General features: G+C 42.7%; 1 protein-coding gene and 1 pseudogene across 2 annotated transcripts; one reads left to right on the top strand and one right to left on the bottom strand.

The window, feature by feature from the left end:
* Window positions 1-6,533: 6,533 nt before the first annotated feature.
* On the bottom strand, window positions 6,534-113,572 carry LOC112257849 (annotated as a pseudogene).
* A 20,155-nt stretch (window positions 113,573-133,727) lies between these two features.
* ptrh2 (peptidyl-tRNA hydrolase 2) lies at window positions 133,728-135,520 on the top strand. Of its 2 annotated transcripts, none has more exons than XM_024434063.1 (2): window positions 133,728-133,833; window positions 134,833-135,520. In XM_024434063.1, the coding sequence occupies exons 1-2, from the start codon at window positions 133,794-133,796 to the stop codon at window positions 135,372-135,374; spliced, it is 582 nt and encodes a 193-aa protein (XP_024289831.1). In that variant the 5' UTR covers window positions 133,728-133,793; the 3' UTR covers window positions 135,375-135,520. The 2 variants fall into 2 exon arrangements, with proteins under 2 accessions (XP_024289831.1, XP_024289833.1); XM_024434065.1 differs by having other exon boundaries at window positions 133,757-133,843.
* Window positions 135,521-140,602: the final 5,082 nt, after the last annotated feature.

Consider the following 140,602-nt stretch of genomic DNA (forward strand, 5'->3'; position numbering starts at 1 on the left):
TTATCCTGGGAGACACCTGGCCCAGGTGTTTCCCATGAAGCTGACGACCCTCCCAACTCCATCCACCGGCATCCTAATAAGGAAACAAGAACAAAGACAGAATACGGCAGACAAAGTGGGAGGGTCGTCACAACTCACTGGTCACCAGCAGCTCCAGCAGGTATATTTCACTGGTGATCCCAAAGCCAACTCCTCTTTTGGCCACCTTTCCTTCCAGTTATCTGCTGCCAATGACTGGAACGAATTGCAAAAATCACTGAAGCTGGAGACATATATCTCCCTCACTAACTTTAAGCATCAGCTGTCAGAGCAGCTTACCGATCACAGCACCTGTACACAGCCCATCTGTAAATAGCCCACCCAACTACCTCATCCCCATATTGTTTTTGTTGTTGTTGCTCTTTATAACCCCGGTATTTCTACTTGCACATCATCATCTGCACATCTATCACTCCAATGTTAATGCTAAATTGTAATTATTTCGCCACTATGTCCTATTTAATGCCTTACCTCTAATCTTACTATATTTGCACACACTGTATATGGATTTTTCTATTGTGTTATTGACTGCACGTTTGTTTTTCCCATGTGTAACTATGTGTTGTTTGTGTCGCACTGCTTTGCTTTATCTTGGCCAGGTCGCAGTTGTAATTGAGAACTTGTTCTCAACTGGCCTACCTGGTTAAATAAAGGTGAAATAAAATAAATAACTAAATAAAACCTGCGGTTGTTTACAAATATACATAGGCCGCCGCCCCTTGCCTTACCAGAGGCAGCTGCCGAAAATTATTAAAACCCGCTAGCTGTATGTTAATCATGTCGTGGTTCAGCCATGACTCTGTGAAACATAAGATATTACAGTTTTCAATGTCCCGTTGGTAGGTTATACATGCTCATAGTTCGTCTATTTTGTTATCAATTGATTGTACGTTGGCTAATAGGACCGATGGTACAGGTAGATTACCCTCTCAGTGACGGATCCTTACAAGGCACCCAGACCGTGATCCACAATATCTCTGTCTTTTCCTCCTGCGAAAGAAGGGGATGAGGGCCACGTCAGTCGTCCAAAGTAAATCCTTCCCCTCCGACTCGTTGAAGAAGAAGAATTGCTCCAGTACGGGGTGAGTAATCACTGCCCTGATATCAAGAAGCTCTTTTTGGTCATAAGACACCGTGGCAGAAACATTATGTACACAATAAGTTACAAATAATGTGAAAAAACATACACAATAGCACAATTTGTTATGGGATCGTAAGAAAGGCAGCCATCTTCTTCGGCGCCATTATATCCTTAGTCTTGCAGATGTAGGATCTTAATTTGAGCCAGTTTGCTACAGCAGGAAAATAAGCCTGCAGCAACAGGAAATGTGGGTTATAATTAATGGACATTTTTTTGTAGGAGTTGATACATTTTTCATTATGGCAAATCAAGCCTAACATTTAGGAGTTGTGGACTCGAGTCACATGATTTGGACTGGAGTCTGATTTGAGTACAACATTTGATGACTTGACTTGATAGAAAATAAATAACTCGACTTTGACTTCGGACTGATGACTTTGTAATGTTTAGTCACTCATTTTGTGGCACAGAGTCTTCCTGCATTACTCTACATACAGCCAGAGACCCTTGCAAAAAAAACTGCTCCAGTTTTAGTGAAACGCTAACTCAGCGCTCTGATTGGACCAGCAAACTATCAATCAACACAAATCAGATGAGCTAGCGAACAGATTGCTGATTTGCTGTACAGCTAGCTATATGATCGGGTGTTTTGGCATAGGTATTTTGGTATGTATCAATTGCTTGAAATGTATATTGACTCCAAAGCTTGGATTTGGAATTTGTTAAAATGAATTATTACTATGGCAAAGACGCACCATAGGAGTAGCGAGTGATTTTTTTTATCTTGTTGAAATGTTTGCTGTTGTTTTCACACTTTAAATACATAGGCTCTATGAGGCAAATCGATTTTCCATGTAATACTACAATAATTGACAGCATTTCATAATTCCATCCCCGTACCGTTTATTGCAATGCGTAGACATTTACATTTCATGTTTGATAGGCCTAAGATACATTTGAATTCTATAGCCAACCATTTCTTACACTGCTCTGAGTTGGCGACAGTTTTATAGTGCACGTTCTGAAGAGGTAGAAGTTCTGTTTATTTAATTCAATGGACGCGTTCCTGGGTTATGTCGGAATTCCGTTTGTGTTGCTGCGTTCAAAACAACTGAGAACTTGGAACTGGGAACTCGGACTTTCGACATCAGTGCTTTGAAAACAACTGGGAACTCTGAGAAAAAAATAGCTCCGACTGGGAAAAATTGATTTGAACGGTCACCCAACTTGGAGGTCCAATTCGGGAACTCGGTCCTCTTTCGAGAGCTCCGACTTTCTGACCTGAAAATCACTGACGTCATGATTTTACAGAGTATTTTTTCCGGTTGTTTTGGACTCAGCATAAATCGTATGTCTGTCATTTTTGTCTGTAACAGGATTTCTATGTGCCTATTTCTATGTGCCTCAGTACACATAGAAGTAAGCTACGTGTCCTGCTCTCCCCGCTTTGGAGTCAGAACGTTGAATAAGATTGAATAAGAATGATTGTTCCTTGTATGCATGGTGTTGAAATATCATTGTCTGATTAAGATGAATGTACCAATGTAACAATATATGTGGAAATAGCCTTTTATGTTGTAGAACCAGTTTAATGGTTGCAATTGCCAATTGGGTAAAGGTATGGTCTCGGGGCCAAGTGTTTATATTATGTAGGCCTACCAGTTTGAGCTCTTGTTTGATGGATTCGATGTGGTTTCTCAAGGGGAAGCTGTACAGTCTTGCCAGCTACCAGTGTCCGTTTGCCCATTTATATTTGGTTAATGGACTTGTATGTTTTGTATGATATGGAGCTTTCACCATTGGATCACCAAGTCTAGGTCCAAGAGGCTTCTAAACAGCATCTACAGCATCCCCAAGCCATAAGACTCCTGAACATCTATTTGCATTGCCCCCCCTCTTTTTCGCGGATGCTACTCTCTTTTATTATCTATGCATAGTCACTTTAATAACTCTGCCTACATGTACATATTACCCTAATTACCTCGACTAACCGGTTCCCCCCGCACATTGACTCTGTGCCGGTACCCCCTGTATATTGCCTCGCTATTGGTTTTTTACTGCTGCTCTTTAATTATTTGTTACTTTTATTTCTTTTCTTTTTTTTTGTATTTTTCTTAAAACTGCATTGTTGGTTACGGGCTTGTAAGTAAGCATTTCACTGTAAGGTCTACGTATTCGGAGCATGTGACAAATAAAATGTGATTTGATTTGACCTGTAAATAAATCTACACTCTGAGCTGGGCTGATGTCATGCCCTTATGACTGCTACATGTCCCTATTTTTCAATTCCATAGGCTAATAAAGACATGTGGTAGACAAAATAATGAAAAGGTCTGTCTGGTAGCCTCGATAAATAGACAAAGAATTGTAGCTGATCAAGTCGTTGCGAGTATAGATTGTTTTTACTTGACTTGAGATTTGACTTGAGACTCTGACCTTTTGACTTAAGACTCTGACCTTTTGACTTGCTTGTGACTCGAATAATAGTGAATTGGGCCCACCTCTGGAAGTTACAAACATTAGAAGCCTTTTTTAACGTTGAATACACTAACATTTAGCATTTACTCCTATGCAGGAATATTCTCAGCAACCAAAGAGTGATCAAATTAGGATCCTACATCTATACAGTCATTCTGAAACAGCATATCTATCAAAAATAGTGTGTCACTATAGCTACACACTCAGATGGACAAAGTTACAAGAACATGAAAACATGCTTTTTGAAGCAGTTGATTAGTTAGATATCTGTAGGCTGTAACACCACAATAAAGGGCATTATTCATGCCATAGCGGTCTGTAGTTTGGTCTGTTCAGAAGTGGTTATTGTGTGCGAGCCTGCATGCATGTGTGATTTTAGAGGAAAGACCCTGAAAGGACACAATGGTCAGTTTGGAAGTGGTGTGTGTGTGTGTGTGTGTGTGTGTGTGTGTGTGTGTGTGTGTGTGTGTGTGTGTGTGTGTGTGTGTGTGTGTGTGTGTTGTGTGTTTTCAGAGGAACCCAATAACGTTACTATGGTCAGTTTGGAACAGATGAGGCAAATGTTGTGGGTTTCTTACTCAGAAATTAAGCCCACATGCATATTCAGTAGAAACAGAGACTGGTGACTTGCATCAATGCATGCGGTTTGTGCAGAATGGAGCATGTGAAGATTTTCATCTCTCACTTCAACCCAAAATGACATACAAATGCAAATCACTGATAATGATTTGGTAAATGAGCAATTCATGTCCATTTTACTGTCTCGTCATGCCAGTGGTTGCAAACTAACATTTAAATGGTCAACCCTGTTTCAAATTGCAGTCCAATGAGTGCCCAACAAAACCAGTGTCGACTCATTCCCCCAAGCTGTGTTCTCAGCTTCCGAAACGCATATGACTTCTAATTAACTAACACACGAAGTGGGTACTGAGCATATAGGTAGACCACAGCGCTGCCGAGATGTAAGAGCAGCACCCTCAGACTCAGGACCCATCTTCCTGGGACCCTCATTTTTTATATTTTTGATTTAACTAGGCAAGTCAGTTAAGAACAAATTCTTATTTACAATGATGGTCATGTGGACTTCATGCTCCTACCCCAGCACAAACTCTGTTGTTCTTTTGAATAAATTGATTAGTGATGAGACTTGTGCCATTTTCTCTTCTGTGCTTTAGGAAGAAAGAGGCCATGTTTTTCAGTCACTGACTGGTGTCATTCCCCTGTAAGCTCCTGAGTGAACTCAGATGTGAAATGGTACTGTACTGTACCAAATCCTGTCCAACAGTAGGTCTTCATCCAGACGTTTACAATTGCTATCATAGACACCGCCCAAACCTGCCTGTTGGAGTAGACCACTACGTTCATCACCCTGGAACTAAGTATACATACACATGAATATCTTAATCAGCCAGACACCCTCCCATCCCACCACCAGAATAAATGATCCAACACTATGTGTGAGTGGAGTTAAGTGGATAGCCACATGTGGGCTCATTGGGTTGTGGGAGTGTAAATGAAGTCAGGGATATTCCGGCGTGCCTCACTGGTTAGCGTTGACAGGGAGGGGAGAAGCCCCCCACAGAAAGAGAGAGCACTCAGTGTGTGTGTGTGTGTCTCAGGCCTAACCACCAGCAGGCTCCCAGACGCTCAACACATGAACAGATAGATGAGCAGCAGCCAGCCAAACTGGTACTGGTGTTATATATATAAATATATATTTTTACATTTTTATTTAAATTGAACCTTTATTTAACTAGGCAAGTCAATTATGAACAAATTCTTATTTACAATGACGGCCTTCACCGGCAAAATCCGGATGATGCTGGGCCAATTGCGAGTCGCCTTATGGAACTCCTAATCACGGCTGGTTGTGATACAGTCTGGATTCGAAACAGGGTGTCTGTAGCGACGCCTCAAGCACTGAGATGCAGTGTCTTAGACCACTGCGCCACTCAGGAACACTTCTAGAGATCAACCCAAATAAACTGCCTGGTTCAAAACTGAACAGAATAGTACAACTGTTTGCTTATTGATTGAGTTTTTTAAAAGTATGTTTTTGAAAAGTAAAATGTTAACATAGACCACGGCGCCACTCGGGAGCAGTGAGGTGGTTCATAGGAAAAAAAGAACAAAAGTGGCCTCGTCATTTGAATACCACTAGCTAAGCCTGTTTGGACAGGCAAGATACAATAATTACATATTGGTTGGTTTTCAGCATTATCATTGCCATCTTCATAAACCCTGGAAGGGAGTCTGTGTGTTGTTCTGGGTGTGGCTGGCTGTTCTGTGTACAGTCCTTCTCATACAGAGAGCCCTGTATCACTACTGGGACATCATATAGGCTATATCTGTCCCCAGAAAACAAAACTACTCACTACTGTACTGTGAATTGCCTGCTGTTGTCTTCTCCATTAGAAACAGAAATAGTCAAACAGAGAGCATACCTGCAGATGTTTGAGGAGACTGAACTAATTTCTTATACATCTAGATCCACCCTAGGACTAATTTAGGTGTCTGAACCCATATGAAGGCTGATGAGCCTTCTACAGGATCTATAAAAACATGATGGTAATGTGGAATATTCTAGGAAAGTCCATCATTCAGACATAAATAATCCATAACTGTAACCCAATAGTCATTTTCCGTAAACCATTATCAAACACATTGGTTACTGAACCTCGCACGGCTTACTTGATTTGCAATCTGAAAGTAATATGATGTAAATGTTGAAGGGTGAGAGTCAGTAATGTGATAACCATTAAATGTGAAACATAAGAGGATGAAATGTGAGAGAAAACGAGTCAATGTCCTTCCTGTCCCTCCCAAAGGCTGATATGTGAATATCTCTGTGGAACTCTAGGGTCAGTACTATTGGGTTGTGTGGTCATAGTCACTGCATATCACATGATTTCAAAAATAATGAACAAAACCCAGCGACTTTAATACAGTTCACTTTATTAAAAGAGAAAACAGCTAAAACAGTATATACATACATTGAAAAACAGACACCCACCATTACACAGACATTTACACATAGAAACATAAACACACACACACACACACAGACACCAAAAAAGGGGGCTCCCTTATGGAACAGGACGTTCTGAAACTGCCAAGGAAAACATACTCCCTGAGCCAGCGGGACCATTCCAATGTTATCCAAGGATGTTGCTTTTATAACCAGGAAAAAGTTTCCCCCATATTCCAGAAAAACAAAAGTCATTTCTCAAAAGGTAAGTCATCTTGGCTCTGCGAATTTATGACCACAGAAAGAACATCTAATGGTCAAGCCATGATTTCAGCTTTTTCTACAATTGTAAATACAAACCCTGAAGCAAAAACAAGAAACAGTACCAATAAAATGCAACATTAGACAAAAAAATGCAGCTATTGAGCAATAGTGGAAACTGGAAAGAAGTGTGTGAGAGAAAAGAGGAAAGTGTAAAGGGGACCTACCTGAGGTGAGGACTGTGTGTACCAGAGCAAACACTGGCTGTATGTCACAATAGAATGTTTGCAATAAGGTGTGTGCTTTCTTGATTCTCTGGAAATCAAGGGGACTGAGCTAAACCCCGGAAACACACACCCTTTTAACTGGAAGGCAATGAAACTGGTTAAAAAAATGGAGACACATACACCAATGGGACACATTCACAGCAATAAATGTTCATGTACAGACAGACATAGCAATATGACCACTTTAAACAAAGTCAATAAAGAATACATCGATAGAAGAGTAAATAAACAACAGACTTGGGTCTCAAACATCATTTTACAAACAGAGGGGCTAACAGAGTAACATCAGAACACGCAGCTCAAAATGGGAACTGATGCTTCAGCAATGACAACACCACCAGACGGACAAGGAGAAAACAGGATGCTGGTCAGATGAAAGAGCCCGAAATGTCAGACAGCCTACAGACTGTTGTCGCCTTGCAATGTAACAGCCAACACCAGTCTGATAAGCTATCTGACAGGCCGAGAGTGTGACGGACATGCCTAAGACACACACACGCAACACGAAGAAAGAACAGGAAAAAAATCCTTTCATTACTTACCCTGAGAGAGAGTGGCTGTATTTGAATGGTGTGATTAGCAGAGCTGCAGCAGAGCGGAGGGAGGTAGGCTCTGTGCGTTCAACAGTGCCCCTCTGTTTTGAATCTACTCGACTGATTTGTCTCCTGGCTCCGTCACTGGGGCAGTGCAGCGAGTTCCTAAGAGGGTTCACTCGAGGTAATGCCACAGAAGCGTTTCACTGCACTCGATCTCTCTCTCTGCTTGCTCTCTTTCCCCACCCTGCCTGCCTGCCTGGAGCTCCCAAACCAACATACCAGGGCAACGGAGCAGAAAAAAAAGAAGAAACATTTCACAAGCAATTAAGAAAAAGAGGAATCTTGGATCACGAACCAGCCGACGTTATCCAACGAGCTTAAGATACATAAAAAAGAAACATTGATGGCATAACATCATTTTTTAAGTGCTGCCCTTCCTTTCCTCCTTCCTTCCAGAGTAATGGTGAACATGAGCTTGCAGAGCGTCCAAGCTTACAGGCACTGAAGACAAAGGGAACACTTACCACGAGCTTCAAACCAGGCACAAAATATCTTAGAAACCCCTAAATGATCTTATGAACTAAACAGATACCACCAAACACAACTTGGGATCCGAATGAAAGGCTCAATAAGGAAGAGTAACAAAAGTTGCACACACTGAGATCTAATTCAATCCATCAGTGCATCTGGTTGGTTGAGGAGCCCTGGGTCTGACTCATGTGCTCTCTTATTGGAAGTAGAACAATAACTCCAGACAAAGGGACCAGCAGATTGATTCATGGATAATTTATCATGTCTGAGCCAAAGGTGATCACTCTGGAATTTTAAAGCGTACAAATTACATCAATAGCAGTACGTATGTAGGCCTACAGATACACATCGGGTTCTTTAACTCCCCATTTTGATCGATTGAGATCTATCTACGGCAGATTTGTAGAAGTAGAATTTGGAAAAACTGAGTCATAAGATTATTAACAAGGTATCCATTTAATGTTCATACCTTGTCTTACCATAATGCCACAACAGTTGAAAAAAAAACAACGAAAATAACAACTCCTAATAAATTAACTGGGAAAAAATTATTAGGCCTCGGGGAACTTAAGTAATATATAACCTTAGTCAAATAAAACCCATCCAGCACAAAAAATGTAAATTAAAAAATAAAACCCGTCCAAGCCAAACATAATCCCGTAAATAAAGTGGCTCTATGATAAAACCATTATTTGTAGTACTGGAAGCTGGACCCAAGAATACTTAAGGCCTCGCAGAGCTGCTCACCCACCCACACACAGTCACCGTAGAGCTGCTCAATGAAATGGATGTCCTATCCATACAACACCACACCAAATTGCCAACACCTACCTTATAGTGAACAACCACTCAAGGAAACCAAAAACTATGAGCCATCATCTCTATAAAAAAGCCTGGAAAACAAATAAATTAAGTCCAAGTTCAAGGTAAACGGATAAACTTCATTACCACTACAGAAACAAAGAAAACGGTTACTTCACATGGTGGATGTCCCTCAATCGATAACATGGACACCCATAATTGGTATTATGACGGTTTGTGTCTCATTGGAGATTATTGGTAAAGAGCGAAAAATGAGGAAGAAGCAGAAAGTTTGTGCTGGGGATTATTTGAGCGAGAGCCCAGAATGTATGCTAGGCTAGCTGCTCTCCTCTCAGTGTCGCCTTCACTTGCTTTTGCCCTCATTGTACTTCTGCTGCCTCGCGCTTGGCATAGCTCTGGGCTGTGGAGTTGACGATGGAGCAGACAAAGAAACAAACCATGACCACGATCACCTTCTCAAAGACCCACAACAGCCAGTTCGTCCTACGAGGAACAGAACAGAAATAGAAGGGCGAGACCCTGATTTCTATGGAGTCTACCTCCCTTGTCTCTGGTCCCTGATGCTAAAGTAGAACCTATGTTCTATCTGTGTGGGATGGGATCCGCTCCCACATCCATCCATGTGCAGTACAGAGATCAGTGGTAGTAAAAAGCGAACCCGCCAACCTCCTCCCTCACCCCTAGTGACCCCAACTGGCAGCCTCACTCTCCCAAAGTTAAATGACCTCTTTTCTCCTATAACTGCAGGAGGTTCAAGTTACAAGAAAAAAGGAACATTGTTCTAGAAACAGCCTTAATCTCTCATTGTGCAACTCAGTCTCTCTTTTCCTTTTTTCCTCTCTCGCACTAGCTTCGGAGGAGGGAAAAATATAAAAACGTTTTCAATGAATCACTTTGAGAGAGGGAGACAGCGACCAAGAGCGAGAGACAGAGATAGAAAGGGAAGGAGAGAAAATGAAAAAAGCTTTCAAAGAGATATGGCTCCAGCTACAACTGACTCTTTCTATTCCAGACTGCTTTTTTTGATGGATTGTCATTGGCAGGGCTGGGGGGACCCCGCCCCGGTCTCTGGTCCCATGTCAGCGCTAGCAATGGGTTCAGGCAGGGCACTCTGTGACACGGGGGAGTGACTGACCACTCACACACACCCTTCCATCCACTCAGACTGAGCATGACTCAGCATACATACTGCTAACACTGTTAAGTGATAACAGCGGTAACACTACTACCAGAGCTACAGCGAGACCCTACAGTGGCCCCCTCTCCCTCAGCCCCTCTTAGCCCCCCCTAAGCCTGCCCAGCCACCGTGCACCCAGCGAACCCTCTCCCTGTCACTCTAAACGCTGCCTGAGGCACAGTACTATTACATTACTACTGCTGGACTACGGTATCATCTGCACTGTTGATATTCATCCCACTACTGTTGAAGAAAGACAGTCAGGGAGAGATGGAAGGATGACAAATCGGAGAAAATAAAAGATTGAAAAAAGAGAAGAAAAAAGGGATTGAAAGGAAAGCACATTTGAAATGGAAAATTAATGAGAGAAAGAGTGAGAAAACAAAGAAAAGTGGAAAGAAAAGTGGAGAGAGAATAAAAGAAAACAGCGAGGGAAACACATTCTTCAGAGAAAGGCCCCTCCATGAGGGAGGCGGTGAATAGAGGGAGGTGGTAGAGGACGAGGTACTTACGGCTGGGGTCCCCTCTCCCGTGCATCTTGGCCCTCTGGGCCTGCAAGTACTCCCTGAAGGGCTTCTGTAGAGAGGCGCCCAGCCCTGGGATAGCACTGCCACACAGCCAACAAATTGAGGGAAAAAGAGAGGGAGAGAGGGAGGGGAAAAAAGAGAGAGAGAGGGGAGGGGGCAGAGCACGTCACATCATTGTTACTCACCACCAGGCCAAGGGCAGCAACAAAGGGAGACATGCTGCACTGCCTCCTGTACAGTGTTGCTTCCCCCTCCCTCCCTGCTTCCCTCCTTCCACACAGAGTGTGCGCGCGAGAGAGAGACTGCGGTCTCAAACAGCTCATCCCCACAGACAGGAATTCAGAAAAGACCAAAAAAAATTCAACACTGAAAAGTACAGGATGTACTGAGAGCTACATATCCTACGCACTTTAGCTTGTTTTTTGTTTTTTTGTAAAGAGAGAAAAGAAAAGGGGAAAAAGTTGGCTTGTCCTCTAAATCCACAGACACACACACTGCGGCTCCGGCACCCACACATCCGTGAACCCGTTCAACTCCCCTGCACTGCTCCTCTCCTCTTGGCTGCAGCGAGCGAGTAGAAATGAATGACTTCTCAGAACTCTCACATTTATCACCGGCGGTTCCTGTAAGAACTGGTTTCAGCCAATTAATGAGGAAGTGAGTCGTGCCTGTGTCATCACTGGCTGAGAGAGGGGGAAGGCCCTGCCCTCTACCAGCCATAGGAGGAGAAGGCTCAGTAAGACAGCCCATATTAGGAAAACCCTTTACAAGATTCAGCCACCAACTACAAGCACACTGCCCCACCCACCCCCACCCCAACCCACCCCACCTCACACACACACAAAGAAGAAAGGAAGAGAGAGAGAGAGCGAGAGAGAGAGAGAGAGAGAGAGAGAGAGAGAGAGAGAGAGAGAGAGAGAGAGAGAGAGAGATAGTAAGAGAGAGATAAAGAGAGAGACAATGCTCTGGAACAGAGAATGGCCCATCCCTAGTCAGGAGTTAGTGATTAATCACTGAACAAATACATACTAAAGACCTTCACTTATACTCTTTGGTGGCAGAACACTGTCAATTATATCCCTTTACCACCATTGTTAAAAGCATTCCGACTCCTTCTGTAATGGCGGGGTGGGGGTGGTATGTTCCAAGACACAACTCAAAGCGCAAACCGTATGTTCACAAAAGGCAGGGCATGGTCATATACCAGGACTGATAACTTACTTTGTCTTTCAAACTACAGTAATTCCCTACATGCTGAACACACACACGTCCGTGTGTTCTCTCACATACACACACACGCTCACGCGCACACACACCTTCCCTCTAATTGTGTAAGAAAACAAGTTGTATCAGCTTCAGCGTTTGCATGAGTTTACAAAAGTTACGTTTCTTTTAATCATTAACCAAACACAGAGTTATCGATATCCTCATCAGGAATGGACAGAAAAAAGGCTGCAAATCACAAAGAGAAGCCTAGAGATGGATCATGCTCAACTGACACAATAAAGAACACCTAAAATAAGATTCAAATAAGGATCTAAAGACCAACTGAGGAAGATGAGAGTGGATTAAAGTTTAGTCCCCTACCCCATTCATCCTTCAAATTCTTTAATCCCAAACACCTTTTACACACCTAGAAACCAAACTGCTTCCAAAATGCTAACTAGTACAACAATCCTAGTAATAACGTAACTCAAAGACAAACAAATACATTCCAAAATCAAATGAGATTCAATTTCCAACTGACTAAAAACTAACTGACAAGAACAAAGAGAGAAAGCCAGGGTTTGAGAAATAGCGGGCTCAATTCATGCCCTGTACGATGAGCAATAGTGAGTCATGAACCCGGCGCAAACACTCAACAAGTAGACAGAAACTCAAACCTAACAGTCATAAACATGCTTTTAATAACTTAGGGCTGTATCTGTGTGTCCTCATGTACATACATCTGCCTGTTTTGAGCTTTTGGAACTCTCTCAAACTTTCTAGAACTTTCTACAGACCAATGCTTTGTGAACCTTCTGGACTTAGATGTTTCTTCTAATCTTGCTTTGTTTTATATACCTGTGAGTATTTTAAAAACCTTATTTTGTGCTGTTATTTTCTAAGAAGCTCAGACAGTGATTGTAATGTATTTTTGTTGAAGAGGAATTTAAAAAGTTACATTAAAATCAAATCACATTTTATTGGTTGCATACACATATTTTGCCGATGTTATTGCGGGACGTATAGACATTATGGACAGTATGTGGATAGACAATTTAGTATATCTATCTGTAGTATACATAGTATAGAATAGTATATACAGCAATAGTTGAATAGGATGGCATTGACTAGAACACAGTATATACATATGAAACGAGTAAAACAGTATGTAAACATTGTTAAAGTGACCAGTGATTCAATGTATATGTACAGAGGGCAGCAGCCTCTAAGGTGCAGGGTTGAGGACCAGTGAGAATGTGAGTATGTAGAATCTGGAAAAAGTATGTTTTCTGAAGGCAAGCATTAAAATGCTTGTGATGTAAAACTTTCTTTTTTTTAAACTGTGATGACTGGTCATTGTTGTAGTAGATTTACTCTCTGTAAACCTTTAAATTAAAGGTTTTCTCTTCAATTATTTTTGTCATCACGTCCTGAGTTTGGTGGCTCGTTAATCATAAGAGGGAGAGTGGGAGTAGCCGTATTTAGTTCAAATCCAAATAAAATAGTGTTATTCAGTCAACTTTAAATTCCTGCTATTTGCTCAACAGCTACTGAACGAACCTAGTAACCACCATGTTTGTTGAAATCATGTGGTTTACAATACTAGAACATCAATATATTTACTATTCACCTACAGTGTGGATCTAATAGTGTGAGTGGGTGGAGAAATATACATATATGTGATATTAATGACTAAAGAAATCATTTAAAGCAAACAAGAAAAACCTAGACACTTTTAGAATTAACTAAACAATCAAATACAAAATCAAGATTTCCCTATTAAAGAGAAACATGGCTTTTATCTAGTTTCCGTAATAAGGATATTAAATAGAGAAGTCATAATTGATGTTTATGGATTCTAGCTAAAATAATGTCAATGGTTTCAAAATAACATTTCTCCCTAAAATAACGACAAGCAAACATAATTATAGTCAACTGAACAAAAACGTATCACAAATGTAAACGATAGATTTGAATCAATTCTGTCAATTCTGATGAATAGAACATTCTAAATCTATTCTACATTGAATGCCGCATTCCATTTCTCACATTGAATGAGTTAGGTATATTTTCAGCGAACCATAATAAGGGAGTCAAAATAGAAATCAAATGATGAAATCCGACGGGAGAAAAAACATTGCAATGTCTCCGATGGGAGACAAAACAATTATAATTCGCAGGTTAAAAATATATCAATTTTGAATACCTAAAATACCATCACAATATTCAGTGATAATTTAAACGATTGAAACTTAAGCATTTGATATTCATAAAAAATGTAAAAATCCTCAATCTAATACTTTTTATATCAGACGGGTCATCATTCAGTGACTCACAATATACCAGTGTCTAAATAAATACATCAAACAAAAATAATCAAACTGAAGATAGTTAAATAAAGGTTCAATAAAATACAATAACCTATAGGCCTAAATTCATTATTAAGGCCTATCATATGGGATCAAAAGTTAGCTAAATACTTCTTTTAGACAAATAAATCAAGGTTGTTTTTATGAGAAAACCTAAGGTTAGATTTAATCAATATGCGACACTGAGAGCAAATATATGGTGCCATTGACCAGATAAGGTGGTATGTTTGGACTACAGAGCCCCCGCTAAAGCAGCTTTGTGGACAGAACGTGGGAGCAGACGCCAGCTAGGGCACAGGGTGTGACTTTATGACTTGTATTGTATCACTAACCTAAAATAACAGATCACTTTTGCAGCAAACAATGAGTGGATACTTTAAAAAAAATGGATATACAGCACATGTACTTTTGATCAGATATTTGTAATTACTCTCTTGTTAACGTGATGAAGTGATATAAACTGTGGGATGCATACCGTAGATACATTGAAGGGGTGCCTTTATCAATCAGGTGGTGCATCTTATTTCTCCTCACATTGTGAGCTCACTGCACTATCACAGGTCAGCGGTGGGAACTGAGGACTGACTCAGATACACAAGAGGTAGAGGTATCATCACACACACACTGGAACATACAAAAACACATTCACACACACACACTCTCTCTCCCAGGTTGCCTACTGACTCAACTCCCACACAATGAATCAATGAATGCTTGTTATGACTGAAAAAACCTCAACAACACAAAAAGCACTTCATATTCCAGACGCTGATGGTCAACCGGTCAAATCAACAGTGTTCTGTCTAATGATGGAGGAGACGAGAGGCTGTGACTGAAGCCCTGCCAGCAGACCTGGGGACTACTCCTACATGTCCACATGCTGACAAGTAAGGGGTAGGGCCTAGGCCCCGCTTAGATGAATGGAAATGATTAGCACATAATGCATCATGATATAGATGTCTGCCTGTATGAAACAAGTAGTGCCAAATCAGATAGCCGCTGTCAGTGTTTTGAGTGCCCAGTCTAGCTGAGAAAAAGGTCTGTCTGCCTACTCACGGCTAAGTCACAACAAGGAGGAAAGCAGCTCATTGATAAATTGCCAGGGAGGTGTGAATTGCTCAAGTGCTGAACCATGTTCTTAAGATCTCACAAGGATATAGATGGGGGGTTTTGGAGGGAAATCAGACTGGCTTCCTTCCTCAAACCACCACCACCACCACATCCTCCTCTTACATAGAGGACAAAACATGTAAGGGTTAATTTGTGACCATCATTAACATTCCGATTTGTTATGTGCTATTATTTCCTGCTGCCGTTACAGAGAGGAAGAAAAAAACTTTTTTTCTCATTATTTTTTTTTCATTTCCTTGAGACCAAATTCCACAGAACATGAGTCAGAGGTAACCTATGACCCCTGGCCTCTTCTGAAGCTGCCCTACACACACACACACACATACACACACATACACACACACACAGCTCAGGTTGCCACCTCTGAGGAGGGAGAGGGGCACACACACACACTTTCTCTCGCTCTCTTACACACAGAGATATGCACACAAAGACATGTTGTCTCTTCCTTCTTGCTCTTTGTGCTGTTGACTGTGCCCAATAATATTTGTACCATGTTTTGTGCTGCTACCATGTTGTTGTTATGTTGTGTTGCTACCATGCTATGTTGTTGTCTTAGGTATATCTTTTTGTAGTGTTGTCTCTCTTGTTGTGATGTGTGTTCTGTACTATATTTATATTGTATACATTATTTTAAAATCCCAGCCCCCGTCCCTGCAGGAGACCTTTTGCCAGGCCGTCATTGTAAATAAGAATTTGTTCTTAACTGACTTGCCTAGTTAAATAAAGGTTAAATAAAAAAAATGTATAAAAAATACACACAAGCACAAAATCTCTCACACTTTTTCACTCTCAAACAAGCACACATGAACACTAGTGGCGTGATCATACACAGCTATACACACACCTCCAACTCATAGGCAGGACATGACAGCTAGTTCAGGTAGCTAACCTCTGGCCAGATCCAACTAGTTACAACATACCAACAAAGAGCTTGTACAACATAAGACCATCAGAACCCAAGTTCACATCAAACATAAGACTTCTGCCAGTATAACCAGATAGGCCTACATCCAGAAACTCAGGCTTGGTGTTAATGGCATTGTGTCTGTCTGACCTGAGAAACTGAAACCTGCTAGTCTTTGTCACACCTCTGAATATCAATGATTAAACCATTCACATAAAAGGTGCCCATCTAATTTGACTTATGGGCCAATTAAAGTTTTTCAATGTAAAGTTTCAAATAACTTATTCAGACAGTTAATTTGTTTTGTTCACACTGTAATACAAACAGTAGAATTGCTGTTATGTGGTCAAATAAAATACTGTTAATGATAGTAGAAGTAATATGTTCGTTGAATTACAGTGAAAGATACAGTGGGAAAAAAACAGAGCGTGTGTGTAGGGAGTGTGTGTCCCTCTGATTCCATGTCTCACTCTGTCAGCCGGATCTGGTCCAGTTGAATCAGGCTCTTTCCCAATGACTTCATCACTGAGGCATGGAGCCCGCTCCTGGATGGAGATCCCCCTAGTACTACCCAGCCAGGGTGTTTATCACATCCCTGCCTGCTCCCCAGCCATCTGTGACGCGCACGCACACACACACACACACACACACACACACACACACACACACACACACACACACACACACACACACACACACACACACACACACACACACACACACACACACACACACACACACACACACACACACACACACACACACACACACTCACAGACATACACTCAAACACGTTCACAAAAAGGAGGGAGTCTTAAACAAAGAAGAAAGAAGGGAGGGAGGGAAGAAGGGATGAGATAATTTCTTTTTTGGAAATGACTTATCAGCATGGGTCTGCCGGGAGGGACAGTCAGCTAAACACACTGCCTGCCCCCTGGGGGGCCCACTGCCGAGAAACAAAGAGCACCAATTATATATAGCACTCTGTTATTCCTGTCACCTGCCATGCATGTAGTCCTATAAAACAGTCCCCAACAATCCCCTGGGTCTTAGCCTGTGAGTGGCTGAGGAGGTGTGATGAGGTGAGAGGTCTGTCTCACTCAGTGACTGTGCTGCTGGCCTTTCCAGACGCAGGGTGTGGGGAGTGGAAGGGTTGACTGTGTCACAGGCGGATGGAGACAGCCAGGACTAGCCAGGCCAGGCTGCCCAACATAAGGTGTTGGGACCCAGGGGAGGCCAGGAGGAAGGGGGGAGAGCGGGAGGGGAGCAGTGGATCTGGGAGGAAGCTAGAACCAGAGTCCAGTCATTCTTCATCCTGTGGTGCCCGGCCTATCCCATTGATCGATGCCCACACTACTAACCTAGAGATCACCAATGCTTTATGTATTGTGGCAAACTCACCACACCATTTCAGTATCACTGTCAGCAAACCAATTATGTAAGTAGCAAATCTATGACAGAACAAAGCTGAATATGTGGGGCTTATACAGTATCCTGTGAATAATGGGTGACTGTACGTGCGGCTTCTATAATGTTCACCTTGTTGATTGTCTGCTTTGACAACACCCAGGTCACCACATAGGTTACTATGGAGCTGGAGAAAACCACAAGCAGCAAGACAGTCTTCAGCTGTGAAATACTGTACAGTATGTTCTACTTTAAGTTTCAAGATTTATGTCACATGCACAAGTACAGTGAAATGCCTTTCTTGCAGACTGCAACAATGCAGTAATCAATATAAATGAGTACATGCACAGTAATAATTTGGTATTAAACTGATTACTGCAGTAGGTAGATTATATAATGGGCATGTAAACGCCTTACTATGGTTATTTTCATCGGTGTAAGTTCAAAATCGAAGTAAGCATTACACCGATTAAAACACCTGTTTTTCTGACCAATCTTTAAAATGATTAGGACATGTAAACACCTTAAACGACATTCCAGTGGTGTACTTGATAAAAGTTCAATCAAATAAACACATTTGATCTGGGCATGTGCAGCAGCAGCCAAGCAAGCCTCCCTCTTTAGTGCGAGTGAAGTGAGTTCGGGAAACAACTGAATGTACGTGTCTTAGAAGTCGTTTTCACATACAACCTTTATGTTCCAACTCAGAATCAAATACGCTTCCCCAAAATGGACGCTGTGGTAGAACGTTTGTTTTGATTGGCGATTTTCAGAATTTATCAGAGCGGCATGAAGTAGCCTCATTTCAGATGTGTCCATGTAAAAAGGATTATTAGGGAAATCACTCTTCTTGCAAAACATGTAAATGTTTTAATCAAATTATTATACTAATCTGACTATCCACAATTATCACGTTATTGTGTGCATGTAACCATACTCAATGTAGCACTAAGAATAACATAAGGTAGAACAAAAACACACAAGAAATAAAAAAATAAGAACACAAGAAAGTAAGAAGCTTTATACAGAGTCAGTTCCAATACCATTAACTATGTGCAGGGATACTGGAGTGATAGATGTAGATACATGTATGTATACGGGTAAGGTGACTAGGCATCAGGATATATGATAAACAGAGTAGCAGCAGAGTAAATGATGATTGTGTGTATGTGTGTGCATGTGTAGCCATTATGTTAGCTATTTAGCAGTCTAATGGCTTGGGGATATAAACTATTAGAGGCTGTCGGTGTCAGACTTGATACACCGGCACCACTTGCCATAAGGAAGCAGGGAGAGCAGTCTAATGGCTTGGGTGGCTGGAGTCTTTAACAATTTTCCAGCCTTTCCATTCACACCGCCTAATATCAAATCAAATTCTGGATGGCAGGGAGCTCGGCCCCAGTGAAGTACTGGGCTGTCCGCACCTCCCTCTGTAGCGCCATGCGATCGAGGTGCTGTTGCCATACCAAGCAGTGATGCAGTCAGTCAAGATGCTCTCAAAGGTGCAGATGTAGAACTTTTTGAGGATTTGAGGGACCCAACCTTTTCAACTGCAGCCCCATCGATGTGGATGGGGGTGTGTGCCCCCCCTCTCCCTCCCCTGTAGTGCTTACATTACATCACTAAAAATAACACAATAACAAGTGACAACATTTTGTGCACAGTAATAGTTAGTTTCAGGTTTGAGGCTAGGGCTAGGTTGTGCATACACGTTGGGCAGGATGTGTGTCTGTCTAACATACAGACAGCCAGTGAAAGTGCTGTTCAAGACCTACTTCCTCCTAACGCCACAACAATACAGTTTTAGCTATTTTCACTACAAAATAGCTTTTTTTATTGCTAGTACAAGTGCTTTACAACCACTGCTATTACCTCAGGCGAAAAGGTATTTATGGTCAATCAAACAAAACCAGAAAACATTGAAAAACAGTGACTACATTTAGATTCTCAATATAAATAAACAAAACATAAAACATTTAAAACCATTAGTTGATGACTAATGGGAAAAATGACTAAACATGCAAAGAATGATCAATAATTACTAAATAACATGCAAGTACAATCAAGTAACAGATTCTTCCATTCATTTGTCAAAAAAATAAGAAAAATCTAATCTAATCAAATTGAACACCGATGTCTGCCTCAAGGTGTTTAATATGTATAAGAGAGCCAATAGTTGTTATTTAGTCTAGGCGCTTTGTATGGGGAAATTACCCGTTGGGAACAACAGGTAGTAAATGTAAAACAGTTTTACGGTACGTTTTTATAAATAACCCCTATTTACACACAACCCCCTACTAAAACACATCCTTTGACTCATTAGCTTGGCTGCCATTGTTCTGAATGGGCATTTTTACAATTGCTTTGTTTGTGTTAATGTTGAATGAGTGGCCTTAGTTGGAGCTGTGCCCTGCCCTGCTTTGTGTTCTTATAAACGGACAGGCAGAGCCGTAAAAGCAGGCCTGTGACTCAGGACTCAGGAGGATCAGAGTTGGACTGGACTGTTCTTTGATGACTGGTCTTCAGGCTCTGGGGAGAAGTGCTGAAGTCAGCATCATACAGACTTGAGCATCATAACAGACCACAGTCTGATGCTACATTATACAAAACACTCATGATGCTGACTAAGATCAGACAGGAATTGTGCTGTTATATCAAGGCATACAACATAATTGTTGTTTGTGGCTGAATTCATCAACAAGGCTAAAATCATCACAGAATAAAACAAACTGATTCATAAATAGATGAGTAGCTCCACAGCTTGGACATGAACATATGAAGCCAAGTTTTGATGGCCGGGTGAGTTGTCTAGGCCTAACAGGGAACAGGAGACGAAAACAAATGAATCAGGGATGAATATAGCAGGAAGTAGCATGTCGTGCGAAGAGATCACACCAAACCGAAGGGCCCGACACACGACACCGGACCCAGAGTATTAATCTGACCCCCTACTTCACCCCCATCTCCCCCACTCTTATTCATCTGTACCATAAAATAAACACAGAGAACAGAACCCTGTGTACCAGTGGCCCTTCAGAGGCCCTCAATGTGCTACACAGTGCTTTCAGAAAGTATCCCCATCTCTTGACTTTTATCACATTTTGCTGTGTTATAGCCTGAATTTAAAATGTTAGACTGAATTTAAAAAAGAAGCTTATTATGCATGATGGTTGAACCAAAAGATTACATGTAACAAAATTGTTATGAAATTGGAAACTATTAAATATATATGTGAAATTAAATTCAACAATAATGTATGTTGATGCTAATATTATGTACAATATCTAATTATGTTTCCATATGATAACAATAGCCTAATATATGTATATGCTGACACTATTGTCTTTTATTAACAGTTTCACTTAATCAATCTAATAATTATGTACACACCCCTCACTATTGTCATTGTCACTATTGCTTCTCTACATAACCTGATTCAAGCATTCATGACATTACCCTGAAGAAGGCACAGTGATGCCAAAACAGTGTTTTACCCATTATATTATTGGGAGTTTTTTATATATATATATATATATATATATATATATATATATATATATATATATATATATATATATATATATATATATATATATATATATATATATATAGAGAGAGAGAGAGAGAGAGAGAGAGAGAGAGAGAGAGAGAGAGAGAGAGAGAGAGAGAGAGAGAGTGTGTTTGACTCTCTTTATTTAATTTTATAGCATGCAGTTCATTCGCCATTAGTTTTCTCTGGATGTGTGCCAGCTCATGCTAAAAATAAATGTAAAAAAACAGACATTGAATATCCATTTGACCATGGTGAAGTTATTAATTACACTTTGGATGGTGTATCAATACACCCATTCACTAGAAAAATACAGGCGTCCTTCCTAACTCCGTTGCCGGAGAGAATGAAGCAAATCCAATACAACATTATGGAGTAGCACTCTCCATATTTTCAAGCATAGCGGTGGCTGCATAATGTTATGGGTTGCTTGTAATCATTAAGGACTGGGGAGTTTTTCAGGATAAAAAATGAATGGAATGGAGCTAAGCACAAACCTGGTTCAGTCTGCTTTCCACCAGACACTGGGACACCTAAACCATAAGGACAAACACACTGGAGTTGCTTACCAGGACGACATTAAAATGTTCCCGAGTGGCCTAGTTAAAGTTTTTAAATTAAACAGGCTTAAAAATCTATGGCAATACTTAAAAATGGCTTTCTAGAAATGCTCTACAACCAACTTAACAGAGCTTGAAGAATTTTCAGGTGTGCAAGTCTCTTAGAGACTTCCCCAGAAAGGCTCGCCTCTGTAATTGTCGCGAAAGGTGATTCTAACATGTATTGACTCATGGATGTGAATACTTATGTAAATGAGATATTTCTGTATCTAATTAACAATAAATGTACAAGGATTTAAAAATAAAAAAATCTCACTTATTAGGGGGTATTGTGCTTAGATGGGTGAGAAAAAAGAAAGAATATTTAATACATTTTGAATTGTAACAACAAAATTTGGAGTAAGTCAAGGGGTTTGAAAACTTTCTTAAGACACTGTACGTATCACCTGTAACATATTTCCTACTGACCTCTAGCCATGTCGCTCTCACAATAGAGGTTTTCTAGCCGCGAAGGTCTTTGCAGGTTAAACACAAATTAAATAAATAAAAAATATCACCTAATAACTTCCACTTAATAAGTCATATTATTTTCTGAGGTCCGATTGAGAGAAATCTGTCATTTGAGGAGAGCCAAGACACGTAATCATAATGAGAGGAGATGAGAAAACGGGCTCCCCGCTATGACTTGCATTAAACTTAACGACGCCGTTATAAAAACTGTCACCGCCAATCTGGCCCGCCATCCCTCACTCCCTCTCTCATGTCCTCCTAAATGAGGGATCTGCCTGTGTTTCTCCTAGAGAGAGCTGGCCTGGCCGGCCATTGGCTTGATCAATGCCATCTTTGTGAGGGCTTTCTTAGGTGACCCGTCCTTCCCAGCCTTCATTCTCAGTAGCCAGTGACTAACAACTAACAACGTAAGGGGGAAAATCCTGTGGTCTGCCCTGTCGGCCCTCCCCCCACCACCCAGCCCTATCCAAAACCCTCAAACAACCCCCACCCTCCCTGCAGAATGCATTAATAGGAAGAATTTGCTCATATTTCTTAAAGAGGCTCTGGCTATTTATAGGACCAGTGAGGTGCATTCCGTGATGTAATCTATTAACCCTGGAATAAACATGAAGGGGTTTCACTCAAAGCCATTCATTTAACTTTGATTTGATTTTGGCCTCGCAAATAGAGTCTTGTGAGAGGTGAGTAGTCATCATGAGAATCAAATTGAACCTAAATGTAACTCATCACCTAGGCCTAAAACGCACCTTCATTTGGAACAATTACTTACTATCTGGTCAAATTCTGATTGAATTAGTGAGGAAATGTGGATAATTCTCTGTCAGATCTTTATAACTTGTCAGTTACTGATACCAACACAATTAGCCCAGGCACATCTCTCTCTCTCTGGAACCTCCGAGCACTCCCTCTGGGCAGGGCTCACAGGGCTAAGCCTACTGTGTATTGTTAGTTGGTCTCGGGGGCAGGAAAGGCCATCTGCATGGGCATTGTGCTGATAATGTGCTCCACACTGAGCGATGGACTCACATGGAAATAAGTGCTTTCTCATGGAGAGGACCCCTGTTCACCCTTCTCCATCACGCTGACATTCACAGGGAGACCCCAGTCAGCCTGGATTTTCACCACAGCACCCCCAGCATATCAATGGACCTCTCACCAGTAGTCCCCTCCATTGACACCCAATCTGAAGGATTACCGAATTACAATACACTACATGTTACGGTGGCTGATTGACCGTGGTAATTCGATGGGCTTCAATCAAGGTGAATGATTATCAACCAGGGAATTCCTCTGCTGCTTTCAAGATAAACACAAATGTAAGTAAAGTATTGCTACAGTAAGTGTGTAAGTGTTACAAAACACACACGCACAGCTAACATGGACCAATGGTTCCCAAATGTTGTTTTATTTTTGCTGTGAAGGTGAACCACGTAAGCTTTCTCAAGCCACCGAGGAGGAGGACGTAGCCACAACGACTCAAACCTTTTAGAAATCCCTGGCCTAGACCAGCCACGCTGTAGTCCACCAGACACTGAATCGGCACCTGAAACCCGACAATAAAATCATCAAGAACCTTTTCATTCCCACATGTGATCTGGCTGTTGTGTTGAACATCTCGCATAATCCGCCCATCTCACCACCACCCTAGTCTAAACAGCCTAAACACACATCCCTACTAGAGACATCAACCATCCCTCAGGCTGGGGCTAGGGGTGAAATTAATATGGAATCACTGAGCTCTCATTACTGACGCTTATCTACCATGTTTAACTCAGGAAAACAACAAATCTACCCAGTTCTAGTAAGGAACTTACAATGATGTGTGTGTGTTTCCTCCAATTGGTCTCTGGAATCCCAACCACACTGACTGGTCTCTTATCAGAGATAGGAGAGGGAAGTAAAGGGGGAATGTAACAAAAAAAACATGCTGGCTATCTGATTACACCACAAGAGTCATCATTGAGACTTGGGGAGGGGGGGTGTTATGATGAGTCTGGTGTGCCATGCAGCTGTGGGACATCAGTTCACACAGGAAGTAGCATGATCTATCCACTGTGATTTGTTTATGAATGGTTTGGCAACAATAAACACGGATAGGATGTGATGAAAGCTTCTGTATTTATGGTTGTGTAATGCTGGCATTACACAACCATAATGCCAGCGTCTATTTATGATTAGAATGTTTTATAGATTTGTTTTATTTTACCCTTATTTTACCAAGTAAGTTGGTAAAACATTCTAATTTACAGCAACGACCTGGAGAATAGTTACAGGGGGGTGGATGAATGAATGAGCCAATTGGAAGCTGGGGATGATTAGGTGGCAGATTAAAAAATTGCCAGGACACCGGGGTTAACACCCCTACTCTCACAATAAGCGCAATGGGATCTTTAGTGACCACACAAGGTCAGAATACCCGTTAAACATCCCATCCGAAAGTCGGCATCCTACACAGGGCAATGTCCCCAATCAATGCCCTGGAGCATTGGGATATTTATTTTTGACCAGAGGAAAGAGTGCGTCCTACTGGCACACCAATACCACTTAAATCAGAAGAGTTCAATCAGAAGCTAAATGAAACGAGAGGGGCACATTCTGATCAAACATGACAACCATGAAAGGAAAAGTACTCTCTTTTGATGAAGAGGCATCATAAGTCATCAAATATAATATATGGGTAGCTACATGTCTTATCAGGACCACCACATCATATCAAACCTTTCTATTATTGTTTAACAATCCATCAGAAAATCATTGAGATGTGTTGTATTACTACATACATTACTTGCAGATGTATGGAGCAAGTACATCTCCTTTCAATTGTGTTTCAATTTTGAAATCTAAACAGAATTTACCCACATATACTTTTCTGTTTTTAATCATTCAGAATATTGTTTAGGTATATGTTTTCAAAATGACCCAAATGATCGATGGGAATAGATTTTGTTGGCGAGAAGTGATCTCTCATTAAACGTCATGCTATGACATGTGAGAGGCCAATTTACAGCGTATATAATGGTTATTTTTAAGTTGTGTGCCAGAGGTTCCTTCCCCGGCCTATTATTTAGCAGATGTTCAGATGGACTCAAATCAAAAGGGCACATCCTCAAATCTCCTGGGCCAAACTATCTGTCTGAGCCACACAGATTAGGCTGTTTAATGCCAAAAAAGATTTTTATGAAATCTTTCTGATACATTCACATGTGAACAACAGCCAATGGGCTGAGCAATAGAGAAATTCGTCTTTACAAGTTGAGAATAGTCCAACAACATGTGTTGAAACATTTGCTTCTAACAGCTCTTTGCCAGTACTTTAATTTTCCTTCATGTTTCTCTATGTGAGGTTAAAAGGGCATTGACCTATATGTATCTTTGCAGTTACGATAAATGGCTAACCTGACTGAATAATAAGAAGAGGGAAATGAATACCTTCATATCATGTCAGAGGGAAATCACCACAAGTCCAAAGGTCGCTTCATTCACAATAACCGAATAAGGAATTACATGACTTAATGCTTTCACTCCTCTTTCCTTCTGAGGCAAACATGGTGGTCAGCTTCTTGAAATTCAATTGTACACAATGGTGATGAAAAAAAACAATATAAAACGATGAGGGAACTGAGGAACAGTGAGCAAGAGAGTAAATATGGCTAAATCGTTAAACTATAACATCGTTAAACTTCCAATACAAATATGGCTTTGATTTATTTCAGAATGTTCAATGAAAAAATAGGAGAATTTCAAATCTATAAACTAGATCAATTTGATTTAATAAAACTTTAGAAGTCAGTTAACTGTTATTTCAACCCACTTAAAAGCTCTAACATATACTGTAAAAAATAAATACAATTAAAAATAAGATTTGTAAGCACAGCATTTGTAATGATGCAATACAGTCATTATTGTTTGTTTGTGTAAAAAAGAAACAATGGGTTAAAAATGTACAGAAACTGTATATCTGTCTGAAGACTATAAAATATGAATACTATAGGTTAAAAAACATGTCACAATGTTAACAGTCAAGTTAGGACCCTTGTACTATATAATAACTGGCTGTACAGGAAAACCGTTGGGGCCTGGAAGAACCGTTTCCTCATCAATTACTAAGAGACACAGGGGGTCTGTTTTCATGAACTGTGCATAGATAAATGTTAGAAACTGTTGTGATACACCCATAGCGAAAGCAGAGATATCAGCAGACACAGTGCCTTCAGAAGGTATTCACAGACCTTGACTTTTTCCACATTATGTTGTGTTACAGCCTGATTTTAAAATGGATTAAATTAAGATTTTGTGTCACTGTCCTACATATAATACTCTAGAATGTCAACGTGGACTTGTGTTTTTAGAAATGTTTAAAAGTTTATAAAAATGAAAAGCTAAAATGGCTCGAGTCAAATTCCCCGTTCCGCTGGAGAATAACCTAAAACACAAGACCAAATCAACACTTGAGTTGCTTACCAAGAAGACCGTGAATATTCCTGAGTGGCTTAAATCGGCCTGAAAATCTATGTCAAGACTTGAAAATGGCTGTCTAGCAATGATATACAACACACTTGACAGAGCTTGAAGAATTGTAAGAAGAATAATGTGTAAATGTCATACATTCCAGGTGTGCAAATTACTTAGAGACTTACCAAGAAAGACTCACAGCTGCAATCGCTGCCAAAGGTGACTCTAACATGTATTGACTCAGGAGTATGAATACTTACGTATATGAGGTATTTCTGTATTTCATTTGCAATCATTTTGCAAATATTTATAAAAACATGTTTTCACTGTGTCATTATGAGATATTTTGTGTAGATGGGTGAGAAAAAAAATCGATTTAAGCAATTTTGAATTCAGGCAGTAACACAACAAATTGTGGAATAAGTCAAGGTGTACGAATACTTTTTTGAAGACACTGTACCATCTTCTATTCCTGTGTCTAAACATCACTAAAACCTACAAAATGGTTTTATATGTTTTAAGATTGTTCTACAGACAACACTGTTATATGAGTTTGTAACAACTATTTCTACCATATTGCTACAGTCCACAGCAGCACAGCAGCACTGCTGACTGCAACCAACAGACATGAGAAAAGCTGTATGACTGAAAGAATGTTATTTAATACATATAAAAAGCTATGTTAAAAAGAATCCAAGGAATTGATTTAGCATTGATTAGCAATGACACACAGGAAATGTTACAATATTAAATCAATACTGAGTGTTAACTGCAACACTGCTCCCAGTGTCTGTACGGGTCCACACTTTCCTGTGTTAAATAAATCAAGTTTTTTGTTTTATTTTTCTTTATTATTTTCCTCTAACCCTACCACCCCTTCCCTTAATTGGAGTAAACTAATGAACAACAACACTTAGGCTTCTACTTCCAACTTAAACATACTATATACATTTTACGGATACAATCTATTTTACAATAGTTATCTTTTGTTTGTTTTCACTCCTATCCTACCGCTACCCTAAACCCCTCCCATCTATTTCTGAAAACCATCCATATTTTCTATTTGCCATATGTTTTTAACTGTGCTGTTTCACAAAAGTTCTGAATCTACATTAAAAAATTTCCCAGGTTGCCTTGGGATTCGAGTGAATTGTAGAGTTACCACTCATGACTGTATTTGTTAGTGACAGAGATATGATCGTTGTGGTCTTCACCCAGTGAGAACCTTAAAATTGTATTATTCATGACAATACAATACTTATTTTGAGCCTAGTTTTAGCCTAAAACAGTGGCCTGAAACTAATGGTTTTACAGGCCACATTGGGCCTGCAAGTCACAGTATGTTGGCTTGCAAAGTGATGTGTAAATCCTATTGGAATCCAGCCAGAGTGGAGATATCCAACATTTGGCATTTGTATTCACCCGCAACCTGCATTCAGAATGACTGCCATGGTTGTGAAGACTAAGATATGAGACTACCTAAAGCATCTAAACTGGATCAACCATTTCAGTAAAGGGTGCAATAAATCTAAGTTAAAGATTGGATTATTTTAGAAACATTTACATTACTTATATTTCAGTAACATAAGATGAATTAATCAAACATTCTAAAAATCAACCTGCAACAGAGCATGCTGGGAAATATGATTATGATGGGCATGGTTTTGATTCAGCACTGGTTATTAACACCAACACTGGGTTATTTTACACCACTGAGTTCTACAGAGTTAATTTAACTCCTGAATCAACACTAGAAAATCTACATGAAATGATACTGGCCAATTTGCTGTGCATAAAAAAAGGTAAAAAAGGAAAAAGTAACACTGGTCAACACGACAATAAACAGGCAAAAACAGACAATGAATGGGTTAACACTGAAGATGTGGACAAGCACCTAAAGGATTAACTAAAAGTGGCAATGGGCATGGGTTGGTAATTAAAGAGTTAATACTTAAGGGTTAAAAGTGAAGGTGTGGTCAGTCCGGTAAAGGGTTAATAATAGTGAAGGTGTGTGACGTGGATATGTCACAGAGCCATCACAGGATGACAGTTTCTGTGAGAAAGCATGACTATCAGGCAATTGTCAAGGTGGATGGGCTTCAGTCAGGAAGGAAGTTGACGGTTAACAGGTTATAAAAAGGAGAGTTTGTGACTCATAGTAAAACTTGCCAATCACCTCTGATAGCTCACTCACTTCTGTATCTCAATGACTAGGGCCTGAAACCAACTCTATCTACCCATCATTACACACACACACACCGCACTGACAGCTATAAAATGTTCATAAGATTTATATGATAGTTAAATGAATAGCCTATATTCAAATAAATTCATTTGAAAAGCATGTAAACAGAAACGCTGAACACCCTCATGAATGATAAAACTCTATGAACCCTTGTAATGACCAATCGACTTTAACCAAATTCTGCTGTTTTTCAAAACCTCAATTTGTGATTAATCTGTCAACAAATTGGAGAAAAAAGACAGATTTTTATTCAAACCAGCACTAAAGAGTATGTATTCATGAAACAAAGAAAAGAGCAGTAAAAACAACTGCTGATAAAGGATGTGAGCTGATGCAATCTCAAAGTCTGATTTCAGCACAGCAGTGTGTGTGTGTGTGTGTGTGTGTGTGTGTGTGTGTGTGTGTGTGTGTGTGTGTGTGCGTGCATGCGTGCGATGTCTCAGGTGCCAATTTGACACCATGTTAGGTATACACAGCAAGGGCCACTCCCCCAACTGGCAGGTGTACAGACCAAGGGTAGTTTCCTGCTACACACCCTGGTCCTGCTACACACCTCGACAAGGGCACCAACCCTCCAAGGCCTAAGCCTGCTTCCTCATATCTGTGCCCAGCAGGCAGCCCTCCATACAGGGCAGGGTTATATAACCTTTTCACAGTATTGTGCTGACCCGAATCGTACTGTGCTGGCTCTGATACATTTTTTTGTACATAGTTTTCTTCCATCACGTTTATGGTAGATGCATAACTTGGCACGGCACATCTCAGCTCAGTAATGTGAAGTGAGTATTGGTGTGAGAGGCAGGCAGCATAGGTGGGTGGGTGGGTGTGAAGGTTCTATTAGCAGGAGGCTTGGGAAGGCCAGACCACAGGGCTGGTGACAGTGACGTCTAACTTGAGATCAGATCAGTCTGGGAGGGTGACACCAAGCTGCCAGTGGTGGGCAACAGACGGAAAAAGTACACAGTTGTTGCTCCACTCATTACGGCATGTGTGAAATGTCTTTATACGCCGATATCAACCGACCCCATTTCCACTGGAGTGTCATATGACACCAAATGAAGAGCAGAGCACAGACAGTCAGTCAGTCTAAGGTCACCATGGAAAAGCGAGAGAGACAGCAGTGACACACTGTATCACGATTTTAAACTTGATTTCAACCAGACCGTAGGCCAGAGACGGTTCATCCTAACCTGAGAAACAGTCTTACATACTCATACCCATCCACACCATGTTAGAGCATGGCCATCAGTTAGCATCCAGACTATGGAAGATATTGAGGGGACAAAAGATAAATCTTACCAGAGCGGCACAAATACATTTTCTACTGTTTAATCACCACACCCTTCAAGGGTCTGTCAAAACACTTGGGAAATAAAGTGTATTCCATGAAACACTGCATCTTCCAAAAATCCCCTTGTTAAATTCATGCTAACATTTTGGTCAGTGACCTGCTTTTCAGTCAGAACGAAATTAGAGCGGGTTTTCCTAAAAGGGGCACGAACGACCTCAAAATGCCACACTTGAACTTCTCTCAACCGTCATGTTCCAAATGAACGTATTCATGTGTGATACTACCCCCCCTCATTGCCCCCCTGCCTTCCCCATGACACACAGACACAAGCACGCACGCAAGCCTGCACACATACACACACAAACACACTTTCGCACAGACACACACATTTCCATTTCTTCAGAGGAGGCCCAATATTACTCAATGGCTAGGTTACTTACCCAATCAGAGACCCCATCTGCTCCACTATGTGCCTGCTGAAGGTTATGATCACAAACAGTTTCTGTGACAAAGAAAGAGAGAGACAGTCAGTCAGTAGACCATGAGGTCATGGGGGGTAAATACAGGCCCGGCCGGGGCAGTACACTCATTTTTTTTATCATTAATACTCCCTATATTGGATTCCCTGTAGTCAACCAACACCACACTTGGTGACTGACAAAACCAGCCATGATGTGGCCCTTTGTCATCAAGGCCAGAAACAAAAGTCTGAGCCCCTATGACACATAAATGCACTCAAGTCAGGGAAATTACTGTACACAGATAGGCAGGGTGAGGGAGGGTTTGGGGCTACTGTTGATACATAGAGAACACACACATTAAAACATACTATGGTATAAATACTATATATATGGTATAAATACTATAGTATTCACTTTGGTGTTTTTTCAGACATAACTGTGGTATAATGTAGTATTTACAGTTTACTATAGTTTAAATAATGTAGTAAAAAATATGTAGTATATACTGTACTAAAGTAATTACTGTAGCGTTTTTTTTACTGTAGTATAATAGGCAATTTGGTTAACGATGATGCTGAGTCTCAGATTTTTCACTTTAAAATGTCAAACAAAAAACAATTATTGCAACGTTATACAAACAGCACAAACTGTCATTGTTACCAAACTTTGCATCTGCACTGACATTTTTCAAAGTAGTCCTTTTTTTTTAAACTTTGCAATTACTAATTTTTGTTTGACATACATTTTAAAGTGAAAAATCTTTTACTGTGAAATTTCCCATATACTATAGTAATTACTGTAGTGTTTTTTGGAATGTAGTATACTATTGTATTTACTGTAGTGATTTGCGGACTGAGGTATAACTGTAGTATTTACATTATTTTGTCTTTTCCTTTTTTAAAATGTTTTACTTTGACCCCTTTTTCTCCCCAATTTTGTGATATCCAATTGGTAGTTACAGTCCTGTCCCATCGCTGCAACTCTCCTACGGACTCAGGAGAGTCGAAGGTCGAGAGCCATGCGTCCTCTGAAACACGACCCTGCCAAGCCGCACAGCTTCTTGACACACTGCTTGCTTAACCAATGTGTTCGGAAGAAACACCATCCAGCTGGAGACCAGCGTTAGCTTGCAGGTGCCCGGTCCACCACATGGAGTTGCTAGAGCGAGGTGGGACAAGAAAATCCTGGCCGGCCATACCCTCCCCTCACCCGGACAACGATGGGCCAATTGTGCATCGCCCCATGGGTCTACCGGTCATGGCCGGCTGTGACACAGCCTGGGATCGAACCCGGGTCTGTAGTGATGCCTCAAGCACTGCGATGCAGTGCCTTAGCGCACACACACAATCCATGTCTCAATTGTCTCAAGGCTTAAAAATACTTCTTTAACCTGTCTCCTCCCCTTCATCTACACAGATTGAAGTGGATTTAACAAGTGACATCAATAAGGAATCATAGCTTTCACCTGGATTCATCTGGTCAGTCTGTCATGGAAAGAGCAGGTGTTCTTAATGTTTTGTATACTAAGTGTATGATCTATATTTGGCATGTAGGTTTCTCACTTATGGGTGCAACCAATTGGAACATGGGGGAGGGGAATGGGCAGTGTATAGTGTTTTTGAGGACATTACTGTAGTATTTACTGCAGTGTTTTCTTGTGGATATTACTGTGGTATTACTATAGTATTATTTTCATGTAGGGAGTTGAAGAGGGGGATGTGAGGAGGGGGATAAGGATGAGCAAGGCTATTGAGGGGATGGAGTGATTAGGAGGAGATGTGTCACTCCTCTCAGACAGCAGTTCTTAACAGTAAAAGTGAAGTTTTGGGGATTTTGTGTTCCTGTCCAGAATGACTCCTGCTTACTCATTGCTGGACAAAGAAGACATGGGGTCTCAATAAGGCTCTGTTTACCATTCAGTTACTGTTCAGCCCCCAATTGAGCAGGCAACCAGGAAACACTGGGTCTGGGATAGACCAACATAACAAAGACCAAGTCTTACAAACATGTTTTTGTCCTCTTCTCTATTGACACCTCTGAGGGAGTTCACATGTGTAGCCCTTTCCTGCAGTCAAATGAAACTAGCGGCCTCAGGGGTGGAATGGTATTCATATTTTTCATAAATTCATAACCAATAAACATTATATTTTTTTAAATGCCAAAAATGTGGTGTTTCTGTGTCAAATGGTTTTGTTACATTTAAGTTTTCTGTGATGTATATAAAGTGTAATATTGGGATGGAAATTCAAAATGGAATACATTTCAACTCTATATCTGACATGGTACAGGTGTCTTCTTTCTTTAAGCCCATAACCATGTGTGTGAGGTGTAAACTTTTGTTTCAAAGTAGATTTGTTTAAGACTACCAAGAAACACTCTGTGTGACCCTGATTAGCCAATTGCAGTAAAAGGTTAACAAGATGATACTACCCCATTGTACCATTCATACAGGGAATCAACATTTGAGTGGGTTCTCACAATGGCAATGTGCATCTGTTGAAACCCATTGAAACACAGAGACTATACCTAAACTAGTAGGAATGTGGAAGTCAGGAAGGCTATCATAATGGAGATTACTCCTCTCCTATTGTTTAGACCAGACTGTGTGTCACGGGTACTGAAAGTAAAAGGCAATAGCAGAAACTTCTGCTTAACAATAAACCATTTCCTCTAAGCTTTTACTGTCCGTTTCATAATGGAAGGACATTTACTCATGTCTCCGCCCAGCTAAACCAAACTGAGCTATTTCAACACTTTACAATTAGGACTATAAAACCAAAATTCCTTAAATGTTATGAAATCATTTTTGTTAGTTCCTATCAATATTTCAAAACCTAGCCACATCACCACAGTACCGTCAGAAAAACAGATCCAGTTCAGAGTATGACAGGGTTAAGAGTTATGAAAAGGCCTTCATCCTCTGGGCCTCGTGTCACAGTTGGCAGGAACAGATTGTTGTTGTGAATCTAAACGCGCCACCTGACCTGAAGGTACAACCCAGTTATCCAGCTCTCAAAGGGCATTTAAGGTGGCTGAGTATTACGCCCACACAGAAAACACATTGAGGTGTCCCAGTATTACGCTCACACAGAAAACACATTGAGGTGTCCCAGTATTACGCCCACACAGAAAACACATTGAGGTGTCCCAGTATTACGCCCACACAGAAAACACATTGAGGTGTCCCAGTATTAAGCTCACACAGAAAACACATTGAGGTGTCCCAGTATTAAGCTCACACAGAAAACACATTGAGGTGTCCCAGTATTACGCCCACACAGAAAACACATTGAGGTGTTCCGCCCACACAGAAAACACATTGAGGTGTCCCAGTATTACGCCCACACAGAAAACACATTGAGGTGTCCCAGTATTACGCCCACACAGAAAACATATTGAGGTGTCCCAGTATTACGCCCACACAGAAAACACATTGAGGTGTCCCAGTATTAAGCTCACACAGAAAACACATTGAGGTGTCCCAGTATTAGCTCACACAGAAAACACATTGAGGTGTCCCAGTATTACGCCCACACAGAAAACACATTGAGGTGTCCCAGTATTACGCCCACACAGAAAACACATTGAGGTGTCCCAGTATTACGCCCACACAGAAAACACATTGAGGTGGCCCAGTATTACGCCCACACAGAAAACACATTGAGGTGTCCCAGTATTACGCCCACACAGAAAACACATTGAGGTGCCCCAGTATTAAGCCCACACAGAAAACACATTGAGGTGCCCCAGTATTAAGCCCACACAGAAAACACATTGAGGTGCCCCAGTATTAAGCCCACACAGAAAACACATTGAGGTGTCCCAGTATTAAGCCCACACAGAAAACACATTGAGGTGCCCCAGTATTAAGCCCACACAGAAAACACATTGAGGTGTCCCAGTATTAAGCCCACACAGAAAACACATTGAGGTGGCCCAGTATTAAGCCCACACAGAAAACATATTGAGGTGCCCCAGTATTAAGCCCACACAGAAAACACATTGAGGTGGCCCAGTATTAAGCCCACACAGAAAACACATTGAGGTGCCCCAGTATTAAGCCCACACAGAAAACACATTGAGGTGCCCCAGTATTAAGCCCACACAGAAAACACATTGAGGTGCCCAGTATTAAGCCCACACAGAAAACACATTGAGGTGCCCCAGTATTAAGCCCACACAGAAAACACATTGAGGTGGCCCAGTATTAAGCCCACACAGAAAACACATAGAGGTGGCCCAGTATTAAGCCCACACAGAAAACACATAGAGGTGGCCCAGTATTAAGCCCACACAGAAAACACATAGAGGTGTCCCAGTATTATGCCCACATAAAAAAACACCTCCAAATCCCCCTAGTGCATTGTTCCTCTGCTTTGACCCACAAGGGAGAACGTTCACCTGTTCACCATTACAGTCTATCATATTGCCTCTCCATACCCACTCTTACATGACAACTCCACAGCTCTGTGACTCAGTACAGTGCAGTATACTGTCAATGTAAAACAACAAAGAAGTGCCGTCTAATAGACAAAACTTCTCTGCATTCTTTCCAGACTTAACACAATGGGGAAAAGAAGAGGAGAAGCTGAGAGAACATGAGTGTGTTCAGAACATTCAGATAGAAATGTATTGTTTACACGGGACATGATCTGTCAGGTATAGAGCATTGTGTCATCTATATTCATTACATTTCTATCCTCAACACAGAATGTTAAATCTCACTAAATACACAACAGGTCGACCCCAACCAGTTGTGATGGTAAGCCTGGTTCAGTTTCCAGTCAGTGTGTATCATTGTAAAGCTGGCCCTGGCCATGTCAAGCAAGGAGGGGCACACCTCTGATCCTGCCTGGATATGGAGAAAGTCATCGGCCCAGGGGACAGCAGACCTAATCGGCTCTATGATGCTGCTGCCCACGCCACTCTCTGTATCATCACAGACAGTGTTAATCTTCTGTACAATAGGGGGTTCTCTATGGCCAACACCCATACAACAAAGTTTCCCTCACTACTAGGGTATCTAGAGAAAGTTAGCCAAGTGCATTTAACATTACTAGAGAGATAAAGACGATACGTTTTCTTTTTTTTAATCAGTCTTATTGAACGTCACATAATGAATCAGCTTACTCAATTGGCACCCTACAGTCTTTGGTTATTTTTTGTATTTTGATTTATAAAATAGTTTATAGAGGATTTAGAAAGATAATCCATTAAGCACACAGACACTGTCTAACATGGCACAAAGTGGATTAAGTCATTAATCCTTCCATGCATGGGGAAAATCTGAATCAACTTTTACACAGTAATCATCAGTGTATACTTCTTTGCAGTACAAATTCACTTTTCAGTTCAATAAATAAAATAAAGGTTCCTTATTTGTTTTCTCAAGTGATAAAAAAATATTATCCCTACTAAAGTACACTATATATACACAAAAGTATGTGGACAGCCCTTCTAATGAGTAGATTCAGCTATTTCAGCCACACCCATTGCTGACAGGTGTATAAAATCAAGCACACAGTCATGCAATCTTTATAGACAAACATTGGAAGTAGAATGGACTTAATAAAGAGCCCAGTGACTTTCAACAAGGCACCGTCATAAGATGCCATCTTTCCAACAACTCAATTTGTCACATTTCTGCCCTGCTAGAGCTGCCCCGATCAACAGTAAGTACTGTTTATTGGGAAGTGGAAATGTACAGGAACAACAATGTCTCAGCCGCGGAGTGGTAGGCCACACAAGCTCACAGAATGGGACGGCTGAGTGCTGAAGCGCGTGAAAAAATATATATATACAAAATAAAAAATACATTTAAAAAATTGCCTGTCCTTATTTGCAACACTCCCTCCCGAGTTCCAAACTGCCTTTGGAAACAACGTCAGCACAATAACTGTTTGTCGGGAGCCTCATGAAATGGGTTTTCGATGGCCGAGCAACCGCATGCAAGCCTAAGATCACCATACGCACTGACAAGCGTCAGCTGGAGTGCTGCAAAGCTCGCCGCCATTGGACTCTGGAGCCGTAGAAATGTGTTCTCTGGACTGATGAATCAAGCTTCATCATCTGGCAACCCGATGGACGAATATGGGTTTGGCGGATGCCAGGAGAATGCTGCCTGCCCCAACTGTAAAGTTTGGTGGAGAAGGAATAATGGTCTGGGGCTGTTTTTCATGGTTCGGGCAAGACCCCTTCCAGTGAAGGGAAATCTTAAAGCTACAGCATACAATGACATTCTAGACGATTCTGTGCTTCCAACTTTGTGGCAACAGTTTGGGGAAGGCCCTTTCCTGTTTCAGCATGACAGTGCCCCCATGCACAAAGCGAGGTCCATACAGAAATGGTTTGTTGAGATAGGTGCACAGAGCCCTGACCTCAACCCCATCGGAAACCTTTGGGATGAATTGGAACGGTGGCTGCGAGCCAGGCCTAATCGCCCAACATCAGTGCCCAACCTCACTAATGCTCTTGTGGCTGAATGGAAGCAAGTCCCTACTGCAATATTCCAACATCTAGTGGAAAGCCTTCCCAGAAGAGTGGAGGATTTTATAGCAGCAAAGTGGGAACCAACTCCATATTAATGCCCATGATTTTGGAATGAGATGTTCAACGAGCAGGTGTCCATATACTTTTGGTCATGTAGTGTATGTATCCCTGAGTGCAGCAGCTGCTTTCACAAAATGGATGACAGGCCCTGCTTTCACTGCACAAAATGGCCTCCTTACACTCTCAGCTGAGTACAGCACAGGAGGATCCCTCCTTATCCTCCACATAGTTTTACTATCATGTCTGAAATATCAATTTTCAAAACGAAATAAAGTCTTGATTAAAAAAACGTTACTTTGTCAACATTTTATATCAAACTACGGATCTGAGTAGTCTCTTTGTCATTACAAAAAAATACATAAGAAAAGTGAGTTTTGTGTGCAAGACATTTTGTACATTCATTTCTGCCATGAGCTGGTATACAGTACTCACCTGAATGTGCATTTTGGCTATGGCTTTCCCAATTTGCGTTGCTCCAAAAAAAGGTCCAAAAGGGAACCATGTTATATCTGCCAGGTCAAACATTGGATTGGTAATCTGGAGAACGAGATAATATAAATTAAATATCAGAAAGGAATATGGATAAGTAACAACAATTATAGAGCAAAGAAACAACTTAACTCTATAGAAGAGTGCAAGGACTCAATATTCTTCAATATTGTTCAGTCCAAACAAAGTTTTGTTAAATGCTCCTATGTTTTAAGTATTTAGGACTGACTGGAACTATTTAACGGATTAGTAATACAATGACTAAAATACCCAGAATAAAGATAGCTTTATATTAACAATAATAATGATTCATCTGTTCGGTCTGTTGGTTTGAGGGTTGAGCCATCAGCAGTTCACTTTAAATTGACAGACAGTTTCATTATGCACAGAAATGTATGCACAGAAATGCTATTTTAAAGGTCTGAATTTAGACTGTAGTCACTTTCTTGTATTTTCAGACATTAATAGGGATGATGATTTTTTTGTTTTATAGAATAGAGTTCTATATGTGATTTCACTTACAGAGGCGCAGACTAGAATTCCAAAGAATCCAACCTTCTGAACCATTTTCTGCACTTGCACTGCAAGTCCTGAAAAGAATAATGGCAAATATTTAACAGATCATTCTCATTTGCATGACAACATAGAAATGTATTGTATGCATCTTTAATGATTAAAATATGATTTTCAGATTAGCAGATTCAATTGTGTTCAGCAGTTTACATCAAAAGCTACACAGGGTCTTCAGAAAGTATTCACACCCCTTGACTTATTCCACATTTTGTTGTGTTACAAAGTGGGATTAAAATTCATTTAATTGTAATTTTTTTGTCAACAATCTACACAAAATACACTGTAATATGAAAGTGGAAGAAAAATTCTAACATTTGTAAAAAAATAAATACAAATAAATAAATGAAAAATAAAACACTAATATATGTTGATTAGATAAATATTTAACCCCCGAGTCAATACATGTTAGGATCACCTTTGGCAGCGATTACAGCTGTGAGTCTTGGAGAGTGGTATTCAGTAATGTGTTGTATTTGATTTGCCCCAAACATAATACTTTGTATTCAGGACAAAAAAATGAATTGCTTTGCCACATTTTTTGCTGCATTTCTTTAGTGCCTTGTTGCAAAGCATGTTTTGGAAAAAAAATGTATTCTGTACAGGCATCCTTCTTTCACGCTTTCAACTAAGTTTGTTTTGTGGAGTAACTACAATGTTGATCCATCCATCCTATCACAGCCATTAAACTAACTGTACTAAAGTGGAACTGACAATCATTAAAAACATACAATCATAACATCAGTAAAAAATATGAAATTCCCAGTTTATGCTGCAAAACCAACTTTATAAGAAGTTTTCAAAATAGGTTCTATGTGACTCAACATTCCATGACGAACAATGAGACATCGTTGGCAGAATAGATGGATGCAGTTCAATGCATGATTAATATAATTCACCAATACATTTCTTGGCTGTCTCTATTCGAAATGCACTTTTTCAGTTACAATAACAAAAATTGCAAAAATGTAACGAATGTAACTAAGGCAGGGAATGTCAATACAATCAAACGAGCAAGAGCAATGATCACAAGACAGTCATAAGAATGAGGAGAGAATTGTGGACTACAGGAAAAGAAGGACCGAGCACACCCCCATTCTCATCGACTGGGCTGTAGTTGAGCAGGTTGAGAGCTTCAATTTCCTTGGTGTCCACATCACCAACAAACTAACATGGTCCAAGCACAACAAGACAGTCGTGAAGAGGGCATGACAAAACCTATTCCCCATGGGCATGGGTCCTCAGATCCTCAAAAGGTTCTACAGCTGCATCATCGAGAGCATCCTGACTGGTTGCATCACTGCCTGGTATGGCAACTGCTCAGCCTCCGACCACAAGGCACTACAGAGTGTAGTGTGTACGGCCCAGTACATCACTGGGGCTAAGCTTCCTGCCACCCAGGACTTCTATACCAGGCATTGTCAGAGGAAGGCCCTAAAAATTGTCAATGACTCCAGCCACCCCAGTCATAGACTGTTCTCTCTGCTACCGCACGTCAAACAGTACCCGGAGCGCCAAGTCTAGGTCCAAAAGGCTTCTAAACAGCTTCTACCCAAAAGCCATAAGACTCTTGAACATCTAATCAAATGGCTACCCAGACTAATTGCATTGCTTTGCACTTCTACTCTCTGTTATTATCTATGCATAAGTCACTTTAATAACTCTACCCACATGTATATATTACCTCAATTACCTCGTCTAACCAGTGCGCCCACACATTGTACCGGTACCCCCTGTATATAGCCTCTCTACTGCAATTTTACTGTCATTCTTTAATTATTTGTTACTTAATTATTTTTTTGTGGTATTTTTCTTAAAACTGCATTGTTGATTTAAGGCTTGTAAGTAAGCATTTCACTGTATTCGGCGCATGTGACAAATAACATTTGATTTGATTTGAATTTATGAGCGCAACACCCGCTGGATATGGCCAGTGTCAGTAATCGTAGGCAGAAAAAGTAATAGCCAGGAACTCTAAAGTTAAATGGTCATAGTAAGGTGTTCTTAGCCAGTTAGCCTGGGTGCTTGGTTGGGACAAGTATACATTAGCAGGCAAGCAGCAGAAGGATGAGTATGCTACACTTGTTTATCAGTGCAATTTAGCGGAGAAAGTTTGAGAGGTTTAATCTAATGTTCCTTCGTTAGATATTATCTCATCTTGCCTGGCAAGCATTAGATGTTGATCTTGCTGTTGTTGATGTGCATAACTGAGGGAGAGAGAGACTACCCTTTCATGGTTGTTTGATCAATAGGACTGTAAAGTTCCCAAATGTAAGAGGACTCCTGTGGTTTTAAAATATTTTCAGAAATCCATTCAGGTGTATTTTGTGGCTTTTGGTGAATGCGTTCTAATGATCTATAGTCGCGCAATGGCAACTGTCTGTAAACCCACAGTCCAGTTCAAAATGAATAATGGCAAATGGCTTGTTTGTATAAAGGCCAACTGTAGCGCAGATTGGCTATAGTACACCGGTCTATGTAGACTCCAGTCTTGGACGAGACAGATGCTTTTATTAGGTTTTATTTATTGCAGTGTCTATTAATTGTCCAAAAGCTCAGCCGGTTTCCCACTCTATATTGCTATATAATTTTCACAAATGCCTTAGTATACGCAATTCCCAAACATTCTACAAAAATGACCATATCCAAGTGCTCTCTTGTCAGAAAATGTTTTAAGTGTCATATTCTTCCTGGGGGTGTATAGGAACTGATTTTGTATATGATTTCATGTTGCTAAAATGCTGTCAGCTCCACTTTAAAATCACCATTTGCCTCATGGTGAAATCCCTGAGCAGTTTCCTTCCTCTCCGGCAACTGAGTAAGGAAGGAAGCCTGTATCTTTGTAGTGACTGAGTGTATTGATACACCATTCAAAGTGTAATGAATAACTTCACTATGCTCAAAGGGATATTCAATGTTTTTTTTACCCATCTGCCAATAGGGGCACTTCTTTGCAAGGCACTGGAAAACCTCCCTGGTCTTTGTGGTTGAATCGGTGTTTAAAATTCACTACTCAACTGAGGGGTATGTGTGGGGTACAGAGATGAGGTAGTCATTCAAAAATCATGTTAAACAATATTATTGCACAGAGTGAGTCCATGCAACTTAATGTGTTAAGCAAGTGTTTACTCCTGAACTTATTTAGGCGTGTGATAACAAAGCAGTCGAATACCTATTGACTCAAGACATTTCGGCTTTTCATTTTTTATTAATTTGTAAAAAGGTAAAAAAATCATTTTTCCATTTTGACATTATGGGGTATTGTGTGTAGTCCAGTGACACAAAAACTAAATGTAATACATTTGGAATTCTGGCTGTAACACAACAAAATATGAATATTTTCTGAAGGCACCGTATATGCTATCAATAACCGTTTCACTAATCTCTGGTGATTAAAGGTAGAAGGATTATCTCCTGCACATTTGAAATATATCACAGATGAAAACATGGTAGTAATATTTACTAAGAATACTACCAAAACATTTCTTATTCTATAATTTCTCTGAAATTCATTATGTAATAGGTTTCCAAATTGTTGGACGAAGTCTTAAATCAATCTTAGACGATACTTGCACAATCAACACAAATGAAATTGATCCAATAAAAACAATTCAATTATTGTCTTGAAGGAATTGCATTTGTTTAAAATGGCTTTGTTTATATCTTATCGTCTCTAAGGAAATATCCTTCGGCATGGTGTTGTAAGTCATTTGTGAGTTCTGATGCATTTCTATCTTTCAAATTATACATACATTATATTAAAATGGGTTCGGTGGGGATTTGAGACTGAACATTAGAAAATGTGAGATTATGGGGAATATCAGAAGATTCACACACTAAAGAGAATATATTTACTGTGGGATTAGGACAAACCGGTGTCTGTTTTACCATATTTTCTCATTAATATGTTGTGTTATGTACCATAAATATAAAGAAAGAAGGAAGCTGGCATTTCGTCTGTACAAATACATCAGAGAACAGATAATATAAACCACATTTTTCGTTAATCAATTAAATTCCTATTAAATAAAGCTTTTTTGTCAATGAAGTCAATGTACAATTAACATATTGAATTGTGGTAAAAACGTAACATATTTATTTTTCATTTAGGACAATACTGTGACACACTTCACAGACTTTTCCAAGTTATCTACTATCCCACTATTATCTAAATATATTATATTTCCTGTATATATAAATAGCCCTGCAAAAATGCTGCACACCGACAATTGTCCTGTCAGTTGTCTAATTGGAACAATCACCCTCTGCAAACTCCTCCAAACACCTTTTCTACTGCGACATTATATACATTTACATCCCCTGACTGTTTCTTACCTCTGGTGACAGTTTTTAATCCATTACCATCAATGTCAGAAGACGACCAGACTCATTTCAAGGACTCACATATTCTTACTAATTCTGCTGCTTTTCCCCCATCTTTTCTGACAACTCAACAAAGGGCTCTTTTGAAAGCAATGACATGGATTTTCCTCATTATACCTATGTTGGGAAGGGGAGGGTTAAGCTCTTGTTGATGTAGTTTAAAATATTTCTGGGAACTGTGAAGAAAGGATGGGGGAATTATCCTGGATTGATTACGATATGGTCATACTTCTGATGATTTTATTAGAATGTCACTAGAGATAACAGTACAAATTGTATGCATGTAACTTTATTTCTTCGTTTGAGTTAAATTATTATTATTTATTTTTTTACAGATATTTAACTATGCTAATGCCGTAAGGTTGGTATATCAATTGAAGGGGAATGAAAAATGAAATGACAGTGTTTTAAACTAAAAACACACTGGGGGTAATTTGTCATGTTGAGGGTACTGTCTCATTTATATGTATAGATGTATTACTGCTAAAAGTACATACAGACTTCTATTAATTGGACTCTAAAAATCTATTCTGTAGATATTGATTGTCCCAAGGCTGAAACATTTAATTTGTATGATATTAATTGATACAAATATGGGTGTTATTTACTGCATTTTTAATACTTCATCCCTTTTAAAACTCAACACATTTTTCCTTTGATATGAAATGTAAAATACATTTGAATTATGAGTTATACATTCAGTCTAATTGAAGGAATATTTGGGAACATGTTTTACTTCTCTAAAGAATGTGTTATGTAGCAGAAATGATAGCTCCAACCAGAAAAACATACAGTTATTAGAATGGGGTTTCCTATTTGACTGGTATGATCTGTACATGAGGTGGTATTGCATGTACAAATATCAAACTAAAACAAAATGTTTTTTTTTTTTTAGGAGGAATGACTTGAATCATTCACTACCTTTTAGTAGGTCATCTCTCAGGTCATCTCTCAGGCTAAATCTGATATGAGGCATAAACCTTACCGTCAACTCTTAATTGATCCAGAACTCAAACTGCCATCTTTCAGATGACTGTAATTACCATATTACTACTGGTTAATGTTTTTTTATTTCATCAGTTTAATTGCTATATATTTTACTTATATTAAACTGCCCTAAAATCAGATAGGACGTGCCACCCTGAATGAACAATATATCCTCATCCAAATCATCAAGTTTTACAAGAAATTGATTAAACATCAATACATGATGAAAATGTCTTATTCACAATAGCTAAACAATAACACAACCTAAATGTACGGGTAAAATGTTTCACACATACCAGTAAATTTAAACTTGAGAGGTTGAACTTGACTGGGGGAGGGTAGTAAGATATGAGCATGCCAAATATGGTCAACAAAGCAGTAGAGTAATCGCGGCATTTTTTCAAGAGCAGGAGCCGGCCCACAGGGAATAAAAGAAGGGGGGGCCAACTGACATCCACTCTGATTGGCTCACATTTTGAAATTCGCCCTAAGATTTTATACAATCACAAGGGCTTTTCACAAGGATAAACCTGCTTCTCTAATTCCAGTCTTCTGTTCCAGATTCTTTATTCCTTATTTTATTTTTATTATTTTTTCTTGGGAGACAGAGCAGGATGTCTGGGGGGTAGGAATGTGTATGTGGCAGCAGGTAGCATTGGGTCAGTAACCGAAAGGTCACTGGTTCGAATCTCCATGCCGACTAGGGGAAAAATCTGTCTGTGCCCTTGAGCAAGGCACTTAACCCCAACTGCTCCTGTATGTCGCCCTGGATAAGAGTGTCTGCTAAAGGACTCAAATGTAAATGTTTACAGCTGAACAACTCTGGAACAAGCTGAACAACTCTGGAACATCTGTTGACCGCAAACACCTGACAACTGTAGAATAGAGGAGTTATGTTTCAATAACTATTAACTGTTAGGAAAACAAGCACTGTTTAGTCAAATGGGTCACATTTATTAGATGACATTGCATTGGTATTGTTTACCAAGTCAGTATAATTCTGGATTTCCCCTCACTTGACTGGTATGAATGAGTGAAAGGAAAATGGCTACCTCTCTACCGAATGAAGTGAAGGTCCCAGTGGGCAGGGATATCGTGTGTATACACGTGACATTGCGATTTGCTCGAGGGACTCCCCGTATGTGTACCTTCTGGACCACAAAATTGTCTATTGTACATGACCAGTGTTCAGAAATCCAGACACCACACAACGTGTATTGTATGCAGCTCATGGAAAATCACCATCTTGGCCAGGCTTCCACCCACGGCTGCCTCCCTCCCTCCCTCCCGCCTCTCCCATCCCCGTCACCGCACAACATGCTGTCCCCCAGGGCAGGGCTTACCAGCAATTACATTTTGGAGATCTTGTCAAGGGTGCAGGGTCATTAAAACCATGGGAGCATGGCTCCAGCCTTTTGCTGTCCGTCTCTTTACTCAGCACTCTGTACCACTACGCCCCCACATAAAGATAATGCCTACAGTGTGAAGTAAAAATCACATGTTTGATCTGCCGTTTATAAGTTAAGGCTATTATAGTTGGCCCATTAACTGCTATGGAGTTTGCTTCTTATTTTACTCTTTAAATGTATCAAAAAATACAATACCCATCTTTAGGGTAGTGTCTAAAGGTACAGTAGCTGGTCTCCCAGGGTAGGGTGACTGTCAGGGACTTCTTAGTAATGAAATAATGTCAAACACGATGATCTTGGTTCTAAGAATTGTAATGACATTAAACTATCAGAGCACATTCTATATTATTTACTGTCAAGGAAAATGTCCACACAAAGGGGACCAATGAGCGCTATGTTTAACACAATAGTTTGAATACCAATGGTTACTGTTGCCAGAGAGATGACGAGAGATTGACGCAAATAGGCATCCCAGTGGGAAAAAAGGAAAAGAGTTCACTGTTTCCCTCCACACATGTAATGATATAGCAACCCCTATTCTAAATTACGGGACGCTGTTTATATAAACAAACCAGCCCACTCCATGTTTATGATAACAACTTGCCCTGATATCAATTTATACAATATATGCATGACTCATTGTACTGATGCAAATACGTACTCCAGAATACAAATGTGTTCCTTATGATGACCTCAAAGGTTTGAAAACATGTGGGTGTAGACGTGATGAGGCTAAGGCAGCGTTTCCCAAACATGGTCCTGGGGAGCCAAGGGGGGCACATTTTGTTTTTTGCCCTAGCACTACACAGCTGATTCAAATAATCAACTAATCATCAAGCTTGAATCAGGTGTGTAGTGCTAGGGCAAAAAACTAAACGTGCTCCCCTTGGGGTCCCCAGGACTGAGTTTGGGAAAGGCTGGGGTAAGGAGTTCAAAAATAGGCAGACGACAATGCAATCTGCATCTGGAAAGTGTCAGTTAAGGAAAACTCGATGCATAGCCTATACACAAGTCAACACCCACACAGTTTCTCTCTCTCTCTTTCTTTCGCTCTCTTTTTTTCTGAATGAAACTCTTTCACACAGAGAGAGGACGACACACATCTCCAGAGCGGAGCGAGGCGAGCCCCGACAGAGAGATGGCTAAAGTTCATCTTATTAACTGCTCACAAGCCTGTTCCCTCTCTTTCTTTCAAACACACACACACACGCGCACGCAGCAGAGTGATTAAGGCTCCTGACGCAACCCAACCCAATCCCAGCCCCATAGTCCCTACAAAATTCAAATCTATCAACAAAAAAAAACGGCCCGAGTCCACGTTGACAAATTCTTTAACAAGCTGTGGTTGAAGGGAAGCTGGTTTTACTCTGACTCACCCCCTCCTTTCAAACAGTTTACTGGAAATAAAGGGTGAGGAGGAGGGAGGGGGCACTTTCAGAGAAGTCACGTGATGGGTCTGGACAAACCACAGCACAGAGAGCCTTTGAGTGGAGTGTAGTAGGCCAAGGAGAGGGGGGGGGGGCACAAGCCCAGCCCAGCGCAGATGGCTCTTATTCACAGGAGATACGATCCTGGGAGTTGGCAATCAAGAATTCACAGCGCTGGTAAACCCCTTCCATGCCGGCCAAACACTTAAAAACACAAAACACTTCAGGGAAACCACTGAATCACCAGGCTACCTTTAATTATAGAATGGAAATACATATTTTAAAAAACTTTGGGGATGAGGATTCCAGGATTAGTTTTTAGAAACATAAGTATCATCCAAATGTTCCATTTTGTATGATTTATTTTTTTGATGAATGCTGACATCAACGTCTGGACATGCTTAGTAAAGTCATGACTTCATCATTCTTGAATAGCCATCTTGAAGGGGGGAAAACCGTGTTCTTTTGCCGTCACTCAAGTGAGCTTGCTTGTGGCAGGAAGTTGGCATGTGCACGTTCTGAGAAATGCCACTGGGTTTAAGTCAAGCTCCTGGCACAATAACACCCCTATGACCTCAGAGTAAGAGAGGAGAGAGTCAGCATCTCCAACCTGTTGTGGAGCCCAAAGATACGTCACACTCATTAATCATCACTGTTTAACCATTTACTCTCCACAAACATACAAACTTAACACATCTGATAACACACTTTCTCTCCCATGTTGCCATTCAATCACCTCTTGATTTTCTATAATCGCTATTCTAACCTTGGTTAAAATAATGATGCAATATAAATCCACCAAAGCGAGATGTCGATAATCACCGTGATGTCTTCTCTATAAAATGTATAGCATAATGAGCATGTGATGCAATAAGCGTCGTCTCTCGCTCTCGGCCAGTGAAAGAATGCAGCCCCCCCCCGTTGTAGGTGATAGATGGAGAGGAAAGATAGGAAAGAAAAGCTTCCGACTCCTGCAGCTCCTCCGTGGTGTAAGGAACCTGCTGCGGTCCCCCAACACACACCCAGTGAAAGATATCAGCAGAAAGAGACAGAAACAGAGAGGGAGAGAGAGAAAGGGAGGGATATCAACGGAAATAGAGAATGCGTGACGGAGACAAAGTGAGAGAGGGAGAGAGAGTGGTAGAGCCTCAGAACACTAATTCAGACCCAGCAGCCCTGAGGCAGCAGCCCTGAGGCAGCAGCTCTGTGGTTGGTGACATGTGTTTAACCCTTCTCTCAGAGGATGCGAAACAAACAACCAACAAGCTTTCCCTGATACCTCGGACACGTCAACCCTGCGGTGGAGAAAATTAAGAAGAAACGACAAGAGCAAATCAAAGCGACGAAGATGAATGCATCAACGGACGAATGGCGGCTCTCCACGATGGGACGTCACACATTCCCTCTCTTTTCCTCTCCTGTCCGGCTCCTTCTCTCTTCCACTTTGTTGGTTCGTTCTGGTGGAGATCCGAGCGGGACTCATCGGTGTTGGATGATTTCAGACTCCAGACTCACACGTGGTCTGAGGGCCAAGGGAGGCTGCAGCAAGTGCCAAACTCTGCAGATGCCCATGGTATTAGTAATAAACTAAACATGACAGTATGTACACCCATCATCACTCCTGTGCCAGGGAGCACTCACCCACTATCAGTTCCACCAGTGTTTGTCACACCCTGCTGATTCACCGGATTAAAACACATCGAATCCACGTCAATGAACGTATTGGCACAAAGTAATCAATGTACAGTTTTGCCAGCCCGGGCCCTGAGTGTGAGCCTATAGAAATCTATTGAGACCAAATAAAGACTCATTAGGTTAGGTCAATACCAGCACGTAAAGGAGAACAGGGTCCTTTTTTTGGCACCGGCTTCACCAAACTGTTTGCCTTACGACAATAACTGCGTAAAGACCTCAAACTCAAATCTGGACCAGTAAGCCAGTTCCACTGCATTTTTTCATTGTTCCCCTCTAATCAGAGACTGATTTAGACCTGGGACACCAAGTGTGTGCAATTAATTATCAGGTAGAACAGAAAACAAACAGGCTCCGGACCTCGTAGGGTAAGAGTTGGCCTAAAGGCTGGTTTATTCTTTGTCTATCGACATGTCTGTAGACAATTAGAATGCACAACAACATTTCATTTATACTCCAGTGGAATGTCTGTAGACCGCCTCTACGAATGTCGGTTTCCTTGTCGCAGACAGATGAAAAAAGTTCAACTTTGACCCTGTCGCTGCATCAGTTGTCATGATTACCTGACTGAGCCAGCAACAAGACAGTGCCAAAGTTCTAAAATGATCCTGTAGAATGCCCTACTTTTATTTCATCACAACCGTAAGCTATTTTCTGTAATTAGCACGCCATTAACTTGTAAATAATTATCTTGCTGTGAGCTTATTTTCTGTAATAATGAATATAAATGTGCTAAAGTTAAGATGTTGTCAGCTATGATATGGTCATTATTTGAACTGGCTATACATCTAATGTTAGCTAGCTAGCTAAACTCATTTTTAAATGGATGGATTTATTGGGGTTGAAATACACCAGTTACGCAATTTTGGACCACCAGTCTGCTGATGTCGTGCAGCCTGTCATTTTTGTGTTTATACTTTTTCATAGCGATAGCAATAGAATGTTCGTGATGTCACTGCGACAACTATCTACAGACATGTCGATAGACAAAGTATAAACCAGCCTTGTCTGTTTGATCTGTATTGTGTTGGAAAGCAGATGCACTCAGAGAAGACAGGTTAAGATTAGGAAGGCACAAAGCAATTGACACCAGTCTCAATGTCAACAGTGAAGAGGCAACTCTGGGATACAGGCCTTCTAGGTACAGTTCCTCTGTCCAGTGTGTGTGTTCTTTTGCCCATTTTAATCTTTTCTTTTCATTGGCCAGTCTGAGATATGGCAGCATCCTGGAGTCGCCTCTTCACTGTTGGCATTGAGACTGGTGTTTTGCGGGTACTATTAATGAAGCTGCCGGTTGAGGACTTGTGAGGAGTCTGTTTCTCAAACTAGAACCTAATGTACTTGCCCTCTTGCTCAGTTGTGCACCGGGGCCTCCCACTCCTCTTTCTATTCTGGTTAGAGACAGTTTGCGCTGTTCTGTGAATGGAGTAGTACAGTGTTGTACAAGATCTTCCGTTTCTTGGCAATTTCTCGCGTGGAATGGCCTTCATTTTTCAGAACAAAAATAAACTGACGAGTTTCAGAAGAAAGTTTTGTTTCTGGCCATTTTGAGCCTGTAATCGAAGCCACAAATGCTGACGCTTCAGATTCTCAACTAGTCTAGTTTTATTGCTTCTTTAATCAGTACACCAGTTGTCAGCTGTGCTAACATAATTGCAAAAGGTTTTTCTAATGATCAATTAGCCTTTTAAAATAATCAACTTGGATTAGCTAACACAACGTGCCATTGGAACACAGGAGTGATGGTTGCTGACGATGGCCTCTGTATTCCTATATTCCATTAAAAATCAGCCGTTTCCAGCTACAATAGTCATTTACAACATTAACAACGTCTACACCGTATTTATGATACATTTCTGTTATTTTAATGGACAAAAAAATGAGCTTTTCTTTAAAAAACAAGGACATTTCTAAGTGACCCCAAGCTTTTGAACGGCAGTGTACATCTAAGAGTTTTCAGCTGGCTACAACACATGTATACACTCTGAACGTTTAGGTTTCACCAAAGTTGCACAAAGGTTGATACAAACTGACGACAGAAGGCAGAAGAAACAGAGTGAGACCTGGAGGACAGTAGTGCCGGGGAAAGAAAGAAAGAAAGAAAGAAAGAAAGAAAGAAAGAAAGAAAGAAAGAAAGAAAGAAAGAAAGAAAGAAAGAAAGAAAGAAAGAAAGAAAGAAAGAAAGAAAGAAAGAAAGAAAGAAAGAAAGAAAGAAAGAAAGTTGAAAGAAAGAAAGAAAGAAAGAAAGAAAGAAAGAAAGAAAGAAAGAAAGAAAGAAAGAAAGAAAGAAAGAAAGAAAGAAAGAAAGAAAGAAAGAAAGAAAGAAAGAAAGAAAGAAAGAAAGAAAGAAAGAAAGAAAGAAAGAAAGAAAGAGAAAGAAAGAAAGAAAGACAGACAGACAGACAGACAGACAGACAGACAGACAGACAGACAGACAGACAGACAGACAGACAGACAGACAGACAGACAGACAGACAGACAGACAGACAGACAGACAGACAGACAGACAGACAGACAGACAGACAGACAGACAGACAGACAGACAGACAGACAGACAGACAGACAGACAGACAGACAGACAGACAGACAGACAGACAGACAGACAGACAGACAGACAGACAGACAGACAGACAGACAGACAGACAGACAGACAGACAGACAGACAGACAGACAGACAGACAGACAGACAGACAGACAGACAGACAGACAGACAGACAGACAGACAGACAGACAGACAGACAGACAGACAGACAGACAGACAGACAGACAGACAGACAGACAGACAGACAGACAGACAGACAGACAGACAGACAGACAGACAGACAGACAGACAGACAGACAGACAGACAGACAGACAGACAGACAGACAGACAGACAGACAGACAGACAGACAGACAGACAGACAGACAGACAGACAGACAGACAGACAGACAGACAGACAGACAGACAGACAGACAGACAGACAGACAGACAGACAGACAGACAGACAGACAGACAGACAGGGTGTGTGCCACCTTTGCGGTCTATGTCAGAGAAGACAAAGACAGAAAGGGAAAGAGAAGAGCAGAAAGATAACGTTACGTGTTAAGGGGGAGAGACCGAGGGAAGACAACAAATACAGATTGAGGTTGGAATAAGGATGAGAGGTTACCTGTGGAGTCTCGGCCTGCTCCAGCAACTTAAAACTTGTCGTAGTCTTTATCACCAGGGTCTGCTCCAGACAGCCTCGCTGTCTACGCCATGAAGTAAGGGAGCAGCTCTCTGATGGCAGTGCGCACACACACACTCGTGCACACACACACACACACACGAGAAAAGGCCATACGTGAGAAAGGAACAGCAACATTACACCATGTACAACACATACACCTACAACACTGGCAGTAATTCTCACATGATTTTAAAAATCTCTTACAAAATTCCACTGTTTTTCACAGGCTTTCAGTTATAAGCTGGCATCACTCTATGATTTCTGGAGCCGAATTATGAAGAAAAAACGGAAGAGATTGGAGTGAAACAAATCCTCATCCCAGGTAGGTTCAGTGGGTTCATACCTCCAGGAACATGGGGATGAGGGAGCGAGCGCAGAGCAATAGACTTAATTAATACAATGAAAAACCTTCAGAGAAGCTGAGTGCTTTGGAATGGCTCATAGCTCATTATGGTAATGTTTCCAGGCACAGAAAAACCTGTTAGAAGCGGTGGGGTGAGGGAGGTGAGGAGGGAGATAGGTGAGGTGGGAAGTTTTGGGGTGAGGTGGTGAAGGAGGGGAGGATGGACGGAAGTTTTGGGTTGATGGAGGGGAGGAGAGAGGTTATTGGGTGAGGAGGAGAGGAGGGATGTTTTGGGGTGAGGTGAGGAAGGAGGGGAGGAGGGGGGAAGTTTTGGGTTGATGGAGGGGAGTAAAGAAGTTATGGGGTGAGAAGGGTGAGGAGGAGAGGGGGGTGTTTTGGGGTGAGGGGGAGAGGTAGGGTGTGGGAGGGGAAGGGGAAGGACGGTTGGGGTGTCGGAGAGAGAGGATGGGGAGAAGGAGTGGTGAGGGGGTACTTAATCTGGACATCTTGTTCCATGTCAACACAGCAATCGTTGATGAAACCTGCCAGTTTGCCCATAATTCAGACATGCCCTAATCTCCAGGGCAGCTGTTTCATTCACTGTACTACTGTGTGTGTGTGTTTTATGTGTGCCAACCTTCTGCCACCTGCAGCGTATTTTTTTTTTAAGTGGACACACCACTGTGCTTACCGCATAATTACTCTCTGGTGTGGGCATGGCTTGCCAGCTAAACAAACCATGAGCCGTCTGTACTGAAATCGTCTTCCTGGTAAAATATAAGAGGAATGAATGGGGAAATCACATTTATCCTGGCGTAACTAAAACTATGGTTGTAGAATACACCTGACTGAGCCCTCAGCACTGGAGAGCACTCAACTCTTAATGAGGTGTTATGAAGTTCACACACACACAAACACACACACTACAGGTGATGATGATAAGCCTCTGGTACAAAGCTACAGGTGGTGTAGTTTTCGGTTGAGGTGAGATGGGGTGGGCCTTGCATCCTGTCTCTCCAGCAGGCCTGGTCTGGCGACGTGGATGTACCCACCCACACACTTCCTGATCCAGCTACCCATCCATACACTTCCTGATCCAGCTACCCACCCACACACTTCCTGATCCAGCTACCCACCCACACACTTCCTGATCCAGCTACCCATCCATACACTTCCTGATCCAGATACCCACCCACACACTTCCTGATCCAGCTACTCACCCACACACTTCCTGATCCAGCTACCCACCCACACACACAGCAGATCGAGTAGACTAGCATCACCACAGAATACACGATCAAGCTTCTGTATAGGTCCAGTCCAATGTTCAAATGTGATGCTCCGATAGTCAAATGTAATGTACAGTATCTGTGAATACACTACAACTCATTCATATCCAATCTTATGACGTGTGTGTCTGTGTTCCTGTGTTAAGATATTGTGAAACAAACAATAAGGAAGTCACAAGCTTTCTGTCCCTCTGAGTAGAGTACAAGGGGTAGTAGTAGTAGTAGTAGTAGTAGTAGTAGTAGTAGTAGTAGTAGTAGTAGTAGTAGTAGTAGTAGTAGTAGTAGTAGTAGTAGTAGTAGTAGTAGTAGTAGTAGTAGTAGTAGTAGTAGTAACAGTAGTAGTAGTAGTAGTAGTAGTAGTAGTAGTAGTAGTAGTAGTAGTAGTAGTAGTAGTAGTAGTAGTAGTAGTAGTAGTGGTAGTAGTAGTGGTAGTAGTAGTGGTGGTAGTGGTGGTAGTAGTAGTGGTGGTTGTGGTGGTAGTAGTGGTGGTTGTGGTGATAGTAGTGGTAGTAGTGGTGGTGGTAGTAGTGGTAGTAGTAGTAGTGGTGGTGGTGGTGGTGGTAGTGGTGGTGGTAGTAGTAGTGGTAGTAGTAGTATTGGTAGTGGTAGAAGTAGTAATAGTGGTAGTAGTAGCAGTAGTGGTAGTACTAGTGGTAGTAGTGGTAGTAAATGTACTCTGTTCCCAACGGCCAGTAACAAAATGTGCTCTAGACCAGAGTAAGATAACAGCTTCCATCTCTAATGTTATGTCAGCTTAGATCAAAATGAAAAAGACCTCAGTTCACCACAGGTCATAGAGATGAGTTCTCTATTCTCAGAGTCTCTGTCTGTTAACCAGCAGTGTTTCTCAGTAGATACAGTTATACTCTGAGAGGGAAGAGCTGAAAAAGGGCCTGACGCTGCATGGCTGCCGGTAAAAGAGCTGTGAGAGCTGAGAATTCAGGAACAGTACTGCTGATCATCAGTGGGAAACTGATACCATAGAAATATAATCTCATTGTAGTTTTGTGGCTGATACAATTAGAGATATGTCTGAGTTATTGTAGTGGTCAACACAGCCACAAGGCCTCCAGAGTCAGAATGCATCCAGAATAACTGGGTATAACCCTCTACCTGTGCCAGGAGCTGGCTCTTGTTACAGTGTTACTGTATGTGCGACAGTGGCGTGTGTGTGACAGTGGTGTGTGCATTTGGTGTGTGTGTGTGTGACAGTGATGAAGGATTGTCAACTGTCAGTCTCAGGTCCCCAGTACCTAAGCACATGGCTAGGTTAAACCAGATGAAGTTTTTAGGGGAATTCACCGTGAAAGGCTGGGGTTTTCCAATCAATCAGAGGTTAGTTATTATTGCTAAAATTGGTCAATTAAATGTTTGATATTTCTCAACCCCTACCAATACTGATAGTCCAGTAGACTGTGTGTCTATGTGCCATGGACTGTCCAGTAGACTGTGTGTCTATGTGCCATGGACTGTCTAGTAGACTGTGTGTCTATGTGCCATGGACTGTCCAGTAGACTGTGTGTATTTTCCATGGACTGTCCAGTAGACTGTGTGTCTATGTGCCATGGACTGTCCCGTAGACTGTGTGTCTATGTGCCATGGACTGTCCAGTAGACTGTGTGTTAACCGTGTGTAGGCTACAAGTACAGTTACAGTAGACTCATCCACATGCAGGCTTCCAGACGGACCTTGACAACGATGGTCCAGAGAGAGATGCCTCACTGTACAGCTGCTGCTGCTGCTTCCCATGCCCCCATGATCTTCTCTGGGTAGGGGGGCTCGGGGAAGTCCACTGAACTACATTCATATGCTGCAAGGATCACTGAAGCTATGTGTGGACCCTAAGAGACAGAGAGGGTGAGAAGGAGAGAGAGAGAGAGAGAGAGAGAGAGAGAGAGAGAGAGAGAGAGAGAGAGAGAGAGAGAGAGAGAGAGAGAGAGAGAGAGAGAGAGAGAGAGAGAGAGAGAGGGAGAGAGAGAGAAAAGGGGAGGGAGGAGGAAGAGAGGGAGGGAGAGAGAAGGGGAAGGAGAGAGTGAGAGAAGGGGAGGGAGAGAGGGAGAGGGGTTGAAAGAGAGGAAGTGGAAAGTGGGAGGTCAGTTGAACATCAACAGCATTGTTGGAATTTATGACTCAATGGAAGCTTTCAGGAAGACCCCATTTGCATTAAAAGAGGGGAGGCTCTTATGGAAATAAATTGTATGAAAAATTTGTGTAGATCTATGCATAATAGTACCTATATGAATGGTCATGACAACTTTATTTTCTTTGTAAAACTACTCCTCTGCCTTTCTTTGTATGATCAAAACATCATTTGCATGGCTTGCCGGTCTTCTCTTTACTTTCCAGCCATTCGTTCCATATGATTCAGATGGGGGATTTACAAATCAGTTCTGAGTAATAAGGGATAAAGGGCAAACGACTGCAGAGAAACCTCCATGTAAAAGATAAGTGAATACAAGCTGCGTGTTGTGGTAAAACAGAGGTGAGGGACAAAGGGGTTGAGTCCTATGTGTCATAACTCTTTTACTGAAACATCAAAGTCCCGAAACGAAAGCTCGGGACAAGAAACCATCACACACACACACACCCACACACACCTGCACCTGTGACAAAGCGCGCCAAAGACAGAAGACTGTGACTTCAGAGAACATCACTAGTGTTTTCCATTCATAGTGTGGTCTGATAACATTTCCTCCCCATGGCCCCTTTGGTGACACTAATAGAACCAATACTGAAATGACGTGGCAGCAACGAAGCGCCGGTCGGTTGACCCATATAAGGGGTGGAATCTGCAGACCTACTGAAGTGTGTATCTGTGATGTGTGTGTGTGTGTGTGTGTGTGTATATCTGTGAAGTGTGTGTGTGTGTGCATCTGTGAAGTGTGTGTGTGTGTGTGTATCTGTGAAGCATGCATTTGTGAAGTGTGTGTGTGCGCATCTGTGAAGTGAGTGTGTGTATCTGTGAAGCATGCATCTGTGAAATGTGTGTAACTGGCACATTGATGCCACATAATGACAATGAAGGGAATGAAAAGGAGAAGAATCTTCATTCAATGAATCTTATTTTATTCCCATGTCTTTTGTGTAAGCAGCCATCCGTGAGACATACAGAGTAGACGGGTTGCTGATAGGCAGGTGCATGAGCCCAGCATGCCTTTGCTCTGAGGAGCCTCTTTGATATCGTGCTGTCCTGTTTACATTCTTGCTTGTTGTTTATTTACTCTTTTAATTATGCTCCCAGTGAGAGAATGGAGGGAGAGGAGGGTGGAGGAAGGATAGGAGGGTTGAGGAGGGGAGAAGAGGGTGGATGAGGGTGGAGTCCTTCTTTGATGTGTGGTGGCACTGGTGAAAGTTTGGCTGAACAGACTAAGAGCTTATGCTCCCTCAACAAGATCAGACAAGATGGCACTCAATATCACATCTGTCAGAGCTAAGAAAGAGACACTCCTAGACCACACACAAATGCATACGGTAGAAGAGCACACAAACTGACACACCCACAAACACACAGATATGTTTGTTTTACTATCCTTGTAGGGACCAAACACTTGATTCATATTCAAAATCATATTATCCCTAACCCCTATCCCTAACCTTAACCCCTAACCCTAATTGTAACCCTAACCGCTAAGCCTAAAATAGCTTTTTTCTTGTGGGGGCGGGAAACAATTTCCTCGTTTTACTATCCTTGTGAGGCCTTCTGGTCCCCACAAGGATAGTAAAACAAAAAACACACACACTTTGAAACCCATCAACAAAAGTACACATTCTGTCCACACACGTATCAAAATACAAAACAGACATGCTCATACAGTTCTCAGAAATTTGTAAACTTAAAAACAGGGCGTTTCATAAATTACCCATACAGCTAACCTTTTAACGGTCATAGCAAGGGAAGCTCTGAAAAGGGGTGCCAGTGTTGGTGAGGACATACTGTACGTAGGAGTGGTGAGCTTAGTGACGCATGTTCTACTCTACTCACAGGGCAGTCCATCATTACACAATATTACACCATGGCATGCATATTTTCTCTCTCTCTCGTTAGGTGGGGCAAGAATTACATTAGGAACCAGGACAGCAAGGACAGGATAGGGCTGTGCAGTGAAGCAACAGCCTGTACATTCAGCAGGGAGAAATGTGTGTGTGGGTGTGTGTGTGTGTACACTCAGGATGGAGAAATGTTCTTACTATGGTCTTCTCTGGGGCAGGTGCACTCCCCTGCATGACTCAATACCCTATCACTCATCTAGGATGTTGACTGAGAGAGAACACTTCTGGCGTGGGTTTATAATTTTGATTCACTATAATCCTAGAATTTTTTTAAATTTCACTTCATTATTAGCTAGCTGCTATCGAGTGGCTATAGTGGCTAACCACTGCACTGAGGCTAGGTAACACAGTCACCACCGATAAATCCATGATAATTTAACATTTCAATAAGCATTTCTCTACGGCTGGCCATGCTTTCCTCCTGGCTACCCCAACCCCGGCCAACAGCTCCGTCCCCACGCAGCTACTTGCCCGAGCCTCCCCAGCTTCTCCTTCTCCCAAATCCAGATAGCAGATGTTCTGAAAGAGCCGCAAAACCTGGACCCGTACAAATCAGCTGGGCTAGACAAAGCTGCCACGGTCATCCCCCTCTTCAAAGGGGGTGGCACTCTAGATCCAAACTGTTATAGACCTATATCCATCTTGCCCTGCCTCTCTAAAGTCTTCGAAAGCCAAGTTAACAAACAGATCACTGACCATTTCGAATCCCACCATACCTTCTCTGCTGTGCAATCCGGTTTCCGAGTTGGTCACGGGTGCACCTCAGCCACGCTCAAGGTACTAAACGATATCATATCCGCCATCGATAAAGACAGAACTGTGCAGCCGTCTTCATCGACCAGGCCAAGGCTTTCAACTCTGTCAATCTTCGTATTCTTATCGGCAGACTCAACAGCCTTGGTTTCTCAAATGACTGCCTCGCCTGGTTCACCAACTACTTTGCAGACAGAGTTCAGTGTCAAATCGGAGGGCCTGTTGTCCGGACCTCTGGCAGTCTCTATGGGGGTACCACAGGGTTAAATTCTTGGGCCGACTCTTTTCTCTGTATATATCAATGATGTCGCTCTTGCTGCGGGTGATTCCCTGTTCCACCTCTACGCAGACGACACCATTCTGTATACATATAGCCCTTCTTTGGACACTATTAACCTCTAGCGTCGAGCAATCCTGTATCCGGGAGCGTAATTATAGCCTCAAGCTCATTACCATAACGCAACGTTAACTATTCATGAAAATCGCAAATGAAATGAAAGAAATATATTCACTCACAAGCTTAGCATTTTGTTAACAACACTGTCATCTCAGATTTTCAAAATATGCTTTTCAACCATAGCTACACAAGCATTTGTGTAAGAGTATTGATAGCTACCATAGCATTAAGCCTAGCATTCAGCAGGCAACATTTTCACAAAAACAAGAAAAGCATTCAAATAAAATCATTTACCTTTGAAGAACTTTGGATGTTTTCAATGAGGAGACTCTCAGTTAGATAGCAAATGTTCATTTTTTCCAAAAATATTATTTGTGTAGGAGAAATCGCTCCGTTTTGTTCATCACGTTTGGCTAAGAAAAAAATCCAAAAATGCAGTCTCTACAACGCCGAACTTTTTACCAAATTAACTCCATAATATCGACAGAAACATGGCAAACGTTGTTTAGAATCAATCCTCAAGGTGTTTTTCACATATCTATTCGATGATAAATCATTCGTGGCAGCTGTGTTTCTCCTCGAAGCAAGCGAAAAATACACGCAGCTGGTGATTACGCAATAATTGCAACGGAGGACACCAAGCGGCCACCTGGTAGATGTAGTCTCTTAGGTCAGGTCAATCTTCCAATGATTTGTCTACAAATACGTCACAATGCTGTCGACACCTTGCGGAAACGACAGAAAGTCTAAGCTCATTCGTGACCCATACACAGCCATATAAGGAGATTTCATCTTGGTTTCACCTGTAGCATTAGTTATGTGGCACTCACAGACAATATCTTTGCAGTTTTGGAAACGTCAGAGTGTTTTCTTTCCAAAGCTGTCAATTATATGCATAGTCGAACATCTTTTCGTGACAAAATATCTTGTCTAAAACGGGAACATTTTTTTATCCATAAATTAAAAGAGCGCCCCCTATATCCAAGAAGTTAACTAACCTCCAAACGAGCTTCAATGCCATACAACACTCCTTCCGTGGCCTCCAAATGCTCTTAAACGCTAGTAGAACCAAATGCATGCTTTTCAACCGTTCGCTGCCCGCACCCGCCCGCCCGACTAGCATCACTACCCTAGACAGTTCTGACCTAGAATATGTGGACAAATACCTAGGTGTCTGGCTAGACTGTTAACTCCCGTTAGCGGGATCATTTTCGTCAACATCCGCTGAATTGCAGAGCACCAAATTCAAATTAAATTACTAAAAATATTTAATTTTCATGAAATCACAAGTGCAATATAGCAAAACACAGCGTAGCTTGTTGTTAATCCATCTGGTGTGTCAGATGTCAAAAAAGCTTTTCGGCGAAAGCATACCAAGCGTTTATGTAAGGACATCTCTCTCAGCAGACAAAACATTACAAACAGCTAGCAGCCAAGTAGATTGGTCACGAAAGTCAGAAAAGCAATAAAATGAATCGCTTACCTTTGATGTTCTTCGGATGTTTGTACTCACGAGACTCCCAGTTACACAATAAATGTTCCTTTGTTCCATAAAGATTATTTTTATATTCAAAATACCTCCATTTGGTTGGCGCGTTATGTTCAGAAATCCACAGGCTCGAGCGGGCACGACGGGGCAGATGAAAATTCCAAATAGTATCCGTAAAGTTCAAAGAAACATGTCAAACGTTTTTGATAATCAATCCTCAGGTTGTTTTTACAATATATAATCGATAATATTTCAACCGGACTGTAGGTTCTTCAATGGGAGAGAGAGAGAAAATGTCTGATCCAAGCTGTTGCGCATGCAAAACACTGCTGGCACCAATGACGCGATGTGATCTTTCTCGCTCATTTTTCAAAATAAAAGCCTGGAACTATGTCTAAAGACTGTTCACACCATGTGGAAGCCATAGGAAAAGGAATCTGGTTGATATCCCTTTAAAAATGGAGCGAAGGCAGGCAATGGAACAGAGAGCTTTCAAGAAAAACAGCACTTCCGGGTTGGATTTTCCTCAGGTTTCCGCCTGCAATATCAGTTCTGTTATACTCACAGACAATATTCTGACAGTTTTTGGAAACTTTAGAGTGTTTTCTATCCTAATCTGACAAGTATATGCATATTCTAGATTCTGGGCCTGAGAAATAGGCAGTTTTATTTGGGTACATTTTTCATCCAAACATCAAAATACTGCCCCCTACACTCAACAGGTTAACTCTCCTTCCAGACTCATATTAGACATCTCCAATCTAAAATCAAATCTAGAATCAGCTTCCTATTTTGCAACAAACACTGCCAAACTTACAGTAGTAAAACTTGACTATCCTACCGATCCTCGACTTCGGCGATGTCATCTACAAAATAGCTTCCAATACTCTACTCAGCAAACTGGATGCAGTCTTTTTTTTTAACCTTTATTTTACTAGGTCAGTCAAGTCAGTTAAGAACAAATTCTTATTTTCAATGACAGCCTAGGAACAGTGGGTTAACTGCCTGTTCAGGGGCAGAACGACAGATTTTGTACCTTGTCCGCTCGGGGATTTGAACTTGCAACCTTTCGGGTTACTAATCCAATGCTCTAACCACTAGGCTACACTGCCGCCCAAACTCTATCACAGTGCCATCCGTTTTGTTACCAAAGCACCTTATACCACCCACCACTGCGACCTGTATGCTCTAGTCGGCTGGCCCTCAATACATATTCACCGCCAGACCCACTAGCTCCAGGTCATCTATAAGTCTATGCTAGGTAAAGCTTTGCCTTATCTCAGCTCACTGGTCAATATAACAACACCCACCCGTAGCACGCGCTCCAGTAGGTATATTTCACTGGTCATCCCCAAAGCCAACACCTCTTTGGCCGCCTTTCCTTCCAGTTCTCTGCTGCCAAGGACTGGAACGAATTTCAAAAATCGCTGAAGCTGGAGACTTCCCTCACTAACTTTAAACATCAGCTATCTGAGCAGCGAACCGATCGCTGCAGCTGTACATAGTCCATCTGTAAATAGCCCATCCAATCTACCTACCTCATCCCCATATTGTTTTTATTTACCTTTCTGCTCTTTTGCACACCAGTATTTCTACTTGAACATCATCATCTGCACATCTATCCCTCCAGTGTTAATATGCTAAATTGTAATTACTCCGCTACTATGGCCTATTTATTGCCTTACCTCCTCACGCCATTTGCACACACTGTATATAGACTTAATTTTTTTCTATTGTGTTATTGACTGTATGCTTGTTAATTCCATGTGTAACTCTGTGTTGTTGTTTGTGTCGCACTGCTTTGCTTTATCTTGCCCAGGTCGCAGTTGTAAATGAGAACTTGTTCTCAACTAGCCTACCTGGTTAAATAAAGGTTAAAAAAATATAATAATAATTACTCAGAAGCTTCACTGGATACTGCAATATCCCCAAAACACAACACAGGAAACTTCCAAGACTGACGAGTCTACTGTAAGCCTACTCCTGTAAGCCTACTCCTTCACTGACATTTTCAACCTCTCCCTGACAGAGTCTGTAATACCCACATGTTTCAAGCAGACCTTCATAGTCCCTGTGCTCAAGGAAGCGAAGTAGCACTCAGGTCGGTAGCCATGAAGTGCTTTGAAAGGCTGGTCGTGGCTCACATCAACAGCATCCTCCCGGATACCCTAGACCTACTCCAATTTGCTTACGGCCCCAACAGATCCACAGATGACGCAGTCTGAATCGCACTCCACACTGCCCTTTCCCACCTGGACAAAAGGAACACCTATGTGAGAATTCTGTTCATTGACTACAGCGCAACGTTCAACACCATAGCGCCCACGCTAAGGACCCTGGGACTAAACACCTCCCTCTGCAACTGGATCCTGGAACAAAAGGCTCCTTAACAGATTCTATCCACAAGCCATAAGTCTGCTGAACAATTAATCCAATGGCCACCGGACTATTTACATTTGACAACCCCCCTCTCCATTTGTTTTGTACACTGCTGCTACTCGCTGTTTATTATCTATGCATAGTCAATTCATCCCTACCTACATGTACAAATTACCTTATTGACTCAGCACCGGTACCCCCTGTATATAGCCTCGTTATTGTTATTGTGTTACTTTTTATTATTTTTTACTTTAGTTTATTTGGTAAATATTTTCTTAACTCTTCTTGAACTGCACTGTGGGTTAAGGGCTTGTAAGAAAGCATTTCACAGTAAGGTCTACACTTGAGGTATTCAGCGCATGTGACAAATAGACAGGCAGTCCAATAGTTTTTTTTGTTCACTAATTGGTCTTTTGACCAATCACATTAGATATTTTCACATCAGCTCTTTTTTAGAGCTGATCTTATTGGTCAAAAGACCAAATAGGGGAAAAAAGATCAGAATTGGCCTGCCTGTCTAAACTCTCATTGCTGAAAGGGTCATTTTAAGGCATTGGAAAAGGAGCAGCCACCCTCATTTTCAGAAGTGGTCAATGAATACTGTACATTTTCTTAAACTATTGCAAATGGAAATAGAAATTCAAAGGAATACGAAACGATATGGGTAAAGTTTGAAGCTTCTGTCGTCGAAGGAATGAAAACAGGGGGAAATGTACTGTATGTCAATTATAATACAGTGTGTAATTAATAATCAAATCAAATTGTATTGTATGTCACATGCGGTGTAGACTTTACCGTGAAATGCTTACTTGCCCTTCCCAATGATGCAGAGCAAAACATTTATAATAATAGTAACACAAGATGAATAAAACACAATAATGAAGCTATATACAGGGAGTACCAGTACCAGAAAATGTGCAGGGGTATGAGGTATTATGAGATATAATCATGGCCTCTAAACCTTCAAGCTGCATACTGGACCCTATTCCAACTAAACTACTGAAAGAGCTGCTTCCTGTGCTTGGCCCTCCTATGTTGAACAGCTCTCTATCCACCGGATGAGTAACAAACCCACTAAAAGTGGCAGTAATAAAGCCTCTCTTGAAAAAGCCCAACCTTGACCCAGAAAATATAAAAAACTATCGGCCTATATCAAATCTTCCATTCCTCTCAAAAAATGTAGAAAAGGCTGTTGCGCAGCAACTCACTGCCTTCCTGAAGACAAACAATGTATACGAAATGCTTCAGTCTGGTTTTAGACCCCATCATAGCACTGAGACTGCACTTGTGAAGGTGGTAAGTTACCTTTTAATGGCATCAGACCGAGGCTCTGTATCTGTCCTCATGCTCCTAGACCTTAGTGCTGCTTTTGATACCATCGATCACCACATTCTTTTGGAGAGATTGGAAACCCAAATTGGTCTACACGGACAAGTTCTGGCCTGGTTTAGATCTTATCTGTCGGAAAGATATCAGTTTGTCTCTGTGAATGATTTGTCATCTGACAAATCAACTGTAAATTTTGGTGTTCCTCAAAGTTCCGTTTTAGGACCACTATTGTTTTCACTATATATTTTACCTCTTGGGGATGTCATTCGAAAACATAATGTTAACTTTCACTGCTATGCGGATGACACACAGCTGTACATTTCAATGAAACATGGTGAAGCCCCAAAATTGCCCTCGCTAGAAGCATGTGTTTCAGACATAAGGAAGTGGATAGCTGCAAACTTTCTACTTTTAAACTCGGACAAAACAGAGATACTTGTTCTAGGTCCCAAGAAACAAAGAGATTTTCTGTTGAATCTGACAATTAATCTTAATGGTTGTACAGTCGTCTCAAATAAAACTGAAGGACCTCGGCGTTACTCTGGACCCTGATCTCTCTTTTGAAGAACATATCAAGACTGTTTCAAGGACAGCTTTTTTCCATCTACATAACATTGCAAAAATCAGAAACTTTCTGGCCAAAAATGATGCAGAAAAATTAATCCATGCTTTTGTCACTTCTAGGTTAGACTACTGCAATGCTCTACTTTCCGGCTACCCGGATAAAGCACTAAATAAACTTCAGTTAGTGCTAAATACGGCTGCTAGAATCCTGATTAGAACCAAAAAATTTGATCATATTACTCCAGTGCTAGCCTCCCTACACTGGCTTCCTGTCAAGGCAAGGGCTGATTTCAAGGTTTTACTGCTAACCTACAAAGCATTACATGGGCTTGCTCCTACCTATCTCTCTGATTTGGTCCTGCCGTACATACCTACACATACGCTACGGTCACAAGACGCAGGCCTCCTAATTGTCCCTAGAATTTCTAAGCAAACAGCTGGAGGCAGGGCTTTCTCCTATAGAGCTCCATTTTTATGGAATGGTCTACCTACCCATGTGAGAGACGCAAACTCGGTCTCAACCTTTAAGTCTTTACTGAAGACTTATCTCTTCGGTGGGTCATATGATTGAGTGTAGTCTGGCCCAGGAGTGTGAAGGTGAACGGAAAGGCTCTGGAGCAACGAACCGCCCTTGCTGTCTCTGCCTGGCCGGTTCCCCTCTTTCCACTGGGATTCTCTGCCTCTAACCCTATTACAGGGGCTGAGTCACTGGCTTACTAGGGCTCTTTCATCACGTCCCTAGGAGGGGTGCGTCACTTGAGTGGGTTAAGTCACTGATGTGATCTTCCTGTCTGGGTTGACGCCCCCCCTTGGGTTGTGCCGTGGCGGAGATCTTTGTGGGCTATACTCGGCCTTGTCTTAGGATGGTAAGTTGGTGGTTGAAGATATCCCTCTAGTGGTGTGGGGGCTGTGCTTTGGCAAAGTGGGTGGGGTTATATCCTTCCTGTTTGGCCCTGTCCGGGGGTGTCATCGGATGGGGCCACAGTGTCTCCTGACCCCTCCTGTCTCAGCCTCCAGTATTTATGCTGCAGTAGTTTATGTGGGGATATTAGGGTCAGTTTGTTATATCTGGAGTACTTCTCCTGTCCTATCTGGTGTCCTGTGTGAATTTAAGTATGCTCTCTCTAATTCTCTCTTTCTTTCTCTCTCTCTCTCAGAGGACCTGAGCCCTAGGACCATGCCTCAGGACTACCTGACATGATGACTCCTTGCTGTCCCCAGTCCACCTGGCCGTGCTGCTGCTCCAGTTTCAACTGTTCTGCCTGTGATTATTATTATTTGACCATGCTGGTCATTTATGAACATTTGAACATCTTGGCCATGTTCTGTTATAATCTCCAGCACAGCCAGAAGAGGACTGGCCACCCCACATAGCCTGGGTCCTCTCTAGGTTTCTTCCTAGGTTTTGGCCTTTCTAGGGAGTTTTTCCTAGCCACCATGCTTCTACACCTGCATTGCTTGCTGTTTGGGGTTTTAGGCTGGGTTTCTGTACAGCACTTTGAGATATCAGCTGATGTACGAAGGGCTATATAAATAAATTTGATTTGAAGGTAGATTTATGTACAAAAAGACATGGTAAAGTGACTTGGCATCTGTAATTATCTCTGGCCCTCTGTATGGCCTTATCACATGTACAATTAAATATATCATTTTTCTATTATTGAAAAAATTTGGACAAAGCTATAAAACATTATCCTAAATATAAACCATCAATTTTGTGAATATGATTGGTGTTTAATATGAGGGTTTTAGCATGAAATGTCCTTCATAACAAGTATTTTAAAAACGTTTACTTATTTTACTATGTCAATATGTATTTGTTGTCAATGTTTTGGCGTCAAACTGGTGGCAATTGTGAAAAAAAGTAAATATTTGGAAGAGTTGCAGAGTTCAATTAAAATAATGCCATAGTTGATTAGATGCTTTTTTCATTAATACATTTTCTCTTGAACCATAAGGTCTATTTAATATAAAACTCATGGACAATATGGAAACAGCTTACATTTTTTAAAATGGGTGCGCTGGTGAGCAGCAACATGTGAAGATGCGTTTTCTCGGTGCTCAGATTCAGGGTGAACAACTTACTATTAATACTTGACCACCACCTCCCCCACCATGTTCATTTTGTAACATTTCATTTGTAATCAAACCCAATTTACTAACCTGGCTTTTTTTCTGAAATTTTGGGCCTTTTAATCGTAAAATGTCGAGACAACAACATGGGCCACAAAGGAGCAGGCCTCTGCTGAAGCCTCGGGCTCACCTGACACGGACACTGATCCCCTTCCAACCTAGCCTTGGTAATGGTGGCCATCGTTAAATCTGAACAGACTGCGCTGGCTAAGGTGGAATCATTATCCACTGACCTATCTGCACAAATAGCTATTCTCGCCACCGAGGTCAACATAAAGTTTGACTTTGTTAACGAAGACTTGGCGAGACATCACACCTGTCTGAATAGCCTGGAAGATGGCGCAAATATTTACTCCGACAAAGTGGTGACACTGGAAGTGCAAGTCACCCGACTATCATCAGAAGTCGTCAAACTCACTTCCAAGGTTGAGGACCTCGAGACCAGACAGCGTTGGGGGAACAGTCACATTTTTGGCGTGAGAGAGGGACTCAAGACTGTAGGCGGAATCAGACTGCCCTGACCATAGCGAAGCGGCTACAGGACATTCTAGGCCTCGACTACGTCCCCACCCTTGACCGTGCGCACAGAAGCATACAGTCTGCACCAAAGCATGGGGAGCTGCCCAGGAGGAGGAGGATGTCTTCCGTAAGGCAGCACGAGCGGCTCCCATCACCCACGACGGACAGAATATTCACATTTACCTGGACTACATGGCGACAGTCATGAAGAAGAGGTCAGCCTTCAACGAGGTGAGGGGGCTCCTACACCGCTGTCTGGACACCAAGTTACTCCCACCTGCGAGCAGAAGACATTCTTATACCCAACCAAGGCCAAAGAATACATTGTATATACCTACATCCACAGGAGGAAAGGCGACATAATACTAAAGAGCCATTGTGGGCTCATACTGTGACCCTGCACAAGCCGTGCAAACGCAACCAAGGACCAACTAGGGAATTCATATCTGGTTTAGAAACGTGCCTATTTATGGGTATTTTGTTGTTTTTAGCTGTTTTTTCTTTTCTTTATATTTTATTACTCTGACCTTTCAGCACACTGGACGTAGTGATCGTACTAACATCCATTTCTGATTACTATGACTATGCCTATTCACATACTCTAGGCTCCACTTGCTTTATCAGCTGGAACAGGAAAGGAATTAACCAGGTGGTCAAGCATATGAGTGTATGCATACTAATGGAAGATATATTATAGTGATGGGTAAATTGTTTAGCACACAGGTTATTCTGACTAACCTCTATGGTCCTAATGGGGATGACGCTCAATGTTTCTCTGACCTCATCGCAACACTTCCCGACCTTAACTCTCATCATTTGATATTGGGTGGAGATTTCAATTGTGTATTGCATCCAAGTCTAGACAGATCCAGACCGAAGCCAAACAATGTAATTTCAAAATCAGGCGCAGTAATCAATTCATTTCTAGAATCCTATAATTTGACTGATCCATGGAGGAGGAGCAATCCCACCTCTAAACAGTACTCCTTTTTTTCTCCAGTCCACCACTTATACCCTAGGATTGACTTTTTCCAGCTGGACAATCTTCCTTTTGTAACTAATAGCCAATATCAGAGCATCATTATCTCAGACCATAGACCTGTCCAGCTAGATAACCGCTTTCCGGTCTGTATTGTGTCACAACACGCATTGTGACTTGACCCACTACTACTATCCTGTAGTGCCTTTTAAAAATACATATCAACTCACATTGATGTCTTTTTACAGATCAACTGCACCCCTGACGTGTCTCATTCTACTGTGTGGGAGTCGTTCAAAGCATATCTAAGAGGCTACATTATTTCATACACAGCGTATGACAACTGTGGAAGGACCACCAGAGGGCAGGCTGGGCTCACGGATAGTAGCCCAACCAGGCATGGGAGACAAGGTAACCAGAGGCAATTAAGCAAAGCTGACGGTACTAATGACATATTCTCCTTCCCCTATAAGAAAGAGTATGGAACCAGCAGAGAAGGGGGGAAAAACTATCTCTGGAAGATGGCCACCAAGACAGAGGAGCTATCCATGAAAAACCATTAAGACGGTGACAATCCCGTGACTTTTGTTGTAGTTTAAAGATAATCGTATTGTGTTCCTGTTTGATCTGGAGAAGAAGATGTATGTTTTTTCCTTGGGAGATTTTCCTTGATTATGTTGGAGTGTTTGTGTTGACCAAATGCCCTCAATAGAGAACTTTGTTCAATCAAGAAAGCCTACTCCTGGGGACTCCGGGTTCGCACCCAGGCTCTGTCGTAACCGGCCGCGACCGGGGGGTCCGTGGGGCGACGCACAATTTGCCTAGCGTCGTCCGGGTTAGGGAGGGTTTGGCCGGTAGGGATATCCTTGTCTCATCACGCACCAGCGACTCCTGTGGCGGGCCGGGCGCAGTGCACGCTAACCAAGGTTGCCAGGTCCACAGTGTTTCCTACGACACATTGCTGCGGCTGGCTTCAGGGTTGGATGCACGCTGTGTTAAGAAGCAGTGCGGCTTGGTTGGGTTGTCGGAGGACATATGACATTCAACCTTCGTCTCTCCCGAGCCCATACGGGAGTTGTAGCGATGAGACAAGATAGTAGCTACTAACAATTGGATACTGGGGAGAAAAAGGGGTCAAATGTTTTTAAAAAAGAACAAAAAAAAAAGAACAAAAAAGCCTACTCCTGACTCGTTTATTCAACCTTTGCGCTTTAGAGTGATGCCAAATTACTTGGTCCGCTCACATTGGTGGAGAATGAGGGTAACAAGGATAAGTGATTAAATCAAGATTCTTCCAGTAGAGACAGAGGAACCATTCAAGAATGATGGATAACGCCCTACTACAACAATTGATCACGGCACAACAGACGACCTTCTGACTCAGTGGGCTTTGGGGCAACCATAGAACTCCTGCAACAACAGCTGAGCCGGCAAGAGCCGCTCTTAAGCCAAGAGCGGCTGCTCACGCCGCTCTTACCTCGTCTCTCCAAGGAGGATGATATCGAGGCCTTCCTCATGACCTTCCTCATGACCTTGGAAGAGTGGCCGTCCACAGAATGGGTTAGCGCATCTTTTGACCGGGGTGGCTCAGGAAGCCTATTTTGACCTGGATTCCCGCGAAGCTGCGGACTATGGGCGACTTAAAACTGAGATCCTGTCCCGGTACCAGCTGACTGCCAGAGATAGGGCCGTAAAGTTCCATCAATGGACCTATACAGCTGACCAACCCGTCCGTGCCCAGATCTTCGCATTAATACGACTGACGAAACAGTGGCTAGAACCTGGAAAGGGAGTAGGACATGTGATAGAGACCCTCGTAGTGGACAAGATATTGAGGGAATTACCCAGTGACTTAAAAAGGGTTGTGGGGCAAGCCAACCCATTGTCAGCCGACGACATAGCCCAGGCGGTGAAACATATCGATCTACAGGGGTGTTGTTAAAAAGTGACAAGGAGGAACGGAAGGATTCTTCCAATCCCGTACCACGACTCACCCCGGCGCATCCGCCACCAAAACATCCAAACCCCCTCCAGAGGTGGGAGAAGTCAGCCACCACAGAGCAGGGTCTGTGTTAAAAATGTCAGTCTCCCGACCATTATGCCCCACAATGTCCTAGCAAGGACGAACCCATGGTCACGGAGTCATCACTGCCCACCCCCACACATCCCGGTTTGAGGGGGCAGAATCAACACTGTTGGTTAGCAGAAATAGCCCCAGCCACAGAGATTCTGGTTCGAGTAGAAGGGCAAGCTGTGGTAGCCATTCTCGACTCGGGAAGTATGGTTACGTTAGTAGAGGAGCGGATGGTGACCTCCGCAACACTGCTACCAGACAAAGTAGCCGTATCCTGTATCCATGGAGACACACACTATTACCCCACTGTGAATCTGCCTATTCTCACTCCAAAAGGAAGGTGTACAGTCAGGGCCGGGAAAGTGCCCCAGCTGAAGGTGCCATTATTGATCGGGAAAGACTGTCCCCTATATAAGGAGTTTCGGCAGATGACATTATGCACGGGAAGAAGGGGGACAGGAAAGAAGAGAAAATCCAAGGAGAGGTGGCTGCGTCCTCGTCCTCTGCAGCAGAGGAAGAAATAGCGACCCAACATTTCCGACAGATATTCCAGGAAACGCCAGATGAAAACACCTGCAAAGGGTTATACACAACGCAGGAAGGAAAGAGCAACCAGTTAAGGGATATATTTGAAGCTCCATCCGAGGAGGGAACCTGGAAGGGATTCTCCTCGGTCACCCCTGATGGGGATAGAAAACAACCTCCACATCCCTCTACCGAGGTCGACCTGACCCAGGACTTAAAGGGACCGTTCGGCACCTCGCAGCATAGAGACCCAGACCTAAGGGAGGCCATGAGGAAGGTGAAAGTGATCGAAGGGGAGGAACGTCGACGGATCAGGTGAGCCCCCTCTTCCTTACTATGCAATCAGGCGGGGTCTCTTATATTGGGTCGTACGATAAAGGGGGGAAAAACAGGAATTACTAATGGTGCCTAGACCATACAGGGATAAAGTTCGACAGTTCCCACAGTTCTACAGCCCATTTCCACATCCTAGGAGGACACATGGCACGGGACAACACTATTGACAGAGTCCTGCAGAAATTCTATTGGCCCCGGGTCAACTGGGATGTTGCCAGGTATTGTAGGACGTGTGATCAATGTCAACGTACAGCTCCACGGCCACACCTACGTAACCCTTTGATTCCTCTCCCCATCATAGAGACTCCCTTTGAGCGCATAGCTATGGACCTCGTAGGACTCCTCCCAAAATCCGCCAGAGGACACGAGTACATCCTAGTGGTCATAGATTACGCTACCAAGTTCCCGGAGGCCATACCCCTGCGTACCATGTCGTCAAAGGGAATTGCCAAGGAACTGTTCATGATGTTCTCTCGGGTGGGCCTCCCCAAGACGATCTTAACCGATCAGGGAACCCCATTCATGTTCCGATTGATGAAGGACTTGTGTCGGTTGTATCAGGTTCAACAGATACGTACAAGCATATTCCACCCTCAAACAGACGGGTTGTGTGAACGCTTGAACAAAACGATTAAAAGCATGTTGAGAAGAGTGGTGTCCCGAGACGGGAAAAACTGGGATATGCTTCTCCCACACTTAATGTTGCCCTGCGAGAAGTACCCCAGGCGTCCACTGGATTCTCTCCATTTGAATTGCTCTATTGCAGACCCTGTCGAGGGATCCTCGACTTAGCCAAGGAGACCTGGGAGACCCAACCATGCCCCTTTCGATCCACAATAGAACATATTACCCTGATGAGAGACCACCTGTCAGCAGTGTGGCCCATACTAAAGGAGCATATGGAGAAGGCACAAAGGACCCAAGGCCGGGCCTATGATAAGTCCGCGACACCCTGTGAGTTCACCGTGGGAGAGAAAGTGATGGTGCTCGTGCCCACGGCCGAACATCGCTTGCTGGCACAGTGGAGGGGGCCCTACGAGGTAATGAAAAAAGTATCCCCGGTCAATTACCTCATCAAGCAACCTGACAGGAGGAAGAAGGTCCAACTCTATCACATAAACCTGTTGAAGATGTACCATGGAAGAGAGGAGGAGGTGGCTTTGATGGCCCTGGAGGGCAAAGGAAAAGAGGAGGCTCTACCACAGGTGCGCCATGGCCAAACTCTCCTGCCGGAGCAGTCAAGACAGCTAGACAAGCTGATTATGAACTTCAGTCGAATATTCTCTCCATTCCCAGGACCAACAGATGTCCTGTTCCACCATATCCACACTGAACCCGGCAAGAAGATGCATATCTGCCCTTACAGGATTCCTGAGGCTCGCCGAGTCATCGCTAAGAACGAGGTAAGGGAGATGTTGAGGATGGGTGTGATCGAGCCATCGACGAGAGAGTGGTCCAGTCCCATAGTCCTGGTCCCCAAATCCGATGGTAGTTTGAGACTCTGCAATGACTTTAGGGCCGTGAATGCCATCTCTACATTCAATGCGTATCACATGCCCCACGTGGATGAACTCTTGGAGCGCTTAGGAAAGGCCAAGTTCATCAGCACCCTGGATTTGACGAAGGGATATTGGCAAGTGCCGGTGGCTCCGGAGGATCCCCCGAAGACTGCCTTCGCCACACCAGAGGGGATTTTCAGTATGTGAGGATACCCTTCGGACTGCATGGTGCCGCTGCAACTTTCCAACGCCTCATGGATGCCATTCTACGGCCCCATCAAGAGTATGCTGCCTGCGTACATAGACGATGTGGTCATCCACAGCGAGGACTGGGATAGTCACCTCCTGCGATTACGGGCGGTGCTCATGAGTTTGGAAGCCACAGGGTTGATGGCCAATTCAAATAAATGCTGCCTGGGCCTGTCCGAAGCGGAATACCTGGGGTACACCGTGGGGAATGGGAAAATACGCCCACAGGCAGAGAAGACCAGGGCAATTCGGGACTGGCCTCGACCCCGGACCAAGCGGGACGTTCGGGCCTTCTTAGGGATAACGGGATATTATCGCCGTTTTATCCCGGGATATGCAACCATTGCTAACCCCCTCACAAACCTCATCAAGAAAAACTTGCCAAACCAGGTAGAGTGGAAAGACGAGACGGAAGAGGCCTTTCAATCGCTAAAAGATGGCCTGTGTTCTGATCCCGTTCTACAGGCTCTGGACTTCTCACAAGATTTCATTGTGCAGGTAGACGCCTCGGATACGGGGCTCGGGGCCGTACTAGCTCAGGGTAAAGGCGAACCAGAGAAGCCAATTCTCTTCATAAGTAGGAAGCTCAGCGATCAGGAACAGAGATATGCTACCGTAGAGAAAGAAGAATTAAGTGAGCCCTCGAGTATCTCCGGTACTACCTACTGGGTCGGAGGCTTACATTAGTTACTGACCATGCGCCCCTCACGTGGATGGCTGGTAAGAGAAACAATAACAACAGAATAGCCAGATGGTTGTTGCCTTTACAACCGTTCTCTTTCCATGTCATCCACAGGGCCGGATCGAGGAACGGGAATGCAGACACGCTGTCCCGATGCGACCAAGACAGTGCGTCTGGCGCCCAACCCTCCGGTTCGGTCCTGAGGGGGAAGATATGGAGGGACCACCAGAGGGCAGGCTGGGCTCACGGGTAGTAGCCCAACCAGGCATGGGAGACAAGGTAACCAGAGGCAATTAAGCTGACAGTACTAATGACATTTTTTTATTTTTTTATTATTTCACCTTTATTTAACCAGGTAGGCTAGTTGAGAACAAGTTCTCATTTGCAACTGCGACCTGGCCAAGATGGAGTAAACAATTAACAAGTCAATAACACAGTAGAAAAAAAAGAGAGTCTATATACATTGTGTGCAAAAGGCATGAGGATGTAGGCGAATAATTACAATTTTGCAGATTAACACTGGAGTGATAAATGATCAGATGGTCATGTACAGGTAGAGATATTGGTGTGCAAAAGAGCAGAAAAGTAAATAAATATAAACAGTATGGGGGTGAGGTAGGTAAAATTGGGTGGGCTATTTACCGATAGACTATGTACAGCTACAGCGATCGGTTAGCTGCTCAGATAGCAGATGTTTGAAGTTGGTGAGGGAGATAAAAGTCTCCAACTTCAGCGATTTTTGCAATTTGATCCAGTCACAGGCAGCAGAGAACTGGAACGAAAGGCGGCCAAATGAGGTGTTGGCTTTAGGGATGATCAGTGAGATACACCTGCTGGAGCGCGTGCTACGGGTGGGTGTTGCCATCGTGACCAGTGAACTGAGATAAGGCGGAGCTTTACCTAGCATGGACTTGTAGATGACCTGGAGCCAGTGGGTCTGGCGACGAGTATGTAGCTAGGTCCAGCCGACTAGAGCATACAGGTCGCAGTGGTGGGTGGTATAAGGTGCTTTAGTAACAAAACGGATGGCACTGTGATAAACTGCATCCAGTTTGCTGAGTAGAGTATTGGAAGCTATTTTGTAGATGACAACGCCGAAGTCGAGGATCGGTAGGATAGTCAGTTTTACTAGTGTAAGTTTGGCGGCGTGAGTGAAGGAGGCTTTGTTGCGGAATAGAAAGCCGACTCTAGATTTGATTTTAGATTGGAGATGTTTGGAGATGATATGAGTCTGGAAGGAGAGTTTACAGTCTAGCCAGACACCTAGGTACTTATAGATGTCCACATATTGTAGGTCGGAACCATCCAGGGTGTTGATGCTAGTCGGGCGTGCGTGCGGGTGCAGGCAGCGAATGGTTGAAAAGCATGCATTTGGTTTTACTAGCATTTAAGAGCAGTTGGAGGCCACGGAAGGAGTGTTGTATGGCATTGAAGCTCGTTTGGAGGTTAGATAGCACAGTGTCCAAGGACGGGCCGGAAGTATACAGGATGGTGTCGTCTGCGTAGAGGTGGATCAGGGAATCACCCGCAGCAAGAGCAACATCATTGATATATACAGAGAAAGGAGTCGGCCCGAGAATTGAACCCTGTGGCACCCCCATAGAGACTGCCAGAGGACCGGACAGCATGCCCTCCGATTTGACACACTGAACTCTATCTGAGAAGTAGTTGGTGAACCAGGCAAGGCAGTCATTAGAAAAACCGAGGCTACTGAGTCTGCCGATAAGAATACAGTGATTGACAGAGTTGAAAGCCTTGGCCAGGTTGATGAAGACGGCTGCACAGTACTGTCTTTTATCGATGGCGGTTATGATATGGTTTAGTACCTTGAGCGTGGCTGAGGTGCACCCGTGACCGGCTCGGAAACCAGATTGCACAGCGGAGAAGGTACGGTGGGATTTGAGATGGTCAGTGACCTGTTTGTTGACTTGGCTTTCGAAGACCTTAGATAGGCAGGGCAGGATGGATATAGGTCTGTAACAGTTTGGGTCCAGGGTGTCTCCCCCTTTGAAGAGGGGGATGACTGCGGCAGCTTTCCAATCCTTGGGGATCTCAGATGATATGAAAGAGAGGTTGAACAGGCTGGTAATAGGGGTTGCGGCAATGGCGGTGGATAGTTTCAGAAATAGAGGGTCCAGATTGTCATGCCCAGCTGATTTGTACGGGTCCAGGTTTTGCAGCTCTTTCAGAACATCTGCTATCTGGATTTGGGTAAAGGAGAACCTGGAGAGGCTTGGGCGAGTAGCTGTGGGGGGGGGGGCGGAGCTGTTGGCCAAGGTTGGAGTAGTCAGGATCGAAGGCATGGCCAGCCGTTGAGAAATGCTTGTTGAAGTTTTCGATAATCATGGATTTATCAGTGGTGACCGTGTTACCTAGCCTCAGTGCAGTGGGCAGCTGGGAGGAGGTGCTCTTGTTCTCCATGGACTTTACAGTGTCCCAGAACTTTTTGGAGTTAGAGCTACAGGATGCAAATTTCTGCCTGAAGAAGCTGGCGTTTGCTTTCCTGACTGACTGCGTGTATTGGTTCCTGACTTCCCTGAACAGTTGCATATCGCGGGGACTATTCGATGCTATTGCAGTCCGCCACAGGATGTTTTTGTGCTGGTCGAGGGCAGTCAGGTCTGGAGTGAACCAAGGGCTGTATCTGTTCTTAGTTCTGCATTTTTTGAACAGAGCATGCTTATCTAAAATGGTGAGGAAGTTACTTTTAAAGAATGACCAGGCATCCTCAACTGACGGGATGAGGTCAATATCCTTCCAGGATACCCAGGCCAGGTCGATTAGAAAGGCCTGCTCGCAGAAGTGTTTTAGGGAGCGTTTGACAGTGATGAGGGGTGGTCGTTTGACTGCGGATCCGTAGCGGATACAGGCAATGAGGCAGTGATCGCTGAGATCCTGATTGGAGACAGCAGAGGTGTATTTGGAGGGCCAGTTGGTCAGGATGATGTCTATGAGGGTGCTCTTGTTTACAGATTTAGGGTTGTACCTGGTGGGTTCCTTGATGATTTGTGTGAGATTGAGGGCATCTAGCATAGATTGTAGGTCTGCCGGGGTGTTAAGCATATCCCAGTTTAGGTCACCTAACAGAACAAACTCTGAAGCTAGATGGGGGCGATCAATTCACAAATGGTGTCCAGGGCACAGCTGGGAGCTGATCGGGGTCGGTAGCAGGTGGCAACAGTGAGAGACTTATTTCTGGAGAGAGTAATTTTTAAAATTAGTAGTTCGAACTGTTTGGGTATGGACCTGGAAAGTATGACATTACTTTGCAGGCTATCTCTGCAGTAGACTGCAACTCTTCCCCCTTTGGCAGTTCTATATTGACGGAAAATGTTATAGTTGGGTATGGAAATCTCTTCCCCTATAAGAGAGAGTATGGCACCAGCAGAGAAGGGGGGGGAAACTCTCTGGAAGATGGCCACCGAGACAGAGGAGCTATCCATGAAGAACCATTAAGACGGTGACAATCCCGTGACTTTTGTTGTAGTTTAAACATAATAGTATTGTGTTCCTGTTTGATCTAGAGAAGAAGATGTATGTTTTTTTCCTTGGGAGATTTTCATTGATTATGTTGGAGTGTTTGTGTTGACCAAATGCCCTCAATAGAGAACTGTGTTCAATCAAGAAAGCCTACCCCTGACTCGTTTATTCCACCTTTCCGCTGTAGAGTGACGCCAAATTACTTGGTCCGCTCACACAACAAACAGCGCACCAAGCGCTTGTTGGAGCTATCTCAACTAATTCTAGATGTGGACAACAGATATGCCTCTTCTCCAACTCCTGAACTCTACAAAGAGAGACTGCTACACCAATCGTAATTAGACAATCTTTCCACCAAACAAACGGAGCAGCTTCTGTTGAAGTCGAGGCATAAAATTATATGAACACGGAAAGAAAGCTCACCAGCTTCGACAATCCGCTTTTAGCAGCACCATACCTGAAATCTGTGTTGCAGCTGAGAAATCAAAGAAATCAACAACAAATGTAAGTAATTCTATTCTGCTCTTTACTCGTCAGATGCTCTTCCTGACACGTCTCGTATGCATGCATTTCTAGACAATCTGGACATCACCTGCCTCAATTCAGATGAACAAACCAACATGGATGCCTCAATACGTGATGAAGCTTAAATAGAACTGTTGGGCCATTATGACCATAGTTATGTTTGGAGGAAAAAGGGGGATGCTTGCCAGCCGAAGAACACCATCCCAACCGTGAAGCACGGGGGTGGCAGCATCATGTTGTGGGGATGATTTGCTGCAGGACTGGTGCACTTCACAAAATAGATGGCATCACGAGGGAGGGAAATTATGTGGATATATTGAAGCAACATCTCAAGACATCAGTCAGGAAGTTAAAGCTTGGTCGCAAATGAGCCTTCCAAATGGACAATGACCACAAGCATACTTCCAAAGTTGCGGCAAAATGGCTTAAGGACAACAAAGTCAATGTATTGGACTGGTCATCACAAAGCCCTGACCTCAATCCTGTAGAAAATTTGTGGGCAGAACGGAAAAAGCGTGTGCAAGCAAGGAGGCCTACAAGCCAATGGGCCAAAATTCACCCAACTTATTGTGGGAAGCTTGTGGAAGGATACTCAAAACGTTTGACCCAAGTTAAACAATTTAAAGGCAGTGCTACCAAATACTAATTGAGTGTATGTAAACTTCTGACCCACTGGAAATGTGATGAAAGAAATAAAAGCTGAAATAAATCATTCTCTCTACTATTATTCTGACATTTCACATTCTTAAAATAAAGTGGTGATCCTAACTGAATTGCAAAAAACTGAGTTTAAATGTATTTGGCTAAAGTGTATGTAAACTTCCGACTTTAACTGTACCTGCAAACTCGCAGCTTTGCCAAAAAACATTTCCCTTAATTTCCACTCAAGCTTACTAAGTGTCCAGTTGAGCGGTGCTTAGATCTTAACCCTTATCTGAAGGGCACAATCTCTAGATTATACGTCATAATACAGAACATTAATCCACAATCCTTTGCAAATACAAAATCTTTAGAAAAGGCTGTTGCGCAGCAACTCACTGCCTTCCTGAAGACAAACAATGTATACGAAATGCTTCAGTCTGGTTTTAGACCCCATCATAGCACTGAGACTGCACTTGTGAAGGTGGTAAATGACCTTTTAATGGCATCAGACCGAGGCTCTGCATCTGTCCTCGTGCTCCTAGACCTTAGTGCTGCTTTTGATACCATCGATCACCACATTCTTTTGGAGAGATTGGAAACCCAAATTGGTCTACACGGACAAGTTCTGGCCTGGTTCAGATCTTATCTGTCGGAAAGATATCAGTTTGTCTCTGTGAATGGTTTGTCCTCTGACAAATCAACTGTAAATTTCGGTGTTCCTCAAGGTTCCGTTTTAGGACCACTATTGTTTTCACTATATATTTTACCTCTTGGGGATGTCATTCGAAAACATAATGTTAACTTTCACTGCTATGCGGATGACACACAGCTGTACATTTCAATGAAACATGGTGAAGCCCCAAAATTGTCCTCGCTAGAAGCCTGTGTTTCAGACATAAGGAAGTGGATGGCTGCAAACGTTCTACTTTTAAACTCGGACAAAACAGAGATGCTTGTTCTAGGTCCCGAGAAACAAAGAGATCTTCTGTTGAATCTGACAATTATTCTTAATGGTTGTACAGTCGTCTCAAATAAAACTGTGAAGGACCTCGGCGTTACTCTGGACCCGGATCTCTCTTTTGACGAACATACCAAGACTGTTTCAAGGACAGCTTTTTTCCATCTACGTAACATTGCAAAAATCAGAAACTTTTTGGCCAAAAATGATGCAGAAAAATTAATCCATGCTTTTGTTACTTCTAGATTTGTAAGGTCCTGGGTGCTGTGAATGTGGAGTCAGGCGCAGGGAAACAGAGAGTTCAGTATAGTGCTCTTTTAATGCACACACGGTGAAAATACGGCTACCCACTAAACACTGGGTGCTTAAAACAAAATGCCCCAGATACGGGGAACGAAAATATAACAGCACTATACACTAACATACAACAGCACGTTCATCTCTAACCAACACCAGGGTTACAATATTCAATCCCGCACAAAGAAACGGGCGGCCGGCTGACTAATAAAGCCCAACTAATTACAAACTTAAAACAGGTGCTATCAATAAACATATAAGGAGGGGGAGGAAAGGAATCAGTGGCAGCTAGTAGACCGGCGACGACGACCGCCGAGCGCACAGCGACGACGACCGCCGAGCGCCACCCGAACGGGAAGGGGGGCCACCTTCGGTTGGACTCGTGACAAGATTAGACTACTGCAATGCTCTACTTTCCGGCTACCCGGATAAAGCACTAAATAAACTTCAGTTAGTGCTAAATACAGGTGCTAGAATCCTGACTAGAACCCAACAATTTGATCATATTACTCCAGTGCTAGCCTCCCTACACTGGCTTCCTGTCAAGGCAAGGGCTGATTTCAAGGTTTTACTGCTAACCTACAAAGTATTACTTGGTCCTGCCGTACATACCTACACGTACGCTACGGTCACAAGATGCAGGCCTTCTAATTGTCCCTAGAATTTCTAAGCAAACAGCTGGAGGCAGGGCTTTCTCCTATAGAGCTCCATTTTTATGGAATGGTCTGCCTACCCATGTGAGAGACGCAAACTCGGTCTCAACCTTTAAGTCTTTACTGAAGACTCATCTCTTCAATGGATCATATGATTGAGTGTAGTCTGGCCCAAGAGTGTGAAGGTGAACGGAAAGGCTCTGGAGCAACGAACCGCCCTTGCTGTCTCTGCCTGGCCGGTTCCCCTCTTTCCACTGGGATTCTCTGCCTCTAACCCTATTACAGGGGCTGAGTCACTGGCTTACTGGTGCTCTTCCATGCCGTCCCTAGGAGGGGTGCGTCACTTGATTGGGTTGAGTCACTGATGTGATCTTCCTGTCTGGGTTGGCGCTCCCCCCTTGGGTTGTGCCGTGGCGGAGATTTTTGTGGGCTATAGTCGGCCTTGTCTCAGGATGGTAAGTTGGTGGTTGAAGATATCCCTCTCGTGGTGTGGGGGCTGTGCTTTGGCAAAGTGGGTGGGGTTATATCCTTCCTGTTTGGCCCTGTCTGGGGGTATCATCGGATGGGGCCACAGCATCTCCTGACCCCTCCTGTCTCAGCCTCCAGAATATATGTTGCAGTAGTTTATATGTCGGGGGGCTAGGGTCAGTTTGTTATATCTGGAGTACTTCTCCTGTCTTATCCGGTGTCCTGTGTGAATTTAAGTATGCTCTCTCTAATTCTCTCTCTCTTTCTCTCGGAGGACCTGAGCCTTAGGACCATGCCTCGGGACTACCTGGCAGGAAAACCTGGCTTGCTGTCCCCAGTCCACCTGGCCGTGCTGCTGCTCCAGTTTCAACTGTTCTGCCTGTGATTATTATTATTTGACCATGCTGGTCATTTATGAACATTTGAACATCTTGGCCATGTTCTGTTATAATCTCCACCTGGCACAGCCAGAAGAGGACTGGCCACCCCTCATAGCCTGGTTCCTCTCTAGGTTTCTTCCTAGGTTTTGGCCTTTCTAGGGAGTTTTTCCTAGCCACCGTGCTTCTACACCTGCATTGCTTGCTGTTTGGGGTTTTAGGCTGGGTTTCTGTACAGCACTTTGAGATATCAGCTGATGTACGAAGGGCTATATAAATATATTTGATTTGATTTGAGATATCAGCTGATGTACGAAGGGCTATATAAATACATTTGATTTGATTTGAGATATCAGCTGATGTACGAAGGGCAATATAAATACATTTGATTTGATTTGATCATGAGAAACTGAATTGCTGGCCTATTTATTTGTTTCCCATATATGCAACATTCTTGTGTTTTAGTTTTTTGAGGATGAAATGATGTGATATGTAAACAAAGGAAAGTATAGAAATGTGCCTTTATTAGTCGAAAACGTGATTTAGACCTGGATGAGAGAGAACAATGTTGTGTCATGTGTTTATATACTGTATAGTGTGTTTGGTTGTTGATTGAGTGTGATATGTTGTAAATAAATAATTGTTATGAAAAATTTTATTAAATAAAAAAAATGTAAAGACTCCAAGCTTCTTGGCAGGAACTGGGAACACACTGCCCTGACACACAGGCAGACTCCCACTACAACAGAGTAGACTGCTTGTCTGAGTGTTTGTCCAACACTTAATTTCTCTGGCTCTCTGGTGTGTTTACAAAACACACACACACACGGTCACAGAATGGCAGGAGAGACCTACATGTGTGCCACTGCCTGTCTGTTCCCATTCTCCCACACGCACAGAGAGCTTGGTCACTGCTTCTCATCTTACACACACACACACCTACAAGTACACACACAAAACACAGACACACACACAAGTCTTCTCATGTTGTCCTGATGAGTCATAATCTGGAGCCCAACCCTAAACAGGCAGATAGCAGCCTCTGTATCTTGTCCACGTCACTAAGGTGAGAGAGGATACTGGTAAGGTGAACAGGACACAAGCAAAAGAGACAGGCTTAGAACTGGAGAGAGGTTGACACTGAGTATATGTTAGGAGTTAAGCTGGCAGTGACATGATACTGTATGATTACTAGTTAAACCTGTCACTCTTTTCATGACTCCGCCAATGGAATGAATGCTTGTACTTGGGATGTCTCAAATGAATTCAAAGGAACAAAGGAAATAAAGGTCAGAATGCCCCCCCCCCCCCAAAGGTGCGGACTCCGGACGCAAAACCTGAACCTATAGGGGAGGGTCTGGGTGGATGTCTGTCCACTGTGGCGGCTCTGGCGCGGGAGGTGGACCCCACTTCACCACAGTTTTTTTCCGCCTCCTCAACCGCCCCCGTGGCCTCTTATGAGCGGCGACCTCCGACTGAGGATCCTAGCCATGGGCCCCAAATGGACGGGAGATTCCGGCAGTGCCGGACGGACGAGAGACTCCGGCAGTGCCGGACAGGCGGGACACTCCGGCCATGCCGGACAGGCGGGAGACTCCGGCAGCTCCGGAGTGAAGGGCGATTCTGGCATCGCCTGGCTGTCTGACGGCTCAGGACAGACTGGCGGCTCTGACGGCTCAGGACAGACTGGCGGCTCTGACGGCTCAGGACAGATGGGAGACTCTAGCAGCTCAGGACAGACTGGCGGCTCTGACAGCTCAGGACAGACTGGCGGCTCTGACAGCTCAGGACAGACTGGTGGCTCTGACAGCTCAGGACAGACTGGTGGCTCTAGCAGCTCAGGACAGACGGGAGACTCTGGTGGCTCAGGATCAGATGGGAGCCTCTGGCGGCTCAGGATCAGACAGCGCTGGGCAGGAGGAAGGCTCTGGCAGCGCTGGACAGGCGGGAGCACCTGTAGGGATGAGACGGACAGACAGCCTGGTGCGGGGGGCTGCCACGCACCACCGTAGGGCTGGTGCGTGGAGGTGGCACTGGATAGACCGGACTGTGCAGGCGCACTGGAGCTCTTGAGCACCGAGCCTGCCCAACCTTACCTGGTTGAATGCTTCCGGTAGCCAGGCCAGTGCGGCGAGGTGGAATAGCCCGCACTGGGCTGTGCTGGCGAACCGGGGACACCATGCGTAAGGCTGGTGCCATGTACGTCGGCCCGAGGAGACGCACTTGAGACCAGATGCGTAAAGCCGGCTTCATGGGACCTGGCTCGATGCACACTCCACCGCTTAACAAGGTGCCTGCCCGGTCCCTCTCTCTCTCCGGTAAGCACTGGAAGTTGGCGCAGGTCTCCTACCTGGCTTCCCCACACTCCCCGTGTGCCCCCCCCAATACATTTTTGGGGCTGCCTCTCGGGCTTCCAGTCACTCTGCCGTGTTGCCTCCTCATACCGGCACCTCTCTGCTTTCGCTGCCTCCAGCTCTGCTTTGAGGCGGCGATATTCCCCTGGCTGTGCCCAGGGTCCTTCGCCGTCCAGAATCTCCTCCCAAGTCCATGAGTCCTGCGTTCTTTGCTGCTGCTGCTGCTGCTGGCCGTTACCACGCTGCTTGGTCCATTGTTGTTGGGTTATTCTGTCACGATCGTCGTAAGAAGCGGACCAAAGCGCAGCGTGGTGTGAATGCATAGTTTAATGGATGATGAAAAAACACGAAGTACACTGAACAAACTAACAAAACAACAAACGAATGTGACTGCTAATGAACACTGTGCTAACATGCAACATAACATAGACAATAACCCACGAAATACCCAAAGAAGATGGCTGCCTAAATAGTGTTCCCAATCAGAGACAACGATAAACACCTGCCTCTAATTGAGAACCAATCTAGGCAACCATAGACCTACATAAACACCTAGGATGGTGAACAACCCCATAAATCTACAAAAACCCTAGACAGTACAAAAACCCTAGATGAGACAAAAACACACATACCACCCTCGTCACACCCTGACCTAACCAAAATATATAAAGAAAACAAAGAATACTCAGGTCAGGGCGTGACAGTACTTTGGATGAAGCATGGGGTTTGGCCATCTGCATTTATCCCCTTGGCCACAACATCCTGATTGTTACAAAGTATGTTATTGCCTTTTTAAGAAGCCATTGCCTCTTTAAGAGCTCTGTTGTGAAACTGCATTTATAACACGATGCTATGTGCGCAATTGAAGGCCCAGTAGTGGTGTGTGGGGAAAATCACTGGGGAAGCAAAGCCAGCAAAAAAAGCCATATTACAACCTGTGTGTTGTGATAATTGTGTTGTTTGCTTTATAACCTGTTAGTTCATATGCCTCGTGACCGTGATTTATAGGCCTAAGGCCGAGTAAATAAGTGACAGAATAAGAAATTCAACCACACCTTCTGTTTCATCAAAAATCCAGAGGGCAACATCTGTCCGGTGAAGTCCACAAAGCATATTACATGTAACAAACAGTTACATGACCAACAGCATGGTCAAGCAATGTTTCTGACATTGTCGGACTACTAAACAACTATTGATTTAGAACCACAGAGTTAACACAAGTCACAAAGAAAACAGGAGCTGCCACCACTTTTCCAGCACCATTTTCAACATCATCAAATCACCTATCCACATCGACGGGACAGTAATGGAGAAGGTGGAAAGTTTTACGTTCCTCGGCGTACACATCACGGACAAACTGAAATGGTCCACAGACACAGACAGTGTGGTGAAGAAGGCGCAACAGTTTTTATAGATGCACAATCGAGTGCATCCTGTCGGGCTGTATCACAGCCAGGTACGGCAACTGCTCCGTTCACAACCGTAAGGCTCTCCAGAGGGTAGTACGGTCTGCACAACGCATTACTGGGGGCAAACTACCTGCCCTCCAGAACACCTACAGCACCCGATGTCACAGGAAGGCCAAAAAGATCATCAAGGACAACAACCACTCGAGCCACTGCCTGTTCACCCCGCTATCATCCAGAAGGCGAGGTCAGTACAGGTGCATCAAAGCTGGGACCGAGAGAATGAAAGACAGCTTCTATCTCAAGGCCATCAGACTGTTAAACTGCAATCACTAACAGAGTAGCTGCTGCCAACATACAGACTCAAACCTCTGGCCACTTATGTAATAAATGGATTTAATAAAGAATCACCAGTGACTTTAAATAACGCCACTTTAATAATGTCTACATATTCTACATTACTCATCTCATAGGTATATACTGTATTCTATACCATCTGTATTCTATAACATTGTGTGGCGGCCATCGCTCTTCCATGTATTTATATGTGCATATTCTTACTCATCGCTTTTTGTGTGTATAAGGTAGTCGTTGTGAATTTGTTAGATTACTTGTGAGATATTACTGCACTGTTGGTTCTAGAAGCATAAGCATTTTGCTACACTCGCATTAACATCTGCTAACCATGTGTATGTGACCAATAAAATTTGATTTGCTCTAATGCAGTGACAACTAAAGAATACCAAAAACTATTTGGTCCAATTAACGTAAGGTAAATATGATGTGGCTGTCCATGGTACTGATTTGTGTGTGTGCATGCAGGCGTGCAAGTAGAAAAAACATGTTGACTCACCCTACTCATAGAGAAACGCCAATGCCATCCTCCTCTCTCATGTTGCCCAAACAGTCTATGACTCTTGTCATAATGTACACGATTTTAGTTTTTGTTGTCCTAGACTACCTGGATAAAATGCTTGTTAGCTAGTCTAACTTCCTGTCATGGGCAACGATGAGCTAGCTAGTTAACATTCACCTGCTAGTTAAATCTAGCTAAATGATGAACTTCCATTATCTCAGGCAAGGGCACAATGTATGAATTTATAGCTGGATCAGAATCACCGTTATAATCATAGTCCAAATCCCTATCTCCATCCATGGCTAATTCAGGAAAGGGTTCAGATGACAACGACACAACTGTCAATGACGTTTTGCTTTTGATGCGATAAGTGTGAAACCAAATCCAAACGGGCTTCCCTTGACACTTTTTTTTGGTGCGCCAGGACCATTCACAGTTGAGTTCACTCAGTTTAGCTCAACGCTGATTGGCTATTATTTTAGATTTTTTTATTTATTAAGGTAGGCCAAAAACTCACGACTTACCTTGCTATGGGCAGCATCCATATATACACGCCACCGCAAAGGCCTAAACTCCTTTCAAAATACATTTGCCACAACTGCTTTCCAAAGTGTTTTCCCGCGATTGCATTTAGAAATGTTCTGCATAGACTGCTTGTCAGAATACATTTTTCCCTCCTATGGCTCTCCCAACTTGAATGCATCTCGAGAGGAATATTACTCTCGCATAGAACACACAACAACAATCCAATGAGGTAAATAGGTAAACTATTCTACTATGGGGCGGTCTTATTTTGTTTTAATAACAACATTACATTGCAAAAATAGTAGCACTGGAAAGTTACATCCTGAGTGATAAAGTACAGGCTTTCAATGACTTTGCCAGCAGCTACAGTACCCTACACACCTCTGTCTGAGTTGAGCCCTGCTGTGGTGCACATTATAGACTATTTCATTCCCTTCCCTGAACATCATTTTCAGCAACAATCATGCATGTTAGTTCAGTGCACACAATGTAACAGAGAAAATGAATTACTTGAGAATATATTTAGTAGAACAGACAAGCCTTTGACTGCATTAGGCTGTCATCTCCAAACCAGCCCCCCCCACTCACGCATCCCCCAGATAGTTTAATTGCAGATTTTTAAACGACCTCTCCAGAATCTGTATGACGAAAATCTGTCACAGTGACGGAGAACTTTAACCCCTGCAAATGGCACCCTATTTCCTATATAGTGCACTGCCTTTGACCAAGACCCATAGCCTGACAGTGGTAAAGTTAGGTTCCACTATTTGCTACAGTGGAATACAGTGTGCCATGTAGAACCCACAGAAGGAAGAAGTGAAAGTCTGGGAGTAAAGGACTGACATTGAGAAAAGGGCCAGTCAGTATGTTCCTCTACTGCTAAATAAGGCCTAACACACACATCCACCGCCATGGGTTTGTCAACTGTCTGTCATCGCACTTGTCCTATTGAATACTCAAACAGTATTCCACTGTTATATTCCACCATGAGCTGCCAAGAGCTGTCTGTAGCAAATGACAGGCACATTATGATAGGAAACGATAATCACTCACTCATTCCGCCAAGAAACTTACAACCAGACTTTCAACCCTGACATCTTACTCTTAAATATGTGTCATAAAAGTATTGGCAAGTGTCCTGAGCCTCCAGAGAAACGGACCAGGTACAGAAGAACACAAAGTAGGGACTCACTCAGACTCAGAGCCAGTCCTTTCCACTTGGACTTCAAACAACAAGACACATGGCAGTGTGCTTACTTAGGCAAAATACTGGCCAGGGCCTGGCTTGTGGCTTCGGTGCCAACAGAGTGACCAAGCAAGTCAGCGAGTGTGCCCACTTTGGCAACATATTGGCTTGCCCTTGGCTTGTGGGCTATGGTGCCAACAGTGGAACTGGCTTGTGGGCTATGGTGCCAACAGTGGAACTGGCTTGTGGGCTACTATGGTGCCAAGTGCCAACAGCGTAGCAACAATTCAATCCCAAACCAGAGCGCAGACCCCTAAAGGGCTGACCGTTAACTGACTGTAACCTAACCATAACCCCCAAAAGCAGCACGGTCATCTGCAGGTTACTGTTGTCTGGTCAGGGGCCAGGGTAACACATTAGTCACAGCCCATTCATGGTCATTTCCACAACCACTTCTCATAATACAACTCACTGGGCTACTGCTGGCTGCTGTAGTAGGGGACACATACATGGGAGCCAAACTGGGCTTCCCTCATGCTTGTCGTGTCCCATTTCAACTGTAAAGCTGCACAACTTTACAGAGACCATAGTGGTAGGATGTCAGCAGGAGGGCTGGCTGGGGTTTAGGAACAGTGTGGGAGAGGTGTGGAATGGTTAAGAGATGTATTCACACACACACACACACAGTAGGCCTCCCAGGGATGGGTGAGATCCTGTGGTGAGAGGGGTTGGGGTGTGGGGAGGAAGAGGGGTTGGGGTGTGGGGAGGAAGAGGGGTTGGGGGTGGGGTCTGAGGGAGGGATGGGCTCAGTGATTTATCCATGTCGGCTGGCCACATTACCTCATCTGAGTCCCATCCACCCATCTCTACCCCGTCACCACCCCCGAAGTCGTAATGGCACCAGCCTCCACATTTAATCTCTAACCCCCACAGAGAGAGAGAGAGAGAGAGAGAGAGAGAGAGAGAGAGAGAGAGAGAGAGAGAGAGAGAGAGAGAGAGAGAGAGAGAGAGAGAGAGAGAGAGAGAGAGAGAGAGAGAGAGAGACAGAGAGAGGACAGCAAAAACATATACATGAACAAATATAAATCTTCAAATCAACTATTAATAGTCCAGAACTCACTGGATTCACCAATTACATTGAATGAACTACTGGACAAAATACAAACCCTCCAACCCAAAAAGGCCTGTGGTGTTGATATTATCCTAAATGAAATGATAAAATATACAGACCGCAAATTCCAATTGGCTATACTTAAACTCTAACATTAGCTCTGGCATCTTCCCTAATATTTGGAACCAAGGACTGATCACCCCAATCCACAAAGGTGGAGACAAATTTGACCCCAATAACTACAGTGGGATATGCGTCAACAGCAACCTTGAGAAAATCCTCTGCATTATCATTAACAGCAGACTCATATTTCCTCAGCGAAAACAATGTACTGAGCAAATGTCAAATTGGCTTTTTACCAAATGCACGCAGAGCAGAATTAGGCCGATACCCGCTAATTATCAAAATACAGAGCTGTTCAAAATTCTACAACCACCAAAAAGGAAGCAATTCCCAAACTTTCCATAACAAATCCATCACCTGAAACTGGAGAAGAGTCCCCTAAGCTAGCTGGTCCTGGGGCTCTGTTCACAAACACAAACAGACCCCACAGAGCCCCAGGACAACAACACAATTTGACCATATCATAAGAAAACAAAAATATAATTACTTGACACATTGGATATAATTAACAAAAAAACTAGGCAAACTAGCTATTTGGTCACAGTGGCAGAATTCCAGACCACTGTGACTGACACGAAATTAAGGAAAGCTTTGAAAGCTATGTACAGATTCACTGAGTATAGCTTTGCTATTGAGAAAGGCAGACCTGGCTCTCAAGAGCAGACAGGCTATGTGCACACTTCCCACAAAATGAGGTGGAAACTGAGATGCATTTCCTAACCTCCTACCAAATGTATGACCATATTAGAGACACATATTTCCCTCAGATTACACAGACCCACAGAGAATTAGAAAATAAATCCAAATTTTGATAAACTCCCATCTGTTGGGTGAAATACCAAAGTGTGCAATCATATCAGCAATATTTGTGACCTTTTGCCACAAGAAGGGGGTGGAGTTGTAATCTACTGTAGAGATAGCCTGCAGAGTTCTGTCATACTTATACAGGTCTGTGCCCAAACAATTCAAGCTTCTACTTTTAAAAATCCACCTTTCCAGAAATAAGTCTCTCACTGTTGCCGCTTGTTATAGATACCCTTCAGCCCCCAGCTGTGCCCTGGACACCATATGTGAATTGATTGCCCCCCCATCTATCTTCAGAGTTCGTACTGTTAGGTGACCTAAACTGAACACCCTGGCTGTCCTACAATCTAAGTTAAATACCCTCAATCTCACACAAATTATCAAGGAACCTACCAGGTACAACCCTAAATCCGTAACCATGGGCACCTTCATAGATATCCTCCTGACCAGCTTGCCCTCTAAATACACCTCTGATATCTTCAACCAGGATCTCAGCGTTCATTGCCTCATTGCCTATGTGCGTAATGGGTCCGCGGTCAAACGACCACCAGTCACTGTCAACCGCTCACTAAAACACTTCAGCGAGCAGGCCTTTCTAATTGACCCGGGTATTCTGGAAGGATATTGACCTCATCCCGTCAGTCGAGGATGCCTGGTTGCTCTTTAAAAAGTGATTTCTTCTACATCTTAAATAAGCATTCCCCACTCAAAAAAATGTAGAACTAAGAACAGATATAGCCCATGGTTCACCCCAGACTTGACAAGCACAAAAACATCCTGTGGCATTCTGCATTAGCATCGAATAGCCCCCGCGATATGCAACTTTTCAGGGAAGTCAGGAACCAATATACTCAGTCAGTTAGGAAAGCTAAGGCTAGCTTTCAAACAGACATTTGCATCCTGTAGCACAAATTCCAAAACGTTTTGGCAACCTGAATGAGAGAAGAAAATGTTTGCCAATAACAACACCAAAAATGGATGAGCATGCTTTGTAATGGTTATAAAACTAGAAATGTATTACTAGTAAGAAGTAATGTGGTATATTGCTCAAGCCTTTTGACCAAGAGCCATAAAGTATTTACACCCCTCGACTTTCCACATTCTGTTTTGTTATAAAGTAGGATTCAAATGGATTTAATTGCCATTTTTGGTCAACGATCTACACAAAATACTCTAATGTCAAAGTGGAAGAAAACTTCTAAACACAGATGACGTTCTACAACTGAACATCAAGAATCAACAAAGTGCCTGCCCTGTCACAAAATGCAGAGTGATACAGCATATTTATTATTATAGTTTATGACTCCACGCTGACATTTTTCACTGGGCGATATGGCCAAAATATATCACAGTATTTTTCACATTTTTGACAGTATAAACGTATGAGACAGTATTTCATGTTTCTGAATAAGAAAAACACTAACAAAATGTTTACACCTTTATTTAACTAGGCAAGTCAGTTAACTTCTTAGATATAGGGGGCGCTCTTTTAATTTTTGGATAAAAAAATTTTTTTGTCACGAAAAGATGCTCGACTATGCATATAATTGACAGCTTTGGAAAGAAAACACTCTGACGTTTCCAAAACTGCAAAGATATTGTCTGTGAGTGCCACAGAACTGATGCTACAGGCGAAACCAAGATGAAATTTCAAACAGGAAGTGCCCCAGATTTTGAAGGCGCTGTGTTCCAATGTCTCCTTATATGGCTGTGAATGGGCCAGGAATGAGCTTACACTTTCTGTCGTTTCCCCAAGGTGCCTGCCTTGACAAGCACAAAAACATCCTGTGGCATTCTGCATTAGCATCGAATAGCCCCCGCGATATGCAACTTTTCAGGGAAGTCAGGAACCAATATACTCAGTCAGTTAGGAAAGCTAAGGCTAGCTTTCAAACAGACATTTGCATCCTGTAGCACAAATTCCAAAAAGTTTTGGGACACTGTAAAGTCCATGGAAAATAAGAGCACCTCCTCCCAGCTGCCCACTGCACTGAGGATGGGAAACATTGTCACCACCGATAAATCTACGATAATCAATCATTTCAAAAAGCATTTTTCTACGGCTGGCCATGCTTTCCATCTGGCTACCCCTACCCCAGCCAAAATCCCAGCACCCCCAGCAACTTGCCCAAGCCCCCACCTCTCCTTCACCCAAATCCAGACAGCTGATGTTCTGAAAGTGCTACAAAATCGTGGTGCGAAAAACGAAAATCAATCCCAGAACAACAGCAAAGGACCTTGTGAAGATGCTGGAGAAAACAGGTACAAAAATATATCCACAGTAAAACGAGTCCTATATCGACATAACCTGAAAGGCCACTTAGCAAGGAAGAAGCCATTGTTCCAAAACCACCATTAAAAAAAGCCAGACTACGGTTTGCAACTGCACATGGGGACAAAGATCGTACTTTTTGGAGAAATGTCCTCTGGTCTGATGAAACAAAAATAGAACTGCTTGGCCATAATGACCATTGTTATGGAGGAAAAAGCGGGAGGCTTGCAAGCCGAAGAACACCATCCCAACTGTGAAGCAGTTGCCACGGGGGTGGCAGCTTGCAAACCAACGATTAAGGTTATATCCAGGAGAGAAGACCAAAATTTATACCAGGACATTGGTCCCAAGATCCACCCCCCAGAACCAGTGAGTTGGGACCACGAGGTCATTAGATCAAGAATCCATGGGCCCTTTCTTCAATTGTAAGAAACTTATGTAGAGCAAACTTGAGTACAGTACAGAAGAGCCATGCTGGAGAGGGGTGCAATCCCATCACCTGGTGATATTGGTAGGGGTGTGACTTAAGACACATTCATATTAGGGGTCCCGAGTGGCGCAGCGGTCTAAAGTACTGCATCTCAGTGCTTAGACTGTTCGAATCCAGGCTGTATCACAACCGTCTGTGATTGGGAGTCCCATAGGGTAGTGCACAATTGGCCCAGCGTTGTCTGGCTTTGGCCGGTGTAGGCCATCATTGTAAATAAGAATTTGTTCTTAACTGACTTTCCTAGTTAAATAAAGGTTAAATCAAAAATATATATTTTTAATTTAATGTGTGTTTTGGTAGTGACAAAAGGTGGGACAGCATATTTTTTGAGAAATATGTTTAAAAACAAATAAAACCATTAATTAGATCAGTAGACTGTATTTCAATGTAATAATATAGAACAACAAGATGTTAATAATAGTATAAAGAAATTGCTTTATTTTCAAACATGAAGTCAGGGTTTGGGACAGCCAACCCTCAATAGAAATAGGTGATGACTTCTTACTATGTTAATTAACAATATGTTGGTTATTGACTTGGATTGAATTAATTTTTTTGGGGGGGGGGGGACAACAACAATTTACACCACTTCTGTAGAATTCCTCATTTCCATGCAGTTTAAGACCCTCCCAGCATCATGCTAACCAAATGAACTACTGCCTGTGCTCGGATTTTCTCAGCTCCTCTGGTTGGTTCAAACTATCAGGTCTGGTCTGGTTGGGTTTGGCCTCCTGTGGTAGCCGTGATTCTGCCATTCCAGAAGGGTTACACACTGACGAACCCCACTCTGGTCTAGCATGGCTTCCTTCCTCTGATGGGGACTGGCTGTGTGGCTTTCTTTCACAGTGAGAGGCTGTTGTGTTTGGTGTTAACAATGCTCCTGTTCCTTCTCTGTCCAGTTAAGGAGAGGCTGGTAGACATACTCAGCCACATGCCTCAGATGACTGAGTTGTGAGATTGAAATTGTTGCGAGTGTGATTCAGCAGTTCTAAAACACACGCACGCACGCACGCACACACACACTAAACTAGTGTTCTTATTTACTCATCTCTCTGGCATGCCGCTTTGATGGGACTATAGGAGTAAGTCACAAGATGTTTTCCCAAGCAGCAGACTCAAGCTAGACACCCAAAAGACTGCAAGTGCGCTAGTCCAATGTCACTTTGATCGTACCTGCATCGTTCACCAGCAGCCCCAAACATCTAAAGAACAAGCTACAAACCAGCCAAAACAAGCCAACCTGTGCTGAGCAGCAATGAATGAATGAATGAATCAACAGATGAATGAAGACATTTGTGCCTCTTGTTTATGCCCTTCAGAAACACACACGCTTTTGTGCCCGGTTTTCCATTGAGGCTTACTACCGTTTGGTTGGACAATAGCCCCCAGAGCAGCTGTGGCACACATTAACCCTGAAACTGCCACCACCTCTGGGGGCGTGAAACGCCTGATCAGACCAGCACAGTCATGTCAGCTTTATAATTCTGTAACTAATGCAGCTTTTTAGTAGGTTTGGATCAAAGACCAGATTCAGTTCTAAAGCCCACTACTACGCAGCTCAAAATAAATACAGTAGGCCAATTGCTTCAAATAGACTTAGATCCATTTGAATTGAACTAAAGATCTATTTCAAATGTGCCAATGGATGAAGTGACATTGAAAAGGATTGTGAAGTCAGGTGACAGGAAGGTTTACAAAGGGGTTTGAACATGATCTTGGTGTGTCACTACAGCACAAAGGCAACAAACAAAGCACCAGTTCTGACACCAGAAAATAGATGGACAGCCACAGGTTTCCTCTGCCACCTTTGACACAGAGAGTAAGCATGCAAACGTGCGCACACACACACACACACACACACACACACACACACACACCTGTCAGAGCACTCCCCTCCACCACAAGTATGTGTGTGTCTGTGTAGCCCTCCCACTCCTATTTAATTAACCCCCCCCCTCCCCCCCCCCGCCACTCATCCACTACTAAGATGTGGTTTCAGTGAGCCGGCAGATAGCAGACACAGGGCCGTGACTCACAGCTCACTGACACAAAGATCCAGGGGGGGCTCTATCGTGTTGCACTGTGTTCTGACGTGTTTGGAGGGTTGGCCAGCGGTCAGCCACCTGGCCCCTGCCCTGACTATAGGCAGGTATGTACAGATAACTTGTCAGCCACAGAGCCACACAACTACTGCACTGCCTTAAGTTACACTGAGTCTCTGGGACTGGACAACAACTGTGTGTGTGTGTGTGTGTGTGTGTGTGTGTGTGTGTGTGTGTGTGTGTGTGTGTGTGTGTGTGTGTGTGTGTGTGTGTGTGTATGTGTGTGTGTGTGTGTGTGTGTGTTTCAGAGGAAGTGTCAGTGAGGTTGTAATGGAGTCTGGTCATGTGAACTTTGTTTCTCTGGATGAATGTGAATAACTGCGTACATAAATGTTGATAGTCATCAAAACTTCTAATGCCGGGCAGACACTACACAACTTTTAAAATCGAAACGTCGCTGAGCCTCTCCCATTAAAACGACCGTCTTGCCAGCGTAGTGGTGTGCACACTAAACGATGTGGCACAGACACAGGGTCACACACTACAAGATTCTTCACTTGGTCATGAGGATTCTCAATACCACGCTGTCTCACAAAAACAAGGATGTGATTAGATAGCTAGAACGAGGTGTGGCTCAAAGCAGCATCAAACGTTTTCAGTCAGATATCCACGTTTGCCATACAGAGGTGAAATACCTTGCCAATACATTTTGAATTGAATAACATTGTGTGTAAAGAGCTTGTCAGAGCTGTAACGATTTGACACTTCGGCAAGTACAAATGTAGTCGTCGCTCCTGTTCGAGAGTCTACACACATTCTGGGTCGATGAGATAAAATGTAATCTCACTGGCTTCTTCTCTGGCGAGCTCTCATTGGCTATTGCTGATCAGCGTTCTCAAATGTTGTCGTTGCATATCTCACACTACAAGAGCACTGCAGATTGTGCTGATAAAATCAAACATGTTTGACAATTTTGGGACGTCTGGATGGGATCGATAGCCCTCAGATTGCGTCTCTGACCCCCTGGAGATTTTGCCTCCGATCTCAAAAACTTGTTTGGGGAGCTAAATCAGGGCACAAATTGCGTATTGTACACCCGGCTTAACTAGACAATAGTCCAGCACTGATACAACTGAGTGGAAAGATACTGCAGATCTTGGTTGGCGTGCTCTGAGACAGTTGTCGTTAATTTCAGCTGTGTTGGTCATCATAATTACCAACAGTAAAACTTAATTTCAGGGGAAATCTGTATATGCTATGCAAACCTTTCGACAACGTGTAATTTAGACAATCCTACGCGAGGCTGGATATAGAAAACTACAGAATGTATCCTTTAGTTAGCCAATCCATTGGGTTACTTCTGAAAGATAAGACATGGTAAATCACACTGCTTAGACAAGATACAAAACAAGTGTTTTTATTATCCCATGTAACAGATAGCATTTTCTGGAGGTTTAGCTGCCATTATGGTGATTGTCATAAAGAGCGCGCACACACAGGTCGTTCCCACGAAATGAGTGCCTTTTGCGTCCCTTTGATAAGTAGAAATTGTGCATCAAAGCTTGCTGTAATTGAAGTGCCCTTTAATATAGACCACATGGATAATTTAATAAAGTGCCCCTAGCGCAGCATTTTGACATGTCCCTTTGTGCACCCTCGGTGACTTCCAGGAAGATTTGAATCCACTTAATCCCAAAATGTCTCCAAGTTTCACCATCATTATAACACCTCAGTTATTTTTTTTGCTTCAACAAAGTCATTTCTGGAAATTAATATTGATTTCATGTGATTAGTGATTTCTGTCCCTCATGTTCAGGTCAACCCTGTTACGTGAACTGAACTCTCATTTTAATGTGGTGAAACATGTGGTGACAAATGAGATGTTCTAAAGAAATATTAGACATCTAACAGTCTAACCATAGTGTAAAAGCAGATGAGCTAGTTTTACTCCTTTTGGCCATGTTCTGGTGTTTTGTGGTGGAAAGGTGAACGGGTCGAACATAACATGTAACCCACAGACAGACAGGCTAGAAATGTTTTAACAATTATTTATTTTTTGTGAAGCTTACTTTAAAAATTGCCCCTCCCTGTTGCACACAACAAACTTTTATTCCCCCTGTCATATGGGGATTTAAGGCTGTTTAAAATCGGCAACCCTGTTACTTTATTTGGCACTTAATAGTATTACCACAGTATTTTTTAAATTTAACCTCGAGATGGGAAAACTTGTTTTTATGAAGTTGAACACGTGCTCTTCATGACAGATTGTTAAAATGAGGTGAAATCAAGTTACACTACTCACAAGGCACCCAATTGGTGGAATGACCCCCCCCACACACACACAAAAAGGACGAGTCTCAGAAATAGCGGCGAGAGGGTGGGTGGGATTGGGACTACCCTGGCCTGGTTGCATTTATCCAAACACAAATGTGTTAGACTTGGAATATAACGGTTTTTTGAATACATTGTTGCTGTTGATTTACTGTTAATCACAGCAATTTTCTAAGCTGCCCATAATTACTTAATGACAACAGCCATTACTGAATGCAATTTAATGGTGGATGACTCAAATGAGCTCTCATCAAAACTATTTACAGCTTCGCCTAGATTTCCCCAAGTCTCAGTCATCCATTCCAGGCCCATTAAAACTGGATTTAAATGGTATACTGACACATCATCCGTGGTTGACACTAGAAAACACACAATAGAATCTTCCATGATTTAGGAGGACATCACAAACACACACAAAAACTGCTCTGGATGCTGTGACGAGAGGGCAATCCCTCATAGTCTTCATCATCATCATCATCATCGTAGTTGCTGAGGGCTCAGGTATAGTACAAAGACGTAGATCTGTCTGTAGGATGTGTGTATTCTGGAACCTAAAGCCCCTGGGAGTGGAGACTGTTGTGTCCGAGATCCAGCTATTGGGGAACCACGCCTCAGCAAGTCACAGCGACTCTCACCCTCCCCCTTCCTTCATCCCTGCCTCCCCTTCTCACGTGGCCTGGCACAGGGAGAGACAGAGAGCAGAGGGAGAGACAGAGAGCAGAGGGATAGACCCCCCCACCCCACCCCAGGCCCTTGCTGTGAGAGCTGTGCCCGCTGTGTGGGTGGAGGGGTAGAGAGTGTTGGTAAAGAGGAGACAGGCTGGAAATAAAGGCCTGTGTTGCCGGAGCAGATGGGCCAGAAGCAGGAGTGCTGAGTCATGTGTCTGAGCTGAAACTAAACACATACACACACTAGGAGAACTATAGTCATCACAGCCTCTCTGCCTAACCTTGAAATCAGATCTACCCTCTGGTTTTGAGATGCATTGACAACTCTATTGTTTTCAAGAGCAGTTACCGTCTCCCTCTAAGAAGCTTGGTGAATCATGAGTCCACTCCAACCGAAGGCAGAAGAGGTGTGTGTCTGTGCATGTGTGTTTTTCTCCAACAGCCAGTCGTGTCCATGTACATTACCGTTCAAAAGTTTGGGGTCACTTAGAAGTGTCTTTGTTTTTGAAAGAAAAGCACATTTTGTGTCCATTAAAATAACATCAAATTGATCAGAAATAGAGTGTAGACAATGTTGTAAATGACTATTGTAGCTGGAAATGGCAGATTTTTTAAAGTAATATCTACATAGGCGTTCAGAGGCCCATTATCAGCAACCATCACTCCTGTGTTCCAATGGCATGTTGTGTTACCTAATCCAAGTTGATCATTTTAAAAGGCTAATTGATCACTAGAAAACCCTTTTGCAATTATGTTAGCACAGCTGAAAACTGTTGTCCTGATTAAAAAAGCAATTAAACTGGCCTTCTTTAGACTAGTTGAGTATCTGGAGCTATCTGGAGCATCAGCATTTGTGGGTTCGATTACAGGCTCAAAATGGCCAGACACAAAGAACTTTCTTCTGAAACTCATCAGTCTATTCTTGTTCTGAGAAATTACTAAACTAATCCATTGTGAGTCAACAGTGAAGAGGTGACTCTGGGATGCTGGCCTTCTAGGCAGCGTTGCAAAGAAAAAGCCATATGTCAGAGGGGCCAATAAAAAGAAAAGATTAAGATGGGCAAAAGAACACAGATGCGGGACAGAGGAAGATTTGAAGAAAGTGTTATGGACAAATGAATCTGAGGTGTTCGGATCACAAAGAAGAACATTTGTGAGATCCAGAAAAAAATGAAAAGATGCTTGACGCCATCTGTCAGTGCATGGTGGAGGCACTGTGATGGTCTGGGAGTGCTTTGGTGGTGGTAAAGTGGGAGATTTGTACAGGGTAAAAGAGATCTTGAAGAAGGAAGGTTATCACTCCATTTTGCAACTCCATGCCATACCCTGTGGACGGCGCTTAATTGGAGCCAGTTTCCTCCTACAACAGGACAATGATCCAAAGTACAGCTCCAAACTATGCGCAAACTATTTAGGGAAGAAGTCATCTGGTATTATGTCTATAATGGAGTGGCCAGCACAGTCACCGGATCTCATCCCTATTGAGCTGTTGTGGGAGCAGCTTGACCGTATGGTACATAAGTGCCCATCAAGCCAATCCAATTTGTGGGAGGTGCTTCAGGAAGCATGGGGTAAAATCTCTTCAGATTACCTCAACAAATTGACAACTAGAATGCCAAAAGGTCTGCAAGGCTGTAATTGCTGCAAATGGAGGATTCTTTGACGAAAACAAAGTTTGAAGGACACAATTGTTAATTCAATTGACAAACATTATTTATAACCTTGTCAACGTCTTGACTATATTTCCTATTCATTTTGTGACTTATTTCATGTATGTATTCATGGAAAACAAAGACATTTCTAAGCGACCCCAATATTTTGAATGGTAGTGTATACTCATTCTCTCTCAGTCTCACTGTGACACAAACACAAAAGGAGACAAGTGCAGCAATTGCCAATGTCAGTGAACAAGAGTCTGACTCACTCGGACAATGAAGTGGAGTCAGGACATCATCAGCATTGACTCTACCTCCCTATGCTGGGTGCTGATGGTATTACATACTACCGGAATATTTGGAATCAGCAGTGTTCAGGAGAATGCAACATTCTGTACATTTCAGACAGTGATGACTAAAGTCACTAAAAAAGACAACCTTCTATAACACACACACATATCTCACTCCACTATGTCAGACAAAGGAAGTGAAAGTCACATGACAATACTCATGTAGTGAAATAGTCACATGCTTGCTGACACCAGAGTAGTGAATGAATGTGTCCCATGATGACACTCAGTCACAGGACGCCTCATAAGCAGAGCCTTTTATGTCCACAGGATGCTCTGGTTGATGACCTCTCAGTGACTTCCTATAGGAATGCTATAACTCAAATGGTCTTATGCTGCATTCACGTGCTAGTCGGAACTAGGAAACTCCGAATTGTCATACTTATAAACTCGTAGAAACATGAGCTCTGAGTATCCCACTTGAAAGTATCATAATCAACCACTATGAAGCTTCACGCAAATAACTTCCCTTAATTTTAGGCCTAGGTTTCCAATAGCATGTGAACGCAGCATTACCTCCTAAAGGAGAGAATGCCCAGCAAACTGGGAACCTTTCCAGGACATTAGCTAGGATTCCCAATAAATTCTACTTAGTGTTTAGAATTTTCTGCTAACATTCAACAAAATGTTGTGGACACATCTGTAACAACCACCACAGAACATTCCCCAAAAGTGTTCAGGTAATAAGACAATGTACCAGTAATGTTTTCCCAGCAAACCAAAATTGGTTCTGTGAAAGTTCCTACAACATTTGATAGGTTGCAGCAAATGTTCTCATAACACAAAAACTGTCCAGTTGTGCTGATGATTTTACAATGTTCGTTTAAAACATTCGCCTGATGTTCTTTAAAAAGTTCCCAGAATGTTTCATTAGGTTGTGGAAACAGTCTGGTGGAAACATTGTGGGGACATCACAAAATATATGTCCCAAAACACAAAAATGGTTCAGTTATTCAGATGATTCTACAATGTTTCTTTTAAAGTGCAAAAAAACATTCACCTGATGTTGCAAAAACATTCCAAGAACACATTTAATCTATTCTTTAAAAGGTTCCCAGAATGTTTTAGGTTGTGTGGATTGTGTGGGGATAGGACAAGAGATAGGTTCCCAAAACACTAAAAAAACTGTCCAGTTGTACTGACATTCAGATAATCTTTATATCAGGGTGCAAAAAAACATTGCTTTGATGTTGCAAGAATGTTGACGTCACAGCCTTTCAGAGTTCTTTAAAGGTTCCCATAACATTTTATTAGGTTGTGGGAACAGTGTGGATACGTTACAAGAGATACAGTGCATTCGGAAAGTATTCAGATTCTAAAATGGACTAAATCGTTTTTTCCCCTCATCAATCTACACACAAAACCCCATAATGACAAAGCAAAAACATTTTTTTTTACATTTTTGCTAAAAAATAATAAATACTAAAACTGAAATAACATTTAAATAAGTATTCAGACCCTTTACTCAGTCATTTGTTGAAGCATCTTTTGGAGTGACTACAGTATCAAGTCTTCTTGAGTATGACGCTTCAAGCTTGGCACACCTGTATTTGGGGAGTTTCTCCCATTCATTTTTGATACTCTTCCCCAGATCTGTGCCTCGACACAAATCCTGTCTCGGAGCGCTCCACACAATTCCTTCGAGCTCATGGCTTGGTTTCTGCTTGGTAATGTCAACTGTGGGACCTTATATAGACAGGTGTGTGCCTTTCCAAATCATGTCCAATCAATTTACCACAGGTGGACTCCAATCAACTTGTAGAATTATCTCAAGGATGATCAATGGAAACAGGATGCACCTGAGCTCAATTTCAAGTCTCATAGCAAAGGGTCTGAATACTTATTTAAATAAGGTATTTGTTTTGTCATTATGGGGTAGTGTGTGTAGATCAATGATTTTATTTATTTAATCCATTTTAGAACAAGGCTGTTACGTAACAAAAATGTGGAAATAGTCAAGGGGTCTGAATACGTTCCGAATGCACTATAGGTTCCCAAAACACAAAATATGCTCAGTTGTGATGACGTTATTAAAAATGTTGAAGTTGCACAGGACATGTTGAAAGAATATTCTTGTGATTTTTGTAAAGGTTGCACAGAACATTCCCACAATGTTGCGTAAATGTTCCACAATTTCCAAATAAGTCAGTTATGACGTTCATAGCATATCCGTTTTAGGTTTAACATAATATTCCATTGATGTTCATTTTACCTTGTCTTGGAGGTCCTTAGAACAATTCAATAACATTTTGAAAATGTTATATTTATGTTTTACCTAATATTACCACAGCATTCTCAGCATGCAAATGTGTAGCTCTTTCAAAGCATAAGAATGCAAATTGGAACACATCCACATTATGTTTCTCTCCAGATTTAATGGCGATTTGCATTTGAGGACTGTATTATAGGCCCACTAGAAGGTTATAGACACACATGCCATTTTAATTTCATTCATAGGACTTTTGATCAGCTGATAATTATACAAACACAAACATATTTTTTACACCTAAAATACAGTGTTACTAGTACACAGTATTACTAGTACACAGTATATGAAGAGGATGGGAACATTTTGTCCTGATTTGGGGGTCGAATATTGTAAAAAAAACACAATAGCATTGTTATCGCCTGGTAATGCAGAGGATTAATGATCTGACTGTAGAGTTGAAGATTTCAGGTTCAATCCCACAAATTCCTTATCCATGTTTCTGTAAAAAAAGAATACATATATATATATTTTTTTAAGGTGGGGGGGAATGAGGCTCAGACATAATAAACCAAAAATAAAGAATGGATTTATAAATCTGGACGAAATAAAGACAGTCAGAAATGCAGAATTGAAATAAAACTGTTCAACTATAACAAAACACACCCAATGGAAGTCCTACTTTGAAAAGCTTAATATTGTCCCGTCTTATTTTTCACTCCGGACCGCTGCTCCTGAGTGGCACAGTGGTCTGTAGTGACGCCTCAGTGCTTGAGGCATCACTACAGACACCCTGGTTCGATTCCAGGCTGTATCACAACTGGCAGTGATTGAGAGTCCCACAATTGGCCCAGCGTTGTCCGGGTTTGGCCGGTGTAGGCCGTCATTGTAAATAAGAATTTGTTCTTAACTGACTTGCCTAGTAAAATAAAGGTTAAATAATTTTTCATGATCTGAAAAGCAAAAGTGATCCAAGATCAGCACTCGTAGTCTTGGATACCTTGTAAATATGAGCCCAGATGTACGCAGCATATAAAGAGGATGGGTGAAGTGGTGGTGAATAACCCAGTTACCATTATTTCCCCGGGTCAGTTATGTCTAAGAAGACTAAAAAGGATGCATGGAATTCCTGATTTCATACTGCCATGGCTATATAGTGAAAAAAACGAGAGCTTTCCTGGTGGTGCAGAGGATAAAAAAACCTGGCTTGGGAACCAAACGGTGCAGATTGTCAACTTTTGAAGTGTAAAAAAATATAGTTGTGTTTGTATGATTAAATGCTGTTCAAATGTCCTATGAATTAAAATGTGTCTCTCTATATCACCTTCAAATGTGAATAAAAAATCAAATCAAATGTAATTATATAGCCCTTCGTATATCAGCTGATATCTCAAAGTGCTATACAGAAACCCAGCCTAAAACCCCAAACAGCAAGCAATGCAGGTGTGAAGGCACGGTGGCTAGGAATAACTCCCTAGAAAGTCCATTAAACCTGGAGAGAAATATAATGGGGATGTATTCCAATCTGCTTTAAGAGCTACACATTTGCATGCTGAGAATGTTGTGGTAATATTAGGTAAAAATGAAATCTACAATTTTCTAAATGGTCTTGACATGTTTCTGAGGACCTCAAAGACAAGATCAAATGTATATTGAATATGTCAAACCTAAAATAAATAGGCTATGAACGTCATATAAACTGACTTATCTGTAAATTGTGGAACATTGTGGGAATGTTCTGTGGGAATATTCGTGCAACATCCCAGACAACTCCCATGAATTAATATAATATTCTTGGAACCTTTAAAGAAGTTAGACCAGGTGTTCTGACAACATTCATACATTATAGGAATGTCATCACAACTGAGCATATTTTGTGTTTTGGGAACCTCTCTCGTCATATACACACACAATGTTCCCACAGCCTAATGAAACATTCTTGGCACCTCTAAAGAACAGATTAAATGTTATTCTGGGAACATCCGTGTGACATCAGGTGTTTTTTGCACCCTAAATAAATATTGTAGAATCATCTGCACAACTGGACAGTTTTTGTGTTTCGGGAACATATCTTTTGTGATGTGCCCACAATATTCTCACCAGACTGTTCCCACACCCTAATGAAACATTCTGGGAACCTTTGAAGAACAGATGACAATTGTTTGAGGAACATTCTTGCAACATCAGGCAAATGTTTTATACAAACATTCTATAATTATCATCAACGGGACAGTTTGTGTGTTATGAGTACATTTGCATGACCTAACCAATTTTGGTTTGCTGGGTGAGCTTGTTTAACATCGCAGCCAACAGTGCAGGCGACTGTCAACTGAGTGATCTGCAATGTACCTTGCATCATAAATACCTAATCATTATTATTTGTAGATCAATCAGTCACAATTTACCCATGATACATTACAGTTTTGATCCTCTCGAACATGGCCAGTACAGCTACATACATTGCATGCAGCGTCTGACTCACATTCACTGACAAATGTCGCCATCTACTGCTTACAGAAGGTAAAGGGCATGGGTTCACAGTGAACCCCCTCAACCCAAGCATGAAAGCTGCATCAACCAAAGTTGAAGAAGAAGGACCGTATCTTGAAAGAGGAAACAAGTCACGTTGACAATAAAGCGGTGAATTGGAGAAGCATAAACAGAGTGCGAGCCTTCCGGTTCTTTACAAGTATTCTTTATTAGCCCAGCACATACATTTTTAAGGATGTGCGTATGACCACAAACGTTTCTATAAACAAGTCGCTGCAACCATCAAATCATAACAAACATTCATATGGTTTCCTGTAGTAGTGAACATTTCCTGTAGAAGTGAACATGAACAAGATAGATTAGAGAAGGAGCAGTGTTCTAACCATAAATCTATGGTTCTACCGAGGCCTCTGTGGGTAGGGGAGCACAAACTCACAATGACTCAATTCATCCCCTGCAATAGCCCCCATAAATCCAGCTGTCTCAATCAGCTCCACATTCAAAAGCAGGAAACTTGAACGGATTCCTCAAACAGCACTGAAAATCTACTGATCCATCAATAAGGCCATAAGATGGCGACGTCCTCTTTTGAAACAGACAGGCATCTTGGAAAGGAAGTCAGGTCACCCAACAAAAATTTGAATATAAAAACGTCTCAAATGACATTTGAGTGTGCTCTCCATGACACAGAATGGAGGACAGTTTCCAGTTCAGCTCCACTGGGCAATGCAATGGGACTGTGACTGCGCTGCTCCCAAATGACAGATGGGTGGCTAAGTGTTAATAATGCTCTCAGAACAAGCTGTAAAGACTACCAGATGTTTGGGAGCCCAGATCTTGAGCCAGCCAGCCCCCATTTTTCCACTCCGCACTGCTGCTCAAAACAGGGAGAGGAGGGAGTGAAGAGGGTGGAATGAGAGAGAAAAGAGAGAGAAAAGAGAGAGAGAGAGAAGAAAAGTGAGCGAGAGCAGAGGTGGAAAGAGAAAGAAAAAAGAGAGCGATAAGAAAAAGAGAAAAAGGGAGGCAAGAGGTTGGCTATCCTTGCATGCACTCAGTCAGCGGGGTCATTGAGTGCGCTCATTATTTCTTGGACTGCCTGTCAAAACACTACTGCTACCCGCCTTTCCGCCACAGTGTGTGCCTATTCACTGAGGGAAACTTAACAACACAGTGTTCTACACACACACGCATACACCTAACACACAAATGCATGCAGTGATGCACGCCAGCACGCATGCACACAAAAACACACACTACCCTCTGAGACACAGGGAATCTCCTTGAACTTTTAGTGATGTTCCAACTTCCTATTACAACTCTCTTAGCAGCAACTCACAAAACATCAATACCGAGTTTGAGACAGACATACGCAGTGGGACTGACTAAGTAACATCATACAAACAGGATATTTCAACCTGAGAAGTAACAAGGATTTAGATGGTATATGAAAGTGTTTATAGGCTAGCTGCAATCTGAGCGTCAGCAGGCATTTCTATGGTATGAAATTGTCGTACGGCTCTCTCTTTTTGAAAATGAACATGCATTTGCATGGTATATAACAGTGTTCTGAGGCTATCTCTGACCATTGTGGAAAGGTGTAGTTGCATGGTAAATGAGAGTTCTTACCAGGTACAGGAGGAAGGTGTGCATGCCGGTCCCCAGTCCCACAGAGGACAGGTTACCCAAGCCTACCCAGTAGGCACACCACATGAAGCTCTTCAACATGTGCTGCACACAGGGGACAGACACACAGACAGAGAGACAGCGCCAGCTTCACTGAAGACAGAGAGACAGTCAGCCATGGGAGACTCAGGCAGAGTGAGAGAAAAACGAAGTAGGAGAGACAGTAGGAGGTTGAGCGTGTGGACTGTGTGCACCCTACTCTGTTCTAGAGAAAGGAGGGAGGGCCAAGAGTGAGAGAAGGTAAACAAGGCAGAAAGTGAAAGTGCGCCACAGAAAGAGAGGGGGAGCAGTGGGGAGAGGGTAAGAGAGAGAGAGTGAGGGAGGGAGAGGGGCAGAGAGGGTGAGAGATGGCAAATGAGAGAGTGAGGGAGGGAGAGAGGGTCAGAGATGGTGAGAGAGGGCAAGTGATAGAGAGAGGCGAAGCAGAGAGTGGCAGGGGTGAGAGAGGGCAAGTGAGAGAGAGAAAGAGAGGCAGAGAGAGCAAAAGTGAGAGAATATCAGTTAGTGCCTGTTGTTGAGAGTTTGAGGACAAGCCCATAGGGTAGGAGTGTTCAGATTCAGAACAACACAGACAAAAAGAAGAGCAGAATAATTGTTCTTCAACAAGGAAGTCAGCTCTTGCACAACTCTCTCTCTTCCCCCGCCCATCTCTCCCTCCATCCCTCACTCCATTGATAGTACACTATATAGACCAAACACCACCTCAAGCATGGGCAAACGGGTTGTTTTCAGGAAGAGCCCGTGATGTTGTAGATTACGGGAACACTGGAGTTTTTTTGGCACCGAACTCATTTCCCAGAAAACCCAAGTGAACACAGGAAAAATATATATACATGATAAGCACCAGCAGCGTCTCTCATGGTCTATTAAAAAGCCTGGGTGGGAAGTGCCAGCCATGTCCAATTGTTTTCAGGGTTACCAAGAATTAATGACGTAACACATTAGGACTAGAGTTTAGGAGTTTAACATGGACTATAATATATTTTTGTGCTACAGCTTTAAAGCAATTCTGTCTGGGTCTCTGGAGACACTTTTACTGTGGTATATTAGCTGTTCATTTGGTAAGATCTGTGTGTGTGTAATCAGTACTTTAGCTGTTCATGTGGTACAGCCAATGTACTGATTAAATAGGGCCGGTGGTAAATAGGGCCGGTGGTAAATAGGGCCGGTGGAAAATAGGACAGGTGGAAAATAGGGCATGCGGTAAATAGGGCATGCGGTAAATAGGGCATGCGGTAAATAGGGCATGCGGTAAATAGGGCATGCGGTAAATAGGGCATGCGGTAAATAGGGCAGGTGGTAAATAGGGCAGGCGGTAAATAGGGCATGCGATAAATAGGGCATGCGATAAATAGGGCCGGTGGTAAATAGGGCAGGTAGTACGTTCAACACTTTTTTCAGCTTTTCAGGTCTCGGGAGACAACAGCTTTATAAAGGCTTAGGAATGTTAATTAGCAACCCCTGATGCACACACACACTGTGCCAAATGAACACCTAATGTATCACAGACGTGACACACACAGACACACACTTCACCTTCTGATGTTTTCCTTCAACAGAGTCGGCGGTGGAGAAGAGGGTGACCAGCACCAGCAAAGACAAGAAATTATGTATTTGACGCCATAACCTGAGGAAAGAAGAGAGGGAGGGAAGAGGGAAAGAAGAGAAGGAGGAGCAGGGAAAAGAGGAAGAGGGGAAGGAGGTAAAGAAGAAGATATGGGGAGGGAGAAGAGGATGAGAAAACGGGCAGATGAGATGGTGGCTGGCCTTAAGCTGGCACGCAGGCTGATCAGTGTGACCAGTGTGTTTAAGTGGGCGTCTGGGGCTGAGGGGTGTTGGAGGATTTAAGGCCCTAATCCCTGACAACCATATTAAAGGCTTTATAGACTCCCTTCCCGTTCTCTCCTCTTGACCCACACTCATTAGGCTCAGAGTGTCACAGGATATTAACACTGGCTGGCACACACTGCGTCACAAATGGCACCCTATTCCCTATTTGGTGCACTACTTTTGACCAGGGCCCATAGGGTTGCATTGCCATTATATTATTTGTCTGTTCAGGAATTAACTGAAATGCAGTTCATGATTTAAATGTTTGTTCAATAAAATGTGAGATTATTAAGTGAATAAAGCTGACCCTTACCTTCATATTCCCCAATTTTATGCTATCCAATTGGCAGTTACAGTCTTGTCCCATCACTGCTACTCCCATAAGGACTAGGGAGAGGCAAAGGTCGAGAGCCATGTGTCCTCAAAAACATGACCCTGACAAACTGCACTGCTTCTTGACACACTGCTCGCTTAACCCAGAAGCCAGCCACACCAATGTGTCGGAGGAAACACCGTACAACTGGCGACCATGTCAGAGTGCAACCCTCCCCTAACCCGGATGACGCTGGGCCAATTGTGTGCCGCCTCATGAGTCCACTGCGCCACTCGGGAGGCCCTCATATCCACCTTCTGGCTCAACCCTAACCCTAACCGTAAGCCTAACCCTAGCACCATGTCCACATGCTGGCTCAACCCTTACCCTAGCCTCAACTCTAATCCTAACCCTAGCTCCATGTCCACATGCTGGCTCAACCCTTACTTTAGCCTCAATTCTAATCCTAACCCTAAACCTAGCTCCATGTCCACATGCTGGCTCAATCCTTACTTTAGCCTCAACTCTAATCCTAACCCTAAACCTAGCTCCATGTCCACATGCTGGCTCAACCCTTACCCTAGCCTCAACTATATTCCTAAACCTAACCCTAAACTTAGATTCATGTCCACATGCTGGCTCAACCCTTACCTTAGCCTCAACTATAATCCTAAACCTAACCCTAACCCTAGCTCCATGTCCACATGCTGGCTCAACCCTAACCCTAACACCATGTCCACATGCTGGCTCAACCCTTACCTTAGCCTCAACTATAATCCTAAACCTAACCCTAGCTCCATGTCGACATGCTGGCTCAACCCTAACCCTAGCCTCAACTCTAATCCTAACCCTAAACCTAGCTCCATGTCCACATGCTGGCTCAACCCTAACCCTAGCCTCAACTCTAATCCTAACCCTAAACCTAGCTCCATGTCTACATGCTGGCTCAACCCTTACCTTAGCCTCAACTATAATCCTAAACCTAACCTTAAATTTAGATTCATGTCCACATGCTGGCTCAACCCTAACCCTTAACTTCAAGTTTTATTGTCACGTGCACTAGTACAGTGAAATGCCTTTCTTGCTTGCTCTTTCCAAACAATGCAGTAATCATTATCAGTAGTACCATAAAAAATACAAATTCAAGTACAACAACAACAAAAAACACGAGAAATAAGAACACGGGAATGTAAGTAAATTATTTACAAGGTCAGTTCCAGGGTCAGTGCCAATAACATATTTACAATGTGTAGAGATACTGGAGTGGTAGGGTTCGATTTAAGATTGTACCGGTACCCCCTGTATATAGCCTCACTGCTGTTATTTTACTGCTGCTCTTTAATTATTTGTTATTTGTACTGTATTTTTTACTTAACACTTATTTTTCATAATACTGCATTGTTGGTTAAGGACTTGTAAGTAAGAATTTCACTTTAAGGTCTACACCTGTTGTACTCAGCACATTTGTGACAAATATTTTTATTTGAAATATGTATAGGGATAAGGTATGATAAACAGAGTAACAGCAGCGTACGTGATGATTGTATACGAGTGTTTGCATGTGTGTAGAGTCAGTATGAATGTGTGTGTTTGTAGAATTTTGAGCGTGAGTGTGCATAGAGACAGTCATAAATAACAATAGAAGGGTCAATGCAGATAGTAGCCATTTTGTTATCTATTTAGCAGTCTGATGGCTTGAGGATAGAAGCTGTTCAGGCGCCTGTTAGTTTCAGACTTGATGTTCCGGTACTGCTTGCCTTGCGGAAGCAAAGAGAACAATCTAAGGCTTGGGTGGCTGGAGTCTTTTGGGGCTTCCTTTTACACAGCCTGGTATAGAGGTCCTGGATGGCAGGGAGCTTGGCCCCAGTGATGACTGGGCTGTACTCACCACCTTCTGTAGCGCCTTGCGGTCGGGTACCTTGCAGTTGCAGTACTAAGCGGTGATGCAGCTAATCAAGATGCTCTCAGTGGTGCAGCTGTAGAACTTCTGATAGAATCTGAGGGCCCATGACAAATCTTTTCAGCCTCCTGCAAACGAAGAGGAGCTGTCATGCCTTCTTCACAACTGTGTGGGTGTGTCTGGACCATGTTAATTCCTTTGTGATGTGGATACCGAGGAACTTCAAGCTCTTGACCCGCTCCACTACAGCCCCATCGATGTGGATGAGGGTGTGCTTGCTCCTCCATTTCCTATAGTCCACAATCAGCTATTTTGTCTTGTTGAAGATGAGGGAGAGGTTGCAGTCCTGGCACCACACTGCCAGGTCTCTGACCTCCTCCCTATAGGCTGCCTCATCGTCGTCGATGATCAGTCCTAACACTGTTGTGTTGTCAGCAAACTTGATGAGGGTGTTGGAGTCATGCATGTCCACACAGTCGTGGGTAAACAGGGAGTACAGGAGGGGACTAAGCACACACCCCTGAGAGGCCCCTGTGTTGATGGTCAGTGTGGCGGATGTACTGTTGCCTACCCTCACCGCCTTGTCCCAGGGTCCTGAGCTTGGTGAGGAGCTAGGAGGGGACTGTTGTTGAATGCCTAGCTGTAGTCAATGAACAGCATTCTTACATAGGTATTCCTTTTGTCCAGGTGGGTGAGGGCAGTGTGGAGTGCAATAGAGAATGCGTCATCTGTGGAACTGTTGGAGCAGTATGCAAATTGGAGGGGGTCCAGGGTGTCTGGAATGATGGTGTTGATGTGAGCCATGACCAGCCTTTCAAAGCATTTCATGGATATAGATGTCAGTGCTACGGGGAGGTAGTCATTTAGGCAGGTTACCTTGGCATTCTTGGGCACAGGGACTATGGTGGTCTACTTGAAATAAGTTGGTATCAAAGACCGGGTCAGGGATAGGTTGAAAATGTCAGTGAAGACACTTGCCAGCTGGTTAGCACACGCGTTCTGGTATTCTGTCTGGCCACGCGGCCTTGCAAACATTAACCTGTTTAAAGGACTTACATTGGTTACGCAAAGCAAGATCACACAGTAGTCCAGAACAGCTGGTTCTCTCATACATGGTTCAGTTTGCTTGTCTCAAAGTGAGCCTAGTAGGCATTTAGCTTGCCTGGTAGGCTTGGGTCGCTGGGCGGCTCGCAGCTGGGTTTCCCTTTGTAATCCGTGATAGTTTGCAAGCCCTGCCACATCTGGCGCAGTAGGATTCTAGGTGCGACAAAACCAGGGCCTGTAGGACCTGCCTTGTTGATAGTGTCGTTAAGGCACAGCAGTGCTTTATAGTGGACAGACTTCTCCCCATCTTAGCTACTGTTGTATCAATATGTTTTGACCATGACAGTTCACAATCAGGGTTACTCCAAGCAGTTTAGTCACCTCAACTTGCTCAATTTCCACATTATTCATTACGAGAGGGTTTAGTGAATGATTTGTCCCAAGTACAACGCTTTTAGTTTTGGGAATATTTAGGACTAACTTATTCCTTGCTACCCATTCCAAAACTAACTGCAGCTCTTTGTTAAGTGTTGCAGTCATTTCAGTGGCTGTAGTAGCTGACGTGTATAGTGTTGAGTCATCCGCATACATAGACACACCGGCCTTACTCAAAGCCATTGGCATGTCATTAGCAAAGATTGAAAAAAAGCAATTCCCTGGGGGATTCCTGATTCAACCTGGATTATGTTTGAGAGGCTTCCATTAAAGAACACCCTCTGTGTCCTGTTAGACAAGTAACTCTTTATCCGCATTATAGCAGGGGGTGTAAAGCCATAACACATACATTTTTCCAGCAGCATGATCGATAATGTCAAAAGCTGCACTGAAGTCTAACAATCATTTTATCATCAATTTTCTCTTAGCCAATCATCAATCATTTGTATAAGTGCCGTTCTTGTTGAGTGCCCATCCCTATATGCGTGCTGAAAGTCGGTTGCCAATTTGTTTACTGTAAAATAACATTGTATCTGGTCAAACACAATTTTTCCAGAAGTTTACTAAGGGTTGGTAACAGGCTGATTGATCGGCTATTTGAGCCAATAAAGGGGGCTTTACTATTCTTGGGTAGTGGAATGACTTTAGCTTCCCTCCAGGCCTGTGGGCACACACTTTCTATTAGGCTTAAATTGAAGATGTGGCAAATAGAAGTGGCAATATCGTCTGCTATTATTATCCTCAGTAAATTTTCCATCCAGATTGTCAGACCCCGGTGGCATGACATTGTTGATATACAAAAATAAATATTTCACCTCTTCCACACCGACTTCACAGAATTCAAAAGTACAATTCTTGTCTTTCATCATTTGGTCCGATATACTTGGAAGTGTAGTATCAGCGTTTGTTGCTGGCATGTCATCCCTAAGTTTGCTTATCTTGCCAATTAAAAAGTAATTAAAGTAGTTGGAAATATCAGTAGGTTTTGTGATGAATGAGCCATCTGATTCAATGACTGATGGCGTGCAGAACATCCAGAGCTGCCGACTTGTTAAAGTAGAAATGTTCATCCAAATCGAGGTTAGTGATCGCTGTTCTGATGTCCAAAAGTTGTTTTCTGTCATAGGAAATTATGGCGGAGACATTATGTACAAAAAAGTTCAGATCAGCCTAAAAAAATATATATTCAAAATAGCCAGTAAGACGGCTCCTATCCACTGCAGCGCCATCTTTCCCTCTCTCACCATGTGATCCACTTGCTGTAAAAACAACTTGTGCTTTCCTGAACTGAGCAGCCACTTACTCTGGCAGCACAATACTCGCCTTGTGATGCCCAAGGTTCACCACATCCTCTTGTCATTAAGTAAATAAACATGTTGCCCTCAGACTCAAGAGGCTCTCAAGGTGTGCACAATGACCTCCTTTAATAAGGCCCTTACGTCAATAGAGTATTAGGTGACTAAAAACAGGGAAATCAACATAGGGATCATGCCTGGGGCAAAGTTATTCATATCAGAAACCGGTTCCATATCATCAATAACATTGAGCCTGCAGTGATAAAGTTTGTAAGAGTATTATTCAACTGAACTCTATATAAACTCATCATATAATTCTGATAAACACTTTTTAAACTGGGCTGGGTAAGAAAAAAATTAACTATTTTGGCAGGGCATCTAATTGGCGTCTTTCATAGCTACATCAATGAAGGTTGACTACTCCCTGCTTACGAAGTTGTTTTAATAAATGATCCTGTCTTGTACTGTCTGACTGTACAGCCAGGCAGACAGGATTCAGTACAGGGGAGCGAGCCAGGAGGGGAGCAGAGAGAGTCAAGGTCTGTCTGTCTGCATGTCCTTTCTCCTCATCTCCTTCTCTAGACATTTTGAAGGAGAAGGTCCGAAGGGAGGGACCTTGAACCTTGAACCCCAAATGCAGTTAGACAAGGAGGCGAGGGATAGAGGAAAGGCAGATTGAGAAAGAGCCTCTATCTTGTAGTGGAGACTCTGACCCTGCTGTCTCCACATCTTTCTGTGGCTGGGCTGCCCTATCAAGACCTCACCCTCCTCAGCAGTAGGGAGTATGTGTGTGGGCTCAGACCTTCGTCTTCCTACAAACACCAGACTAGCTAGACTGTTTACTTGCTCAGTCTGACATGCAATAGATCAGTGTTGGGGGGGGATTCATGAACTTAACATCTGTTTCTACACACACTATAATATTTTCTATTTCAACACAATCAATACTTTGTATTTCTCATTTTGTAACACTTATTCAATACTTTGTATTCAAAACTTTAGAATCAACACTTACTTTGTAACACTGATTCTAACACTTTATATTCAACAATATCAAAACTGAGAAGACCACACAAACTAGTCCTAAATGATGGCAAGGACGGAGGACGCACGGCTCTCGACCTTCACTTCTCCTGAGTTCGTACGGGAGTTGCAACGATGGGACAAAACTACCAATTGGATAACATGAAATTGGGGAGAAAAGTGGTCAAATAAATTAAACAAATAGCAGGTGACGGGTGAGGGTCTGAGTGAGTGTCTCACCTCCACGTCCAGTCCTACAGGGTGATGAGCAGCTCAAGCAGGAAGTAGTGTAGCGTGACGAGCGGTTTCTTCCATAACACTAGAGACGCGCTTCTCACGGTCCCTTTACTTTCGCTCCCTCGGCGACAAGGAGTCTTTATCAACACATACCCACACAGTGGGGTTTGCCTTAACCGCCTCTAAAGACATGTCAGTCAGTGTGAACTGCTAGGTTGTAGCTTAAATAAACTCAAGTGATACTGTCAAAGTGCAGTGTTGGCAGTGTGAAGAAAAATACTTAGGCCTACACTGTATGCTACGTCAACAATAACAATCATTCACTTTATGGTCATGGTCATTCATTCAGAGGTCCCTACCTGCAGACTGCCCGTTGTGCTGCTCCTTGGCTGCTAGGTGCCACTGAGGGAGCTCGCAGTGAGCCCCATTCTCTGCCATCTCATTGAGTAGTGGGAGGATTGGGGGGGGGACACTTAAAGAGAGGAACAACAATAATCAAATAGGGGATAGACTGTGGTTAGAGCAAACCTAGGGGCCTCTGTCTGTCCAGACTCTGTGGTGTTGGTAGGCTAAGTCACGAGCAGAGGGCTGCAGGATATGGGACCGACTGTGTTGTTGGCAGGTCTAGATGTGACTGAGTGGTGATCAGAGTGCAGGTGATAGTATCATTAGGTCACACAGCGCTTTATCGGGTTACCACTAATCTGCAGGACACAGCACAGGCTCCGTGAAAGCTCTGATCTCCTGGTCAGAGAGTGTATCTGTGTTTTGTTTTTTAAGGTCATAGATTATATGTCCGAAATGATCACAACAGGCAGCCTCTGAAGAACAGAGTAGAACAGTGCAGATGCAAGGTAACATTTATAGTATCTAGACAACAGGATCATGTGTCAGAGATAAGGACCAATGGTGATGAGATTCTATCCTCCACATGTTTTTCTCAAGAACACACTAACAAGCCAACATTCCTGACCATGCTTCCCTTCTCAGATACTTCAGTGAAAGGATCCATCCTTCTGCATCTCTAGACACTGTTCTGCTACAGTCTTTCTATGGGATGTTACGGACCAGAACCAGGCGGGAGGTGGTAAGAGTGAGACATAGCAGGGACACTTATAAACCCAGTGTCCTGTCCACCCCCATTTCTCTGAGGATTTGTGTTTGTGTGTGAGAGAGACCTCAGAGCTCAGAGTACTGGCACACAGACTGCTCATCTCACAATCTGGTGAAAGTCTCAGTGTCACACAGCCTCTTAATCACTCTATTTAGTGCCCTCGGCTCCAATGCCGGAGGGCCCCTGGATCCAGTTTCCACATTGTCTGCTGTCTGTCAGCCCAGTCAATGTACATCATTGACTTTCATTGGGCCCATGATGGCTCTTTAGATTGTAGATAGGAATTCACAGGCCAGAGTAGGGTCATGTTTTTTTCCTTTGTGAAAATACTAGCTGGCTGCCTTTGGAACAAATGTGATGGACAATGAAAACAAAGCTGAATGGTATAGGGCGGCCTATAGGTATGTAACAGTTCATCCCTAATTACAAATCAAATTAATTTAAAAACCCTTGTAAGTGAATGAGTGGACTATTTAAAAACCAACACTACAAGAGAACGTACCATGTTTTACTGGTTCCATCTAAGACAAATACAGGGTTGGAAGAGATGCCTGCAGACAGTATTTATAGTAGGCTGATAATACAGCAGCATTAAAATGTGTCAATCAGTGTTGAGTTTAAAGGCTACATGTAGGAGCATAAACAATGCAGAGTGAGGTCACTGAGGCTATTTACATGAGAGTTGTTGCAGCACAGACTGATTTGTACCCTCAAAGTTAACCCAGACATTTAAAGTTTAGGGGGAGTAAAAGGTATTGGATGCCAGATATCAATTTCAACTAACTGTCTCTAGTCATACCTTGACTGTTTTTCAATCCAAAAAGGAGAGCAATATGAGTCATGTCCAGCTGCGTTGCAGAGCTATTCAAGCACCTTGCTTTATGTCTGGTCTACTCTCGTGCGTCAACGGGACTGTTGTTTGGCTGTGTTGACGCAACTTGATGCAAAAAATGTTGACCAATTCCCAGCATCACAAATGACTGCGCTTCATCATTCGAGGACGATCATTGATTTACTCATGTTTTCACAAATCAGCAATTTCAAAATACTGCTGAAAAGAACAAAACAGCCCGTGTTCTAAATCCAGCAGCGAGCACAACGTGTGCATGAACTGGACTCGAATGTGCAATAACTTCCTTCAAAACAGGCTGTGTGCATGAGGCCCCGTGCGCCGTTAAGGTTTTATACTGGTTGTACTGGTATGCACAGCAGTGTTCTAGAATATTGGACCGTTGGATTTCATACGTTTCAGTGCAGCTAAAGACATTTCTCCAACTGTCATCGTATTCAAGCTAATGCATACCGGAGATGCATTGGTTGGGAATTGTGGGGACGTGCGCGTTATGGAGTGTGCGTCCTCCACGGATATTGGTCTAAAGCGTAAATCATAGTCCACAGAAGCTAGGACGCGATAGTCCGGCGTCCCTTTATGAAATAGCTTACATTGCTCTGAGACCACCATCTGCAGGGGATGGACAGCCCGAATACTCACCTCCACACAATTCCCAACCAACGCGTCTCCGGTACACGTCCTCAATTCATTTGAATGTGTTGACAGTTGGAGGAATTGCTTGAGCTGCGCTGAGAATTGGAAAAGTATGAAAGCCAATATTTTAGAATACTGCTGTGTGTACACCTACACGTATTTGGACTATGATAAATCATTGAGGCTTTATTACGCTACGAACGCAAGACTATGGTTTAAGTCGAGTAACAACATAGGTCTAAATAACCGCGTCAAATTAAATGTGAAATGTTTTTGGCAAGCAGTTCTAGCAACACTCCCTCCACGCAGTAGGCTACGCACTGGTTTCAAGTATCAGCAGTACCAAAAGGCCATATAATGGCAGGGAAGAGTAAATGTGAGCGGATGTTTCATAATTAGCCTAGTAACTACCCCAAGAGATCAAGACTAATTAAAGCTCTAAAAATAAAGTAATCATATAACTTTACTGGAAAAGGCATCTAACGAATCTCTATGTGGATTGAGCAAAGAAAATGAATGGCAGCCTTACCCAGACCAAACTGAGAAGACACTCAGGGTGAGGAGTGTTACGAATCCCTTTTGGCCCGACAGTCTAGGGGGGGGATGGTAATGAGACCCATAACATATCTCATGCAAATTATTATTGTGACAAAGTAAAAGTGTGAACGAAATAACCACGACAACAGAAATCTACCGTCAAACTCCAGGTTTATTTATAAACACACGGTAATGGGGGGGAGCAGGAAAAGGGGCTGAGCTGGACCCAAGGAAAGAAACAATAAATATACAAAAACACCCCTAAGCTAGACTAGCCTACTTTAACAATAGCTAACTAACCAACCAAAAATACAGTGGGTGGTCCGCCCAGTTCTAACTAGTGAATTTAACAAAGTTCACCTACGGGTAGTGTATGCCCATGGGCGACTTGTCTTGGTTTCCCCTTTTCCCACCAGCAACAAACACCATAACCAAAAACAATACTCACAGGTGATGACAAAGTGCTATGGAGGTGCTCAAACAAAAGGGAGGTTAAGACACAAAGCGAGAGTGAAACACAGAGACCTACAGACTTGGCATTTACAGAGAGATTGAGCTCTAGAGCAAACAAATGATGGGGTTTTTAAACCAAGGGAAAAGAACTGTGATAGGGTAGGAAATAGGAGGAGGTGTGTCTTCTGATTGATTGTTGACTGATTGGGGAGTGATGATTTTCACCTGTGAGGGGAGAAGGAGAGAAAAGAAACACACACACAGGATACACACACACACATAATAGCTGTATCCGTAACACTCCCACCCTTAAAAAAGCAACCCTAGGGGGGATTGCGACCACAGTATTAATGAATACTCACAACAACCTTGCAAAACATACAACAATTATTACACACGAGACAAAGCATCTGCAAACACATTATCTGAACCTTTTTTGTGACGGATCTCCAAATTATAATTTTGTACAATCAGCGCCCAACGCATAATGCGCTGGTTCTGGTTGTACATTCGGTGGAGAAAAACTAAGGGGTTATGGTCAGTATACACAATCACTGGTAGGGCACTGGAACCAATGTATACTTCAAAGTATTGCAGAGCCAACAACAAAGCAAGAGCTTCTTGTTCTATTGTCGCATAGTTTGTTTGACATTTATTAAATTTACAGGAAAAATAACAAACGGGATGATCCCCTCCACTCTTGTCCTGCTGCAGTAGAACAGCACCAGCACCTCTGGCACTAGCATCTACCTCAAGTTTGAACGGTTGTTCAAAATCTGGAGCAGCAAGTACAGGTGTACTACATAAGAGTGCTTTCGCTGATTCAAAAGCTCTCTTACAATCAGGGGACCACACAAATGATCTAGCCGGACTAAGCAAATCGGTCAATGGAGCAACTACCGTAGGTGCAGGGAATGCAGTTATAGCCAAGACCTTGGCATCAACAGGGCGCACCTGTCCATGGCCAACCTCTTTACCGAGATAGGTAACAGTAGCCTTCCCAAACTCGCACTTTGCCAAGTTCAGGGTTAGAGAAGCAGCTGCCAACCGTTCACATACTACCCTTAGCGAGTCAACATGATCTGACCACTCAGACGAATAAATCACTAGGTCATCAAGGTATGCACTACAATTAGGAACGCCAGCTAATACGGAGTTAACCAGTCGTTGGAAGGTGGCTGGTGCATTTCGCATCCCAAAAGCCATGACTGAGTACTGTAGGAAGTTGTCTGGGGTCACAAAGGCAGAAATCTCAGAAGCACGTGAAGTTAACGGAACCTGCCAGTAACCTTTAATGAGGTCCAACTTAGTTACATACTTAGCAGCACCAATAGTGTCGATACAGTCGTCCAGTCTGGGTAACGGGAACGAATCTGGCATTGTGACAGAATTTACCTTTCGATAATCCGTACATAATCTGGACGTGCCATCAGGTTTAGGAACCAAAATGCAAGGAGAACTCCAAGGGCTGGAACTTGGCGTAGCCAGGTCATTCTCCAACAAATATTTCACCTCATCCCTCAATATCTTCCTCTTGGAAGCGTTGATACGATATGGGTGTTGCTTGATAGGTGTAGCATTTCCAACATTAATGTCATGTTCCAACACATTTGTGCGAGTAGGAACGTCATTAAAGAGACATGGAAAACTGTGGTACCCTCACAATATCATTGCCTGTCCATCCGTTAAATGAACCAGACCTGACTGGATAGACAGCAGCATTTCTGAGTTGGGCAATCTAACACACTGCTGTTGAGTGTTGAGCAACTCCAATCCATCATCATCATCATCAATATGACAGTCCACTATCATAGCAGTAGTAGCAGAGGAGACAGCAGTACCTTCCTCTGTTTTTGAACTATCTAACTGTGATGGGTCGGGTGTGGTAAGCTTTCAACATGTTAATGTGACACACACGAGATTGGCATTGTCTATCAGGAGTTTGAAGCACATAGTCAGTTTCACTTATTTTCTTTTCAATTAAATAAGGACCAGAGAAACGAGCTGACAGTGAAGATCCTGGAACAGGTAATAACACCAGTACTTGGTCACCTGGCTGTAGTGGACGAGAAACAGCCTCTTTATCATAGTGTCTTTTCATGCTCCTCTGTGAGGAAGACAGAGCTTCCTTTGCGAGAGCACAAACTTGGTGTAGGCGCTCACGAAAGCGACTAACGTAGTCCAACACGTTCTCATCTCTGGTACACAACTCTTGGGACAAGAACTGTTCTTTAAGGACTTTCATTGGTCCTCTCACTGTGTGACCAAACACCAGTTCAGCCGGGCTGAAACCTAGGGACTCCTGCACAGTTTCACGAGCAGCAAACAAAACTAGAGGAACTCACTCATCCCAATCTTTCTCAGATTCCAAACAATATTTACGTAGCATAGACTTCAGTGTCTGATGCCATCTTTCAAGCGCACCCTGAGACTCTGGGTGATAGGCGCTTGACACACGGTGCATAATTGACAAGGATTTTAACACCTGCTTGAAGAGCTTGGATAGGAAATTGGTACCTTGATCGCTTTGTACCACCTTAGGTAACCCGAATGTCGTGAAGAATTTTATTAAGGCTTTACTCACTACCGGGGCTGTAATCCTTCTCAGAGGAATGGCCTCGGGGTATCTTGTAGCCATACACATTATCGTTAACAAAAACTGGTTACCCGATTTTGTCTTCGGTAACGGTCCGACACAATCAACCACCACATGCTCGAATGGTTCACCTATGACAGGTATGGGACAAAGAGGAGCGGGTGGAATAACCGGATTTGGTTTTCCTGTTATCTGACATGTGTGGCATGTCCGACAGAACTGAGCCACATCTTGTTTTAAACCCGGCCAAAAGAAATGTTGAAGGATCCGATCATAAGTTTTTGTGATTCCTAAATGACCAGACCACTGGTGATCATGAGCAAGGGATAACACATTTTGTCGAAAGGCTGTAGGAATCACTATTTGGTAAACAGCATTCCAATCTCCATCCGCGTCAACATGGGATTTCCATTTAAGCATGAGGAGATTACCATCAATGAAGTAAGCCACGTTCTTCTTCTTCACATCTTCCAATGAGACAACACTAGAAAAACATTTAGCAAGCTTGTTGTCAACCTTTTGGTTAGCAATCAGCTGCTCATGAGTAACTGTATTGCATCAGCAATAAGTTCAACGTCCTTTGATTCTTTCCTGGGCTGTTTGTCAGAGGTGATCAGCTTCTCAGAGGTATCACACAATCCATCTTCTTGATCAACCTCTTTGAACAGAACAGTGTTTGACAAATCTATCACGTCACCCTGTTGTAGTGCCTGAGCACGAGTGACAGCACAAGCGGGGAACACATGTGGATAACTCTGTGCCAGCTCATTCGAGAGAGAGTGGTCACTTTTATCCAATACTTCCAATACGGGTACTACCTTTCCTCCGGCAATATCGTTACCCATTATAAAGGTCACACCTTTCACTGGCAACATAGGACGTACCCCCACTCTGAATATTCCACTGATTAACTCAGAGTACTTTCACAAAGTGCAATGGCACAAAACCCATTTCAATACCCTGCACTAACACACTGGAACCACAGTATGTATCATGAGATAAGGGCAACACATCAGACAATATAAACGACTGCACCGCACCAGTATGTATCTAAGGATTTTAACCGGACGCTGAGACGCTTCGTCATTCGTTAGGGACACAAACCCCTCGAAAATGAATGGTTCATAACTGCGGTCGGGGACTGAGACTTTCAAACTACAGTTACCCTGAGGCACCTGTTTTGTTGCAGACCTCTCAACCGTACGAATTAGAGCAACACCTGTTGGTGGCTTGGCAAGAAGAGGCATCCCTTGTTTGCGTTTAAGCAGGAAGCAATCATTAATCATATGTCCTACTTTATGACAATAGAAACAGGGACGCTCATTTTTCTGGCGTGCTTGATATACTACTGCTGGTCGACTAGGGCTAAAAGTAGGAAACTCAGTGGCTCTACTCTCAGTTTGAGCCAAAAACACTCGTGCGTCAACACAAACTCGTCTGCCAACACAGACGCTTCTGCCAGGGAGGATACTTTCTGTTCGTTTAGGTAAACTACAATGCGTTCGGGTAAGCAATTTTTAAACTCTTCCAACAAGATTAACTCCCGGAGAGAGTTGAAATCAGTTACCTTACTAGCAGCATGCCATATATCAAACAGATTTCCCTTGTCTCTAGCAAATTCCACATAAGTCTTACTAGAAGACTTTCTATGAGACCTAAATCTCTGTCGGTATGCCTCAGGCACAAGCTCATAGGCACGAAGAACAGTAGCTTTGACCACTTCATAATTCAAACTGTCCTCTAGAGGTAGCGCTGACAAAACCTCTTGGGCTTTACCAGTTAATTTACACTGAAGTAATAGACACCATACCTCTTCAGGCCATTTCAATGCTACGGCTATACGCTCAAATACACAAAAATAGGAGTCAACCTCTGAACAAAGGTACTAAGGCAATCTGCCTACTAATGTCAAACGGGTTTGAGGACACAGCAGGTGAGGACTGCTCACAAACAGGCACAGTAGGAACGAAGGCTAGCCTTGCTGTCTCTGCCTCCAGTTCCATCTGGCGCATTTTGAACTCCAACTGCCGTTGTTCTCGTTCTTTTTCTGCCACAATTTCACACATCTCCAACTGGAGAGTCTCTCGCCTAATTTGGGCTCTCTCTTCCACCTCCAGTTGGAACTGTGCTAAACGGACATCCCTCCTGGCATCACCATTTGACAGTGGGGAGAGTGGATCAAAACGGGACAATGTGGCTGGTGTTTTAGCCTCTCCCTCATTATCAGACACCAATGGGCTTACAGGAGCAGCCACATCCCCTACAGGGGTAGTAGACTCAGGCAGCGGTAACACAAGCACCTGCTCTTCCAACAATACATTTAATACTAGCTGTTTAACCTCCGCCTTAACTAAACTCTGCGGAATCGATACTGAATAATGGTCAGCCAAGGTCATTAAATCAACTCTACGATATATGTCAAAAACCACCCACGAAGGGTTATCCAAAAAGGATTTCAAATCAAAAGTAGTCATTTTACACTACTTCACAAGTGCCAAAGAAAATAGCAAACACTAATGCTACTTCAGCTATGACGCTCAACACTGAACTATACCACTACAACAATCTACATGAGCGGCATGGGTGTCAGTTATGACAGATCCCGGACGAGGCTCCACTTATGTTACGAATCCCTTTTGGCCCGACAGTCTAGGGGGGGATGGTAATGAGACCCATAACATATCTCATGCAAATTATTATTGTGACAAAGTAAAAGTGTGAACGAAATAACCACAACAACAGAAATCTACCGTCAAACTCCAGGTTTATTTATAAACACACGGTAATGGGGGCAGGAAAAGGGGCTGAGCTGGACCCAAGGAAAGAAACAATAAATACAAAAACACCCCTAAGCTAGACTAGCCTACTTTAACAACAGCTAACTAACCAACCAAAAATACAGTGGGTGGTCCGCCCAGTTCTAACTAGTGTATTTAACAAAGTTCACCTACGGGTAGTGTATGCCCATGGGCGACTTGTCTTGGTTTCCCCCTTTTCCCACCAGCAACAAACAAACACCATAACCAAAAACAATACTCACAGGTGATGACAAAGTGCTATGGAGGTGCTCAAACAAAAGAGAGGTTAAGACACAAAGTGAGAGTGAAACACAGACCTACAGACTTGGCATTTACAGAGAGATTGAGCTCTAGAGCAAACAAATGATGGGGTTTTTAAACCAAGGGAAAGGAACTGTGATAGGGTAGGAAATAGGAGGAGGTGTGTCTTCTGATTGATGATTGATTGTTGACTGATAGGGAGTGATGATTTTCACCTGTGAGGGGAGAAGGAGAGAAAAGAAACACACACAGGATACACACACACACATAATAGTTGTATCCGTAACAGGAGATTGTCAGGTCATGTCTTGGAGAAGACATGACCTAAATTACCACTGAAAAGACATACTGATAAGGGGGTCAAAACACCAGTCTCAACATCAATAGTGAAGAGGTGACTCTGGGATGCTGGCCTTCTAGGCAGAGTTCCCCTGTCCAGTGTCTGTGTTATTTTGCCTTAATCGTTTGAGATATGGCTTTTTCTTTGCAATTCTGCCTAAAGGCCCGCATCCCGGAGTCGCCTCTTCACTGTTGACGTTGAGACCGGTGTTTTGCGGATACTGTTTAATGAAGCTGCCAGTTGAGAACTTGCGAGAGGCGTCTGTCTAGTTTGAGAAACACTAATGTACTTGTCCTCTTGCTCAGTGGCCTCCCACTCTTTCTATTCTGGCTAGAGACAGTTTGCGATGTTCTGTGAAGGGAGTAGTACACAGCGTTGTACAAGATCGTGAGTTCCTTGGCAATTTCTCGCATGGAATAGCCTTCATTCTAGAGGTCGACCGATTAATCGGAATGGCCGATTAATTAGGGCCGATTTCAGGTTTTCATAACAATCGGAAATCTGTATTTTTGGGCGCCGATTTGCCAATTTTTTAATACCTTCATTTAACTAGGCAAGTCAGTTAAGAACACATTCTTATTTTCAATGACGGCCTAGGAATGGTGGGTTAACTGCCTTGTTCAGGGGCAGAACGACAGATTTTCACCTTGTCAGCTCGGGGGATCCAATCTTGCAACCTTACAGTTAACGAGTCCAACGCAATAACGACCTGCCTCTCTCTCGTTGCAAGGAGACTGCCTGTTACGCGAATGCAGTAAGCCAAGGTAAGTTGCTAGATAGCATTAAACTTATCTTATAAAAAACAATCAATCATAATCACTAGTTAACTACACATGGTTGATGATATTATCTAGCGTGTCCTGCGTTGCATATAATCTGACTGAGCATACAAGTATCTAAGTATCTGACTGAGCGGTGGTAGGCAGAAGCAGGCGTGTAAACATTCATTCAAACAGCACTTTCGTGCGTTTTGACAGCAGCTCTTCGTTGTGCATCAAGCATTGCGCTGTTTATGACTTCAAGCTTATCAACTCCCGAGATTAGGCCCGTGTAACCGAAGTGAAATGGCTAGCTAGTTAGCGCACGCTAATTGTCGTTGTGTTGCTGGTTCGAGCCCAGGGAGGAGCGAGGAGAGGGACGGAAGCTATACTGTTACACTGGCAATACTAAAGTGCCTATAAGAACATCCAATAGTCAAAGGTTAATGAAATACAAATGGTATAGAGGGAAAATAGTCCTATAATTCCTATAATAACTACAACCTAAAACTTCTTACCTGGGAATATTGAAGACTCATGTTAAAAGGAACCACCAGCTTTCAAATGTTCTGAGCAAGGAACTGAAACGTTAGCTTTCTTACATAGCATATAATGCACTTTTACTTTCTTCTCCAACACTTTGTTTTTGCATTATTTAAACCAAATTGAACATGTTTCATTATTTACTTCAAATGCTGATGCTCCAGATACTCAACTAGTCTAAAGAAGGACAGTTTTATTGCTTCTTTAAACAGTGTTCAGCTGTGCTAACATAATTGCAAATGGGTTTTCTAATGATCAATTAGCCTTTGAAATGATAAACTTGGATTAGCGAACAGAGCGTGCCATTGGAACACAGGAGTGATGGTTACTGATGATGTAGATATTCCTTTTTTTTTTTAATCTGCCGTTTCCAGCTACAATAGTCATTTACAACATTAACAATGTCTACACTGTATTTCTGATCAATGTGATGTTATTTTAATGGACAAAAAAGTGTGTTTCTTTCAAAATCAAAGGACATTTCTAAGTGACCCCAAACTTTAACAGTAGTGTACATTTGTGACAAGTATTGCATTATAATGAAATACTTATGCATGGCATGCTATTGTGTGCATGCTATTAATCGGCCTACATCCATTATTTCAAGCCAAGAAAGATAAAACAAATAATAATAATGCATGGCATGTTGTTTGAATAAACCTTGATAGAGAGCCAATGCAACAAGAATATGTCCTTCTTGCACTCAAGCTATAACCTAACATTCTGTCAGGAGTTGGTCCCCTTCTAAAATAGCAGATTTATAGACTTCCTCCAGTTATTGTGGAACTTTTCCTGTTGAAAAGCTACATCCTAAATAGGGTTCTAGGGGGTAACTAGCCCCCTCCCCCCTAATAATATTGTCTAATTGCGGTCATAAAAAAGCTACGTTGGGGGGGAATGGTATGTGGATGATGGTCATGCTTTGGCAAATAAAATATAAAGGTAAATAAATGGCTACAGTTGACACTTAGTTATTTCATAAAATTTTGTTTTTAGAAAAAAAAGTGCCAGTAACCCTGTTAGAAGATTATGGCATAGGGTTTCACACAAGTGTGTTAAAATCCATTTAATCACGTTTATTTAGAAATGGTTTAGTAAGTAATAGTTAAACGCTAAGTCTAATTGTCTTATTTTAATTATTAAAATATGGGAGGGTGGGGAAATGGTGTTACACATGTCACCATTAATATCCTCACTATGAGGAGATTTGATGTAAAGTCCCTCTTTTTAACTCACCTACACATTTTCTTTGTTCTATCATTGTTGTTCCTTTACCATACAATCCATTATGTACAATTGCACTAAATATTATTTGAATAATGCAAGATTTTAAATCCATACACATTTGCGCAACCGCAGCATTCAAACGAGGCTGCAATGAAAACTAATGGGACTGTAGCGACTGTGTTGGCATCAAAATGTGGGGTGTGGACTACGTTTCTATTCAAGCATTGATTGACATGGTAATAGACAATAGTATTGGAGAAATGTTTTTTAAAAACCTGACCCCTCTGACGCTGTATGTTAAATTGTGACGTATCACGGTGTAACTCATTCTGTGCCGTACAGCCTCTTCTCTAATGGTGATTGTAAAGTTAATTACTTGTGAGTTCAGCAATAGTTAATTCAATCAATTGTTAATTTTGTGTAATCACTGCGAGCCATCATGACTCAAAAACTGTGACAGCTACAGTTTAATTATGAATATAAATTTAGCGCTGCCCTAAAAACCCTATTCAAATTCAACAAAACTTCAAATAGACAAACTCGGCAAAAAAATAAACGTCCTCTCACTGTCAACTGCATTTATTTCAAATCAAATCAAATGTATTTGTCACATACACATGGTTAGCAGATGTTAATGCGAGTGTAGCGAAATGCTTGTGCTTCTAGTTTCGACAATGCAGTAATAACCAACGAGTAATCTAACCTAACAATTCCAAAACTACTACCTTATACACACAAGTGTAAAGGGATAAAGAATATGTACATAAAGATATATGAATGAGTGATGGAACCGAACGGCATAGGCAAGATGAAGTAGATGGTATTGGGTACAGTACAGTGCCTTGCAAAAGTATTCGGCCCCCTTGAACTTTGCGACCTTTTGCCACATTTCAGGCTTCAAACATAAAGATATAAAACTGTATTTTTTTTGTGACGAATCAACAAGTGGGACACAATCATGAAGTGGAACGACATTTATTGGATATGTCAAACTTTTTTAACAAATCAAAAACTGAAAAATTGGGCGTGCAAAATTATTCAGCCGCCTTAAGTTAATACTTTGTAGCGCCACCTTTTGCTGCGATTACAGCTGTAAGTCGCTTGGGGTATGTCTCTATCAGTTTTGCACATCGAGAGACTGACATTTTTTCCCATTCCTCCTTGCAAAACAGCTCGAGCTCAGTGAGGTTGGATGGAGAGCATTTGTGAACAGCAGTTTTCAGTTCTTTCCACAGATTCTCGATTGGATTCAGGTCTGGACTTTGACTTGGCCATTCTAACACCTGGATATGTTTATTTTTGAACCATTCCATTGTAGATTGTGCTTTATGTTTTGGATCATTGTCTTGTTGGAAGACAAATCTCTGTCCCAGTCTCAGGTCTTTGCAGACTCCATCAGGTTTTCTTCCAGAATGGTCCTGTATTTGGCTCCATCCATCTTCCCATCAATTTTAACCATCTTCCCTGTCCCTGCTGAAGAAAAGCAGGCCCAAACCATGATGCTGCCACCACCATGTTTGACAGTGGGGATGGTGTGTTCAGGGTGATGAGCTGTGTTGCTTTTACGCCAAACATAACATTTTGCATTGTTGCCAAAAAGTTCAATTTTGGTTTCATCTGACCAGAGCACCTTCTTCCACATGTTTGGTGTGTCTCCCAGGTGGCTTGTGGCAAACTTTAAACAACACTTTTTATGGATATCTTTAAGAAATGGCTTTCTTCTTGCCACTCTTCCATAAAGGCCAGATTTGTGCAATATACGACTGATTGTTGTCCTATGGACAGAGTCTCCCACCTCAGCTGTAGATCTCTGCAGTTCATCCAGAGTGATCATGGGCCTCTTGGCTGCATCTCTGATCAGTCTTCTCCTTGTATGAGCTGAAAGTTTAGAGGGACGGCCAGGTCTTGGTAGATTTGCAGTGGTCTGATACTCCTTCCATTTCAATATTATCGCTTGCACAGTGCTCCTTGGGATGTTTAAAGCTTGGGAAATCTTTTTGTATCCAAATCCGGCTTTAAACTTCTTCACAACAGTATCTCGGACCTGCCTGGTGTGTTCCTTGTTCTTCATGATGCTCTCTGCGCTTTTAACGGACCTCTGAGACTATCACAGTGCAGGTGCATTTATACGGAGACATGATTACACACAGGTGGATTGTATTTATCATCATTAGTCATTTAGGTCAACATTGGATCATTCAGAGATCCTCACTGAACTTCTGGAGAGAGTTTGCTGCACTGAAAGTAAAGGGGCTGAATCATTTTGCACGCCCAATTTTTCAGTTTTTGATTTGTTAAAAAAGTTTGAAATATCCAATAAATGTCGTTCCACTTCATGATTGTGTCCCACTTGTTGTTGATTCTTCACAAAAAAAATACAGTTTTATATCTTTATGTTTGAAGCCTGAAATGTGGCAAAAGGTCGCAAAGTTCAAGGGGGCCGAATACTTTCGCAAGGCACTGTATATACATATGAGATGAGTAATGTAGGGTATGTAAACAAAGTGGCTTAGTTTAAAGTGGCTAGTGATACATGTATTACATAAAGATGCAGTAGATGATATAGAGTACAGTATATACATATACATATGAGATGAATAATGCAAACATTATATTAAGTAGCATTGTTTAAAGTGGCTAGTGATATATTTTACATAAATTTCCATCAATTCCATTTGTTAAAGTGGCTGGAGTTGAGTCAGTGTGTTGGCAGCAGCCACTCAATGTTAGTGGTGGCTGTTTAAACAGTCTGAGGGCCTTGAGATAGAAGCTGTTTTTCAGTCTCTCGCTCTCTGCTTTGATGCACCTGTACTGACCTCGCCTTCTGGATGATAGCGGGGTGAACAGGCAGTGGCTCGGGTGGTTGTTGTCCTTGATGATCTTTATGGCCTTCCTGTAACATCGGGTGGTGTAGGTGTCCTGGAGGGCAGGTAGTTTGCCCCCGGTGATGCGTTGTGCAGACCTCACTACCCTCTGGAGAGCCTTACGGTTGTGGGCGGAGCAGTTGCCGTACCAAGCGGTGATACAGCCCGACAGGATGCTCTCGATTGTGCATCTGTAGAAGTTGTGATTATTATAAGCTGTGATTATAATTGAAGAGAATTCCCTTGGTAGATAATGCGGTCGACATTTGATTGTGAGGAATTCTAAATCAGGTGAACAGAAGGACTTGAGTTCCTGTATGTTGTTGTGACCACACCACGTCAGGTTAACCATAAGGCATACGCCCCCGCCCCTCTTCTTACCAGAAAGATGTTTGTTTCTGTCGGCGCGATGCGTGAAGAAAACAGCTGGCTGCACCGATTCCGTTAACGTCTCTGTGAGCCATGTTTCCATGAAGCAAAGATCGTTACAGTCTCTGATGTCCCTCTGGAATGCTACCCTTGCTCGGATTTCATCCACCTTGTTGTCAATAGACTGGACATTGGCGAGAAGTATGCTAGGGAGTGGTGCGCGATGTGCCTGTCTCCAGAGCCTGACCAGAAGACCGCTTTGTTTCCCTCTTTTACAACGTCTTTGTTTTGGGTCGCAGGCTGGGATCCATTCCGTTGTCCTGGGTGAAAGGCAGAACACAGGATCCGCTTCGGGAAAGTCATATTCCTGGTCGTACTGATGGTGAGTTGATGTTGCTCTTATATTCAGTAGTTCTTCCCGACTGTATGTAATGAAACCTAAGATGACCTGGGGTACCAATGTAAGAAATAACACGTAAAAAAACAAAAAACGGCATAGTTTCCTAGGAACGCGAAGCGAGGCGGCCATCTCTGTCGGCGCCGGAAGTTCCATATTTTCAGCAAACTTAATGTGTAAATATTGGTATGAACATAACAAGATTCAACAACTGAGACATAAACTGAACAAGTTCCACAGACATGTGACTAACAGAAATGGAATAATGTGTTACAGTCAGTATCTGGTGTGGCCACCAGCTGCATTAAGTACTGCAGTGCGTCTCCTCATGGACTGCACCAGATTTTCCAGTTCTTGCTGTGAGATGTTACCCCACTCTTCCACCAAGTCACCTGCAAGTTCCCAGACATTTCTGGGGAGAATGACCCTAGCCCTCACCCTCCGATCCAATAGGTCCCAGACGTGCTTAATGGGATTGAGATCCGGGCTCTTTGCTGGCCATGGCAGAACACTGACATTCCTGTCTTGCAGGAAATCACGCACAGAACGAGCAGTATGGCTGGTGGCATTGTCATGTTGGAGGGTCATGTCAGAATGAGCCTGCAGGAAGGGTACAGGGATGTCTTCCCTGTAACACACAGCGTTGAGATTTCCTGCAATGACAACAAGCTCAGTCCGATGATGCTGTGACACACCGCCCTAGACCATGATGGACACTCCACCTCCAAATCGATCCCGCTCCAGAGTACAGACCTCGGCGTAACGCTCATTCCTTCGACGATAAACGCAAATCCAACCATCAAACCGCGACTCATCAGTGAAGAGCACTTTTTGCCAGTCCTGTCTGGTCCAGCGACGGTGGGTTTGTGCCCATAGGCACAGTTGTTTCCAGTGATGTCTGGTGAGGACCTGCCTTACAACAGGTCTACAAACCCTCAGTCCAGCCTCTATCAGCCTATTGTGCACAATCTGAGCACTGATGGAGGGTTTGTGCGTTCCTGGTGTAACTCGGGCAGTTGTTGTTGCCATCCTGTACCTGTCCTGCAGGTGTGATGTTCGGATGTACCGATCCTTTACAGGTGTTGTTACACGTGGTCTGCCACTGCGAGGATGATCAGCTGTCCGTCCTGTAGCGCTGTCTTAGGCGTCTCACAGTACGGGCATGGCAATTTATTGCCCTGGCCACATCTGCAGTCCTCATGCCTCCTTGCAGCATGCCTAAGGCACGTTCACGCAGATGAGCAGGGACCATGGCATCTTTCTTTTGGTGTTTTTCAGAATCAGAAGAAAGGCCTCTTTAGTGTCCTAAGTTTTCATAACTGTGACCTTAATTGCCTATGGTCTGTAAGCTGTTAGTGTCTTAATGACCGTTCCACAGGTGCATGTTCATTAATAGTTTATGGTTCATTGAAGCATGGGAAACAGTGTTTAAACCCTTTACAATGAAGATATATGAAGTTATTTGGATTTTTACATATCTTTGAAATACAGGGTCCTGAAAAAGGGCAGTTTCTTTTTTTGCTGAGTTTATAAACTCTTTATAGTGTTTTATTTACATTTTAGGTGAAAAGTTGGACAGAAATCAGGTCAAAAAAGTTGTTTCCCCAGACGACATATCCCTTTCATTACCACGCAAAAGACCCGGTGGTGCTCCATTGCCTTCTTCAATCATGCAAAAACAGGCAGCATGAAGGTCTCGTCATTGATTTTGCTGGAAAATTGTGCTTTAGTGGTATTCATATTACAGTTGACCTGGAAGTATTACGTTTTGGTGGCGCTAAAATAAAGGCCAAATGTACAGAACAGTGTGATGTACAAAAGTGCATCAGCTATCGTGATATATTCCAATGAAGTTAGATATGCAACTTAAACATTTTTTTAAAAATGTTTTTGTTGAAATATCTCAAAGTTGTGATGACACAGAGGACATTTTTGTTGAGCAGGAGCAGTGGCAGTGAGGGCAAGTTTTGGGGAAATATTTTAGTGACATCTTGAGGTCCTAATGTGAATTACAAGGGGGGGCAGTTAACCCAGGGGGGTAGTTTCCCCCTAGTACCCTACAAATACAGTAAAGTACACACACTAAAGCAGTGGTTCCCAACCTTTTTCAGTTACTGTACCACCAACTGAATTTTGCTCTGCCTGGTGTACCCCTGAAGTACCCTATCATGTGCATTTTACCAGTAGGCCTATGGTCTTATGAGTCTTCTCAAGTACACGCAACGGTTCTAGTGTAACAGTGTTGCCCCAACTTGGTCTTGAATCAAGGACCCTTTGAACACATCGTCAACTGCCTCCCAAGAAGCATCGTTACCTGTCGCTCCACAATAGCTGCAGAGCACGAGAAACAACTACTTCAAGGTCTCAGAGCAAGTGACATCACCGATTGAAACACTACTTGCGTGCACCTCTAACTAGCTAACCATTTCACACCGGTTACACTCACCCCCCTTTGCAGCAACCCCAGAAGCTAGGCAGAGCCCAACTAAGTGATCCGGGTCACGGCACCAATGTAACAGTTTTGCTTCCGTCCCTCTACTCACGCCAACCTGGGCTTGAACCAGGGACCATCTGAACACAGACAACTGCCTCACACAAAGCATTGTTACCAATTGAAACTCAACTCGAGAGCATCACTAACTAGTTAGCCATTTCACACCCGTTACACTAGTACCCCTGGTTGGGAATCACTGCACTAAAGGGTAAAAAATGTTTTGAACAAAATAGTGTTTTTTAGACACAACTGCAAACTTCAAGGAGTAGGGCATTCAAGGAGTTGATCTGATGGGAATTTGTGATGTTATCGAGGAACAAAAGAAGAGCAACAGAGAATACACTTTGGTTGTGTTTATGAATGTCTTGTGTAACATTTGAATACGCACAGCACTTTCATTAATTTGTTACTGTAGGCAATCTTCTGCACAAAACCCTTACCTTTGCCAAAGAGTTATTTGGCAAAGGTAAGGGTTTTGTAAACTTCAGAATCTGTTATTTCTGATACAATATAGAAATCAGAATACTGTAACGTCAACTATAACATTTCAGGGATATTTCAGTTTAAAATTCATATCAAGTCAAAATGACTGCCTACGCACTTTTGGTGTTAATCTCAAGTAGATGCCAGGTGCATACAGAATAGAATATAATAAAATAGAACAGAATATAATAGAACGGTTCATTTTTGTTTTTCAAAACCATAAAACCCATATGACCTGATTTAATTCACAAGACAATAGTTTAATTGATACTAACCTGGTTTCATTCATACACCATGGCATTAATTATCCAGATTGTACCACTGTTATAAAAGCATGTTCACCCGTTAGCCTGCCAAAAGGTTTTTTCCAAGACACTAGAACGTTTGCATTCATCAAGGACTCCCTATTTTATTCACTTACTTGATTTTAGAGCCGCTTAAAATATGTTATTAAGGTAGCTATATTAATGTCAACCTTGTTTTATCCTGAGCAAAACCTGGCACTGGCACGCGTATGTAACCTGATGGTAGACTGGCATTTTACAAAGACACGCTGATGATGGAGAATAGCCTAACGTCAAATGGGGACAGACTGTATTTGTCCTAATGTTATTCTACTAACTATTATTATGAACACACCACGACAATGAGCAGACATGAACGGTACAAATAGTCCCCCTACCCTCTCCTTTCACTCTCGAGCTGTCAAACGCCGCAACCTGCAGCACAGGAGACAGACGTGTGTTTTATTCCATGGACCGTGTACCAAAGATGGGAGATAAACGAAGATAATTCACTGAGGCCGTTTACCATTTCGATCTACCTAACTGTGTATGTCTCCAATAGACACCAATGCAATAGCAGCTGTGTATGGTCTACACAGTTCACTGACTTTCATTAAACCAGAAAAAAACAGTGGGCGTGTCCATAGAGAATGATAGAGGCCTCTAGAGGCCAAAAGGCCATTTAAGCATGGGCAGCACCATTAAGGACTTCCACCATTTTAATGTAGTCAACTGGGTGGGACTTCCAACTTCATTTACTGATTCCTCATGATGACACTGTTGGAGTCATGTCCAAACAGATCATCAGGAGGGATCAGCCAATTGTTAAGAAGAAAATGGACTACTTCAAAATTGAGATTACCTCAAAGGCGCTTGTGGTGTCACAGACACTATAATGGCACAGATATAAAGATGAGTCCTATATCTATCTCTATTGGTGTCTCGCTTCCTCTTCGGTCTCTGAGTGTACTTCCGCTGAAATGCATACCTCGATCCACCCCAGCCAATAGGAATAGTTGTACCACAAAACACCTTATCATTTGGATGGGCTTTGATCGAAGCCCCATCCATTAACTGCTAGGCGATGAGCATATCCAGGTGCTTCAAAGTCAGGTAAAACTGAGCGGGCACCTGCTCAGGGTGCGTTCGAGAGCAACGAATCAGTGCAATCGTTTTCTTAACATTTGCAGTTTGAGAGAACATTTTGCAATTTTATAACAAATTTCATGCAATTCTACTAATGGGGTGGAGAGCAATCTTTGGCGTTTTAAAGCTAAGCCAATTCTACAGTTTTTGCCATGTAAATATGATTTCTGGGCACGTGCCTTGATTATTACACTTTTCTTTAAAAATGTTTACTCTGACGTGTGATCCATCATTAAAAAGATTGACCTAGAGAATCTTTGATTGAAATACATGGGATAGTAATACTAGTATATACTAGTAATACTATATTAGTACTACCAATTGAACAATGTTATTTTCAAATACTCCAATTATCTTGATTATTAATAGAACATCAAACCTAAAAAGCTGCATAAACTCAGAGATACACCCAATTTATGTGCATCTCCCAGTTGATGCCTACTCTTCATACCGGCAGCCTGAAACGTGTCCAGTGTATTTTATGTGACGTCATCAGAAGTGGCCGGTAGATGAAGACGAATGTAAGCGTGTTGATGTCGCCAGGAGCAGGTAAAAATCGGTAAAGTTTGGTTATAAACTGCTATGCAAAATGTTACGAAGGACACGAATTATGCCTCTCTTGGGGTGATATTGCGAAGTTGACTCAGGCTAGATAACGCGTTAGCTACATGCTTGTTCAATGGTAGCAGAGATGCTTTGAATGTAACGTTAGCCTACTCTCAGTTCTGAATATTTTGTTCAAACAGTTAAGTTACCATAAATAAACATGCATGTGTTCAGCCTTTGTATGTTCAAAAATCCTATAAGATCAACTGATGACTGGTCACTGTTTGTCTGAAGTGGAAACACATTTAGGGTAAAGTTAGGTAGCTAGGTGATTTTAGTTCCAAACTAGTTAGCCAACTATGCGGGCCCTATAAATTCTGAGATGCGAACGGAATCGATGCAATTAAACAATAAACGTATTAAATGAATTAGCACACGTTTATCAAAAGACAAACATAATGCATCAGTGATTCTTATTTAATGCAACTTTCTGAAGAGGCAATTCCCAGTCTGTGTATGTGCGGCGCCCAGCTACCACTTACGTGTAGCCGTTAGCGATGATGCTAATGAAAAATCTTTGGTAGATTCAATGTTAACTACAAAGTAGCCTATGCATACCTGCCAGAATGATATCATGATTATTTGCATAAATCCAAAAACATAACTGAATATCCTCTTGCTAGGTGCCCACTGGAATGATGGTGTACGTAACCCCAAAAATCGAAATTTCTCAATTTTCCCAGACCTCAAAGTAGTCTCCTGATGTGGTTTAAGCAGTATTGTTGACCTATAACAATAAAGTTGTTATTCGTATTAAATTAGAAGTGCGATTTCGATAGCAAAGAGCTGAAATAAATCTTGGGAAAATGGACACCTGGAAAACAGAATTTAGGGAAAAAGCAATTAGGGAAAAAAGTAAAACAGATTTTATAGGGCCCTAATAGACTACGTAGCTCAGAGATGTAGCCTCCAATAAATTCACAGCCTTAAATCAACTTTCAGGTTTGACAAGTCTCAAGATGGATTCCCTATACGGCCAGGTAGCCATTGGAGTATTGGGAGGAGTGGGCTGTGGACTTTTCCTTGGCTGGCACTTCCGGGCTCGGTTCAGCAACTCTTCCAAAGACAACGGGGCGGCGATGGGGAATGGCAGTAGGGGTGGAACGGCCACCAGCATCATGGGAGAAGGAGGGGAGTTCAAAATGATCCTGGTGGTCCGATCCGACCTGAAGATGGGCAAGGGGAAAGTGGCCGCCCAGTGCTCACACGCCGCCGTGTCGGCCTATAAACAGGTCCAGCGCAGGAACCCTGAGCTTCTGAAACAATGGGAGTACTGTGGCCAACCCAAGGTTGTGGTTAAAGCTCCAGATGAGGACAGTCTGATAGAACTGCTAACCCATGCCAAAGAGGTAGGCCTGCCTGTCAGTCTGATCCAAGATGCAGGGAGGACCCAGATAGCGCCAGGATCCCGTACTGTGCTGGGAGTAGGCCCTGGAGCAGCTGATCTTGTGGACAAAGTCACTGGACACTTGAAGCTCTATTAGACACGAAATAAGACTTGAATTGAGTTGTCTGTATTAGTTGTATTTGAAATAGGATAATCATGGTCCACTTTCAAATGTATTTTTTTAATGGAGAAATTGTCATTTGGGAACTGTACATTAATTTTCATTAAAAGGTCCAAACATCATGTCATTTTGTCCTCACATTTGCATTAAGGAGCTGATTCAGACCTAGAAAATGTACTTAAACACTAAGTATTTGGTATTCAGGCATACCTTATTCAGTCGTGTAACGTGCTCTGCAGGTGTTGCTGGCTACCTTGCACGCTCTGAATACATTTCATTCAATTGCTAAAAACCCTCCCACTTGGTGGCCAAGAGATTTTCTTGTGGGGTTATCAGTACATTTATCTAATCTATCGAGAGAACGGGTTCAGAACATTAGGGATCAATGAAAGGAAGCCATCTCAATGTATGCATATTTGTCTCGGTTTCAGCACCAATTGGTAGATTTAAATATACTCTGATCTTGTAGGTTTAGGAAATAATTTATTAATCATAAACTGGTTTGGAGAGCCTTTCCACACAAAATATTGGTAAAAAAATAGTGGTTTGATTCATCCCAAAAGTTGCCATATTCAGTTCTTTAACCCAAAGTAATGTTGGAAGGTTAGTGTACAATAGTAGGTTCTACCTTCATCTATTGCCTACACCAACCATTGGGTTCAAACTGTTACGGCTTGGTCTGCACAACATCGTGATTTATTTAGCCTACGTCTTTAAAATATATAGTACCAGTCAGATTGGACACGCCTACTCACTCAAGGGTTTCTTTTCACTATTTTCTACATTGTAAAATTAATAGTGAAGACATCAAACTATGAAATAACACATGGAATCAGGCAGTAACCAAAAAAGTGTTAAATCAAAATGTTGTCCTGTTGAAAAACAAATGATAGTCCCACTAAGCACAACCATATGGGATGGCGTATCACTGCAGAATGCTGTGGTAGCCATTTAACATTCTTTAATTTTTGAAAATGTAACATTTAACTAGGCAAGTCAGTTAACAACAAATTCTTTTTTACAATGACGGCCAACCAAAAGGCCTCCTTAGGGGACGGACGCTGGGATTAAAAACTTACAACACCCAAAAAAATATAGGACACAACACTACATAAAGAGAGACCTAACACGGAACCCAAACCGGCTGCGCGCGTGCGCCATCGTGCCTACATTTATTTTGTCCCCCTACCCCAAACGCGATCACGACACGCAGGTTAAAATATCAAAACAAACTCAACCAATGATATTAATTTGGGGACAGGTTGAAAAGCATTAAACATTTATGGCAATTTAGCTAGTTAGCTTGCACTTGCTAGCTAATTTGTCCTAATTAGCTAGCTTGCTGTTGCTAGCCACTTTGTCCTGGGATATAAACATTAAGTTGTTATTTTACCTGAAATGCACAAGGTCCTCTACTCCGACAATTAATCCACACAAAACTGTCAACCGAATTGTTTCTAGTCATCTCTCCTCCTTCCAGGCTTTTTCATCTTTGAACTTATATGGTGATTGGTATCTAAACTTTCATAGTATTACCACAACAACTGGCAACACAATTCGTCTTTCAATCACCCACGTGGGTATAACCAATGAGATGGCACGTGGGTGCCTGCTTCTATAAACCAATGAGGAGATGGGAGAGACTTCTATTTTATCCCTTGGCAACGCAGATGCTTGTTGACGCGTGCGAGCAGCGTGGGTACAATAATTGAATAACAGATTTCTAAATGTATTTTGCAACGCGAGCTGTGTAGTCAGGGTATTAGACAACATAGCAAGGCAGCAACGCATGACAAAACATAATACAAACAACAGCACAAAGGGCAAGAAGGTAGACAATAGTGCAGCCACAACTGTCAGTAAAGAGTGTCCATGATTGAGTCTTTGAATGAAGAGATTGAGATAACTGTCCAGTTTGATTGTTTGTTTCAGCTCATTCCAGTTGCTAGCTGCAGCATACTGAAAAGAGGAGCGACCCAGGGATGTGTGAGCTTTGGGGGCCTTTAACAGAATGTGACTGGTAGAACGGGTGTTGTATGTGGAGGATGAGGGCTGCAGTAGATATCTCAGATGGGGGGGTGAGGCCAAAGCGGGTTTTATAAATAAGCATCAAACCAGTGGGTCTTGTAACAGGTATACAGCGATGACCAGTTTACAGTGGAGTATAGAGTGCAGTGATGTGTCCTATAAGGAGCATGGGTTGCAAATCTGATGGCCTAATGGTAAAGAACTTCAAGCCACTCGAGAGCACCCTTAACTGCCGATCTATAAATTGTCTCCGTAATCTAGCATGGGAAGGATGGTCATCAATCAGGGTTAGTTTGGCAGCTGGGGTGAAAGAGGAGCAATTACGATAGAGGAAACCAAGTCTAGATTTAACTTTAGCATGTTCTGAGAGAAGGACAGTGTACTGTCTAGCCATATTCCCAAGTACTTGTATGAGGTGACTACCTCAAGCTCTAAACCCTCAGAGGTAGTAATCACACCTGCAGGGAGAGGGGTATTCTTCTTACCAAACCACATGACCTTTGTTTTGGAGGTGTTCAGAACAAGGTTAAGGGTAGAGAAAGCTTATTGGAAACCAAGAAAGCTTTGTTGTAGAGCTTTTAACACAAAATATTTAAGCAGCTATAGATATTTAGCACCTCGGACTCAGTGACTGCCTGCAGGGAGAAACTTTGTAGTGGGGCAGGGGGAAAAGAGGGAGAAGTATTGGGGATAGTTGCATTACAAGGGGTGGGAGATGAGGAAATGTTGGACGTGCAAGGAGGCATGGCTGAGTCAAATCGGATTCCTGACTTAATGAAGTGGTGATTAAAAAGCTCAGCCATGTGCTTCTTGTCAGTAACAACCACATGGGCAGCTGTGAAGAGGGTTTATTCTCCAGGTCTTTAACAGTGTCCCATAACTTCTTGGGGTTAGACCCCATCCAAGATGGCGTAGCAGTGAAGACGTGTTTGTTTTGTCCTCTCGTGTACTTTTGTGTGTGTGTGTATATATGTGTGTATATATATATTTCAATTGATTTTTTTTATTTTTATTATACCTTCCGGTAACCTGCCTCACCCAATGTGATACAGAATTGCTATTATTTTCAATTTTAGAACACATTCAAGAATCTCCAGAAGCTAACCAGCTAATTGGCTACAAGCTATTTAGTCATTGTTAGCGGCTTTTACCTTCTGCACAGATACCAGCCCTGTTTTTAGCCTGGATAATACTCGCCTGTCTACCAATATCGGACTGTCTCTCCACAACAACGCCGGATTCCTGCCGTAATCCCTGGACCACTACTTCTGATCTTTACAGCTAGCTTGCAGCACCTATGTCATTTCATAGTTTGTCTTTTCAAGAAGCTGATTAAACACCATGATCATTACACAGGTGCACCTGGTGCTGGGGACAATAAGGCCACTCTAAAATGTGCAGTTTTGTCACAAAACACAGATGTCTCAAGTTCAAAAAGCATGCTACCTAATATGTTTACATACCCTGCATTATTCATCTCATATGTATACGTATATACTGTACTCTATCATCTACTGCATCCTTATGTAATACATGTATCACTAGCCACTTTAACTATGCCACTTTGTTTACATACTCATCTCATATGTATATACTGTACTCGATACCATCTACTGTATCTTGCCTAAGCTGCTCTGTACCATCACTCATTCATATATCTTTATGTACATATTCTTTATCCCCTTACACTGTGTATAAGAGTTTTTTTTTTTTTTGAATTGTTAGTTACATTACTGCATTGTCGGAACTAGAAGCACAAGCATTTCGCTACACTCGCATTAACATCTGCTAACCATGTGTATGTGACAAATAAAATTTGATTTGCAATTGGTATGCTGACTGCAGGAATGTCCACCAGAGCTGTTACCAGATAATTTAATTTCTCTACCATAAACTGCCTCCAATGTCATTTTAGAGAATTTGACAGTATGTCCAACCGGCATCACAAGCCCTGTAACCACACCAGTACAGGACCTCCACATGCGGCTTCGTCTGAGACCAGCCACCTGGACTTGCACAACCAAAGAATTTCTGCACAAACTATCAGAAAACTTCTAGGTCCTCACCAGGGTCTTGACCTGACAGCAGTTTGGGGTCGTAACCGACTTCAGTGGGCAATTGCTCATCATCGATGGCTGCTCACATTTGATGGCCACTGGCACGCTGGAGAAGTGTGCTCTTCAGATTAATCCCGGTTCGACTGTGTATCGCATCGTGTGGGCAAGCAGTTTGCTGATGGGAACCAAGTGCCCCATGGTGGGGTTATGGTATGGGCAGGCATAAGCTACGTACAATGAACACGATTCCATTTTTTCCATGGCAATTTGAATGCACATAGTGGCCCATTGCCGCACCATTCATCTTCCACCATCACCTCATGTTTCAGCATTATGCACGGCCCCATGTCTCAAGGATCTGTACACAATTCCTGGAAGCTGAAAATGTCCCAGTTCTTCCATGGCATGCATACTCATGGTATTGGTAACCAACAGATACTAACAATACATACCTGTATTTCCAGTCATGTGCAATCTGTAGATTAGGGCCTAATTGACTTATGAACTGTTGCATAGTTTGTGACTACAGTGATAAGGTGAAACGTGTCCTATTTACAATTCCATTTTCCAAACAGATTACTGTTACTTTCATCTCTTATCAAGTTGTAAATTATAGTGCATTGACAATGGTGTTATTTCTATCTGGGGTAAACAAAAACTAAAAAAAGTTATGCTTTTTCCTCTCTGAACGGATTGGTTCACTAGAACAGGTTCCCTTGTGCATTATTAGGAGAATTAAGGTCAGAATACGGGGTGTGTATAGACACACCGTCGCCACATTATCATTTATTTGATCTCCACCCCAAACTAAGTTCAAGGTCAGAATACATGTAGAGAGACGCATGTTCCATTTATGTGCGCGTGAGTCCGAATAGAGCCCCGCAGTGGTGTCATAAAACCTAGCGGTCAAATTGGAACCATTTCCCTATCATTTTTCCCATAGGGGATTTTAGAAACACTTCAAATAAGGGCTGTGTTTTGTGTAGGTTTACAAGGTTATCAATATATTTGGCTCCATTTGAAAATGCTAATTAGCATCAAAACTAGCACTTTCTGCAAGCTCCTGCACATCTCTAGCTGACAGGTATTGTCAATTTAAAACTTGCACAAGACAGAAGA

The sequence above is a fragment of the Oncorhynchus tshawytscha genome, linkage group LG09 (assembly GCF_018296145.1).
Source record: "Oncorhynchus tshawytscha isolate Ot180627B linkage group LG09, Otsh_v2.0, whole genome shotgun sequence".
Taxonomy (NCBI): Eukaryota; Metazoa; Chordata; class Actinopteri; order Salmoniformes; family Salmonidae; genus Oncorhynchus; species Oncorhynchus tshawytscha.

Coding starts and splice junctions, on each gene's coding strand:
- ptrh2 (XM_024434063.1), top strand. CDS start 133,794: ATGAAGACGAATGTAAGCGTGTTGATGTCGCCAGGAGCAG. Junction 133,834..134,832: donor GTTGATGTCGCCAGGAGCAG/GTAAAAATCGGT, acceptor ATCAACTTTCAG/GTTTGACAAGTCTCAAGATG.